The sequence below is a fragment of the Podarcis pityusensis genome (genome assembly GCF_964106645.2).
Source record: "Podarcis pityusensis genome assembly, chromosome: 1".
In the NCBI taxonomy this organism is placed as follows: Eukaryota; Metazoa; Chordata; class Lepidosauria; order Squamata; family Lacertidae; genus Podarcis; species Podarcis pityusensis.
Genome location: NC_138028.1, coordinates 82972718 through 83095276, shown reverse-complemented (window position 1 = coordinate 83095276; position 122559 = coordinate 82972718). Strand labels below are relative to the sequence as shown.

The 122559-nt window shown below is 43.8% G+C and overlaps 5 protein-coding genes and 1 long non-coding RNA gene across 22 annotated transcripts; 4 read left to right on the top strand and 2 right to left on the bottom strand.

The window, feature by feature from the left end:
* The first annotated feature begins 2739 nt into the window (after nt 1–2739).
* Nucleotides 2740–24425, top strand: SERPING1 (serpin family G member 1). 8 transcript variants are annotated; one of them, XM_080994509.1, is made up of 13 exons: nt 2740–2784; nt 3152–3224; nt 6793–6897; nt 7017–7121; nt 7241–7345; nt 7465–7569; nt 13644–13751; nt 15698–16184; nt 16788–16925; nt 18894–19097; nt 20356–20498; nt 22374–22593; nt 23758–24425. In XM_080994509.1, exons 2-13 carry the CDS (start codon nt 3165–3167, stop codon nt 24006–24008), a joined length of 2031 nt encoding a protein of 676 aa, XP_080850635.1. In that variant the 5' UTR covers nt 2740–2784; nt 3152–3164; the 3' UTR covers nt 24009–24425. The 8 variants fall into 8 exon arrangements, with proteins under 8 accessions (XP_080850635.1, XP_080850639.1, XP_080850638.1 ...); XM_080994513.1 differs by lacking the exons at nt 2740–2784; nt 6793–6897 and having other exon boundaries at nt 3001–3224; XM_080994512.1 differs by lacking the exons at nt 2740–2784; nt 7017–7121 and having other exon boundaries at nt 3001–3224.
* A 138-nt stretch (nt 24426–24563) lies between these two features.
* LOC308471600 (uncharacterized protein) lies at nt 24564–34659 on the bottom strand. Of its 2 annotated transcripts, XM_080995815.1 has the most exons (5): nt 34610–34659; nt 31553–31719; nt 29792–29875; nt 28279–28437; nt 24564–27438 (listed from the first exon to the last, which is right to left on the bottom strand). In XM_080995815.1, exons 1-5 carry the CDS (start codon nt 34617–34619, stop codon nt 27295–27297), a joined length of 564 nt encoding a protein of 187 aa, XP_080851941.1. In that variant the 5' UTR covers nt 34620–34659; the 3' UTR covers nt 24564–27294. The 2 variants fall into 2 exon arrangements, with proteins under 2 accessions (XP_080851941.1, XP_080851940.1); XM_080995814.1 differs by lacking the exon at nt 34610–34659 and having other exon boundaries at nt 31553–31791.
* A 15908-nt stretch (nt 34660–50567) lies between these two features.
* LOC308471699 lies at nt 50568–58136 on the top strand. The gene is made up of 2 exons (XR_013983096.1): nt 50568–50822; nt 57476–58136. It is a non-coding gene; the product is annotated as an uncharacterized lncRNA (long non-coding RNA).
* Nucleotides 58137–58556: 420 nt separating this feature from the next.
* YPEL4 (yippee like 4) lies at nt 58557–66707 on the bottom strand. 3 transcript variants are annotated; one of them, XM_080995931.1, is made up of 6 exons: nt 66573–66707; nt 66172–66208; nt 64133–64456; nt 63770–63813; nt 60355–60463; nt 58557–59729 (listed from the first exon to the last, which is right to left on the bottom strand). In XM_080995931.1, the coding sequence occupies exons 3-6, from the start codon at nt 64271–64273 to the stop codon at nt 59640–59642; spliced, it is 384 nt and encodes a 127-aa protein (XP_080852057.1). In that variant the 5' UTR covers nt 64274–64456; nt 66172–66208; nt 66573–66707; the 3' UTR covers nt 58557–59639. The 3 variants fall into 3 exon arrangements, with proteins under 3 accessions (XP_080852057.1, XP_080852058.1, XP_080852059.1); XM_080995932.1 differs by lacking the exon at nt 66573–66707 and adding an exon at nt 66339–66545; XM_080995933.1 differs by lacking the exons at nt 66172–66208; nt 66573–66707 and adding an exon at nt 65518–66106.
* Nucleotides 66597–74541, top strand: CLP1 (cleavage factor polyribonucleotide kinase subunit 1; the record flags this gene model as incomplete). 7 transcript variants are annotated; one of them, XM_080994776.1, is made up of 4 exons in its annotated part: nt 66634–66766; nt 69790–69866; nt 71535–72159; nt 73436–74541. In XM_080994776.1, 2 exons carry the CDS (start codon nt 71554–71556, stop codon nt 74105–74107), a joined length of 1278 nt encoding a protein of 425 aa, XP_080850902.1. In that variant the 3' UTR covers nt 74108–74541. The 7 variants fall into 7 exon arrangements, with proteins under 7 accessions (XP_080850897.1, XP_080850902.1, XP_080850901.1 ...); XM_080994775.1 differs by having other exon boundaries at nt 69790–69990; XM_080994774.1 differs by having other exon boundaries at nt 69790–70130; nt 71538–72159.
* Nucleotides 74542–79263: 4722 nt separating this feature from the next.
* Nucleotides 79264–121028, top strand: ZDHHC5 (zDHHC palmitoyltransferase 5). Its single transcript, XM_080994341.1, has 12 exons — nt 79264–79418; nt 89963–91351; nt 108729–108850; nt 109857–110014; nt 110633–110805; nt 110974–111076; nt 111156–111247; nt 112693–112825; nt 113218–113341; nt 114288–114400; nt 117192–118081; nt 119326–121028. Exons 2-12 carry the CDS (start codon nt 91248–91250, stop codon nt 119489–119491), a joined length of 2178 nt encoding a protein of 725 aa, XP_080850467.1. The 5' UTR covers nt 79264–79418; nt 89963–91247; the 3' UTR covers nt 119492–121028.
* The last annotated feature ends 1531 nt before the right edge of the window (nt 121029–122559 follow it).

The window sequence follows — 122559 nt, the reverse complement described above, 5'->3', positions numbered from 1 at the left end:
ATGCTCTGGTCCATGGGGTCACGAAGAGTCAGACACGACTAAATGACTAAACAACAACAACAACAACAACAAAAGGGATATATTAGGGTGTCACTTGTATTAGCTATGGCAAAGGTAGAAGGATTGATTCGGCTTGCATTTAAATTGTAGTTCATTACACAGATTCTGCTGTGGGAAGAGACTTGACGTTAAACAATGTTGCTTTCTCTGATTCATTTGCAACATTGCTGCACTCGCTTCTCAAAGCAGGGCCAAAATAGATACAGTATTTAATTTCAGGCCATGCACAAATGGGACTTCACATTAACAATGTAGTCCCTGAGGACACAGTGAAACGACAAAAAGCTGGGAACCAGTAGAAATATTTTGGAGGGGAAGGATCTCTCTCTTGGGATCTGAAGTAGGGTAGTTTCCACAGCACATGCCAATTGCCTTCATGTATTCTTCAACTTGATTATTTGTAGGTAAAGCAAATATTGCAAAAATGGCACCAGTTTCCTGTGCTCTCTCCCCTCCCAAGGAAATCAAACTTGGGCCATGCTGCCATCTCACTGCGAGGAGGAGTGAGCAACAACTGTTTCTTTGACCACCCCAAATTATACCTCTGTGCCAAATGCGGAGAGAAAAACAGATGAGATCACTTATTGTGAAAGAGCTAAAAGCTTGATTTGGAGTCTGTTTGGTGTTGCTGGTATGTTGATGATACTCAGCTCTTTTTCTCCTTTTCGGCACATTCAGAGGAAGATGTGGAAGTGCTGAATTGGTGCCTAGGTTCAGTTAGGGCCTGGATGAGGGCTAGTAAACTCATGTTCAATCCAGAAAAGATGGAGGTGTTGTCAGTGAATGATTTGTCTGAGTGTTTCTGGACAGAGTTGCTCTCCCCTTGGTAGGCCAGACTTGCTGTTAGATCCAGTTTTTACCATAAAAGGCCCCAATGGCACCTGTAATATGAAGTACTATTCAGCAGCTGAGGCTGGTATTCCAGTTGTTGCCATCCCTCCTGGGCAGAGGTATCTTGTTGCTAATGGCAACAAGTGTTGCTCTTTTTGCAGCCCATGGGGCAGGGACATACTCTATTGCTCCTGGGGGACTTCAGGGGCTAGGATCTCAGTCTGTTTTCTCAAAATACTTACCAAAGAGAGCGGGGTCCAACATGAAGCATAGTCTCAACAAGGCAAAGTGAGTAGCACAGAGTGCAGGCAGGGGAATCAGGAGCTAAAGACCTACATTATTTCCAGCAACCAGGAGACTGGACTTCATACAATGCATGAATATGTACTTTCAGTTTCAACACACCTTCTGCTTGGTTTCTGCTAGTAAAGCCAAAGGAGCAGACCAGATGTGCATGTGTTTAAGGAGCATAGGAGCATGTGAAGCAGATGCTCTCCCACTGAACTACAGCTGTTCCCCATCACCAAAGAGGTGAGGTAGCTCATATTTGTATAGCTCTGTGCATGGAAGCCCATCAACAAAGGTATGAACAGAAAGAGCTCAGGGAAAGCAAAAGTTTGTTGTGCGTACAGAGATCTATAATTCTAATATTCTATCCACAAAACATCACTTATTACAAACATTGCAAATAGATTTTATTCTAGCAAAGTTTTCCCATGAGTGAAAGAACAAGGGAGTCTGCACTGGCCTAACTTTCCTCAACTATTCTTGGGCATAAAGGTGGGGTATGTGGCTTGCAGTAGGTATGTGACTTGCAGAGCTCAAATATACTCGTATAGCAAGCTTTTCCAACCTGGTGCTCTCCAGACATTTTGGGGACTACAGCTGCTATGAGATCCAGACAACACAAAATGTCAGGACAGCACCAGTTGTTTATTATTATTATTATTATTATTATTATTATTATTATTATTATTATAAATTTGTATACTGCCCTACATCTGAAGGCTGCAGGGTAGTTCCCAACATAGAAATGCAAAATGAAAACACAAAATACATAACAAAACAAAAACAAACCAATAACCTTCCTTCCTCATATAATTAGCATATATAAATCTGAAACAAATTTTATCCTTTTACTTGGGGGGTGAAGTTCCTATTTTTTGGAGCTTCTTTCAAGTAGCTACCCTGTTTATACCAGTTTGAGGAAGGCTACACTACAGGAGTCAAGTCTTGCTGACTACAACCCAGACCACCATCTTGGGGAAGCTGTTTAATCATATATACCTAAAATTAACTCCCTTCCCTGAAATTTCTAGTATCTTCTTAATATGGTATTTAACCAACTTTGAACCATCTAATACTTCTATACTACTATCATTACAGCCAACTTTATTTATACCTAATAGCTCCTGAAATTTCCTTATCAAATTGAATTCATTAGATTTATGATTATCTTTCCATTTTCTGGCATATAGCATCCTAACCATTATTAAATACACAGACACTGGGTCTGATGAATAGATTTTGTTTTTCCAATAATTGAACAGAAACAAGAGGCAATCTAAAAAGACTCCTGTTCTAAAACATTTCTCTAATAATATTGGCAGGCGGCAGCCGTGACCGATTGTTCCTTCATCTTAGTTTACTCCCACCACAAATGAATAAAATCCTTAGTCCTCAGGCTGGCCTGCTCCCATTCCTGCCTCATGATTTACAGGAATTCTCATTTTTTGGAGAATTAATCCTTAATTTTTAACTAACTACTGCCTGCAGCCAACCAATGAGATATAAATAAACCCCTTTTTCCCTCCCCCATGATCCACTCAGAAAGTAGATAAGGTATGTCACAACAGTTGGGCCATATCGCTTGAAGAATTCCCAACAGAGAAGGTAATTTCTTGAACTCTTTCTTTTCTACTTGAGAAGTACTTCTGTCCTCGGCCTTCCCCTCCTTTGACAGTTTTCTTATTTCACCACATCTTCTAATGATTTCCTCTCAAGCCAGGGAAACTAGGGAACTGGAATTCCCCTGAAGTCCGTGAATCTAATGTTTTCTTTAGGCACGTGATCCGAGATTGCGAAAAATGGGAGAGAGGAGCCTGCAAGCAGCCAGAGAAGGGGGGCAAGGAGAGGAAGCAGCTGACTGGAGCAGATATTCTTCAGAAATTTCTCCAGTGAGGAGCTGTGTTAGTCCCATGCAGGGAGCAAGTGCATTCATCTTCTTTGGGGATTAAATTCAAGTGTCTTTCTTTGGCAGGATTTCTGCCACCATGAAGATCTGGCTGATCCTCCTAGGCCTGGCCGCAACTCTGATACCAAGCTTCTCACAGGTGAGTAGCAGAGGTGTAAGCAACACAGAAAGAGATTGGACTAGATGACATCTTAGGTTACCTTCCAGTCAGGGCCAGCCCTGCTCCCTAATATTAGGCAGAGTGGTTTGGAGTGCCATGAAAAGCAGGAGAGGGCTTATTTATTTAACAACTTATTAGTGTATTTTTGATGCCAGGAAAGAGAGGGCTCCTTGTGGGATGTTCTGCCTCGGGTGCCAAAACAACTTGCCCAGTCTTGGGTAGTTATTTATACAGCTTGACTTGGGGAGGAGAGGAGGCAACATTCGTTGTTCGGTTTCAAGCAGCCAAATATCTTCAGCTGGCCTTGTTTCCAGCTCTGCTGTTCTGTTATTACATACCCCTCCCCAGCTTCAGAAAGATCCCTACAAAAGACAACAGCAAGCCAGGAAGAGGCAATGGCTGTGTTATTTATTTTAATTGATTTATTTAATTTATATACCACCCTATTCCCGGAGGTCTCAGGGCAGTTCACTGAACAAAATCAAAATGTAAAACCACAAAATATATAATCAAAATAAAAACAACAGCCCAATAACCCCCCCCCAAAAAACCCCATGTTTTAAAAGGGTATAGAATGCCCACTCTGGGCTCTGATCCTGCCCACTGTCAGCTTCAGTCCTGCCCACCATGGACATGTAGAAACCCCAGACAGTTTACTCCCTGAGGAAATGTGGCCTTTGACAAAATCTTGTCCACCCCTGTCCTAAATGATCCACAGCATGCTTATTTGAAAGTTCATTCCCCTCAAAGTGCAGAGGACTTGCTTTAGAGAGAATATGTTCAGGAAGAGGAGGGTAATGGGAAGTACTGTTAGTTCTCCTTTAGAAATCTAACATGCAGGACAAAGCTGCACCTTTGAAATGCACTCTGCCCGGCCCTTGCCTCCCCCACCTGCCTGGCCTGCACTACTTTGTTTTGGTTATAGTCCTTCTACTGGTTGCAGAGGGCTTCTGACCTGGACACATATCAGTCTCAAGGAGCGCTGGAGTCATGCCAAGATGCAGACTGGGAGATTCCTGGTTCACACCTTACCTAACATTACCACTGTTACTTCCTGGTTTTCAAGTTGCATTTGGAACAACTAACTCTCAAAACCTATAGCCTGTTGTGGGAATCTGTCGCTGCTACAGGTGTGTCCAGCAGGGCCCCAGGACAGTTTAGGATCCACATTCAGACTGCAGTGCTGAACCATCTGCCAGCAGGCTCCTCCTTGTCCTGCTTATTTTAACACATGGGATGCTGAAGCCAATGAGAGCAGCAAAGCTATGGGAGTCTTTCAGTGGCTTCTGGAGAATCAGTGGTGCTCCCTGTTCCCAGAGTTTATGGCACCTTTATGCCTCTTGAAAAGGCCCTCCAAACTCTATGAAAATCAACATGCACATGCTCAGGTTTGGGGTTATTTTTAAAGCCATATTATTTTAAGGCTCCATTGACAACCTCAGTGCTGCAATGAGGAGGAACGTATGTGAAGGAAATACAAGGCAGCCTGGCTGGTGGAACACTGAGTGGACAGCACCTGCCTTCCCAAGATCCTTCTCCCATCCAAGTTTCTCCTTTCAAGTAGGAGGCAAGGAGAACTGGGCTCTGTTGCCTGGGCAGGAAAATAAGCCCAAGATTCAGATTTTGCTTTCTTTTGAGGCAGTGGGGAATGGAGGGCATTGAGGGTTAATTGGAGAGGGGCTCCTCCAGGGCAGATTTGGGGTCAGAAATTAATTGTAAATTAATCAACTGAAGGGTCATCAGGGTGGGTAATTGATGGTAAGTAAATTTACTGAAGGGGCATTGATTTGAATGGGAAGTTAGCTGACCTGCCTTCAGTGGTGTGGGTGTTATGCTGAGGCAGGAAAATGTGTGGTCAGGGGAGTGTTTGGGTGCTCAGATCTCATTTTTTTGCATTGTAGTCTCTCGGGAAGGTTACTTGTCTCCAAGCACCATCAGTGCTTCTGTGACCTGGGTGTCCCCTTGCAGCAGAAAAATGTAGGATTCAAGTGTGGTTTGGTGTTTTGGGGTCTCTGACCCAACCTCTGCTTTGCACTCAGGTTCTTGGGCAGGCTACTTGTCTCTAAGCACCACCAGTTTGCCCTCTGTGAAATGGGTGCTTTTGGGTTGCAGTATCAGGGTCAAATATGTGGTTTGGTATTTAGGACTCAGATCTAACCTCTGCCTTGTATTTGCTTTGTGGTCTTGGACACTTGTCTCAATCTAGTCCAATGTGTTTCTCTCTCTCTCTCTCTCTCTCTCTCTCTCTGTGTGTGTGTGTGTGTGGCTGTGGACAGCCAAAGCCGTATGGGAACCTTACAAGTAGGACATGAGGACAGCAGTACTACTTCCTTGTTAATTCTCCTGCATTTAGTATTGAAAGAGAGAGAGAAAGATTGGGAGGGGGGCATGTTATGATGTGGTATGAGCCGCATCTGTGTACATGAAAAAGAGAGGAAGGCTGTGTGTGTTGTCATCTCCTGGGCTTACCCCATCTCAGATAGCTGCATGCTTTCAATGACATCTTCTATACGTTTAATTCCTTCATCATATTTGTCGGGGTAGATAACAAGATCCGTCCAGTGGGCCTGCCTACCTGTCCATCACCTGACATCACAAACTCCACTGCATCCAGGTCTTTTGCGTGGGGTTAACAGGTGACAATCCCCTTTTGGCCCAGCCATGTCTTTACCTGCCCCGCATCCAACATCATATATGATGCCACATGTTTGGACTACTAGTCCAAATAAACACATTTGAATTTTAGCTGCCAATCTCTGTTAAATTCAGTTGTGGGCAGCAGAATGGGATGGCGGCACTCACATGAGCTCCAGTCTCCCACATCACTGCTACATGCCAGAAGGGATAGTGGAAGGGGGCAGGTGGTGGCAAGGCTGGTATGGCACAGATGCAGTCCAGTGCTCCTAAGTGTGAGCTGAGGCGTTGATCCAACAAGCTCAATGTCTCCTCCTTCTTCCTTTTGAAGACTGGGGAAGGCCCAAACCTTAGCACGGACAACGACAGGCCTTTCTGCTCTGGGCAAACAAACAAGAACTTCTGTGAGTGGGCTGGGCTTGTGATATTTGTTCATGTTGGCGCCAGCACCTCTATGTCCTTGGTGCAGGAGTGCAGTTTCAGTATCTGACGTACTCTCAGGCATCTCCCCTGAGGAGTGTCTTTACAGACAGGAATGACGGGAAAAGCTGGCGGCAGCAGCTCTTTAGGAGGTGCCTGACTAGATGTATCCAATATCTCAGGGGGAGGACACCACTCCAACAACCACTTGAAACTTACCCAGGATCCAGCTCCTGACTCTCTTGGTCACTGTCCCCCGTGTGTCAGCCCTGCCACCTCTTGAGGCTCCAGTTTCACCTCCCTCACCCCACCTGAGCCCTTCCTCAAGTCACCCAGTTTCTCCCACCTTTTCAGTGCAATTATTTGTCCACCTGCTCTAGAACCCAACACAGTTTCTGATTAAAAGAATGAAGCACATTTGTTGGTCATGATAAACCAGAGAACAAAGACTTTCCTAATGGGGATTTATTTCTCTGTGACTTCTTGCAACAAGGAGGTGCCAGAAAAGAGCATAAGAGAAGCTGAGAATGATGGACCTGAGCTGACCCAGACCACAAACAATGGCGGATGGAATTGGCCCTGGAATATCTTCGGACAGGTGTGCTTGTTAATCTGGATTAGAATGGGAATTAGGTCCTTTATCCTTAACCCCTTGTTCCCAAGAGAACAAAGACTTTCCTAATGGGGATTTATTTCTCCTTGACTTCTTGGAACAAGGAGGTGCCAGAAAAGAGCATAAGAGAAGCTGAGAATGACGGACCTGAGCCGACTCAGCCCACAAACAATGGCAGATGGAATTGGCCCTGGAATATCTTCAGACAGGTGTGCTTGTTAATCTGGATTAGAATGGGAATTAGGTCCTTTATCCTTAACCCCTTGTTCCCAAGAGAACAAAGACTTTCCTAATGGGGATTTATTTCTCCTTGACTTCTTGGAACAAGGAGGTGCCAGAAAAGAGCATAAGAGAAGCTGAGAATGATGGACCTGAGCCGACTCAGCCCACAAACAATGGCAGATGGAATTGGCCCTGGAATATCTTCAGACAGGTGTGCTTGTTAATCTGGATTAGAATGGGAATTAGGTCCTTTATCCTTAACCCCTTGTTCCCAAGAGAACAAAGACTTTCCTAATGGGGATTTATTTCTCTGTGACTTCTTGCAACAAGGAGGTGCCAAAAAAGAGCATAAGAGAAGCTGAGAATGACGGACCTGAACCGACTCAGACCACAAACAATGGCGGATGGAATTGGCCCTGGAATATCTTCGGACAGGTGTGCTTGTTAATCTGGATTAGAATGGGAATTAGGAATTATAGATCATCTCCCAGAAAGCCTTAATCCTTGGGCATGTCCACCAAAGGTGAAAGAATGTACCTTCAGTTTCTTTACATTTCCAACATTTATTATCGGGCAAATGATAGATTTTTGCAAGCTTGACTGGTGTCATGTACCACCTGTATATCATTTTCATAATATTCTCTCTTAAGGCATTACATGCCGTAAACTTCATACCTGTGGTCCATAACTGTTCCCAGTCAGCCATCATTATGTTATGTCCAACATCTTGTGCCCATTTAATCATAGCAGATTTCACCGTTTCATCCTGAGTATTCCATTTCAACAGCAAGTTATACATCTTTGACAAAATCTTAGTTTTGGGTTCTAACAGTTCTGTTTCTAATTTTGATTTTTCCACCTGGAAGCCAATTTTCTTGTCCAAATTGTATGCCTCCATTATCTGATAATAATGAAGCCAATCTCGCACTTTGTTTTTTAGTTTCTCAAAACTCTGCAGTTTCAATCTATCTCCCTCTTGTTCCAGAATTTCCCAATATTTTGGCCATTTGGCCTCCATATTGAGCTTTTTCTGAGCTTTCGCTTCCATCGGTGACAGCCACCTTGGGGTTTTGTTTTCCAATAGGTCCTTATATCTTATCCAGACATTAAACAATGCTTTCCTGACAATATGATTTTTAAATGCTTTATGTGCTTTGACCTTATCATACCACAAATATGCATGCCATCCAAATACATTATTAAAACCTTCTAAATCCAAAATGTCTGTGTTTTCAAGAAGCAGCCATTCTTTCAGCCAGCAAAAAGCTGCTGATTCGTAATAAAGTTTAAGGTCTGGCAGGGCAAATCCACCTCTTTCCTTTACATCCATTAGTATTTTAAATTTTATTCTAGGCTTCTTGCCCTGCCAGACAAATCTAGAGATATCTGTCTGCCACTTCTTGAAGCAATCCATTTTGTCCAAAATTTGCAGTGTTTGAAACAGAAACAACATTCTAGGCAATACATTCATTTTTATCGCAGCAGTACGGCCTAGCAGTGAAAGCTTCAAATTTGACCAAATTTCTAAATCTTTTTTCACTTCAGCCCAGCATTTTTCATAATTGTCTTTAAATAAATTCCCATTTTTAGCTGTCATGTTAATCCCCAGGTATTTCACTTTCTTAACCACTGTTAAACCTGTCTCATTCTGAAACCTCTCTCTCTCTGTCACTGTTAAATTTTTCTCTAAGACCTTTGTTTTTAACTTATTCAGTTTAAATCCTGCAACCTGACCAAATTCTTGAATCAGTTCCAAAACCCTTTTAGTACTAGATTCTGGCTCCTGTAATGTCAGTACTAAATCATCTGCAAATGCTCTCAATTTGTACTGTTTAGCTCCGACTTGTATACCTTTAACCAATTGGTCCCTTCTAATCATATTCAGCAGGACCTCCAGGACCGATATAAAAAGCAATGGGGAGATTGGGCAACCTTGTCGTGTCCCTTTTTCTATCTTAAATTCCTCCGTCACCACATTATTTACAATTAATTTAGCCTTTTGTTCTGAATAAATTGCACTTATATCATTTTCAAAGCCTTGGCCTACCCCCATCCCCTGTAGGTTCTTCTTCATGAAACTCCAAGAAATGTTGTCAAAAGCTTTCTCCGCGTCCACAAATATCAAAATTGCCTTAGTGTTTATATTCACTTGTAATTTTTCTAAAATATTGATTATGTTTCTCACATTATCAGATAAATGTCTACCCGGGAGAAAGCCTGCTTGATCTTTATTTATCTCTTCCACTAGCACTCTTTTTAGTCTTTTAGCCAAAATGTCTGCAAAGATTTTATAATCCACATTGAGCAGTGATATGGGGCGGTAGTTCTTAAGCTGCGTCTTTTCAGTCTCTGTTTTCGGTACAAGTGTAATATACGCTTCTTTCCACGACTCTGGTGCCCTTTTCCCACCCATTATTTCATTACAGACTTCCTTTAAAGGTTGTACTAACCATTCTTTTAAGGATCTGTAGTATCTAGAAGTCAGTCCATCCGGTCCTGGAGATTTACCTAGTTGCATATTCTGAATGGCACCTTCTACCTCCTGTTCAGTTATTTTATAGTTCAGCATTAATTTATTTTCTTGAGAGATTTTTTGTAATCCATTTGTTTTCAAAAATCGGTCTACATCAATTTCTTTCTGTGGCCCTTGTGTATATAGTTGTTTAAAGTACCTCTGGAAACAATTTCTAATCTCAGCTGGGTTCTGTATATTCCTTCCTTCCACTTCTAAATTTGTAACAGTATTTAGTTTTTGTCTTTTTTTCATTTGCCAAGCCAACAATTTCCCACATTTATTTGCCGACTCAAATGTCTTTTGTCTCATTTGTTTAATTTTCCATTCTATCTCCTGATTCATCATTTTCATGTATTGTACTTGATGTAACTTTATTTCTCTCAAAATCTCTTGCGACTTTGGTTTTGCTCTCAATTTCTTTTCACTTTCCTTTATTTTCTCCAATATTTTATCCTTCTTCTCATTTTGGATTCTCTTCTTTAATGCATTCTGTTGTATCAAGAACCCTCTCATAACGGCTTTGCTTGCGTCCCAGATTACTCTTTTTTCAACATTGGTGTTCATATTTATCTCGAAATAGTCTCTCAAGGTTTTTTGGGCCTTCTTAATCACTTCTTCATCTCTAAATAAGGCGTCATTCATCCTCCATCTGAAGGAGTTAGTTGGTGTTAGTTTCATCTCCATCTTCACAGCATTGTGGTCGGAGCAGGTTTTTGGGCAAATTTCCACTTTTCTTGTCTTTGGTGCCATTCCTCTAGTTACCCATATTTGGTCAATTCTTGTCCATGTCAGTTTGGCTTCAGAGAAGAAGGTTCCCTCTCTGGCCAAGGGATTCTTTGTTCTCCAAATATCAACTAAGTCCAAGTTGTCTGTCATCTCAAAAAAGGTTTTCGGTAGTCTGCCATCCTTAGTGACTACCTGTCTTTGTGCCTTGTCCATATGTGTAGATACCACTCCATTCATATCTCCCATCAAAATCACATTATAGTCCAAATAGTCCATCAAGGTCTCATGCAACTTTTTAAAGAATTCAGATTTCCCCTCATTTGGTGCATAAACTCCTACTATTAAGAATTTCTCTCCTTGTATTTGAATTTCAATTGCCACAAACCTTCCTTGGTCATCTTTGAAGATAAATTTCGGTAATAGTCTCTACTTTGCATAAATCACTACTCCTCTTTTTTTAACTTTATCCGAAGAAATAAACTCCTGGCCCAGTCTTTTATTGATCAATACTTTCCTGTGTAGCCTTGTTACATGTGTTTCCTGTAAACAAATCAAGTCCAATTGTTCCTTTTTTAATAAATGAAACACAGTTTTCCTTTTCTGAGGGGAGTTGAGACCATTACAATTCCAACTTAATAGTTGCAGAGCCATGATGTAGTTACTTTACTTCTCCTCCAACTGCACCAAGTGCCTGTTCCTGCTCTGTCGGTGGTATCACCTTCTCCAGGCGGTCTTTTAATTCAAAAGGTAGTCTTGCTATGTCTAAAATTCCTCTTTCTAGTGTTCTTAACTCTTCTCCAACTTCTTTCTGCAGGTCTTCTCCGTGGTCTCTCAAAAATCTTTCTTTGTCGTCCACTGATCTTATTTTTATCTTTCTTCCTTTAAAGCTAAAGGAAAGGCCTTGGGGGAATTCCCACCTAAAGATGATTCTGTTGCTTCTCAGCAGGGCAACCAAATCTCTATAATTGGACCTAAGGTCCAAAAGATATTTCGGAATGTCCTTGAATATCTCCACTTTTGACTGATGTATTTCCAAGGTCTTCTGGAAGTGCAGACTCAAGATTTTGTCCCTCTCCTCTTTTGTTCGGAGGGTGATCAAACAGTCTCTCACCCTGTTCTTCTACCCTCCTCTTCCAAGTCTGAAAGCACTCACTATCTTAAAGTTTTCCTTCTCCAAATCTGGGTTCCAGAAGTCTACAAATTCCTGCGTAAGAAAGTCAGTCAGGTTGTCTTTCTCAAGTTCAGGTATGGCCCTGATCCTCAAATTCGTTTGCTTCTCCATCAATTCAATCATAGACAATATTGACCTGTGGTCATCAAGTTGCTTGTGTATCGGTGGTATCTTCTCTTCTACAGCAACTGCTATTTCCTTTGCTTCTTCAGCTGTCTTTCGGGTCAAAGTAGATTTGTTCCAGAGGTCCATTCTTAACCTGAAACTGTTCTTAACCTGAGGTACCACTTTAACTGGGACGCGGGTGGCGCTGTGGGTAAAACCTCAGCGCCTAGGGCTTGCCGATTGCATGGTCGGTGGTTTGAATCCCCGCGGCGGGGTGAGCTCCCGTCTTTCGGTCCCAGCTCCTGCCCACCTAGCAGTTCAAAAGCACCCCTAAGTGCAAGTAGATAAATAGGTACCGCTTTATAGTGGGAAGGTAAACGGCGTTTCCGTGTGCTGCGCTGGTGCTGGATCGCCAGAGCAGCTTCGTCATGCTGGCCACGAGAACTGGAAGTGTTTCCAGACAGCGCTGGCCCCCGGCCTCTTAAGTGAGATGGGCGCACAACCCTAGAGTCGGACACGACTGGCCCGTATGGGCAGGGGTACCTTTACCTTTACCTTTACCACTTTAGCTAATGGAGCCTCCCACTGCCACTGCGCCACCGTCGTGCGATTTCTGTTCTCATCCTGAAGCAAAGTTCTTAACCCGAGGTACTATTTCTGGGTGAGCGGAGTCTGTAACCTGAAGCATCTGTAACCTGAAGCGTCTGTAACCCGAGGTACCACTGTATTCTGTAGGAAGCTGGCCAGAGTGGATGGGGCATCCCAGTCAGATAGGCAGGGTGTAAGTAATATTCAAGCTGGTGGCCTTCACTGGCTCCTGGGTGTCATGAGCCCTGTGGAGATGTCATGGAAGGGATAGTCAGATCCTGAGGAGAGAGTGAGAGGTTGATGGCTCAGAGGAGGATCCTAGCAGGTTGGGGGAGGTGAAATTGGGCCTCCAAAAAATGTCTGAGCCAGAAGAGGGGGCCAGTGATCAAGAGAGTCAGGAGCTGGATCCTGGGAAGAGTCCAAGCAGGTTGACAGAGAGGTGTTACACCCCTGTGTTATCAGACACCTCTAGTCATGAACTCCCTAAAGTGTAGCCACCACCTCCTCCTCCTGTCGGTTAGAAAACTCTTCCTTCTGGGGAGGTCCTTAGAGTAAGTTGGATACTGAGCCAGCACTGACTCCACCTCCATCTCCCAGCACATGGAGACACCAGTGCCAGCATGAACAAACCTCACAGGTCCAACTCACTTGGAGGAATTCCTATTTGCTTGCCTAGTCCTGAGATGTGTGTTGCTTTTCACCCTAAGGGCTATGCTTACCCTGTTTTCAAAAAGAAGATGGGTGTGTGTGTGTCTCTTCTTGGATAATCTCAGCTCATTCTTAGCCATGTAATTCATCTGCTGTGTTTTTTTAAACTTTGCCTTCCTACCGCTCAGTTTTATGCATTCTGAGTCCAAGTTCAAGTTCATCATCCAGCAGTGAGGTCCAGGACATTGTAGGAGCAAATTCCGTAATGAAAAAGTACTTTCTTTTATCTGCCCTGAATCTGCCAACATTCAGCTTGGCTATATGTCTATGAGTTCTAGTGTTACCAGAGAGGGAAAGAAATATTTCTCCATACCATGCATAATAATATTATAAACTTCTATCATGCTACCTCTTACTCACCTTTTCTCCAAACTAAAAAGTCCTGGAAGCTGCAATGTTTCTTCAGACTGGAGTCACTCCATCTCCTTGATCATTTCAGTTGCCCTTTTCTGAACCTTTTCCAAGTCAACAGTATCCTTTTCGAGGAGAGGGGACCAGAATGGTACATGGTATTCCAAATGAAGTCACACCACCGATTTCTATAATGACATTGTGCTATAAACATTTTTATTTTCATTTCATTTCCTAATGATCCCCAGCATGGAATTTCCCCCTTTTTCACAGCTGCCGAACTTTCGGCAGACATCTTCATCAAGCAATCCACTGCAACCTCAAGCACATTGTCCTTCCTTTCAGGGTCTTGAGGTTACGGAAGAGCCAACCCGGGCCACGAGAAGCAGCAACAACACGGAAACTGGAACATGGCGCCCCTTCAGCAAGTTCATTAATGTTCAGGACTCTCAGGTGTGACTATTAATCCTACGAATATTTGGAAGTGGCCTTTTGCTGGGAATTACTTCTTTCGCCTTTGCTTCCTGTTTAGTTTAGATTTTAGTTGTTGTCTGAGAATGCTAATCGGGATTTTTTTTTTTTTTTTGTGCTTTGCATTAGAGATTTGTACCTTAGTTATTGAATTTTAACACTCAGCTTTCTAGTCTCTCTCAGCTGTACTCTTACACATCTTTTCAGTAATTAATCTAAATGCCATGAGCATGATTAAGGTACGTCTGGGGTAGCTCTGATATACAACTCCACCACCACAATCTCCAACAAAAGACAAGAGTGCCCTGGCTGCTAAAGCTGATCCAGATTCTATTTCTATTTGAATAAGAAGCACATTTATTAGTTGCAACACCCAAAAGAACATTGATTTATGGTCTAAGTATTGTTGTGAGTTGGTGTGTGTGTGTGTGTGTGTGATGCCTTTAGTCCCTTCCAACTCCTGGGGTCCTGTATCCATTAAGGGTTAGCTCTGATATAATTATTATAATAATAATATTAATTTATTATTTATACCCGCCCATCTGGCTGGGCTTCCCCAGCCACTCTGGGCGGGTTCCAACCTAATATTAAAATACAGAAATACATCAAACATTAAAAGCTTCCCTAAACAGGGCTGCCTTCATATGTCTTCTAAAAGTTTGGTAGTTGTTTTTCTCTTTGACATCTGGTGGGAGGGTGTGCCACTACTGAGAAGGCCTTCTGCCTGGTTCCCTGTAACTTGACTTCTTGCAGCGAGGGAACCGCCAGAAGGCCCTCGGCACTGGACCTCAGTGTCCGGGATGAATGATGGGGATGGAGACACTCCTTCAGGTATACAGGACCAAGGCCATTTAGGGCTTTAAAGGTCAGCACCAACACTTTGAATTGTGCTCAGAAACGTTCTGGGAGCCAATGCAGATCTCTCAGGAGTGGTGTTATGTGGTCCCAGCAGCCACTCCCAGTCCCCAGTCTAGCTGCCGCATTCTGGATTAATTGCAGTTTCCAGGTCACCTTCAAAGGTAGCCCCATGTAGAGCGCATTGCAGTAGTCCAAGCTGTTCTGTTCTAACTAGCCAACTGTAACATAATGGCCTTAGCTTAAGTACACTCATTAGTATTACCAAAGAAGCTGCTCACTGCCTAGGGCAAATGGATGGGCCTTTCCCTTTCCACCTGGCTGGTGGTTAGAAGAACAATGCAAGAGTAGTTGTGTGAGAGCTGAGCAAGAAGGTAGAGAGACAGAGACATGTTTCAGATACATGTTTGCTTGGTGCTGGGCTCTGGGGCTCACCTGGGAACCTAATGAGGAAGCAAGATCAGTTAGGGAGTTAATGCTGTGAGCCCCTCCCCCTGCCCCATCTTCGGCTCTGCTGGCCTTCAATCCAAGGAAACCAAAACCTGGGCAAGCACCCACCCTGGAATGCCTAGAATTGCCCTCTGCTCGGAGATTGAGATAGCATGTAACAGTACAATAGTGATTTTGAACACGTTTTGTATAGTGTTGAACCAAGCTACACAGCTGTGGGCAGCGTGTGGCAGCTCCATCAACCCTGGTGCCTGCCAGTAAAAGCAACCTTAGAGGGTGGAACTAGGGGGATGCCAGCAGGTTCCAAGAACCCTCTTTTTGGGGAGATTTTGGGGGTGATTTGTGAGTTTGTTTGGGCCCTAGGTGAGAGTGAGGGTGGATGGGGGGAGTCCTGGGTAAGAGTCAGGAAGCTGAGAGGTGCTGTGTGGGGAGCTGTGTCAAAAGAAGGGAAGAATAGATTTATTAGTAATTTGTATTAATATTGCATTGTGTATTTTTGTCACATTTGTTGTTGTTTTAGCTTCCTGTATACCTCTTAGACATATTTTTATATATCAAGCAGTATTTGAAATGGCATTTTTAATCATCATCTATTATGGTATATTGCTAACACTATTTGACAGGGGATTCCAGTTGAAAATGAAGATAATGCTACAGTGACGCTGGAAGAAGGAGGCGAGAGAGAAAACGAAGGGAGCCATGAGCAAAAGGAAGCTACTCATTTGGAAGTTGCATCTAACAAAAGAGATGGGGAAGCAGAGGGCAATGAATGTAAACAGTCAAGAGTCTCTGAGGTTGGTGTCAGGGAATGTCTGGATGACCCAGAGATGCCTGCTGGGACCACAAACACAACAGAGCCAGCCACAAGAATACCAACAACAGCAGAGGCAACGGCAAGTACCCCTTGCACATCCAAACAGTGCCAGCCACGCATTAATCCATGGGCCACGTGCGCTCGTGCCACTACAGAGGATGAAAAGAAGTTGTTTGAGGCTCTAACTGAATTTTCTGTGGAGTTCTATAAAGCAGCAATCCTACATGAGAAGCCTGGCTCTAACTTGATCTTTTCACCCTTCAGTGTCGCAGTGATGCTCTCCAACCTATTGTTGGGTAAGGCCATACCTACCTTCATGTGTGCACATCATCACTTCAGGCTTAAGACCTCTGCATCTGAAATAATCTCTGTGTAGAAAAGCGGGCATATATCAAGATGTACAAAGTACAGCATGATTGCTCCTCTGGCAATGAGCAACTGCAGCACATGCCAGCCACGTGATTTAATGTTATTATTATTTCCCTAAATGGTGTTCCCAGAGCTTCAGCATGTCCTTTCCTTTTAAGCTTCACCTGGTAGACCTCCAGCCCCTCATATATTATCATTTATTCAATTTATTTTTCCCCCTTTCCTCCTTACCTGCCCCATCACTCAAACCAAAAGTGCCAGCGTGTATTACAAAAAGCAACAATGAATGCCTCAGCTCAGCACAGCTTGGCAAACGCTTCCTTGGGTCAGTGACAGGTCAGGGCTAGAGGGGACATAACCAATGGTCAGCACCCCACTTCCTTGAGTCACCCTGCTCTCTTCCTGGTCCTGTTGGTGTTGTGGGGCGGGTTGTCACTCACTTCTTAATAAATTCCTCACCAAACTAAGGGAAGCCATGGCCTATGCAATGACAGATATCTGCTCCTCACAACCCTTACTTTGCCATCCAGGCACCTGCAATCAAACCAAGGACCGTCTTGAGAGGCTGCTCTTTTATCCTGAAGGATTCACATGTGTCCATAGAGCACTAGAGAGTCTCCAGAAATCAGAGGCCTTGACCTCCGCCAATGCAATGTTTTTCCAACCAGGTGAGTAAACTACCAGATTCAAGATTCCCATACACCGTCTTTTCCCACGCACCATCTTCTCTCAGGTAAGATCTTATTCACACTGACAGATGTGTGTCTCAAAACAGAAAACATCTGTGGAAATTGGTTTTATAGCTGTGGAACATAGCTGAAATGTTCTCCATATTCTCCGTTTATGGATTATAGCTGAATTAAAGGGATGCGGGTGGTGCTGTGGTCTAAACCACTGAGCCTCTTTGACTTGCTGATCAGAAGGTTGATGGTTTGAATCCGCTCGACAGTGGTTAGCTCCTGTTGCTCTGTCCCAGCTTCTGCCAACCTAGCAGTTCGAAAGCACACCAGTGCAAATAGATAAATAGGTACCGCTGCAGCAGGAAGGTAAATGGCATTTCCATGGGCTCTGGCACTCGTCACAGTGTCCTGTTGTGCCGGAAGTGGTTTAGTCATGCTGGCCACATGACCTGGAAACGCCACCTCCCTCAGCCTGAAAAGAGAGATGAGTGCCACATCCCATAGTTGCCTTTGACTGGGCTTAACTGTCCAGGGGTCCTTTAACCGTATTTTTAACAGCTGAATTCCCCAAACTGTTTACATCAGATATTCAATCTCTTGTGGTTACCAGTCTCTGGGCTAAAGCATCCCCCTACTGCAGTGCTAATAAGCTTGATTTAAGTCTGTCCTGATGCACACCTCAACCCTGCAATATGAAGTATGGCGGTAGAGCAGAAATAATGAACATTCATGAGACCAGGAGGTTGTAATAGATGGATCTGTTTTAGCTACAGGAAATTATATGGCTAGCCAATTCCTATGTAACACCCCCACTCACACGAACCTTTAAAAAAAATCCATGAGCATAGAACTTCATATTTAAATTAGTTATGGTTTTGAACTACCAATTTATGCCTTTTAAATGTATGGCTGACTGACCTGTGAAAACATGGTGGGAACATGTTCAGGAGGGGCATGTGTGGCAGGGCAAAGCTGCTCTCCTGGCACTGGCATCGCTACCAGGGCCATCTTACTCATAAGTGCTAGGGGTGCGGGGCACCCGGGTGCTGGGCTCTCAGGGGCACCAAGTCAAGAGTCTGGGGCCCGAGAGTCGAGTCCAGGGAAGAGTCCACCCATCGGTCGGAGCACTGCGGCGGGATCTTCTGCTGCGGGCAGCTTTCCACCCCAACCCTCCTGCCCAGCGTCTGACGGCAGAGTTGTCATCAAAGTCTTAAGGTGCCACAGGACCAAAGTGAGCAGGCGCTCCGGGTCCCCGGACAGGCTTTCACAAGCTGCCCGCAGAGGCTTGCCACTTGGGTGCCCAGTGGCCACCAGCCTTAACTTTCCTCCTTCCCTTTCTCTGCCTCCCAAATTTTAGACGCCTTGCTGGAGACGGAGGGCAACATGTGAGCAGGGAGGGCAATGCAGGTGACAAAGAAATCGAGTCGGCGGAGTCCCTGGCCATTTCATTTGATTTGTAACCCCCTCCCTGTCACCAATACCCGGCATCCAACCAAGATCTGGCCGCAGCAGCTCCGTCCAGAAGGCAAGGGGGGCGCCGGGTGGATTTTTGCACCCCAGCGCTGCATATGCTTAAGACAGCCCTGATCGCTACTTAGCAGGGTGAGGTTGGGTGAGGTAGGGTAGCAAGATTGGGGCAGCACATGTGCACCAGCATGACCATTGGAGGGTGTGACAATGCAGTTGCAACAGTGAGGCCACCCTTGACCCCACTACTGCCTTGCACCCAAACCCCATCCAGATAAGCAGCAACAGCAATGCCAGGAAGGCAGCTCTGCAAAATCACCATACCTGCCGCTACTGAAAATGTTCATGTGTTCCACAGCCATGAGAGCCAGCTCTGTAAATACCTGGCATTTAGGATGGGTTAAGAAGTCCTCTCAAGATAACCCACAAGAGCAAGAAGTATGTCTTAAGGGAGTATTTTTCTGTCTCTGGTTTTTTCTTCATGAGCAGCTCTCCCCTTGGAAAATGATTTCCGCAACCTGACAAGGATGTTCTATAAAACCAAACTGGCTCACCTTACTAATAACAGCAACCAGGATGTGGCGGACATCAACGGTTGGGTGAGCCAAAGTACTAACAAGAAGATCAAGAAGATTGTGAATGAGCTGGATTCTGATGCCAAGATGATACTCCTTAATGCTGTCTACTTCTACTGTAAGTAGGAAGGTTCTAGGGCCTTCTGTCCCCCAACGTCTGATCCAGAGAGACTGCTCACTCCAAGCCAGTTTGGCTTCCCTACCCTTTGGCACTCAACTCCTGAAACACTGGTCCCCAGGCAGATTCCAGTTAGCCCCCTTTCCCCACACCATGGCATGTCTCGAGGTTCCACCATTATTGAGCTTTTATATCACTTTAAATTTCAAGAGACCTACCATCGGTTGACTTGTCTCAACAAAAGTCAATATATGATATAGAAATACAAAGCCCACGCCCAATACAAGTGTGACTGATGGGAAAGATGAGGGGCTACATATAGCCCCCATCTTCTATGATTCTTAACTGCACAGGGAGCCTGCACTGGTAGAGTGGTCTCCCCACAAGTGGAAGGCAATGAAGCCAGCAACAGGAATATGATGGTTGATGCAGGGCAAATGACTTATCCGCCCTTATCCCACACAATAGTTGGCCTTCCACAAAGGATGTAGACATGCTGGGCTCTTGACACTCCTGCAGCCAGAATCCTCACTGTACTAGCTGGAGAGAGGAATACATACATATATATATGGGGAGAGAGTAGTGTAGATCCTCCCTGCTCTGTAACAATTAGTAACAATGGTGCTTGGAGAGCACAAATTCATTCTGGAAGCAGCCAGTATTTGGCTGGGACAGGCAAGCTGTGACTCTAGGGACAGAACTGTGCTTCATCAATGCCAGGTTGTGAAACGTATAAAGAGGAGTGAGTAGGAAAGTTCAGGGACTTTCTTTAGCATTACCCTTACAGGTACAAGTTTAGATTGTGGGTCAATTAAATATGAGGTATGGTGTCTTTTTCTTTCAGTCTTCAAAAATGCATAACTTACTCTGCAACCTGATGATAGGGTGGATTCTCATGGTACTAGACATGTGGTCATCCAACAAAACTTCTTAGCAGGAGACTCGGGAAAGACAAAAGGATGTACTTCTTCATACAGCACATAGTTAAACTGTGGAACCCACTGCCACAAGACATGGGGATGGAATATTTGTGTTTTTGTAGTTTTAACTGTAAACCTCAGTATGGGAAAAAGCAGCATATAAATGGTGCTGGTGGTGGTGATAGCCACTAGGCATAATGCCTTTATGTTGTGCTTGTGAGGCTTCCTGGAGGCCTGTGGTTGGCCAATGTGGAATGTGTACTTTTTAGTTGGATTCGAGCAGAGCTCTTCTGGTGTTTATGCCTCAATAAACTGATCCAAGCTCTTCATCTTTTCAGCCAAGTGGAAGCAAATGTTTGTAGAGAAAGACACAAAGAAGGCAAAATTCTACCGCCCAGGCTTAGCTCCCATCAATGTTCAAATGATGATGAGTAAGAAATACCCAATGGCCTCCTTCATTGACCACAGCCTGCAGGCTAAGGTAATGCCTATGAGGATTAGGAGAGGCTTACATTTTCAATTTCTAAGACCTGGTTCATATACTCTAGTAAGGATGGCTTGCAACAAAGAAAGCAATATATTAAAAAATTAATTATTAATGCAATGAACATACCTATAGAAGCAAAAACTAGTATCAGCTTGGCTTAATGTTTAGCACTCCCATCCAAGAACCTTGGGAACTGCAGTTCTGAGGTGGTAAGAATTGCTTTTGTTCCTAGCAAAACTACAGTTTCCAGGTTTCTTAAACTGGTTTCACACTTGCTGAAACTTGCAGTGCAGGAATGATCTTATACCCTCAGCTCCTAAGGCATTCCTGTTCTTTGGTGGCCCCACCAGCTTGACTAACTTGTGTCTGTCTTGGGTTTCTCCTTGAACAGTTGCTCCTGCTATTGAACTGGGTCACATCTGTAAAGACTTAGGCTAGTTTGGTTTGTCAATTGCTTCTCACAGCTGGTGGAAGTCCCATAGCAATTTGTAGAACAGAAAATAAAACACAAAAATACAGTTCAATCAAATACGAATTAAAACAATACAGAACAAATATATTGCAGTCATCCAAAAAGTAACCAAAATACAAAACATGCACCCCATATCCAACAGGAGAATCAACACCAAACAGGCTTAGTGTTCCTTATATAAATAACCGTTTTATGATGTGTGTGTGTGTGTTAACTTTACTCTGTTGAGCCCACACAAAACCCTTTCTTCTTTTCAAAATATAAAAGGGAGAGGGGGGAGGAGGATGAAAAATGGAAAGCAGCAAATTAGAGCTATACCATACTGGTCTGAATATAAGCCACAGTTCTTCCCCAATTCTGGTTTGTATAAAACCTAAGTGTGGGATAGCAAGTCTAATATAAGCAACATGCTTAAGTCTAATTAATGCATGAAAGGTTTAATGCCATGGTGGAAGCAGTCCTACCAGGTTTCTTCTAGGTCATTTCCCCTTGCCTTGGGAGGAAATAGGTAAGCAAGTCTATTGTCTCCACCACATGTGAAGAGGTTTGAGCTGGTTGCTCCAGCTTAGCTGCATGGCTCTCACCAGCCAAGCCACTCTTGAGTTTCTATACCAATAATTTAGGAACTTTCACCACTGTGTAACTAAGCTAAGCTTTACTGCCTGTGCGACTTTTCTGAAGCTCATGAATCTGACCTTTGGAGAGTTTGTAAGTAAAGAATTTTTTTTACCTTGCCAAACATGTGGTCTTTTCCTCTGCTGGGGGAAAAGGGGAACTTTGGGAAGAAACTTTTAAGAGTACGTTTTGGAACTCATTTGGAGGGGCATATTTTAAAGGTCCAGCAGCCTATATTCCCATGCTTTATTTTGCTTCATATTTTGTGATTTTAAATATCTGTGGGCGAGTTGCCCCAAACCTGGATCTTGGGTCCATGGGGTCACGAAGAGTCAGACACAACTAAATGACTAAACAGCAACAACAACCATATACCATATATATATATATATATATATATATATATATATATATGGAAACCACACAGATGGCTTACTCTCCAGGTGGTGCAATGGGTCAGTGCATCTGGCTGTTAACTTCAGCCATTTTTGTAAAAGGATCTCACAATCTTCTCAGCAAGTGGTGCTGGTTGCCCAGTGAGTTGTTCATTATGAGACGTTTTCAGAAGCTGCATCTGGTTTTGTGTGGGGTTTTTTAGATTGTAAAAAGCACTGGACCATATCAGATACTTACAGTATGTAGATATAGTTTCAAATAGATCTCAGTGTGGGGAATTTTGTGTTTCGACCAATAAATCTTTGGGAAAATGGGGTGCTCCTCTATAGCAGGGTGCATGAGAATATGGGAGAAAGGCAGGAGACTGATGGTGTTTAATTTGCTAGGTTGGCCGACTGCAGCTGTCTAACAACATGAGCCTGGTCATCATCATGCCCCGCTCCATAACTCAAAATCTCACCGAGGTGGAGGAGCGCCTCAGTGCAGTTGTCTTCAAGTCAGTGATGGCCAAGCTGGAGAGCACCCATTTCAAGCCTACCGTGGTGTACCTACCCAGATTCAAGGCGGACACTTCCCAGAACCTCATGAACATACTTGGGGAGATGGGTAAGAAAAATAAAGCTGGAGAGAGGAGAAATGAGCTAAAGGCAAAGAAGCATTGCTCCTTTTCAGCATGAAGGATATGTTGTGTCAGTGATAGAAAGAAACGCTAACCCCCACACTCCACCACCCTGTCACCAGTATATTTAATTGACTCAAGCCCATGAAGAAGCCGATTTCACACCATTGTTCACAGAGCAGGACTGGCTGCATGGCTTTAAGTGTCCTCAACTGCAGAGAGATAGTGCTTCTACTCCACTCCTCCCCAAACTAGATTTCTTGGGACAAGAAAAACAGATGGAAGCAGCACTGGGAAAACATGGGTGGTGGTTTACAGGACAATAACCATGTCATGTGAGCCCTCCATTAAACATGAGTTCATAGGGCATAGTTATTGCACAATAAATGCCTCAGCTGGAAGCCACCAACCTCACTGTATTCCAGTATTAATAGTATTGTCCTTCTGTCATTTCTTCTCCCCACAGGCCTGATTTACTACCATTTATTTGCTGTAAAAGAATTGCCGTGTCAACCTATCCGGTGTGGCTAAGCAAAGCACGATGCCTTTTAAGGATTCTTGTGTCTGCTTCTAGATTAGCCAACGTCTTTTCCTCTTGGGGTGTTCTGTGTTTGTGTGTGTGAAATAGTGCTGTGGTGCTAATAAAGAAATAAGAGGGGGAAATAATAATTGAAGGAAACCAATTCGCTCTCGCTCTTGCTCTCTCTCACGCGTGCACACACACACACACACACACACAGAATGTGGCTAATTCAGGAGACATGCACCACTAATTCCCTACCGATGCTAAAACAAGAAGAAATAAATTGGGCTAAACCTTAAAAAGGGAAGCTTTTAATTAATGTTGCTGGGGACTTTTGCTGACCGGGAAATACTTCTAAGTCAACATGATAAGAAGATCTTTTCCTTAGGGAAGGGCACTGCTGGTTAATATAACACTATTGAATGCTATGTTGTACCTCCATTTTAATTCTACCTCTAGCTAATTGTGGGGAAAGCATTGCCTTGGAAGTACTACAATGTTTGCAGGCATGTACAGGGATCTCTTCCCCCGTAGCTCTGCTTTGAAGTCCATTTCCAGCCAAAGGAGAAGAGAGTTCAGGTTTCATCCGATATTATCTTTATGCATTTAATCCAACCTTCTCTTTCAGATTTTGGCTTTTTCTATGATGCCGATCTGTGTGAGATCTCCACGGATAAAGAACTGGCCGTGTCCAGTGCTCACCACAGGGCTGTGCTGGAAATCAGCGAGGAAGGAGTGGAAGCGGCGGCTGCCACAGTTGTCTCCCTGGCACGCACAGCCAATATCTTTGAAGTGTCTCAGCCCTTCCTTGTTGCAGTGATGAGGGATAATGGGTTCCCAGTCTTCATGGGGCGCATCAACAACCCACAGGCAGCATAACGTTCTCCTCCTTGCTCCTGTCAGCTTCTGCCAGACACCCACAGGATTGCCCCTAGTTCAGCCTTCACTGTTTAGACATGAAGCCTTGTGCAAGTGGCTGTAACATGTTCCTTTGGTATTTCCTCCCATTTTATTCTTTTGCATTATAATTTTATCCTCCCATTCCTATGCCTTTTTTAAAAAAAAAGCTGGTTTCCCTCCATCTTGTCATTTTTCTGTGATTTTTTTTTTTCCTTCCTTTGCATCACTGAACAATCCACCTGTTCCCATTTATGTAGCAGGCTGGAAAAGAGGTCTCCTCTGTCAAGAGGCCCTCCTTCTCCTTCTCCTCCTTTTCCCCATGTAACCACTGCAACAAACCATTCAGTCTCTTCCATTTCGCCTTCATAAGGAATAAAGTGAAACTATATTGGCTCACGGGACTGTGTTACTGCCATGTCTGAGGCAGAAGTGTGCCTGTGTTGTGTTGCTTTAGGCTGCAAGTGGTGGCTCAGCCAATTAAATGATTCTCCAGCCCAAGGAAGGGAACCTACCACCACTAGCTACATGCCCTCAGCAGATTGTGTCATGGCTTGCATGCCCATAATGGGCAGAGTTGGAGCAAAAAAGGACCACCCAGAGCCAAAAACAGGGGGGGGGGGAGCCCCTTACACTTTCCCTTGCTTCAGGAGATAAGAATGTCAGGAGTCAGAGCACACTTACGGGATGAACCAGAGACTAAGGTCCAAGGTCCACAGTCTAAGGTCAAGAGCACTGCCAGGTCTTGTACCCTCATGTGCCTGTGGTCCTTCAGGCTTGGAAGTGGCTCAGCTATCAGTCTATCAGATATGGTGGCAGCTGGAATGCTGTAAGGCTTGACTGGCCTGGTTTGGCCTTGCTGCTACCTAACTCCACCTCTTGCTCCATATAGTTCCCTTCCACGAGTGTTATTTCCTCCTCTGATGAGGACTCCTGGAGTGGAGAGCATGACTAGTGAGCCACTTGCTCTAGTAAGGGTTGTGAAAATACAGGGAGGCTTCTTTAGCCTATCTTTCCTAGGCCATCCCTTGTTAATGATGCTAATTTAGAAAGCTTCCCACATCCCCTAATTCATCTCAGAATTAGATGAGTTGTCGTTGGCATCCGTCTATCTCAAGAGAAAATGGAGTGTGCCTCCAACGGTGAGGTCAAACCGCTATGTTAGCAGCACCAAAGTGACCTCCACAAAGAGCAAGCCTGGGCAGTGTATATGGGGGGCCCTGGCTGCCCAGACAACAAGCCCCGCCCCCTTGGCCTTACTGATGTGATCCAAAGGAAAGGCGAGCAATACGTTTGGCACCAGTTTGGCTGCAGGAGTTGCTGGAAAGAAGTGTATAAGGCACCATCCAACCATCTTAGGGACTCTGCTCCTGATTTGTGTAGGCTTTACTCCTTAGCCTTTTCTTCTCCTGAAGATATCCCGCAAGGCAGCTGAGGTTGAGGATCAGAGTTTTCCTTCTCCTAGATGGGCTGGCTACTTGACCTGGCCTGACCCTCACTTCAAAAAACCTGCCTTCTTGACTGTTGAACCTGCTATGGGTCTCATCCGCTCAATCTGCCTGGAGCTCATCTTTGCATGCAGGGGAAGTCCCTAACTCACCAAGGGTTTGAAACCCATCAACTACCTTCATCTGGTTTAGCCGGCCAGTCAAAGGCATTCCCAGTGTGTGGCCGTTGTCACATGGTGACAGCTTCTAGGAGCCAAAGGTGAGAGCTGAGTGCAGGGTGGAGACCAAAGGTGGACAAATGACCCCAGAATGAAGTGAGCACATATCATTTTCTAATGGAAAAAGTTATATTCCTGGAGTCAGACACATAGAAAAGCATCTGAGTTTATTAAAAAATTTCAGACTCCGACATCACAGCTGGATATCTCTTTAAACATACTTCAGTTGGTTGATTGATTGATTGATTTTTTAAAAAACTGATATTACACAATGTTCAACTTCATATTATATAAGATATTACAATAAAAATATAATACATTATTAATATTATTATTAATTTATTTTCATCATACATAAATAGGTTAGCCAGTTAGTAGCCAATAGGGCCATGCACCGGATTCATGAGGGTAACATAGCCAATTGCAGCATACTGTGGCCTTAATTAACCAATCATTTGTTGACACATACCAAACATATAACGTCCTCATTGTCTATTGGCAGTAGAAGTTGGTGGCTCAAAATTGTTACATGAAATCTGTTAAGCAAATATGTGGCTTGAAATCGGTTACTTCAAATCCACTGCTTGAAATCTCCACCGCTTTTAACATTTAACATCTCAGCTTTATGACTAAGAAATTCTACTTTATTTTATTTATAAAAATATCTATAACTCATAAATATACATATATATATATCTATAATAGTGTTGTGCAATATAATTATATGCCACCAGCTCATTAAAAAATCATAGTAGTATACAATCAAATCATTAAAGCATCATTAAATTGTAAGCTAAGAATATTAACAACAAATGACCAACAGTGAATCTAATTAACCCTCTGAAAATGCTTAGCAAAACAGCCACCCCAGCAGAGATGATGATATCTCCTGGGGTGCTATTTGCCAGTCCTCCACATTCCAAATAAATAAGTTTTTCTCAAGGAGAAACCCACCAAATAAGCAAAGGAAGAGGTGGGTTGCAAGATGAATATGCATGGCTAAGGCTTTAACTACAACCTAAAAAATATATATTTCCAGAGTCGTTTTGCTATCGCCAATCAAAATGTCACAAAATTGTGAGCCAGTGTTTGATTCCACAATGAAACAGGAGGAGGGGGGAATGAGGAAAAAGCTGGCTTTGTATTGAAGCTGTAACATCTGGTCAAAAATTCATGTTGGTTCTTTAGGGAGTTCTATAGGGAGTGACCATGAAGACTGACTGTGCTTCAGAAGGTACCACTAAACTACTGTTGGGTACTGATGACCTTTGGGTATGTGCGTATGTGGACTCTCCTTGCAGGCTATAGATATTGGGGCTGCAATGATGAGTTTCTGCACTTCAAGATGCATGACTGCATTGCTGCCTCACATACACAGACACGCACTTTGAGACCCAGTTTTGTATAGAGTAGTGCTTGTACACAGAACGTCTCCTGCACACACACGTAGGCACTTTCCCTCTTCTTGCGAAGAGCCTCACGGCATCACTACATCCCACCTTCTGAACGAAGGTCAAATCATACATATGGAGGCTGAGGCAATCATGATGTACCTACTCAGTCCATGGTTCGGAGTAGGCACATGAACGCGCACTTGTCATCTCAGCTGCAGGAAAATTTGAGGTGCTCCAAATACTCCAGCAGCTCCTGGGCGAGGCGGGTTCCTTTAGTGAGCTCGTCCCATTGATCAGTGAAAGTCCAGGAGATTCTGCAGGAATCAGCAGAACATGGGGCTGTGGGCAGCAGCTGGAAATAAAAGGCACAAATAACCTGAGTCAAATGTCAAAGCGCAACCATACAAATGCATCATGTTCAGCACATGCAATGGCACATGCAACTGAAGGAGGAGAGCATTCCACATCAGGAATGCCAACTAAAATAAATGGGGGGTCCATGTAAGCCCTGCCCAGCATAATCGATCACAAGACACGGTGCGCCATTTGAATGGTAATGTTCATTAACTTTTTTGGGGAAACCCCTCAAATATTTTATTGGAGGGAGCGATGGGACCTCGGCCGCTAGGAGTTGGCTCCTATGCTCCACATATGGGACTGTTGGGTCTCGCAATCAGATTAATGGTCTCATAAACCACATGATTCTTTTTTAAAAATATATATATCAAAAATCTGAATATTGAAGATTTCCATTATGTGCACCTGTAACATTTACAAGTTTAAAGGATCACTTAGCACCCAAAAGTAGGTTTCTCTTTTCAGGATGACGGTAATGGGCAAATGGGGGGGTCCATCCTTTTTCAGGCAGAACTCTAGTCCAATTAACAGCTAAAAGGCAGAAATTCAGTAGGCATTTCCTCCATTACTTTGTATTCTTGCTGGGGAAAGATACTCTTGTCACATTTGCCAGGAAAAGGGGGAGGGGGAGTTGCAATACAACGGGGTGGCATTCCCAGTCCCACAGAGAAACATAGGAAGCCTGCCCAACTCTTGATCATCCGCATCTGTCTGTGGAGGAAACAGCCTGGAATGGGATGTTTAATGTAACTACAGGTTGTTATCCTGGGAGCATCACATAACAACTGTGGAATGCTTGTTTTACAAGCAAGCCCGGAAGGAGCGGCTCTTTTACCTTCATTTTCTTGACAGTGTTTTCCAGCTGGTTGAGGTACTTCTGGCAATATTCAGTTTGCCTATGGATGTTGGGTCTCAGTCTGCCAATTGGTCTGATGATGCCTGCATAATGCTGGAAGCACTTTGTGTACTGACACAGTCTCGTGTCAATGGTGCCCTGTCACACAAGAAAGATAAACACCTTTACTGAGTAGTCTATTTAAGCAGCTCTGTGTAAAACGTGCAAAGATGGCCAGACTGTATTTTGGAAATGTTATGTGCAGTGTTCATGGTTTGTTAGAACTCTCAGATTCAGGACAGGGCTGAGGTACCGTGCTGTTAACAGAGGTGTAGAAGACAGAGTTTTGGAAAGTACAGTCATACCTTGGAAGTTGAAGGCAATCTGTTCCGGAAGTCCGTTCGACTTCCAAAACGTTCAGAAACCAAAGCATGGCTTCCGATTGGCTGCAGGAAGCTCCTGAAGCCAATCAGAAGCCATGGAAGCCCCATAAGACATTTGGGTTCCAAAGAACATTCACAAACCAGGACACTCACTTCTGGGTTTGCGGTGTTCAGGAGCCAAAATGTCTGAGTACCAAGGCGTTCGGGTATGTTTTTTGCCTCCACAACAGGACAAAACATGCAACACCCATTCACATTTTCTTTTCTATGAAACTACCAAATTCCTACCTCCTGTTGAAACTGGCATCCCTAAAATTTGTCCTGAGCCCATCTAGTCCAGCATCCTGCTCTCACAGTGGCCAACTAGAAGCCCGTGGGAAATGTCCAAGCAGGCTCTGAGCGCAAGAGCATTTTCCCTGGTATTCAGAACCATCGCTACCTCCAACTGAGGAGGCAGAGAAGATCCATCATGGTTAGTAGCCACTGATAGCCTTAACCTCCATGAATCTGCCTTATCCTCTCTTAAAACCATCCAGATTGGGGGGCCATCACTGCCTCCCGGGTGAGGAAGTTCCAAAATTTAACTATATGCTTTATGAAGAATTACTTTATTTTATCTGTCCTAAATTTTCCAACATTCAGCTTATTTGGATGTCATGCATTCTAGTGCTATGAGAGAGGGAGGAAAACTTTCCTCCATCTGCTTTGAAATATATACAGTGGTACATACGCTTCAGGTTACACACTCTGCTAACACCGAAATAGTGCTTCAGGTTAAGAACTTTGCTTCAGGATAAGAACAAAAATCGGGCTCCGGCGGCGCAGTGGCAGCAGGAGGCCCCATTAGCTAAAGTGGTGCTTCAGGTTAAGAACAGTTTCAGGTTAAGAACGGACCTCAGGAATGAATTAAGTACTTAACCCGAGGTACCATTGTACTGCTTTGCAAATTGTATATTAGGCAAAGTTGTTTAAAAAGAAATTGCAAATTGATGTGGAACTGTGGAGAACTGAACATAATACTGAAATAATATAATGAAACAGTAGGAGAAACCAAAATTGTCAGATTTGCCCATTCCTGCCCTACACACAGATACTGGGCCCACTCTTCCTCTTGCCAAATGGCTCCTTACCAGGTCGGTGGGCTGGGCCACAATGCCATTGTTTCTCAGGAGGCATACAGGTCCTCTGAGCTCTCTGCCTCCATAACCATCGTCCTGCAAATTTGAAAAACAAAACAAAACTTGGATTCCGGAACTGGCACGAACCAATTTTAATTGTGAAAAATAAGTTATATATTATTTGTCTTTCAAGCATTTGAAACTATTTCTACTTTTATGAAATTTGGTGTGCTTCCCCTCTTCTGCTGAAACAGCTGAAAGATTTTATTGCAACTTAGTACTCCTATTTCCCCCCACACACAAACTTTAGTAAAATGTTGAGAGCCAGTGCAGTCCTGTCAGCAGAGTTGCCTGTGGTCTGGACTCAACAATTCACCTGTAGACTCAATAAGGGTGTTAAAGGAGTCACCATCCCACAAATGCAATAAGGGTGAAGGGACTTTACTTATATTTAGGATCTGACTCATCATCTTTAGTAGAGTCAAGAAGGAATGTTCACTAGGGTAGCAGAACTGCCATCCTTTGCAGCTTGTGGTTTGTGTTTTTCTTTTGAATCATCTGAAGTGGAGCTATTTGTTCTCCAAAATAACTCACTGTAGATTCTACAGATTGATAGGCTGGAGGTGGAAACAGATGGGAGTTGTGAAAGAGGACTGAACCCAATAACCTCTTGTTTCCTTCCAAGGCTATGAATTGTACGAGTGGGGAAATAATGGCCCATCACACAAGATTGTAGTGGGAAGGTCGAGGTACGCAGCTTAAAGGCTGTCAGTCCAATCCTGAACACATTCACTTCGAAGCAAGTCCCACATGCTTCAGATCATGCCTGACCTTCCATTGCTGATGTCCTAATGACTGCAGAATGTGAGAATAAGCAGGACTTTGTTTACTGGAAATCAGGGACAAGGGAGACCTACAACAAAATGTTGCTGTGTGACATGCTTCTGTTCAAGGTTCCAACCACTCCAAGCCATTCCTATTCCCACTAAGTATTTTGTACCCCCCCCAACTCAATAGCCAGGATTCCATACTAACTGAGCATGTTCAGTCCTCACTTAGCCATTTGGAGGAAGGTTAAGCCCCCTTAATTTACTCCCCGAAATATTATTATTTTTACTTCTGCAAAACATGGGGCTGTTGATACCTCCCTCTTGTGCGTGGATGTTTTGGCTACTTATGCATGATGACTCAAAAACCTGAGATCATTCTTAGTATCTAGATGCTGCTGCTGCTGCTGCTGCTGCTGCTGCTGCTGAAATGTAGGACAAATTGGTACTGATCCTGCCCTGGAAGTCATGTGCACCACATAGGACACTGCCTGCTGCTCAAAAACACAGGAGTGCATGGCCAGCAGCATTAAGCCAACTAAATGTTAGATTGTACGTAATTTTAGTCAGCGATGCCAGTCGAACCAAAATATTTGGATCTTTTTCAGCTGACACCCTAGCCCTCAACATTTGCCAACAATGCCAGTAACTCATGGCTGAGCTGGTCCAGTTTACCAAAGCACATTTCTTTGCTGGCCCCACAATTTTCAACATCTGGAATGGCTCTACTAAATTCTACTCTTAGCCGAGTGGAAGGAAAGGTCCTTTGGAGAGAGAAAGGAAAGAAGTGACACAGAAAGCAGGTGATTCATTCTCTCTCTCTTTTTTAAAATGATATTTATTGAGAATTTTAAGATTACAAAAAAAAAACAAAGAAGAAAAGAAGAGGAAAAAAACAGATAACAATTAAACAATACAAATCGATAAAATTCATTCTCGTACATACCACTAAGGTCTTGTAAAGATCCCTCAGGCATTTCTTCAAGCGACTGATAATGGAGATGGCATTGGGCAGTTCCTCTGCACATGTCGGTCCGGCCTCAGTGGGGCATCCCTGACTCAAACTGCAAAGCACAGTCATCAGTGACACCACCGATACAAATGTGTGCTGTCCTGTAATAAACACAAGGATTGCGTCATCAGACATTGAGACAAATTGTGCAGTGAAATGCTATTTCACACTTCTTCAAAGGAAGTCACATGGCATTCACTGGAGTTTACTCTCAAGAGCGTATCCATAGGATGGGTGCTTTAATGGCCTTAATCTCCACACAAGAAGGCCAACATGGAAATAGTAAAGGTAGAATCCAAGGCAGGGGCGAACGAAGGCGTCGTGACACCCGGGGCGGGGGGCAAGCTATGTAGGGTGCATGTGTGGCATTGCTACTTACGATACATGCACTGTAAGTAGTGAGGCTGCACATGAACTGTACATAGCGCTTTGCCAGCAGCACCATACAGACAGATTATCAAAACATCTTTTTTTTTAAAGGGGGGGGCTGTTTTGAATGAGAGAAGAATGCAGCTGTGAGAAGAAAAATTGATAAATATGTTGCTTGGCTGCACTTATGGGTTATTTCCTGCCATTTTCCCTCCAATCACCCAAAAGACACTCCCCCAGCACCCCTCACATGAGAAACCAAAGAGACAGATTCCTGGTAGCAACAGGTAAGGGTGGGTGTCACACACACACACACACACACACACACACACACACACCCGTCCTAGGAATGTAAGTCAGGTAATGTGGCTGCAACCTGCCATGCATCAAATGGGACCAGGCAGAGTAACAGAGTGACAACATTTCCCCTCCTGAGGGGTAGCTGTCACAAGACATGTGAAGCTACTTTGCTTATTTGTGCCCAGAAGCAGAGACAGTCAAGAGGGACTTTCCCCCTCCGCCAGGCAAGAAGGAACAGTGGAATTCCAGCACCAACTTTTACTAGGAGTAGCTAAGGCCAAATACCTTAGTGAGGTCAGAGCTGTGGTGAAGTTCAAGTCAAGGCTGCCTACCTTGTCACATGCAGTGTCACATGAAGTTTCCCGGCCGAATTCTCTGAATACTTGATCAATTGAGCTCCCCCTCATACCAACTCATGCCCCTTCGGCTCCCCTCAGTGTGGAGGAGGCTGAGCGCGGAGCCGAGTGTAGCACAGCTTTGGTGGCTGGCTCCTCCAGAGCGCTCGGCCTCCTCCAGATGATATGACATCGCACATGCATTGTATGTGGGATGTCACATGCATGCAAAGTGTGATACATGTGACATCACACACGAGTGTTGAACATGTGATGTCACATGCACACGGCATGCGCCGGGCCCCTCAATCTTGGGAGCAACTTGGCATCTCTGGGGCTGATCAAAGACATTCTGCTGCCTGAGGCAAAGGACAAGATGGTGCACACACAGACATACACTTCATGCACAGTAGCCAAATGGGGAGTCCGGTCCATGCGATGGTGTCCTCTACCTTAAGGAGTGCAGGACAGGCTGAGTGGCACACACAGCTTCAATCTCCAACACTTCACCACTGCCCCTTGACCCTCAGCACCTGCTGCCTGAGGTGGCCGCCTCATTCTGCCTCATGATAGGACTGGCCCGCATTTCCTTGGTATTCTAGGCAAACTATCACCATGTACAAAAGTCTATGCACACACCATACATTTAAAGCACATTTATAGCATATTCTTCCCTCGCCCAAGATTCCTGAGAACTGTAGTTTCCCCCTGAGAGTTACAGTTCTCAGCACCATTAATAAATTACATCTTGAGGGGAGGGGTGAGCCACGTGCTTTAAAGATACGTTGTGTAAGCGACCATAAAACCCCCACAGCTCTCATCATTCTAGGGAGATGTGAGCGGGTCAGATCATCAGCTTACAAAACCACAAATGCAAGAAATGGGGTGGGGGATGCAGACCTGGGTTTTAAAACAGTAATGCACTTCATATTTGGGCGGGGGACCCAAAACCGTAACGACACCCTAAATTACAAACCAAATTCCAACACCAAAATTCGCTAGAGCTGCTCAGTCCTGTCCCAACTCCAGAACTCCTGCTAGCAAAAATAATATAGACGCATGGGAGTCTTGCCAGGAGGAAAACAAAATCCTCACTTCTATTCCCCACCCCCACCCCAATGGCAGAGTTCCTCTGCTTTTACATTTCCACACCAAGGGAGCACCACCTGTTTAATTGCTGCTCGTCAGACAGTCACACAAGCCCTGCAACCATGCACATTTAAAGCTCATGGCTACCAAGCTACAATTCCCAGCACCCTTAACAAGCTACAGTTCCCAGGACTCCTTGGGGGGTGAGAGGAATGTGCTTTAAATGCTCAGCCTTCTGTTGCTGGAAGCCAGGGCTCCCCTGCTTAAAGCATGCACTGCCTTGTTGACATCCTAGCAGCCCTCAGGCATTCTCAACCTTTTTTTGTTTTTGTTTTTTGTTTAACTCATCACAGTGGGCAAAGCATGATAAACACCCTTGCCCCTTGTTTATACACAGGTCGACTATGCCCCAAAGGTTCAAAGAAAAATCTTGCACAGCAACAGAAGAATCCAGGAATCCAGCAATGACATCTCACCTTGGGAGATTTTTTAAAAAAATAAAAACATCTCTGCTTCTACTCGAGCACCCAAACAAGAATCCACATCACCAGTGCTGCCCAGTATGACAAATCACAGATGTGTTGGCATCTCTGCTCCCACCACTGAGAGAACTCAGCACTGGAAGAGTCACAAGCCACTGTACAACATTCCCTTGCTGGCTTTTCTCCAGGAAACATCCAGAACCTGCTCTACCTCCCATCTCCCCAAACACTTGCCTCAACATTGTCTCCCACTCATAACACACACACACACACCACAGACCAGCTTATTGAAGAAGACTTTCCCTCCACTAGCTCAGTCCAGATAAACTTTTCAACCAATCAGCCCATCTCTCCACACTGTCTTCCAAGGAAACATGCGTGCAACAGAGTGCCCTCCAGCAGCCTCTACTACTTACGCTGCCTCATCCTGCTTCAAGTTAGATGCCTTTCCACTCCTTAATTGTCCCTCTACCTACTGCTTTCCCCGGGTCCTTATATCTCACCTGTTTACTGCTGATCACACCCCTAGTCTGACATCACTTCTAGAGAAAAGCAGGCTGTGAAATTCTGTGAATGAACAGGATGTGGGTAACGTAATTCAGCTGTGTAGAATGAACTCATTGGACACTTCTGAGCAGGGCAGGGCAGGGCAATCTATGGAGGTGTCCTGTGTGAGAAGCTGGGTCTGGTGGCAAGGATCATAGAGTCTGGAATCATAGAATTGTAGGGTTGGAAGGGACCCTGTGTGTCATCTAGTGCAACCCCCTGCAATGCAGGAATCCCAGCGAAAGCATCCATGACAGGTGGCCAGCAAATTTCTGCTTTAAAACCTCCAAGGAAGGAGACTCCACCACCTCTGATGGGAGTCTGTTCCACTGTCAAACAACACTTCCTGTCATAAAGTTCTTCCTGATGTTTAGTTGGAATCTCCTTTCTTGTAGCTTGAATTGGTTCAGGTCCTAGCCTCCAGAGCAGGAGAAAATATACTTGTTCCATCTTCCATGCAATAGCCCTTTAGATATTTGAAGACGGCTATCACATCTCCCCTCAGTCTCCTCTTCTTCAGGCTAAACACACCCAACTCTCTCGACCATTCTTCATAAGGCTTGGTTTCCAGACCCTTTATCATCTTGGTCTCCCTTCTCTGCACATGTTCCAGCTTGTCAAAATCCTTCTTAAATTGTGGTGCCCAGAAATGGACACAGTATTGCAGGTGTGGTCTAACAAAGGCAGAATAGAGTGGTACTATTACTTCCGTTGATCAGAACACTATACTTCCCCAAAGGAGAAAGTGTGAGAGCCCCTAGCCTAGATCTGTTTCTGTTCAGTGAAAAAGGAAAAACCTCAATTGTCAAGTTTCAAAGTTAGGAGGGAACTCCTTGCTGCAACTGAATCCTACTTTGATTTGCTGTTTTCTTCAGGCAGTATTTAATCTCTCAACAGCTTTTTATGCAGAGGTGCTCAATTCTATTTCTGCTGAATCAGATCATCCAACCCCCCTTTTCTCTTCTTTCTGTATATGTTTCTTTCTCTTCTGCCAATGCTTCTTAAAAGATCAATGTCATGATCACATTGATCCTAGAAGTCTTTGTTTTTTGTCAGTGAGCTTGAATAATAATCTTCCAGCATCTTCAGATGACCCCCTATAATAGGTAGCAGCCATAATTTCAAGTGGAGGTATGGACTTCCGGGTTGGCGCGACCGGCTAATGGCGGATTCCCTCCGAGCTCCGGAGGGAATCGGCTTAGCAGGGGGTTGGGTCTTGCCGTGCCGGCGACACGGGGACCCTCAAAAACCACGGGCATAGGAGCCCGTGGACATGGTGACTCGGCGGGCACCGTAAGTGCCCTCCCGACCCGTGAAGGAGCCTTTTTAAAGGCTACGGAACGGGTGCCGGGGAGAGGCGTGGTGCTGTGAGTCCTTCGCTTCCCCTGCCGAGCGAAGCCGCATGCCATTTGCCGGACAGCGCTGACTTCTTCCTATCAAATCTGGACTTAAAAGCAAGAACAACAGCCCGTGAGTAACTTGAAAATTGGATTATAAATTTGGATTTGGCACGAGCGGGGGAGTTGAAAAAAAAAAAAGAGGAAGTCTGTCTCCCCCCTATTGTAAACAGTTCAAAGCAAGGACCTGTCAACTAAGGTTGCGGGAAGAATTGTCGTGATTGGATAAGGATATAAATTTCACAGATTCAAAGGACTAAGTTAATGTGCTGGAGGACTAGAGTTTACTTTGTTTGGATTAAGCACCACCTTTCTCAAGCCCGGGAGTAACCCGTGTAAAGAGCCTGCTGAGGATCTATAGGAACTTTTGACAGCTGTCAAACTAGCTGTCAAAGTTGGAAAAACTGAAAGCTGAAACTCTAACCGGTTATATTGCTACAAAATATTGAAAGCTAAGAAAAATTGATACAAATTGATACAAATAAATTTGACTTTTGGATTGGAAGGGGAAAGAACACTAAGTAATCAGAATCCCTCTAGAGGGGATTCTTGGACATTACAAGAATGGAGCTAAAACAGGGAATACAGGAAATACGTGATGGCCTGAAAAATCTGATCTTTCTCATGGGAAAGTTGCGTGAGATGAATGAAAAAGACCATGTTTTGTCTACGAGCTCTTCAAACCCGAAGTTAACTGAAAATATACCCATTGAGTTGGAAAGGGGCTCGATGATTAAAACACAGGCAGCTGGACAAGAAAAAGAACCAAAGATTGAGGAGGAAAAGACATTTGCCAAACAGGAGGAGCTGAAAGAAGGGATGGCTGAAACGTCACAGAAGAAAAAAGAGAGCTGGAGACCTACCAAGAAGAAGCTTAAACTGACCAAGGCGAAAGTTGGATTATTTGGGACACACAGATTTAAGAAACAGAGCTGGAGCACTACCTTTAAACAAGTAGGCCTCGTTGGAAGAACCATGGCCAGCATTGGGAAAATACTTCATCGATTCTGGGTGTTGAGCATGAGAGACTTTCGAAAAAACCGGCTGAAAGGGACTGAGAGAGATTTGCGAGCCTCGGACATAAGATCACCAGGCTAGAAAGATGGACTAATTGGACTTTGGTTAGGGATTGAAACCGGGGAGAGAAGGGTGGGATCTAGAAGTCCAAAGGGGGCTTGTTTTTCGTCTTTGCAGTGTAACTATAGGTTTTTTATTATTACAAGAATGGGGAATCTGTGGAGGGGAAATAGTGGCAACCTTAGGAAAGGTACCTTTTTTAATTTTATTTTTACATTTCTGTTTCTTCTTTTTATATAGGATTAAGGTATATATTTTAAAAATTGCCAAGGAACAACAACGAATTAAAGTTAAAAACTACTACAAAAAATTATTTTAATTAAACTAAGGTTAAGTGATTTTAATAAACTATGTTTAGGACATTAAGGGAAGAACTTGCTTGAATAAACAACTGGAGTTGGAATACAATAAGGGGAGACGTGGGGAAGTCCTGAAAAGAAGTTACTGAAAATGAGTGGTAAAAGGTGGAAATTTCCTATGTTTTTTTTTTTGTGTGTGTTTTCTTTTGGTTTTCTTACTTTTTTCTTTTCTATTTTTTCTTATTTGCTTTGTTATTTGTAATTTTTTGAAAATCTAATAAAGATTATTAAAAAAAAAAAAAATTTCAAGTGGAGGTATAACAACTCACACTGTCAGGAAACAATGTATGATATTAGAACTATATAACAGAATACTCATGTCCTGAGGAATCTTCACAGTGCTATCCTCTGCATGTCTACTCAGAGGCAACTGCTGAGTTCAGTGGGCTTACTCAGTAAAGTAGGTATAGGATTACAGCCTCAGATATCCTTCTGGAAAAATGCACAATGTCTATCTAGGAGACATGTGTTTATTTTTGCAATCAATTACTGTGGCTGTGTACAAACCATGCCTTTAAAGCACATTCGAAATGGCATGCTTTCCCTCAAAGAATTGCAGTTTAGCCCTCGCGGAGTTACAATTTCCAGCAGCCTATAACAAACTACGTTGCCCAGAATTCTTAAAGGCATAATGCATATGCAGCCTGGGTGAACGCATGGTGTAAATTAAATAGCAGTTTTTCTCTGCCTGAGCCTATTCCATCAACTCCTGGACAATGGTCAAGGATGATGGAAGTCGTAAGAGGGGCACAAATTCCATGGCCCTGATCTAGATTAGTGTTTCTCAGCTAGGAGCCAGATGGCCTTCTGGGGACCCCCAGGATATTCCAAGGGGGCCACAGGTGGAAATTGTATAAATGGGGGGGGGGGATGGCATGAGACTAGGGGGCCACAGAGGGAAGTGAGAAGTGAAGAAAACAGAGAAGTGACTGAGAAAAGAAAACAGAAAAGAAAAAGATAACAGAGCAGTGCAGAAAATGGAAAACAGAGAAGTGGAGTGAAAAGAGAAGTGACCGTGATTCCCAGTGGATGGATCGCCATGCGCACTCTGCAACAACGTTGCTTCCGCTTCCTTCTCCCTCCCACTTCTGCACTCCACCACTGTGCGCACCAAGCTGTCGGCAAGCTGTCTGGTAGGACGGGGGGGGGGGGAGCACAGGAAGGAAGCAAGGTCGGAAGGGGGACACAGTTGGAAAAAGGGTGGGAAACACTGATCTAGACAGCTCCAGCTTCCCTCCCACGTTGAGAAGAGCGAAGGAAAAGGAGCAAGTGAGACAGAACAGTTAGGGACACCCTGATCAATTTGAAACCACCGATCAAGCCTCTAGTATGATAATTGCCTTTATTGATCTTAGACTTGGCCCAATTCTGCCCTAGTTGCAATCCCCATCCCCTTGGCCTGGACTGTTATTGACTTTTTTTGCCTGGAGCAAAAAACCAAACTTGATATGGGACGTGGGTGTTTCCTAAGAGAAGCTAACAGGGCTGCACCTGCTTTACTTTCTCCTCTCCTCTCATGGTTGGCCAAAGAGAAAAGTTCAAACAGTGTTACTAAGTGTGTAAGGGCTGCTCGTGCAATTGATCTTTTACACACACTCATGCACCCCTTCCGCACATTTGTCCTCCTGCACTGCTAAGAATTTGGGGACAAAGGCTGATGACAAGGGCTTGTAGCTCAAAAAATAAGGCAGAAGAGGCTGTGTGTGACCCACATGTAGTGTGACCACAACAATTTGCACTGGGGCAATCTGAAATTCTCTGCGAAAGCTGAAATAAGCAACCTGCTGCTGTTTAGATCCTGCAAACTGAAGGACTAGAAACCTGTTGTTTTTCAAAGAAAAATGTAAGAAATACTGATAAAAAACCATAATGAGTTATATTTAGTGCTAGTCATACTCAGAGAAGACCCATTTCAATTAATAGACATGGCTGATTTAGGTTCATTAACTTTAATGGGTCTACTCTTAGTAGAGGTAAATTGGAGACAAGCCACTGATGTTGTAATTGTGGAATATGCCTAGTCTTGAATGCCTCTCTTCTTCTCTTTCAGAGATGAAGGATAGGAATGCAAGTGTCAATCTTCACAACAAAAAGGGGTTTTCCAAGCCAAGGAAATTGCTCACACCAAGCTGGGAAATTTACAGAATGAACTGCTGAGATCCTGTATCCAGTTCTGACATTTCCATTTTGAAAAGGTTGTTGAGAAACTGGAGAGGATGCATGAAAGTGTGGCAGATATTGTCTGGAAAACATAAAGCCAAAAAAGTTAATACAAACACATGTTCATATGCTAATATATATGGAATGTTGCTGGGTACTTTAAGGAAACAGGCACACACGAAACAGAAATTTGCATAAATCAGCTTTCCCCAGGATGTTTTAGATTGCAACTTCCATTGTAAACTTGGAATAAATATCATTTAAAAAAAAAATAGATTGCAACTTCCATCCTTCTTGACCTTGGGCCATTCTGGCTGGGGCTGGTGCATTCCAGGTGTTGAACAGGTTGGCAGCTGCCAAGGGGCAGGCCCAGAGGGGTGAAAAAACAATGCCTCTCCACTCTGGCTCGGGGTGCCCATCCATCCACGTACCCCCTGGGGCCACTACTCCCCTGCTCTGGGAGGCCAGACAAAGGGACAGTGGGCACTGATATAAGGGCACAAAGGAGCCTAGGTATGCCTCTAATGCAGCCCATCATATCTGGAGAGCACCAGGTTGGGAAAAGCTAGCATCAGGGTACAGAATGTAAACTGTGATCCTCAGATGACGGGCTGTATAGAAATTTATAATAATAATAATAATAATAATAATAATAATAATAATAGAATGTCTCTGGGTAAAATGGAGAGGGTGAGTGACTAGGGCCTCATCATCACTGCACAAAGGGCAAAGTGGCACACTCCCACCTCAAGCCAGGAACAAATGTGAGCCAGATTGCCAGATGAATCTTACTTCTGCACTGAGGACAGCATCTGGTTTGGAAAACCAATAGCTGAAATGACCTTGAAGGCAATGTGGAAATAGACCCCATTCCAAACCATGCTTCTTTCTTCATCCATATATATATATATATATATATATATATATATATATATATATGGTTTACAACATAAAAACCATACAGTGAAAAACATATTGAATAGTTAAGAACAATATTAAAAAGTTAAAAACAGACCATTGTAGAAAGATGTATTCTTAATTGCCTGCATAAGCCAGGTGGAACATAAAGTTTTCAGCAGGTGTTTAAAATTTGGAACAGAAGGTGCCTGCAATCAGGGAAGATGTTCATAAAGTAACCCACTGCTGGTAACTTATGCTGCTTAAGTTAAGCTATTTGAGCCCTACCATGTCTGCTGGGACGCGGGTGGCGCTGTGGGTTAAACCACAGAGCCTAGGACTTGCTGATCAGAAGGTTGGTGGTTTGAATCCCCGCGATGGGGTGAGCTCCCGTTGCTCGGTCCCTGCTCCTGCCAACCTAGCAGTTCGAAAGCACGTCAAAGTGCAAGTAGATAAATAGGTACCGCTCCGGCGGGAAGGTAAACGGTGTTTCCGTGCGCTGCTCTGGTTCGCCAGAAGCAGCTTAGTCATGCTGGCCACATGACCTGGAAGCTGTACGCCAGCTCCCTCGCCCAGTAAAGCGAGATGAGCGCCGCAACCCCAGAGTCAGTCACGACTGGACCTAATGGTCAGGGGTCCCTTTACCTTTACCTTACCATGTCTGCTAAGTGCTGGAGAAAATGTGTGCAGCACAGTACCTACATGCATATGTGGTGGCACTGCCCTCACGTAGTACGCTTCTTGGACCAGCTTTTTGACCACTTGCCCCTGGGAACAAAATGAAGTGTATCAATATCTCCTCCTCCAGCTCTCGTATTCTTATTCACTGCTCTTGAGCTATCCTGCAAGGCACTCGTCATCTCAGTACTCGTGGCTGCTTGCATGATAGTGGCGGGTTGGGGGATGGAAAACTTTCTTGCACATCACTTTTACTGGTTAGTACAGGCAAATTTAGTACATAGGCTTGTCTGAGAAACTGACGCACAACACCAGATTGAGTAAGGGCCAATCCAAGACGGATACATTTGAGGAAGTCCAGTTTCTGCACGTTGCAAGTATTGTTGAATTGGTGGAAGGAGGTGAGGCTGCTGGCCTTGCTTGTTTAGCCTTAGGAGAGACTCAACATGATCGCCAACCCACCCTGAGGTTGTGCATTGCTCCTGAAACCCCTTCCTAGTTTCTTCTTTATACACAAGTGTATGCAGCAGAAACAAATTATATCAAAAGTTTATTCTTGCTTGCCTTTGATTTGCACATGGTAATACATGTCTATTACATTGTATTGTTCAAAATAATTAATAAAAGGGTACTTAAAAACAACAGCAACAACTGGTGGCAGAGCTGCACTGTAGCCACAAGTAGCAGGCTAGTTTAAGGGGAACAAGACAGGCTATGTAGCATAAATACTCAGTCAAATGAGTGGGGTACAAATACTACTCCTACTACTACTACTACTAATAATAATAATAATAAAGCTCTGTCTTCCAACACCTTCCTACTGCTCCTCACTTCTGCCACCTCACTGACAGGACCACCTGTGGCACCCAGCTACCCCGCAAGACGGGTAGACAGCATGACTGCACTGCAGTTCCCATAATCCTTAAGCACTGGCCACGCTGCTTGGGTCTGATGGTGGTTGTAATCCAAGGACACCTGGAGGGCACCATGTAGGAATGGAGGCAAGGGGCAGGAGATCTGGGCCCCGACACAAAGAACCCAGGGCTCACAGCCTCCCTGCTTTAACAGATAAACCAATGTAATCTGGACTAAGTGACACTGAACTAGGAAAAAGTTGTAATGATTGTGGTAGACAGCTCAACAAAAATGTCAACTCTGTAGGCAGTATGTAGTAGTTAGTGAGAGGGAAGGGCAAAGTCCATGTTAGTGGGTATTAGGAAAGAGATTTTGATACAAATTGGCCGGTATTGTAATGGCCTACTAGAAATCCATGGTGTGGCCACAATTGGAATGTTGTGCACATTTCTGGTTGACCCGTTTAAAGATGGAGTATCATCGATTTGGGGAACATGTATAAAAAGACAAGAAAAACGACCGAGGGGTTGAAGGACATTCCCTCTGAGGGAACGTGAGCATCTGAGGCTCTTTTGAGGGAAAATGACTAAGCAGAAACATGACAAGAGTTTTATAAAATTATGCATGGCATGAAGGAAGTGGACAGAGAAATGTCCCAATAACCTATCTTGGACTCATCTATTGAAATATGCTACATGTGAGGCTTCCCTTCAAGAGCCAAAGGACTAGTGGGCACAGGCACACAACAGGACAAATCAGTAATAGGATTTATTGTATAGTTGTATTTCTTGCTTGAAGTCTTGTTTTAGCACTGCTTTTCTTGATGTTTCTAATGTGACGGGGCCCCTGCAGACTGGCAGAGGCTTTTTTGCATTGTTGTTATTATTACTGTATTATTAATTGAATTTATAGACTCCCCCAGTGCTTTTTTTCCTTAAAAAATGTTTAGGGGTACTCTCATTTTCCTACTCATATTGAAATACTGCCCCTCAATGAGGCCAAACTTAGATTCACAAAACATTTAGGGGTATGCGTACCCCTGCCTACCCCCAGAAAAAAAGCACTAGACTGCTCTATACCCGAGGTATAGGTCTTATATAGTGCACTAATGGTGGATTTACACTGGACTGTTGACATGTCCTTCTGCTTTGTTAGCTGCTCTTCAATACTTCCCCAATCTTACCCTCATTATTGTCACCCAGAGGGGCACTTTTGCGCTATATATGAGAACATATACAAAAGTGGGACAAACACACGCATCTGCTGGAAACATCTGTGGCATGAAAAATTACAGGATTGTCACAGGAAGCTACTGGACTTATACTAGTTGGAAAGGAATCAGTATGTATGCCCCAAAGTGCTTGCAGGTGCAAACAGTATTGGAAGTGGCACTGTGTATAACCGGCCCATTAACTGGGGACCCTCCAGATGTCTCTTTTTATTGTGCATTCATGCTTATGCATGCACAATAAAAAGAGACATCTGGAGGGTCCCCAGTTGCAAACTATCATAGGATCCTGTTGGATGAAGGGTTGTGTAAAAATCCAATCAATCAATATGTAAAAGACCTTTCAGAAACTTCAGCTAACTCATAATTCAGAGACTAGACTACTGACTGACAGAGGCTATATGGAACACATCCCACCAGTTCTGAAAGAACTTCACTGGGTTCCTGTGCATTTTCTTTTTAAAAAAACCAACAACTTTATTTCAATAAATCAGTCAATCATCTTATTTGTATGCCGCCTTTCCGAAGTTATGGTTTTAAGGTGGCTTACAACATATTAAAATTTTACTAAAGTAGCCATAAACAATACGCAAAACATCAAAAGGTACACAACCAAACGGAAAATTTTCCACATAAATCGTAAGATCCAAAATAAAGATACAAAGAATTAGCATCAACGACACCCATAAGGGCCCCCCAACAAAAGCCCCTAAACAATACCCCAGTCCAAGATTCTGTTCAGCAGTCTCAGCTTCTGTTGCTGGAGTCAACCAGGGCCCTACCCTCCCAGGCCAGGTGGGAAAAGGCCTGCAGGTCTTCCAGGACTCAAAGCAAGAAGTTACCAAATCAGCAACAGCAACCCAAATAAGAAGAGTTAAATATCATTGTCAGGCTCCCCAAAACACAGTGGCAGTAACTCTTCCTTGAAAGTAAGGAAGATATCTTTGTTCAGGCTAATAGTAATAGAGACAGACCCAACAGCAAGCACAAGGTGCAGAAGTCCAGATTTCAAGGTACACGAGCAAGACTTTGGAAGGAGATAATTAGACATTCATGGGGAATAAAGCTATTGGTGGTGCTGTTCTTGATGGATGTGTGTTACCTTCAGTATCATAGGTGGTATTCCTCTGAATATCAGTCACAGGGCACACAGGTGAGCAGGATGCTGTTGATATTCTGCTTTTGGGCTTCCCACAAGCACCTGGGTGATCACTCTGAGAAGAGGATGCTGAACTAGATGGGCCTTGGGTCAAATCTAGCAGACCTCTTCTATTGCACCCTTGATGCTGGTCTGGCTCTTACATTCATATGAAAGTTGTAAGTAAGCTAGTCTAGTTAGTTTATTATAAAACTTAACACATAGCAACCATGCACACAAAAGCTTTCACTTTTCAGACAATTGTGAAAACTTAACTGCTGGCCAAAGGTAAATAAACAGTAAACACTAAAGCACAAGTGAAAAAGTTATTTGTTGAAAGGTCTAGGCACCGGGGGGGGGGCAGTATAAAGGAAGGACTCTCTTAGGAGGAAGAGATTTCTTAAAATTTCAAAATGCAAATTAGATCTTCTAAGATGTGCAACAGCTGTGGGCATGATGTTGTGAGCCAGACGTCTGCGGAGATGTTGTATAAGAGATGACAGGCAAGGTGAATAAGCTAAAAAATCAGAGAGATGCCCCCAGGAGGCAGAGGAAATGGTGGATTCATAAATCAAAAGTTACGGATGTGGAAACGTGAAATGACGACTGTAAGTTATTGGTGCTCCAGTAACTTTATGTCACTTTATGGGATGGAGCAATACTGGGAAACACAAAAGAAGCGCTGAATTCCTGTAGGAAGTTCTTAAAGAAAGGGTGTGACTGACTAGCATCCAATTACTGAGAGTAATTGATGGCACCACATTTCTTCCAGGATAAAACATCCTTTGGGCATTTCTTCCAAAGTCTCCAAGTTATTTCAAAATGTTCACATTTGTGTGAACAGCTAAAGTCTCCTGTGCACAATTGCAACATTCTGAAGCTCTTGCAAAGGTGTGCTGAAGAGGACTAGAGCATGCATCATCAAACACTGGCTGGATCCAGGGATTCGAAGGGTATCAACATACAGCCTAATACCCCAAACTCATTCATATTCATTCATACTGTATATTCATTCATACTGTATATGCTCCAAAGACTGATTTAAAAATAGGGTGATTAAATGGAACCCACCCCAAAGGTTACAGTAAATGTTTGTCAAGTTGTGATAGGTCCAATAGCTGCTGAAAAGCCCACCTTTTATACAGATGGAGAAGTAATGAGTGCTAAGAGCATCTACACCTGTGGAGACTAGATTGTTCTTCAGTTCTTCCGGGGGGGGGGGGAGAGATTGAACTTCCTGTGGCCTGAGGGCTGCTCCAGATGACATATTTATTCAAACTTTTGTCATGATTTGCAGATGTTAGATTATATCCAGTCTTTATTAAGCATTTGTTTTCTTTGCAGAGAAATTATACAACCACAAACATTCATCCCAATTTGCTTGTGGGGCATATATACAGTATGTATTCCTTGTTAGTCATTCATTTCACATTTTCCAGTGTATTTGCCCCTTTCCAAACCACAAAAGTCTGTTTCTTATGAAATCTGAATTTGTTGCACTTGAGTTTAATCCAATTTAATTACGCAAATCTAAATTTCCAGGTATATGCTTAAATCCTTCCTTCAAAATAGGAGAAAGGCAGAAAAATCACAGGGGAAAATGCAGCATGTAAATGATTGGATGATAGCTTCATCTGTGTGGATGCCCCATAAAAAAACGCGTGAATGAAGTGGTGGCAATTCCACACAAAACACATTGGAGGCTTCTAGCAGGTGTTTATTGTGGGGCCAATGCTCTTCCTGCATGCAGCATCCATACAATGTTTTCGGTATCAAACTGCCTGCCTGTATTCCATATCCCCACAACCCATTTAATAAAGATTTACTATTTCTAGGAAAATTCCAAGAAATGTTAAAGCAAAACGAAACCTGTTGTCAATTATCCATTTGCAATATCTCAATGATCCATTTCCAAATAAAGCTCCTGTCTGGAAACACCCCTAATGTTGGAACACTCAACCCTTTATCTCAGCCCCTATCTAAACAAAGAAAGTGAATTCTTACAGGGAAGTCTCAGTTTCCCATCTCTCCTTCCATCACTTACCTTCTACTCAGTGGCGTAGCGTGGGGGGTGCAGGGGGGCCCGGCCGCACCGGGCGCAACATCTGGGGGGCGCGCTTGCACTCACAGCTCTCTGCCCCTACCTGGCTCACTAACTCTCTCTCACTGCAGTGCTGGCTGTGTGAATCCGATCCAGCCGCTGGGTGGCCGCCCACTGTGGAGGGGGTGGGTGCCAGGCGTGCAGTGCGGAGAGAGAGTGAGGGACTATCTGGGGGAGGGACAGTGCAGCGGCCGCCCAGCGCAGCGCTGAGCGCGGGAGAGAACCACACCAGACCAGCTCAGGCAGCAGCAAGAAGAAGCTGGCAGCGGCGGCAGGTTAGGGGTTAGGGGGCGCAAATTACTTGCCTTGCCCTGGGTTAGGGGGCGCAAATTACTTGCCTTGCCCCGGGTTAGGGGGCGCAAATTACTTGCCTTGCCCCGGGTGCTAACAACCCACGCTACGCCGCTGCTTCTACTTTGTTGTATGTTTGTATTTGTACAACAATGGGATAGGATTGTTCCTATACTGACAACCTACAAAGGATAGACTTCACAATCCTTGCCTATCACTGGGAGACCATGAAGGGACAGGTGCAGCTGGTCAATGGCCATCTTCAGATTTCTGTGTCAGTTAACTGTGAACAACAGCCAAGATTGGTAAGCACAAAATGTTTGGCAATATTGTCTAAACTCGCCCCCCCCCCCATGTTTGAGACAAATCTGAGGAATTTTCAATTTAGTTAACCTTAACAACATGTCAAAAATGCATTGCGTGTCATTTATTGCCTGCCATTTATTGGGTTATTGTTTTTATTTTTATTTTATATATTGTGATCTTTTCTGTGAACTGCCCTGAGACCTCCGGGTATAGGGTGGTATATAAATTCAAATAAAAATAATAATAATAATCTGTAGCTTTTTAAGTATTGAATGTCTTCTCTGATCTTGATGTTGATTTCGAGTATCTCAACCTATCTTGAAAAGTTCCTAACTTTTTAAAATTCAGTTTTTATTGCTGTTCTTTATGCAACACACCCTGCTCACTTTTATTTATTTCTACCTGCGGACCTTTCCTATGCAAGCCATGTGCGATGATAGCCTCCAGTACAAATAACTGTGTTAAAAGTCCCATAATCTCCTGCTATTTCATGGTTCTGTGAGGAGCCTTCCCTGAATCCCAGTGGAAGCTTTCCTGTGTTTCCTTTTCTAATGGGAAATGATGTAAAAAGCATTGCTTGGGGCTGCTCTTACCGTAATCAAACAGGATTGTGCGTGAGAAATTCTGCTTGTACGTATTTGCCTGTGGGAGGTATTTGTGGGAAATCTAATGTCTGGTTTTCCCAGCATCTGCAAGCAGGAAATTATTTTCCCTCAAAGCACTATAGTGATATTCTGAGGGTGTCCAGAAGCCTCTTCTATACCCTTGTGATGTTGAATATATAAGTCTGCAAGTTTTATCATTGGTCTTCCCATTCTTCATCATTTTGACCATTTGAGTCAAATGTTGCGGGTTGGACTAGAAGACCCTTGGGTCCCTTCCAACTCTAAGATTCTATTATTCTAACCCCCTGCAATGTAGGACTTTCAACTAAAACATCCATGACAGATAGCCATCCAACCTCTGCTTAAAAGCCTCCAAGGAAGGAGAGTCCACCACCTCCTGAGGGATGAACAGAGCTTACCACCAGAAAGTTCTTCCTGATATTTAGTTGGAATCTCCTTGCTTGTAACTTGAAGCCATTGCTACAGGTATTACCCTCTGGAGCAGGAGAAAACAAACTTGCTCCATCACTCATGTACTGTAACAGCCCTTTAGATACCTGACGGTGGCTGTCATATCTCCTCTCAGTGTCCTCTTTTCCAGGCTACACATACCAAATTCTCTCAACTGTACCTCATAAGGCTTGGTTTCCAGACCCTTGATCATCTCGACAGGAGTTATTGGGAGTCAGCACAAAAGACCTGGGGCTTTGGCAATCACTCGTAGCCGAGTAAGATTGTCTTCCATAAACATAGTTTTAAAAGTGAGTCTGTAAGTGACTGTAGAGGCCAATTCTGGATCCACAAGTCTAACCACAGTGGGGACATAGGTTTCTGGGCGGGAGTTGATCATGGTGAGGGTTTGCCCTACATGCCTTCCTCTTAGCGTGTTTCTCCCTTTTGCCCTGAGTTTGAGTGTCTTTAAAACCTCTGAAGCGTCTTCAAAACCTTTGACACCTTTGGTCAAGGCTGTTCTCCTGTTGGAGTGCTCGCAGGCCAATGTTTCCCAGTTGCCGGTGTTCATACTACATTTTTTTAGATTTGCCACCCAAACCATCCTTTAACAGTGCCCATGACCGGCTGGCGTAACTTCCTGTCATAAAAGACGTGGGTGGCCGCAACCCCATAGTAGCCTTTGACTGGACTTAACCGTCCAGGGGTCCTTTACCATATCCATAAATAAAAACAATGGATGTACAAACTGACATACTGTAATGAAAAAAATAATGAAGATGCTTTGGGAATATATGCAGATAAATGTAGGAAATAGGTACTTATTCAGAAAACCTGAACAGTCTTTGTCTCATAGATGTGCAGGGTGTAAGAGAATACAAAATGTCCCAATTGTTATGTCGAGAATATTGCCTTTCTTAGGAAATGCCCTACTAATGGAGATACACAAGATGTCAACACAGGCTGTGAGGACTTTCTCACCCGTGTTCTGTCTGCAACTTGCTTCCTCTGCATTCCTTTAATTTGTGGTCACTTGGGGTGAAGGATTTGATAAAAGCGCCTAAGGGCAAAACTATGCATTGTGGGGAGTTCCCTGGTTCTCTTAAGAGACAATGTGTGTTCTTGGATACCAGGGGTGACTCACCTGTAGCCTTCCAGTTGTTGCTGGAGGACAGGACTCACCATCCCAGCTACCTTGCTGAAAGTTGCTTCCACCCATGTGATCTCAAAGCTTCATGGGAAAGGATGTGGGGGCAATTTTTCCTCCACAGGTGTAAATGCAGCTTTGAAACCGGGCCATTGTCAGAACAAAACTGACATGTCTATTGGCACTAGCACCATCTGCTGGGTTGTCACCATCCAGGGAAGGCAGAACGACATCACAAAAACGCCCCCAAAAGTGCACATAAGCTGCATGACGGCGCCGAGAGCTGTTGCAGCCCAGGGCATTTTGCTGCGGATGCAGGGCCAAAATGAAGCATTCAAGGGCCAACATTTTCACGAGCCTTTTCAGACAGTAGCTCCTGCTTTCACAGCACCCCACCCACCCACCTTCTTGGTACCAGGAGCCAAGGGAAGAGTGGGTTCCTGCTTCCTCATCCCCATCTCATGTAAACTAGGCAAGACGCCCCATTTCACTGCTTCTGTGTGTCTCTACCCCCGTCATTGGAGCCAACTCGTAGGAGCCAAAGTCCCTTCGCCCCCCCCCATAAAATATTTGTGGGGGCTAACCCCCAAGTTGATGGGCATTGCCATTCAAATGGTGTGTGTGCACTGCTTCTTGTAATCGATTATGAGGGGTGGGGTTTACCTGCCCCCCCCATTTCACTCAGATTGGCACCCCTGACCCCCATCGTTCAGCCCAGACACTGAGATCTAGCTCTGATGGCTTTTTTGGCAGTTCCCTCACTGCGAGAAGTGAAGTTACAGGGAACCATGCAGAGGGCCTTCTCTGAAGTGGAGATAAATAACTATACAACTTAGTTATACAGTATAGTCAAATGGGAAAGCCAGTCAAATGGGCAGAGTACTGTTGTTGTAGTTGTTATCTTTGTTGCAGTTGTAGTTGTAGTACGTAGTAGTAGTTGTTATTGCTGTTCTAACAACGATCCCCTCGGGCGCCTCTGCTTCTGAACGAACTTTGACGCACCGACCACCGAAACAAGCAAGCTGCAACAACAGATCGAAAGGTTGTAGCAGAACCCCTGTTTGACGGGGGCACGCGCGAGGGGTGGGGGGCGGCGGCGCGTGGGCGGGGGGGACGACGGGACCGCGTCCAATGAGAAGGCGAAGCCCCTCTCCAAAGGGTTAACGGGCAGCCAATGGGAGCCGCACGGCGCGGATCCCCCACACGCTCCATTCAAGAATCTCAAGTATTCAAGATGGACGGAAGGGAATGCGGAGAGGAGAAGCGGGAGCTGCTGCTTTGAGCGCCTTCCACTTCCATGCCCGGGGGAAAGGGGGAGGAAACTCCCCGCAAGTTTCCACCTCTGCCGCTGGGGGAGGCGAGAGACGAGGAGAAGCCCGAGAGCTGCTGAAAGGGTAAAGGCGTCCAATGGCTCGCGAGGGGGGCCCCCTCCCCTCCTCCGGCGCCCCTCGCACAAGCTCCGAGTCTGAAGCGCGGGGGCTCGGGGGTGTTTTCGTGTGGCGGCTCTGTGGAGAGGGGCGAAGGCTGGACGGGGCCCCGCCCGGAGTGCTGCTAGAGACCCCCGGGGAACGGGGGCGGCGACCTTCCGAGTCTTTAACCTGCCTTCCCCGCCCCCGTCCTTCCAGCCCCCCGCCAGTTCCACTCAAGCGCCCTTTGGCGAGGCTTCTCGGGAGTGGCGTGAAGGAGGGCAGGGCGGGGGAAAGGCTTCCTCCGGCTGGTGAAAAAAGCAGGAGGCGAGAGTCCCCCAAAATCCCTCGGGGGACCACTCTCTCCCGTGTCCTGGGCCCAGGAAAGAGGGGTCCCATGGGAATCAGAGAGTCCGGAAGAGCGAGCCCCCCCCCCCCCGAGCTTTCTCAGGTCTCCAAGAGTAGTCCCGGATTGCAGGCACCCCTTCTGCCTGGCCCGTCCCCCCCCCCAAATGTGACACGAAGGTACCTCGGACCCCCTTTTTCCTCTCAGGGCTTGCGCTCCTTTGTGAATGTGAATGCAAGGTAGAAAAAGCTGGAAGGGTTTTATGTAGACACCACAATTCCAGCCACCATGGTTATGGATGTTTTACAGGAAACGCAAAAGGTGCTTTGAGTGTGCTCTTTGGGGGGCGGGGACCCTGTATCACGTGTACAAAAAGTTCTGTGTTCTTCTCAGTTCATATTTGGATCCCCCCCCCCAAACTAGGACATATGCACATTGGGGTTTGAGCTGAGAGGATCTTGCATGTCCTCACTGGCCACACTTTTGTAGCTCAGCAACCAGCAAGTCTGAGGAGGAAGGCTGCCTAGGATGTCTGTTAAAGATTGATTCTAAAGACCTCAATCCCCCAGTATCTAGAGGACTTCTCCAGCCCGGTGACACTTTAGCCTGTGTTGTTTACATTTTTGCCCACTGGAGACCCAAGCCTATGCAAAAACCAAGAACATGTAATGGGCGTAGCTCTGTAGTAGAGGATCTGCTTTGCGTGCAGAAGGTCTCAGATTCAGCCCCCAGCATTTCCAGGCATGGCTGGGAATATCCCTGTCTGCAACCCTGGAAAGCCACTGCCAGTCAGGGTAGACAATATTGAGCTAGATAGACCCATAGACTGATCCGATATAAATCAGCTCCCTATGTTCCTGTTTGCATTGTCCGGGGTAAAGTGATGTTCATTAGGACAGCACTGTTGCCTCCTGGGGACTAAAGTTTCCCGTTTAAGGGGAAACATGCAAGGTTACTGTACTTGTTGGGGTTTATTTTTCAGCTTTAGCAGAGGCTGCTGGGTTTTATGCACATCTGTGGCAGAAGCATCTACTCACAGCGTGGCTAAAGGCAATTTCAAATGGCTGGTATGTTGGCAATGGAGCTCAATCAGTGCAGTGCTGTATGTTGTACAGATTGAGAAAAAGACCTAAGAAATATTTGTGTGAGTTATCCCTGACCTAAGCAATTCATCCTTGCTTTGGGTGCAGTTTGACCAAGGTATATGTTTATGGTATACTGCCAATGTTAAACCGTATTAAGTCAGACCTGCAGTTCCCATCATTACAGTTCCTTTAAGCTAGGTCAGGCTTTCTCAACCTGGGCCCTCCAGATGTTTTTGGCCTACAACTCCCATGATCGCTAGCTAGCAGGACCAGTGGTCAGGGATGATGGGAATTGTAGTCTCAAAACATCTGGAGGGCCGAGGTTGAGGAAGCCTGAACTACGTGGTACACAGCCATCTTTAATGCAGAGTCAGTTCATACATAATAAAGCAGCAGCTTCCTGAAGGGGTTTGCAATTTAAACAGAGGAAGGGATAGAATCATAGAATCAGAGTTGGAAGGGACCCTGAGGATCATGTTTTTGCATAAAGTGAGAATTAAAGTTGAGAGAGTAAGCAATTTGCTAAATAAGTATCGCTAGCAAGACCAGACTGTATAGAAATTTGGTTGCCAGCCCAATGGGTTAGGGGAGAGAAGAGGAATTGACTTGGCCAATTTTTATTTTGCTTCAAGTACAGTGGTACCTCGGGTCAAGTACTTAATTCGTTCTGGAGGTCCGTACTTAACCTGAAACTGTTCTTAACCTGAAGCACCACTTTACCTAAGGTGGCCTCCTGCTGCTGCTGTGCCGCCGGAGCACGATTTCTGTTCTCATCCTGAAGTAAAGTTCTTAACCTGAAGCACTATTTCTGGGTTAGCGGAGTCTGTAACCTGAAGTGTATGTTACCTGAAGCGTATGTAACCCAAGGTACCACTGTAATTGTCAGAAAAACCAGAAAACTTCAGGGGGGTCCCCCCCCTCCTCAGTTTGCTTGTTTCTGGATCTGTGCATCTTGGGTGAATAGATACTCCCTGGTAACTGCTGAGTCTTGGAAAACACTGGGCTGCCAGCTTTGTTAATGTGGCTTTGCTGTTGTACTGGGCGAGTACCACCCAAGGATCTGCCATCCTCTGTATAATGGGATTTCTGCAAAACTGTAAAGCCCTTCAGCCAATGTTAACTCAAGTACAGGATTGTGCCCTCAGGTTCCTCATAGTTCTTTACAACTAATTGCCATCAATTCAGTTCAACAAAGCTTAATTAGGTGGAAATATATCCACTATAACCATCTTTAACCTGAAACCTGACAAAAGAGCTATAGTAGCATGAAACCAAGACATTATTAATCAAGGACACTTCTCCCTGGTCCGGTGATCTCTTACAGTGCAAGCCTAACCATGTCTATTCAGAAGCATGTCCTATTGAATTCAATGGGGCTTACTCCCAGGTAACAAGGGTTGGGATTACAACCTTGCTTCCTGGTGTGGGGCAGTTGTATTGGAGTGACCGTTCCATAAACTCAGATCGGACCACCTGAATGTGTGAGAAAAATCAGAGCATCCTGCACAGACTGGAAGAGACGATAGATTGCTCTGCCACCAAATACTAAGGCCTTAAATGTGCATAAATTGATGCAGGCCACCAACTTCCTTTCACAGACGTGCACAATTACCTGCTTTCAAGCATCAGTGTGAATTGACAAACTGCCTCCGCTCTGTATACTGGCTCCTAGCACTCAAGTTTGGACATGTAAGCATCATTGGATTTTGTGTCTTTACACCTAGTCAGGATTTTAGATTCCAGTGCTCTTCTAAAAACATTTAAAAATATATTCTAGTTACATGTGTCACTCAATCCATTCTGTTGCTGGGTGTAATAAACTTGAACCGGTCTTGTTTTTTTAAACAAACAAAAACCGTGACAAAATATTTCTTCCGGGGTCACATGAAGTAACTACAATTTAAACTGTCTTATTCAAAAGTGATGTGATGTCCTTATGGTACAACCCATATATGTAATCTCAGGGAACAACTCTAGAAGGTCCCTGTGTTACCTTTTCTGTTTAGAGCAATATAACTTTGGGGGAAAGCTGATCAGAGTTCTGGGGACGTGTTTCAGTGGTCTTTAACTATTTGTCCTCTATATTGTATACTAGAGGCTGGTTTTGTTTGTTTGTGAAAAGGGCAAAGTTCTTGGCTAAATGGGCAGTTTCAAATGCTTTCATCCTTGTCTTACGTAGTATTGCTTTCACAAGCAGCTTCCTTGCTCCTGAGCTCGGTCACATTGCAGCAATATTTTGTTGTAGTTCCAACAAAACTTGCACGCTTGTGAATCCTTGGAGGCATCCACCCAGTAAACTACTTACCTTAATTTATTAGAAAACATGCTTGAGTTCAGTTAAGAAATTGTCTCTGTCAAAGTCATGCATACTTCGATTTCATTTCTCTGGGTCATCTTGATTTTGTTAATAACATTTATGTTTGCTTTTACACTTTTTTTGACTTTTATATGAAGCCAAGTTTGGTATTTTGGTCTTCCAAGGTTTTGCAGATGGTTAATGCCTTGGGTTGCCCTTGTCTCTATTATTTTTAGAAGTTAGCAATGATTAAACATACAACCACTATCTGTCAAACATGCGGTTCCCCTCTTAAAGAGGTTCAGTGATTAGATATATATTTAATGGCCTCAACCAATATAACACAGTCTGAACTGAACTGCATTGTAGGAGAGGTTTGCCTACACTCTCTTTGTTAGATTACTGCAGCTATCTACCACTGAATTTGTGCAGCCAAGAAAGCCATGCAGACGAACTGCAACAAAAAGTCGGGATCCAGCAAAGATCCCTGTGTGTAGAAGAAGAGGTGTAGCCAACACAATGCTGTCCGGAGTTGCTGGACTACAACTTCCATCGTCCCTGACCATTGGCCATGCTGGCTGGCATTGATGGAAGTTGTAGTCCAGCAACTTCCAGAGGGCATAACTCCCCCACCCCTGGTGCAGAATATAAAAGCCTATATGGGTAGGGAGTGGGAGACTTATGAGAGAGGAGAGATTATATCTGTGGTGCAGCTCACTTGTCTAGTTCTTTCACTTGAAAGCCTCTTCTCTGCTCCCTTTGCTCTAGAAGCATGTTGTCATTTCCCAAAAATTCCAATTGCTTCATCTGTAGTTGCAAGGTTCAGCACTACTGGTAGGTGAATGACCTGTTGGTGAAAGATGAGGGTACCCTTTCCCACCAGCCCACGTCACAAAACAATCAGTCGGCCTCTCCATTTCATTTATGGCACAATTCCCAGCCAAACCACTTAGGCACTTTGTTATAAATACATCTGCATTAATTTTTACTGGTGAGCTGTTTGCTGGTTCTCTTTCAGAGGTCTCCATAGGCATATCCATATTGGATAGCAAGGTTTTGGTTCTGGGGGACAGAGTTTTGCCTTGGGTTACAACTTTTTTTTTAACCTGGTGTTCATATGAATCAAATTCCAAGGTCTTGTGGTGTGATTAGCATGGGATGTGGTTAAGGCAGTGGGGTGAGACTCCCAGCCTTGACTGACAGCACTCATAGCTTTGGAAAATAAACCTTCCACACCTGCACCTGTTTGCCATTCTGCCCCTTATTATCTATTTGCTTTGAGTTCCTCTGGGTAGAGCATGTATTTTACCCTCTACTTTCAACCCTGTTTGCCGCAACGGAGCTTCTGGTTGTTACGTGAAAACAGTTCCACCCAAAGTTCCTGCTGGAGGTCCATGGTGATATTTATAGCATCCATAGTGAATTCCATAGGATCAAGAGATCAGGTCAAGTGAATGCTTCAGTCCTCAAGGCTTACAGACCACAGCCAAACCAGTCATGCAGCAGTTGTCTGCATCTGGCAACAGTTGCAGGACAGACTGTCAGAGGACTTTGTTGCATATATTTGCAGAACTATGGTAAGGCCTTTATATGCTGCTCGTTGGACATAACGCACACAAAATTCTGCATGGTGATAACCTATATCAACCATTCAGCATATATTGTGGCCCATATAGTAGTTCACATGTAAATCACACTCTTGTCATATACACCAGACCACCAGATTGGAATATGTGCATTTGGTTGGCACAAAGACACATACTTGTTAATGGAAAAATTATTTCTGTGTATTGAATAGTAGTGAGGATTAGTTGATAGCTACAGTAACAGACATGGAATCAGGAAACCGAACATTGCTTATCCCTGACTCTGCTGCCTACTAGATGATTTGGAGTGTAAAGCTACTTTTTCTCCATTTGTCTCAATCTTCCAAGGGCATGGTGGAAATGGAGAATCCCAGATCTTCAGTATTTGTATACGAGATTGTATGTAGGGCCAAAAGTAAGAGACGAGTAGTACAGGTTTGAATCCATACCCAGAAATGTGAACACATGAATTCTATTAAAAGGTTTTAAAAGGTAAAGGACCCCTGGACGGTTAAATCCAGTCAAAGGCGACTATGGGGTGCGGCACTCGTCTCACTTTCAGGCCGAGGGAGCCAGCGTTTGTCCACAGATAGTTATCCGGGTCATGTGGCCAGCACAACTAAACCGCTTCTGGTGCAACGGGACACTGTGATGAGTGTGCATGGGAAAAGCTGTTTACCTTCCCACTGCAGCGGTACCTATTTATCTACTTGCACTGGTTTGCTTTCGAACTATTAGGTTGGCAGAAGCTGGGACAGAGCAATGGGAGCTAACCGGGGAGCTCACCACCGTTGAGCGAATTTGAACAGCCAACCTTCCAACTGGCAAGCCCAAGAGGCTCAGTGGTTTAGACCACAGTGCCACCTGCATCCCTAAGAATCGTAATATCCTAGTATCTAATGATTATTATTTTTAAGGTGGCTTATTTCTTACATTCCCATCTTGATGCAAAGTATTATCCCTTTGTAGAATTAAAACAACAACCCACAAATCTCACGTTGGAATTAAAAGAATACTAAGACAGAGGCATTTGTGGGGAGAGATAAGAGTTGAATCCAACTTTCTGGATCTAGCTGTTTGTTCAGTGGCTACACCAATGAGACACCATACTTGCACTAGAAAAAAGACTTTTCTGATCTGGCAAGTAGGGAGATTTTTTAGCCGTCTTCTAACAAGCACAGACATTTCCTTAATCTTCTGCCATTCCAGTTCACACTTAGTGAATAGCCTTCTCACTGCAGATGTGGAGCTGGTGGGTACAGTGACAGAGAGCAGTTCAGCTGTAGAAAGAAGTTATTCCATCTACTTTTATTCCCCTCCCTCTCTAGGTGGACCTTCTGAATCACCTTCTAGAAACACTGGGTGTTCCTGCTGAATGAAGACCAGAGAGGACGGTTGAAATTATTTGGGCACAGCAGCCCAGAAGGCACCCCAAAGAAAGCAAACGGATAAAGAGTTAAAATGAATCCCCCTTGTCTTGGGCGAGGTGAGAAGGTGGTTCTCTTGTTTCCGCATAGGAATTCGGAGAGAGGGAAAGAGTGTGCGAAGAGCCTCCTGAGGCACTGGGCATGGCCCCTGTCCAAGGCTCTTTTCACATTGTGCTACTGTCTGAGCCCAATGCAAGCAGTGCAATGTAAAAAGGGCATTGGGTGGGTGGCCACAGCAGCATGAAGCCTCTATACGTCCATTGCTGGCAATATTCAGGGGATAGGCATGGAGCCTTGCAATGTGAGGCAAAAGGAAGGTGTAACTGAGAAAACGGATAGTGCCCAGCAGCAGCAGCAAAACATAGCTCCTGTGACAGCTGAAGTGCTCCCATCCACCCCAAATATATATGGGGCTGTTCAGCATCAGCTGTTCACAGCCAACATGGTTTGGCATCCGAGTGGAAGCTGAAGGGTTGTTGCTTTCTTGCAAGTCACCTTTGACTGTTCTCTTTCCGAGGCGTTACAGCAGCCTATTGCCTAATAAATGTTACCGCTTCTTTAACTGGGTGTCTCCTGTGTTCTCAAAGTTGCTGAATTGCTGGTAAATGTTAAAATTTGTGGGAAAGAAAGCTCTGACTCATTCTAGATGTGGAAAGGAAGACATGGGCAGCGACTTCCTAGAATATGGTAATTTTGCACATACAGTTCTGTTAAGTTTTCAAATGGGGAGAAACTTTGTGGCTTGTATTTTTTTGTATATGTGGGTTTCCCAATGCTCATCCCAATGGTGCTGATGTTTGGTTATTTTAAAAGAAAAAGAAGCATAGTGGGCTTTCCAAGTTCAAGCAATGAGCCGTTCTTGTTTTAGAGAAGTCCTCTTGGGACGTTTGGCTAGCAAGCTTAATCCTTGTGAATATAACTGCTAGCTTTGGGCTGCAGCTGCGCAAGGAAGCAGGAAAAGAGACGCCATTAGCAGCATGGCTCTTTTTGATTTTGTTTGTTTTTTAAATATAAAACACCTTTATTATACAAAAAAAATTCCTGCGCTGGTGACAGTGCTGAGGCTTTACCCCCACCTGCCCCCCATCCTGTCTTCATGTGGGGTGGGGGGATGTGGGGGAGCCATGGTGCCCAAGGATCACAAGCACACGGCGACCCAAAACAAAAGAAATAGACTCCATAGAGTAGACATGGGGGGAAACACCACGGCAGTGTCAGGGAATGGGAGGGGTGAAAGGGGTTGTGAACTACCATGGCTCCATGTGGAGAGGGGCTGCTCTCCCCCCCCCCCCGCCCGCCCCCTATCTCTAGGATCCCTTTGTTTCCTGTTTGAGAGGGATTTCCTCTCCCCAACACTGGTAGGCTGTCAAACGCAATTTTTATTTCTCCCAAGAAAGGAGAAGAGCATAAAAAGCTGCCTTTTCCTGACTCAGACCCTCTTGGCCCTTCTAGCTCAACCTGGTCAATGTTGATTGGCAGCAGTTATCCAGGGCCTGTTCTAGCCGTTCCGTGAGGTTCTTTTAAAATAAAAAAAAACTGGAGATGCCAGAGATTGAACCTAGATCCTCCTTCATGCAACACTTGCCGCTAAGCCATGGCATCTCCTCAAGAGCTTGCCCTGTGCCCACAGCCCTTTCTGTCCTGTTCCAGGAAGGACTGCTTCTGTCCTACGTAACGGACTGCAAAAGTGCAAAACCTGCGTGCGGTTCCGGGTGCCACCGCTTGCTCCACCCAAAAGGCGCTGTCAGCGGGTGGGGGAGGGCAGCATATAGATCATGTGGAATCCAATCCAACACCCCCAGCACTGTCCCCTGAACCCTCTGAGCTTCCCCTTCTGCTGTAAGGGCAGGGGTGGGGTCCTCCACTCTGCGAATCCAGCATTCTTAGAAAGTACAAGAGGTTTGGGAGAAGGGTCCTGGTATCTCCACTCCCACAGGTGATGCTATGCAGGAGGGGTGGGGGTGGGGGGTGGGGCGGGTTGGTTGTGCCGGGATGCCAGCTGTGGGTGTGGGGTTGGGAAAGGGCAAGGCATGCTACGCAGGAGGGTGTGCGCCCAGAGTCCCCCTCAGTCCCAGCCGTTGTCCTTCACCATATGTGACATCTCAATAATGTACTTCCCTTCTTTGTACTTCTGGCTGGTCTCGAAGGCTTGTTCCTGGCAAAGGAGGAGATTGGGAGAATTAACCCCATTTGCTTCAGACATCTGCCTAAAAACACACACACAAACTCCATAGAATATGCACCACCCCAAACACAAAAGTTGCTCTAAAAAGGGGTGTGTGAACAAAAAACCACCCACAATTACAACAGGGGAAGTAGGAATCAAGAGTTTCTACTAGTGTGGCCTGACAGCTAGAGGCTGAGTGCCATGGTTTCTCAGGGCCAGTGTGGTGTAATGGTTTGACAGGACCTGGGAGAGCAGGGTTCAAATCCCTACTAAGCCACGTCACCATCGCTTAGCCTAATCTACCTCACAGGGTTGTTGTGAGGATGGCACGGAGAGGAGAACCAGGTACACCACCTTAAGATCCTTGGAAGATAAAGGCGGTAAGTAAGTAAGTAAGTAAGTAAGTAAGTAAGTAATAAGGCTTTGACAAGGACCTTGTTGCCCACATGTAGGGCAGGGGGTCAGCCTGGTCCTTCTCAATTGGGCAGAGTCAGAGACAGGTTTTCCATGGCTGCCTCATTTTGACTCTTTCCAACAAGGTTGCTTGCAAGAATCCTGTTTCGAAAGGGGATTTATTGTCTAGACTTGTAAGCTACCAGTATTCAGTACTCACATATTTCCAGCCCAGTGTTGTCTTGCAGCTTTCGCAGAAAATGTCAGCGACTGAATGGAGGCCGGTGAGCAAGAGGCGCTGTTCGGCCGGACCGCAGCCCACATTAACCCTGCAGTCAAAGAAATTAGAAGGCACTATCTCTTTTTATCTTTCTCAGAGTTCCTCCCTGCTCTGTTCTACCTCACAGGGAGTTTACCACAAACGCTACGCAAAGAGGGTGTGAGGAACTATGTTTGTCCTAACACTTGTGCATTTGCTCACACATATGCACACACACACAGAGACAGACAGAGACAGACAAAAGAAAATAGGAGGAGAAGAAGAAGAAAGGATTTCAAGCCCCACCACTACTTTTTTCATGTGATTGGTTCATGGAAAGTTCTCAGCAACTGAAACATGACTTACACAATTGGTTATGAGAAACCACATCTCAGCAGTTCCTGTTTCCAGATAAAAACCTATTAAGCACCTATTTTCTTAGGATGCAGAAGTGTCGTGTCTCCTAAGCTTTAAAAATATAGATTTAAGAACAGTCATACTCCAACATTATATTCGTTCAGGCGTTTGACTGAAACCTAAGCCGTTTAAGAAGGATTTTGGCTGAGTGTTTTCAGCTTGATAATGTGTTTAATGCTGTTCCCATACATGTGGTTCTTTTATACTAGTGTATAAATTTGCGGTTTTTATATGGCAGTTTAAAATATAATCACATTTGATGTGGTTTTAATAAGTTTACATTGTGAGCCACTTTTTAATCCACCTGGTGGGAAAGAGCAGGATATAAGCTTTTTAAATAAAACAAATAAATCACTTCCTCGTGCCTTTACCATTTGTCTCGAAAAAGAAAAGAAAAGCCAGCCTATTCATCTAGGAACCAAGATGGGGCACTGAAAACAAGAGTTCTGAATTCAATCCCACAGCGGCCTCCTGTGGCCATGAGGAGAAATGCCCAGTGTGACTGGGACACATTCACATTGTAGTGGAAGAACCATTCCAATTCCACACTGGTCCCTGGGAAGAGAAAGCTCTGACAGATGTGTTTGATCTTTACTCAAGGCACGATATCTCTGCCTCGTCCCAGGCTTGATGGTACATGCTTAGCTGTAACACAGAGGCTACCGCAGCCAGCTGAACAATTGTCTTAGGAGTTTGTCTTAAAAGCTTGCTGTTCTGTCAGCTGAAACATGGGGTGTTCGGCCTATGACAACTTGAGAGCCATAGGAAGTGCCAAAGGTTTAAACTTCAGGGAAGCTTAAAAATGCTCTCCAATCCAACAGCAGGGGGGAAGAAACAAAACAACAGGCTCCCCTGCTAGGCTAGGGGCCTAGAAACAACGAGGAACCTAGAATAACTCAGGAAGTGTCACTTTCATTTGCCCTGGAAAGTACAAATATCATCTCCTAAATATAAGGTTCTTCAGCTCGTCGTAAGAATCTCTTACTATATAGAGAATCCTCATGTCCTGCTTGCAGGCTTCCCAAAGTCATTTGGTTGGCCGCTGTGAGAACAGGATGCTGGACTCGATGGGCCACTGGCCTGATCCTGCAGGGCTCTTCTTATGTCTTTAGGTCATGTTCTTATCCTAGCCAATGCCCTCTTGGCATGATAAAGCAGATCAACCTGGTGGAAGCAGGAGGCAGCCAGACTTGAGTTACTGGAGCCAAGGACCATCAAAAGACTAGGACTTTCCCCTCATGATTTCAAACCGATCTACATTGAAAGAAAAGTTAAATTTTTCTAAGATGTGGAATTAGGGGGCTCTGGGGCAGAGGGAAAGAAATTCAGATCTTACCCTTACACTAAGATTTGGTCTCCCATCAATTACTTCAGACTCTCCAGTGAGGTGTAAGGCACCATAACTGCATTGCTTGTCTCTTTTTTGGGCTGACATCCAAAAGGGCGATAAACCCAGTTTCACAGCTGGAATAAAAGCTATTCTATAACATTTGTTTAGATGAACTTTTCCATTCATGTTTGCCCAAGTAAGGGCAAAACCAGAATGCTACTGGAAAAAAGAGCCACCGAATCATCACTCGCTTATGAAATGCGCCAGCTGTCAGACAATGGTCAATTCACCAATATGAAACTATCAATAGGAACTTTCCACAAACTGTAAAAGACATCCTATTTGCCATTCCCCGCAGAACTGGCCCAGCAGGTCCTTGCTTTTGCAAATCCCACAGGTTCCCACCACTGAGAAAAGAGCATTTACTTCTCAGGCAGAAAGAATTCACCGCTCCAAAACAACAGTTTGCTTGGCTAGGTTCAACAAGTATGGCAGAGGAATGCTAGATCTGTATGACTCAGTCGGTCTGCCTTGGAACTAGGCCTTCTCCCTGCCAAAGGCCAATTAGAAATGAAGAGAAGGAAAAACTATGTGCTTTTCTTCACTGTCAAAAACATGGCACACAGGGAGGCACCTAGAGAGAGCCTTCTGCACTATGAGCTATATTTTGCATATATTAGAGAAGTCTGAAGGATGACCAGCAATCCTCTGGCACATCTCTATGTAGTGAGGCAGGAGATTACTCATACATTGGCCTTTGCAGATGCATTCAGCAAGAGTCGTCAAAAGAGCAGAGGAACGAAGGGTTCATCTTGAAGGAAACAACATAAATAAGAAACACTTTGTAGAGATTCTGATTGATTGTTAGATCAGAGGGAAGAGAGTTCTCATTGCCAGCCATTCCAAATCAAGGGTAGATCATGCCTGAAGGTCAAGAGTGCAACATCCTGTGGATGGTTGAGCCAGCACCCAAGAGAGAGAGAGAGCCGCAAGGACACAAAGCAAGATGCGAGGAGTTCCAGGGCAAGGTCTGGTGGTGCTACCATTAAGTTCAGCAGGATGATGTAGGGAGGAATCCAGCGCTGAATTAAGGATTGACCATGAGACTTTGGGAACAAAGACTACAATAAGACAGAAATTACGCACTGTTTAATTTCTATTAGATGTGCTTCATTTCTAAAAAGAGAATGGCTCAGGTGTAATGCTAGCTAGAAGTCATCCTTGCTGGCTGATGCCCTTATCCCAAGCCCCAGGTAGTGGGTGCTGAGGGGCACATATTCAGAGGTAATGTTGCTTTGTTCCTCTTGAGTTCCAGAGCTCAGTATGTCAAGCTCAGATTATCAGAATGCCTACATAGTATGGAATGCTGAGTGAGATATGATGGATCAAGGCCATTATATAGAAGACCTCCCCCTGGAAATACTCAAATGTAACCCTAACCCACCCCACCCTAGCAGCATCACTCTATATTTCCCTCCTTCTAATGGAACGGATGAGATGTAGCAGTGCTCTACATTCTTCCGGTGTGAAACGAAACCACCTCTCTCCCTCTGCCTCTGCTCTGCTTCTTCCAATCTCCCCCGCATCCCCACCCACACCAAATAAAACCAATTGCAGTAAGAGACTCACACAGAATTGAAAAGATAGGCGCGACCATGACTTCCCTGGAAAGACTGTGGAAATAAAGTATAGGAGTTACGACCCTCTCCCTTGAAAGGCTCTTTGACCCACTTCCCCCCCAAACCCAACTGCTTTGCTTCAAGGCAAAAATCCCCAGACACGAGAAAGATCAGGTCTGTTCCTGGGCAGACCGATAGGTATTGCTAGCAAGGTATCCCACCAGTAGGGTGCCATCTTTTAGAAACTGTCCTAGTTGGGCCCTGGGGTGGCACTGCTTTGGGGGGGTCACACAATGCCAGAGATCCAGGAAGACCACAGATAAATAACAGCGGTATAGCTAAACTTGCTGCCATGTCCCAGAGATGCACGTACCTTGGAGATGAGCTCATCGTGCTTGGCCAGATGTGCCCGGCAGTGAACACAGCTGTACGTTCGATGGCACCGGGGCAGGTAACTGCGGAAGGTCTTGGTAGGGAGGCAGGCGGCGGGTGGCGCTGGCTCACAGCTGGGCATGACAGGCTGGAGAGCAATGCCCTGTCGAGGGGGGGGAGCCGGCGCCGTGCAGCCCCCGCACAGGCGGTCGCAAGTGAAACAGCGAAGCAGGTTGGCTAGAGCCGTGTTTCAGAAAAGTGAAGTTTGGGGGGGCTGCACTGCCAGGGCCCCCCCAGATGAGAACCAGACCGAAAGCGGAGTCACCTGCGGAGAGACAACGGCAAGCAATTATCAGCCCTGGGAGAAGCCTACTGTGCGTGTCAGACCCAGGAGGAGGTGATCTGGTCCTCTTCTTGAGGTGGAAGTTATGGCATGTCCTGCACTACACAGCATGGAATGTGTATTTGAGCAGATAGAAAGCTCAGTGGATTCATCCGTCTGGAATAATTACCACTGGGCCCTTGCTCCACATTCAGACAGTTCGGTAATTAGAATCCTCCACCCACCTCTATAAAAAGGCAATGAAAATGGGGGGGGGGAGGAAATCAGCCTGGTTTTTACCAAGTTCAAGAGGGAACTCAAAGAGAGACAGGACTGTAGTACAGTGGTACCTCGTGTTACATATGCTTCAGGTTAAAGACTCCGCTAACCCAGAAATAGTGCTTCAGGTTAAGAACTTTGCTTCAGGATGAGAACAGAAATCGTGCTCCAGTGGCGCAGCGGCAGCCGGAGGCCCATTAACTAAAGTGGTACCTCAGGTTAAGAACAGTTTCAGGTTAAGAATGGACCTTCAGAACGAATTAAGTACTTAACCGAGGTACCACTGTAATTTGTGCAAAGCGGTTTGGGGTCTGCACGATTTAAATCCCTGGTTCAGCCTATTGTTCTCATTGTTTACACAAACAGGCCCACAACTCAGGTGCCTTGAACAACATGTTCAGCTTATCCTCACAACTTTCGTAACCTGGTCAGCTAATTGTAGGTTAAGGCCAGGGTTTCATTATGCTTTTGCTTTAAGCATAATTGTATCCATGCAGCTCAAGCCTACATATGTTTACTCAGAAATAAATCTCACTGAGTATGGTATGATTTGCTCCCAGTTAAGCCTGCACAGAATCAGAGTCTTGGGTTTCGCAACGCCCATGATCTGAATGGCCCATCTGGTTAAGAAACAGCTTTTCTGCTTTTGCTCTTATTCATATGGAACACACAACGCTGCCTTATAGCGAGTCAGGCCATTGACCCTTCTAGCTCGATGTTGCCTACCCTAACTGGGTACAGGGCTTCAGGAAGGGGGCTGTCATAGACCTACGCAGAGATTTTACCTGGCGCCTTCTGCATGCAAAGCAGCTGTCCTCCATCTGAGCTACAGCCTTCCAATTGTAGATGTTGCTATTACACAGCATGTCACATAACCAATGACTCTGGCAACGTTGGAAAACATTCTGAAATATGCAGAGTGCCCTAAGGCCTCTGAGCAACCTTTGAGAAAAGAGGCCAGCAACGTTGCATTGCCTAAACCCAACCCTCTGGTGATGTACCCCGCTGCCCCTTGCATTAAACGACCCCCACCACGAGCAGCAGCCTCGGATAATATTCCCTTTTCCGACCCACCCTTGTCACGGGCCTTTTATTGTGGCTGCAAGAGGGCCCTCTACCGGGGCCTCGACGTCATTTCCATGCGTGTTCATTCAAAGCCTCCTCCCGTCCGCCCCCGTTCTGACAGGGACTCTCGGGCGCGCCCCCTGTCGACAGCAAAGCGGCATTACAACCCCCCAAAAGCTGACTTTCGGAAGCCCCAGCAGCAGCCTCATGCATTTGTCCACCGTGCGGGCATGGGCCATTAGCGCTTCCCAATCCGTCCTGCAGCAGCAGTAACGCCGCGCGCAACTCCAGCTCCCCACAAAGAGCAGCCCGGGTCCAGAGCAATGCCGCGCGAGAAGCGTCCCAGCAGAAAGCCCTGCGCGCTGCTTTCTTACCTTGCTTTTCGCACTTCACCCGTCCACTTCGTCTCTCCTAGAAGGGCGGGGGGAAGAAGGGAGAAATCAGGGGTAGGAAAAAGAAGTGAAGTGGGAGGAGTCCAGGTGTCGGGGGCGTGCGGGGGGGGGGCGACTCGAGGCGTTAATCACCGCAGAGTCTGACTCACGTGGCTGCCTGCGCGGAAGGAAAATAAAGGCGGATTTGGCGTCGCGAAGTTCCCAGAGGGACTTGGCCGGAGATGGGGGGAAAGCAGGGGATCGGGCTCTCTCGGCGCGGCCCGGAGGTGGAGGCGAAACGTGCAACTCCCCAAGAGCCCCGCGAGCGAGGGAGGCAAAGTTTCAGGTGCAGCTGCAGCGGCGGCGCCTCCGCCTCCGCCGCCTTTGCCCTCCGCGCTGCTCACCTTGAAGCCTGCGCCCGGGCGCGTATGCGCGGCGGCGGCGAGGAGCTGCCTGTCCGTGTCTGCTCCTGCTCCTGCTGCCGAGCGGCGAGGGGTCGAGTCCAGGCGAGCGCAGCTTCAGGGCCGCCGAAGGGCTGCTTTTGTGCTTCGTCGGTAGACGAATGTGGCTGTGTGTTGTGGAACCGCATCATAACATTGTGAGTCATCCATCCCTCCCTCCCTCCTCCTCGACTCTCTTCCTTCCCACCCCCTCCCCTCTCTCAGCCTGCTGCTACGTCAGAGAGGGGCCGGAGACACGGATCAGAGAGGGAGGGGATAAGCAGGGGCCACCAGCACCGCCGCAGCAGGGATGCAAGGCGCAATGGGCACGCTGGGGTGGAGAGATCGGCGGAACGGGCAGCTGGCGACCAGGGAGCCGGGCAAGCGGGGGCGCTGCTGGGGTGGCTCCGGCGACAGGGATGGCGATGGGGAGGGAGAAGGACGCGCAGGTGATAAATCCCACGTTGCGCGCCCGTGGCAAACTCTGACGCAGGGATAGAGGCGAGAGACGCAGCTCAGGGTCACGGGCTGCAAATCTGCAATATCATTCTCCGGTGCGCTTCTCCACCATCACCCCAGCCCCCAAAACATCTAGCCACTCACTTTAGGGCTTCCAGGATCCTGGCGACACCCCGAAACGCAAAGGCCCAGATCTCTCAACGCGCTTCAACCTTGACAGGCTCTGTCATTGCTTAGACTTTCTCATCGCTACCCCGCACCCCAGCAGGCTTCCCCTAACGAATAGGTCGACAACCTCATCATTCCCTCCCCCTCCCCGCAACGTGGTTGCCAGACGAATTTGGCCTTAGGATCAATGTGGGGCCATTAACTCCAAGAGGAGTTTGGGCATCCAGTTCTGTTGACGAGGAGTAGCATCCATTTAGTCTGTTACTAAGCAGCAGCAGGAAGACCAAACACGTCCTGCTGGTGCTATAGAGACTAAGAAACACTAGCCTTCTTCCGTGGAAGCATACACCACGCAGCCTGAAGGTACAAGTTGGAGGCACACCCATCTGATATGATAGATCAGCTTCTGCCGGCTTAAAAATGTGCAAGCTTTTGAATTCTTGAGTCCTTCTGCAAGCAGGTGCTGCATCAATGCATCAATGTTTGTTTTAAGGACTTCCACAGTCACCCAGTTCATCTCCCTTAGGAAGGTTGCATGCCAAACTATTTTGTGTATTTATGTTTGCCTTGAGGAGCTGCAATTGCTTCCGGTGCTATAAGCCCCGATTGATGGATCAAAACCTAAGTTGCCACAAGCTGAATGAAAGTCATGCAAGTAGGGCCCTAATAAAACAAACAAACAGGCTGTTCTTGCTGTTCTAGAATTACAGCACTCCGAGATCCTTTGTACTTCAGTTTCCACCAAAGTACTATGTCATTTTCGTAAGTTGCAGACATCTCATTCTTTCCTTCTCATTTTAACACTCAAATAGTAGTATAAAAACTGTTTGGGTCTTCTGTGGTTAATAAGCCACCTTTAACAAACCACAAAACAGGGGGGGAAAGTCTTTTTTGATTAACAGTGATGTTTGCAGTTAAATCAGTGGTCTGATGCTCAGAACATCATTCTTGGTTGTGCTACTGACTTCAACAGACTTGATCCAATCATGTTTGGTACAGAAGCATCTGGAAGCTGTATCTTGTTATGTCCTTCAAATAAAAAGGATCCAAGATCTCTGTCATGGTAATAGCGTTCTGAAGATGACTCTATTCTTGCTGAGGATGAATATGGGCTGTACCAAAGGAATTGATTATATTGACTTATACTTCGTTTCCTTTCTCATTTTCGCTTAATCTTTTTTCTCCCTACCTTTTGCTGCCTCTTTGATCTCCTTCAAACTTAGCCTACATCCAGACACCTAGGGTCCCTTTTATTTATAATACTATTTATAGGCCCTTTGCCACTTTTTTGGCACAGCCCATTCAAGGTGGTTCACAATGTCATAAAAACACAATACATACAGCAATCCAAAAACCCAGCAACGGCAGCAGTGTTAGCAAATACTTGAAAAGGTAGACCAGTTGAAACAAAACAGCAGTGTAAATTCCCTGCAAATGTAAAGAACTATTTTAAAATGGGTAGTTCCCCCCTGCCTCTGCCCCCCCCCCAACAATGAAGGCTTTATTTAGGAGAGGGCAATTCTGAAATAAATGGGCTTTTTAAACCCACTGAAAGGTTTGCAGGTTGGAGGCTAAAGAGCTGCAAGAGGAGAAAGTTCCACCGTCTGGGGACCACTTCCAAAAAGGCCCCCACCTACACTTGCTGTTGTTTCTGCTTCAGTCAGTAACTAAGTGGAGTGAGAAGGGTACCTTCCGTAGCTGCAACTGAAGAATGGAGCAACATGACAAAGCTATGTAACATAGTTGTGGTTTAATAATAAAATATTATGAACATTTTCCCTAATTTAGAACTGACATTTTAAAGGATGCAAATGGAAAAAGCATAAAATATCCTGTTGGGTGGACCTGTTCAGGGCAGCAAGGCAGACTAAGGCAGGAATCCCATAGCCACTTGCCTTGAGTAGGCTCCATTGAAATCAATGGGACTTACTTCTGTATAGACATGTATAGGATTCTTCCATAAGTGACATCCTTGCAACTTCATTGCCTCTAAACTGCTGCTCAACCCAGTAAAGCACATTTAGCTACTGAACAATGCTGGAGGGAAGGAGAACTTTGTAATGGTATGACTGGAGATTTGAGGGGGGGTGGGCAGTTACACCACAACTGACTCAGTGCAGAGTAGCAAGCAGCAGGTACAATCTGTCTGAGTAGTAAGAACTTGGAAGTTCATCAGTTGAACCCTTAAAACAAAACAGACTATTTTGGGAAGACTTAGTACTGGCTTTGATGCCCAACATTGTGTATTTTTCTAAGTAAACAAATAGTAAAAGAGAATCCGGGGGAAACCTGAATTTCATGAGACCTTTTCTGGCATACGCTTTTATAGTCTCTGGTCAAAGGAAGTTTATTCCACAATAAATCGTTAGTGTGCTGCCTTGTTTTTCTTTGGGTGGATGTTTGGTGAATTTGTAAGCAAATAATCAAAGACCATGCTATGCCTTTTTCTGTCAAAAGATGAGAAGCAGAAATTATTCATGGCTGCATGGGTTTAATCTCTCTCTCTCTCTCTCTCTCTCTCTCTCTCTTTCTTTCTTTCTTTCTCTTTCTTCAGAACCACGGAGAGTGAAATTTTCCAGATGAGTGTTTTTGATCTGAGGTGGTGAGAAGGAAATAACCCTACACTATAGAGTAGGAAACGTGCTTCTGCGGTTGTTTGTTTGTATTTAGCCGCTGAACCACAAAGGGTTAAAAATGGAGGTCAGAAACTACATTTCCCAGCGGGCCGCGCGAACACCAACCGCTTCCCCGTCAGGTAATTGAAGGAGGCGGAGGCGGCTCAGGGGCATGCGTACATCACACAATCGCTGCGGCCGTCACTTCCAGGACAAGCGACACTTCCGTTGCCTGGCCCGATCCGGGACTCGTGTGGTTGCATCCCTGTGGATTCAGTAGGTGGGTGACTTTCCTCAGCTCCTCAAGGCCTCGGGTCGGTTTCCATGGAGACGTGCAGCCTTCGCGAAGGCAGGAGCGCAACTGCCTCTTCGTGGGGAAGAGTCTTGCCCGTCGCCTCGCCTTAGGCCCCTTCCCCTCTGTGCTGCCGGGCAGGCACTGAAACGCGGCGATAGCTGCGCGGTTGTCAACACTCGAAACGGGGTGGGGGTTGAAACCCCAATGGGGAAGCAGTGTGTCGCCCAGTGTCAACGACCTATGGATAGTTCCTAATCTTTGGCTGTTGGTTAAATCTAGAACGGTTTCGCTTCTACGGAATCGAAACTGTTCCAGATGGATCAAAATGACAGATCAGCAACATTCAGCCCCAGGATCGATCTCCTCCCCCCTCTGTACAATGCCAATTCAGTAGTTAAGCATGTGGGGGAAAGGTTGCCACTAGAAGTCTTGCTGAGACTCTGCTGTGGTATGGGAGCACTGGCCTGCTCCCCTCCACCCTCTCTTCAGAAGGATCCTCCAGTGAAACTGGTTGCTGACTAGGGACCTAAATAAAACGGAGCCTTAGCTGTCTTCAGATGGAGCCACCAGGCACACATTCATAGCCAGCCCATGCAGCCTATAAGTGGCACATCATCCAGCTTACAATATGTACCACAAGCAAAAGAAGAGGGATGGACGAAGTTTGTGCTGTACTGTGTTTGCACAATCATATCTCAGTTTAAGTTGAGATGTGCAGAAGCTTCAAGCATTTTCAGGCAGCTCATTTGGCAAAACAGCTCATAAAGCTATGGTTAATCGTTGCTGCCAATGGCTTCTAAAGCCAGAATATAAAGCTATGGTTTAAAGTTGGCTTCCAGATCCTGGATCATTTGGAAGCAATTCACTGTTGTTCCTGGTTTGTACGTGAAGGGAAGCTGTGGCTAACTTCAGTTTCTTGGCTTGTTTGTTCATTCACACAAAGCATGGTGCATAGGGGATGTGTGCAGGTGTCAGAAAGTTGTGCATATCTTGGCTGATTAAGCTGAGATTTGAGTGTGATCTTTACAATTCTGTGATCTTTACAATTCAATGTATAGTTTAACAAGCCCATCCAGATCGTTTAGGCCACTGATAATAAGCAGTCCCCCAGCAACGGCAAACCCTCAGACTCCCTGGACCACCTGGGGAAACTTCCTGCCTAACCAGAAACATATTTAGGTTAGAGAATAAACAGGAAAGCAAGGTGTCCACCCTTTGAAAAATGCATATATAATAGGGGGCATTTTTGTCCAACTTAACATGTTATGTAAAATGGGACACCAGGAGAGGAAAGATACCTCAGTACTTTTGCAAGCTTTCTAACAAGAGTAGATGTTTCATTTTTAAAACATTAGTTGGTTTAATTAATATATTTTTTTGTATCCATAGCAGTTGCAAAGGAAACAAGATGGCAGAGGAAGCTGGAGATGAAAAGAAACTGGTGGCCAAGTTTGAGTTGGAGAGGGAGACTGAGCTCCGCTTTGAGGTTGAAGCTTCACAAATGGTCCAACTAGAGCTTCTGACGGGCATGGCTGAGGTCTTTGGAACGGAACTGACACGCAACAAGAAATTCACCTTTGATGCTGGTGCCAAAGTGGCTGTCTTCACCTGGCATGGCTGTTCAGTACAGCTAACTGGTCGGACTGAAGTAGCCTACGTCTCCAAGGACACTCCCATGCTGCTGTACCTCAACACCCATACAGCCCTGGAACAGATGCGGTGGCAGGCTGAGCGTGAGGATGAACGGGGACCTCGTGTCATGGTGGTGGGCCCCACAGATGTAGGAAAGTCAACAGTCTGCCGTCTGCTGCTGAATTACGCTGTGCGCCTAGGGCGCCGGCCCACTTTTGTGGAGCTGGATGTAGGGCAGGGCTCAATCTCTATCCCAGGCACCATGGGGGCACTCTATATTGAGCGGCCTGCAGATGTTGAAGAAGGCTTCTCAGTTCAGGCCCCTCTGGTCTATCACTTTGGGTCCACCACACCTGGCACTAACATCAAACTCTATAACAAGGTAAGCAGCATATTTGAAGTAGTATGTGATATGGTGATCCTTTGCATGCATCCTAGTCTCATGGAGCTGGGCTGGGCTAGGTTTTTTATATCCTTATCAAACTGAGAATAGGGATGATAGTTAGAAATTGAATTTCCATTTTCACCTTTGACTATGTTATGCTGGAGGACAAACAAGAGATGGCTAGTCAATAAATTATTATCATGAACCCTGTTAATCTGCTTCAGCATGCTGTTATATTCCAACTGTCATTAATTTGGAGACCAACATGTAGATGTAGGGCTGCCTAAGCCTTTTTATTTGAACAGGCATAGGCACCTGCAACTCTTCATAGGACTAGGCTAGGTTAATGGTTGATAACTCTTCAGATCCTTATCTTTTATACAAGGCAATAAACTAAAATATGCTGGTTTTACTTATCTAAGGAGTAAATTGTATAAGACAAGACTGTTTGGGGAGAGTCTTGTTAATATATTTGACTTGGATAACAGACCTGTCTCTGATTAAATCAAATCCTTAAAAACCACACCAATGAAACTCCAGATCGTTATCCTTTACACAAAGACATTAACACAAGACATGCTGGTTTTACTGGTTTGAGAAGTAAATTGTGTAAGGCAGACAGTTTAGGAAGGATCTTGTTAATATGTTTGACTTGATGTGTCTCTGATGAAGGCAAATATTTAAAATAAAAACACTGATAATTTCATTATTAAAGAAAATATTAATGAAGACAACATCTGCGCTGAATAAACATATGATGCTGCTTGGTTGATCTAGAAACTTCTCTTTAAAACAGCAGGCTTTTGTCTTTTGCAAACACAGTGAATTGGTCATGGAGCTTATTTCAGCTTAACTCCTATCAAAATCCAACAATATCTGGAGGGCAGCAGGTTGGGGAAGGTATGCTGTGCCTCTTAAGTTTCCAACTTATTTCTCTGGCATCTACAGTTAAAAGGTTCTCAGGTTTGGGAAAGTTATTGAGGCCGTGCAGAACTGCTGCTAGTCCGAGTAGACAATTATGGGCTAATTGTATAAATGGTCTGGCTCAGAATAAGCAGCTTCATATGTTTATAGAAAAGTAATACAGATTCACTTTTGAAAAGCAGGGTGGGGTGTGACTAAGGTAAAACTTCAGTATTGGTAAACAATCTGGAGATTTCCAAGGACGGAAGCTTCTAAAAGAGGTCAGCTAACTTCATTTCGTAAGACTTTCACCCATGAGATTTGTGTGGTTTCCTGTTGGTTAATGCTGCTGCTTCATCTTTTTCTGCAGATTACATCCCGCTTGGCCGATGTATTTAACCAGCGCTGCGAGGTGAACCGCCGGGCTTCAGTCAGTGGCTGTGTCATCAATACCTGTGGCTGGGTGAAGGGATCTGGGTACCAGGCACTTGTGCATGCTGCCTCTGCCTTTGAAGTTGATGTTGTGGTAGTTCTGGACCAGGAGCGCCTCTACAATGAGCTGAAGCGGGACTTGCCTCATTTTGTTCGGACAGTGCTGCTCCCTAAGTCAGGTGGAGTGGTCGAGCGCTCCAAGGACTTCCGGCGGGAGTTTCGTGATGACCGCATACGCGAATATTTCTATGGTTTCCGAGGAAGCTTCTACCCACATGCCTTTGATGTGAAGTTCTCTGATGTCAAGATATACAAAGTGGGCGCCCCCACTATCCCTGATTCCTGCCTGCCTCTGGGCATGTCGCAGGAAGACAACCAACTCAAACTGGTACCAGTTACACCTGGGCGTGACATGGTACACCATCTCTTAAGTGTTAGTACTGCTGATGGCACTGATGAGAACATCTCTGAAACAAGTGTGGCTGGTTTCATTGTAGTCACCGGAGTTGACCTTGAACGCCAAGTCTTCACCGTGCTTTCACCAGCACCTCGCCCGTTGCCCAAGAACTTTCTGCTCATCATGGACATTCGTTTCATGGATCTTAAGTAGTACCGGCCTTTGCAAGAAAATGATAAGACTCCACCAGGCAACTGCTAGCTCCCTCACAAACAAACCCATTACAATCCTGGATGGAACAGCATCTCACATGGACCAGGCAAGAGAGAGAAAGCAGTCACAATAAGGGATGAACATAGTTTGAACAATTTGAAATAGTCCTTTCTGTTTTCTCTTCATTGTTGGAATGAATTCCTGAGTAGAATGGTAGAAGATGAAGCTTAGAAAATTCACGAGTTTGACTTGTTGAACCGCTATAATGGACAAAAGTGTTGTCTGCTAGCTAGTTAATTGGTCTCCTTTGAGGTGTCATTCATTTAAACTGGTCTTATCTGAAAGTGACAATAGTGTAAAGAGGGCATTTTTTTAAAAAAAAAAAACTTTATATATAGATATTTTTAACTTTAATAAATTCCCAAATATTGATAGTTTCATGTTTGTGTTTCTCTCTACATGTAACTAAAACCTTGTTTCAGCATTAAAAAACATGTACATATAGATACAGGGTAAGGCAGGACAAAGGGGGACTGTTTGGGTAATAAGCATACAGGGATGAGAAGAAATATTCCATCGGGCAGAAAGACATACATAAAAATGTGCATAAGAAAGCAGTGGCAATTTTGACTTCAAAGAACATGGCTTACAAATACCACTAGCCATTTTCATATAGGAAGCTTGCAATTAGGCACATGACTTAGGCTTATGAATGGAAACATAGTATGAAAATCCATTCTGATACGCTAGATCAGGGCGGTCCAACTTTTCATACCAAGTGGGCTACAAGAGTACTTGTGACATGTGTCCCCCACCCCCCCCACCCCCAGCTTCACGCTGCCTTCCCATATTTGGCTCTGGCAGCATCCTAGAACCTCCCACCTCTTTTTGAAAGCTGGGAAAACACTAACTAGGGTTTCGGAAGGAGGTGGGAGGACTCTAGGATCCTGCCAGAGCCCTCACACCTCCTTCCCCAAGCCCAGCTTTCCCTATGTGCAAGGGCTGGTGGGGGAGGGGGTGTCAAATTTTGAGGGCCATTTTATCACCTAGAGCTTTGCACTGAAAACTACCAAATTTGGGCTTCAGTCTTAACTCTACATACCTTGGAGTAAGCTCCATTGAATTAAGTCAGATATCATCATTAGTATATTAATATTTATTAGTTGCTTTACTCATGCAAGTGACTCAAACACAATTCTGAGCAGACTTGATTAGGATTGTACTGTTTCCCAGAATGTAAACCAATACTAGAAAGTCTCAACTAAACCTGACCTGGAATAGAACGGTTCTCCCCATACCTCCAAAATCAGGTTAATGTTTCAGGCTAAAAGTTTTATTTAAAAAGTGAGCCAATGATCTACAAGTGACCCCAATTTAAATAAAACATGAATACTCAAAAGTAATGTCAGAGAATTTTCATACACGCTTGCGGTTGTTTGAGCTTCTGTGACCCCTTCCAAAGGTGGCAAACAGCAGGCAGGATGAAATCCTGCTGCTTAAAGTCTGCAAATCGAGAGCAGATAGTGAAGATAAACATCCTAGTGAGGAAGGGGAGGAAGACAACATTTCTGTCCCCTGCAGGGTACTCCCCTCCCCCATGTTGTAGTGCTCAGCCAGTCACTGTTGCTCTTAAAGTGCTGGTTGAAACCTATTTTTACTAACTATTGATCTAAAGAATTCTGAAGAAGTGTGCATGCACACGAAAGCTCATACCAATAACAAACTTAGTTGGTCTCTAAGGTGCTACTGGAAGGAATTTCTTGTATTTTGTATTGATCTAAGGATCAGTATTTACATAACTGATTTGTTAAATGGTAGGTTTCCCTGGGCAGTTCATCAAGTGATCACTTGTTCTTTTAATTGTTTCCACAACATGGATTGCAGTTGTCAGATCTTGTGAGAAGTTAAGCCTGCTGTTTTAAACTTTCTCAACAGACATCTGTGATTATGGATAGTGAAAGAAAAAAGAAAGGAACATGGAGTTGAGATCACAAATTAAAGATGTTAACAAATTGCATTTACATTGTTTAGGCTGCAATTCTGTTCACAGTTACCTGAGCATAAGCCGCACTGAGCACAGTAAAATCTCCTTTTGCATAAAGATGCACAGAATTGTATGGTAAAAATCTGAAGAGTTAACAACAATTGGCTACCAGACTGAAAAAAAGAAGACCTCTGTACCACTGTCAGAGCAGGTCTGGCAGCCTAGCTGCAGCCCAATGATATATCCAGTCAAAGGCAGAGCTGACCCTACCGTTAGGGGGAGAGAGATGGTTGCCTCATGCAGCAGCTACTGAGGGAGTAGGGGTGAAGAAGCCGTACCTAGTAAGACCACTGTCTGTTCCCTGCTCATTCGCTGTGGTGATGTTTGCTTGTTCCTGGGCCTGTGCAGGCTGGCTGGCTAGCTAGCTAGCTTTCTCAATTCATAGTTGCCTTCTCTCAATGTATCACAATTGGGAATGGCTCCTGACTTAGCAAGCAGACAGAAAGGGAGCCAGACCAGCCTGCACACTCCAGCATGCATTGCTCTGCTTGTGAGATGAGCAGTTATTTGTGTGGACAGCAGACGAGGCTAGGCAAAGAAGTGAATGAGAAGTTGGGTGTTGGAGAAAAGAACTGCATGGGCCATATAGGCTGCCCTGTGTCCCCTATGCTAGCCTTCTGCCCTCAGGTATGGTAGTATAGGCGTAGGCAAACTCTGGCCCGCCAGATGTTTGGGACTACAATTCCCATCATCCCTGATCACTGGTCCTCTTAGCTAGGGATGATGGGAATTGTAGTCCCAAACATCTGGAGGGCCAGAGTTTGCCTATGCCTGTGGTAGAGGATGCTGTTCGATTGTCAGTGTTGGAAATAAGATTTTGCTGCCAGTCCATTTAGAATGTGGGGTTGCTTGTGTTCTTTGCCTCAGGAAGCAAAATGTCTTAAGTCAACCATGGCTGTACTAGCCTCAGAAGTACCATTCAAAAGCCCCTGGCTCTCTGGGCAGTTGCTACATATCTTCTTCAAATTGCCATTTGTTTACCACTGGATTTTAGTTGGAAAAAACTGTATAGACGCTAGCTATAATATAATAATCTGGAACTAAATCATTTCAGTTTAGTCTGCTCCAACCACTGCTACTTAAATTGCCTGGCTTGTGTCTGGACATCTTAGTTCTTGTGAAGTATTACACCACAGAGGAAAGTGATCAAGGGATCATATGATCATGAATACAAAAGCTTATTTATTTTAGTATGTTATCTTACTGTGCTATGGAGCAGTTTTATGTGACATTTCCCACCCTGCTTTGTAGCAGATGCTAATTCAGCCAAACCAATACTTTGTAGGTTCAAAGTATTCAGTGCCCCCTAAAAATATTCAGTGTCACACACTGATACGATGCCTGCATGTCTCAAAAAAACCACTGTAAATGTCCATACAGTATATCTTGGGGCTTCCTTCTGGAACATACTCTGTTGAAGTCTTGTTTTTTAATAGAAAAATGGTGCCGGTACTCACCATGAAGTTGTTACAGTAAGTGTCACACTTTTAACATTTGGGGGGAAAGGTGCTGGTACTGCTTACTCTTGAGTACTCCCAGGAAAAAAGGCACTGAATGCATCTAAAGCACAAACTTCTATGTTTAACAGTCATGTCTGTAAACATTTAGCAAATGTGCTGGAAACTTCTATAGCCTTTCTGCACAAAATTATCATTCCTTGGGAAGAAGGAATGAATGGCTGTTTAAAATATTTTAAGTCTATACAGTACTGTAAATATGCTTTCAATCCTTGTTACCGCAACATATCTTGCTTCTCTGTTTTCTCCACAACTTAAGGTCTTTTGTCATTTCATTAAACATGCAATCCCATGGTGTTTATTTGTCAGCGATCTCAAGTATTGCCCTCAGGTTCCAAATCCTAGGGATGTGTGACACTGTACTCACCATCCCTCTTTCATCACCTTTTAGACAACCGCTCTCTTGGCTTTCTGCATTCCATGTCCCCAAATACAGTAAGTTTTATTCTGAAAATAGAATACTGTACAGGATACAAGAATTGCATTTTTTTAAAAATTCACATCTCTCACAGCTAGATGGAGAGCTTGCTTCACAAGGTGTAGATGAAATATGGTCACCTTTAATTAAAGTACAGATCAAATAATACATTCTCAGGTTAATATTAAATACAACAGAAGCTTTGATCAGTGTCAGCCTACTTCTTCAGATACAGAACTATATAAATATTAAGGTAGGAACACGAGATGACATGCAAATTTATTTTCACACGTTCTGACTGTGAAATGTTTATGTTTAAGAATCCAAACTTGTCTTATGCAATGAGTCCTTTTGTCAAAAGTAGAAGTGTTTAATGCTGGAGCGATCCTATAATTTACCAGGGATTAAGACCCTTTGAAATAAATGAGCAGTACTTGTGAGTATACACGTTTAAGGTTGTGCTGCAGGACAGTGCCCAGCACATTTTAAACATTAAATTTAAAAAAACAATAAAAACAGATTTTTTAAAAAGGTGCAGATGAAAATGTTTGCGTAATGTTTAATTAAACTTATATATATACATACACAAACCACATTTATGTATATTAAAAGAACGTTGGGATATCTAGAAATACAATTACAAATGATCCACTACAAACTGCAACAGAGATTATAATCAGCAATTCCGTGTTAAATCAATGACACCACTAGATCGTCACCTTATATGAAGTCTAATAAACGACTGGATATCAGGTTTGTCAATCTCAGCCGCAGCGTGCCAATAAGGTGCTTGGAAGTGGGACGTCAAGAAATAATCTGCATACGGGAGGACGATTCACGCATGCTCGCCCTATACTTTCGTCCCTACCCCTCCCAGTTCTTTCGTAAGGTGGTCCTGGTCCTCTCGGGTACCACGAGACGGGGCATGCGTGTGGAAATGCCGCTGTTGCTATTGCTGCTGCTCCTCTCTTCCCTCAATCACGATTTGTAGACGCGCAGCTCCTCCCCTTTTACGCAAACGAATCCTTTCCTTCATTCAGCCTATCGCTTCCCGCGCATGCCCGCGAGAGCGCGAGCGAAGGAAGGCGAAGGCGGGGTGTACTGGGGAGCGAGTGCGCACGCGCGCGTGGGGGAGCGCGGGCGAGCAGCAACCTGACCAACCGGCGAGCCGCGTCGCGAGCCCGGACGGCTTTGAGAGCGCGCGTGCGCGCCCCGCGCCCCTTGCTTGGTGCTTCTCCTCACTGCTTGGGCCGAGCGAGCGAGTTCCTCGCCTCACAGGGCGGGAGCCAGGCGCGGCGGCGGCAGCGGCACCAGCGGGAACGTTTTTGGCGGGTGAGTTGCCAGGCGAGGCGGGCCGGGGGGTGACGGTAGCGAGGGCACGGGAGGGAGAGGCTCACCTCCACCTAAGGGCGAGGCGGGCGTGGAGAGGGACTCCCTCAGCAACGGCTCGGCGGGGCCTAACGTCTCCCTGCCCTTCCTCGGGGTAGTGAAGAGTGAGGGAGTAGAGAAGGAAGTAGCCGCGTCGCGTGCTTCCCCCTCGCTCGCCTTACCTCCCCATCCCATCCTTTTCCTGCCGTGGGCTGGCCGAGAGTGTAACTTCCACCCCACCTACGTCCCCTCAGGGCCCTTCCCGCGTAGGTGGCCCCCGCCGCACCCCCGCTCTCTCTTTGCGACAGCTACTGTTACTTTCGCTTTTAGAGGGTTGCGAAGTGTTTTTCTGTTGAGTTCCGTGCCGGTAGCAGCTTGTGTTGTCGGTAATACTCATGAGTGGATAAGTTCCTTTCCCGATAAGCTCCTTCTCTCTCTCCTCTCCCCCCCCCCCCCACTTTCTGTTCTATAAAACCGTGGTCACTTGACAAGGTGGTGGCCTACTTAAGGCCGCTTGTTTTAAGGGTAACGTATCTACTAATAGGTTTGTAATTATAGTTTTGGGCCCGGCCTGTAGGTGTGTGGCGATAGTTGGAGTGAGGGGACCAAGTTGGAAATATAGAAACGGGGCTTGTCTTCCATATTGTGTTGGGTGTGTAATCATAGCGTTGCAAAATGTAGATGGCATTACTTATTCTCCTGACGATAACGCTTTCCATAAGTAACCCTTTGAAAGATCTTGCTGAAAAGCAAAGATACTTACTTGTTAACTAGCTGATACTTTTATATCTTGTACATCATATTTCACTTCTTACCTTTACCAAGCCCTCCTCTCCTTTGCTTCTTACTTTGTGTTCATATGGTGGAAAAGTGAAGAAGTTTGGTTTCTTCTCTAGGGATTATTCAGAAGAGCATGCCATCTGTATTTCTCACAAATGCTTCCTGGGCAGTTATATAGACCCCATGTTTTTATTTAAGGAAGACTAATTGAAAGTGTTAAGAAGACATCCCAGCATTTGCCTCTGCCCTGCTTTTCAGGAAGTAAACCTTTTTATCTCCTGTACACAAAGTCACCTTGGTAATGGATGGAGCAGGTCCTCCCTCATCTGTTAATGTTTGCTTGAACAAGCACTTCAGGAATTGAAGTATCTTATGTTTTCCTTATTATCCTAACTCCTCAACAATTTAAATGAATTTGAAGGCCGCTTTTAGATATTAACTTAGATTGCATGGTAACATTAACTAGGATTTTTTGGGGGGGTACTATTCTAGCTTGTTGTTTTTCCTTTTAAGTCATTACCTGTTAATCCTTTTTATTCCTGAACCCCTCTCTCTGTTAAGCCTCTTTCCTTCTGCACCTATACAGCATGCACAGCTCCTTGATCAGTACAATCATTTATCAGTTGTTTCCTCCTTTATATTTCCATACTGATAATTCTCCCTGCAACCCCAACTGTTCCCCTCTGTTCTATATGGCATGTCACCTATACGATATTCTGATGCCCACTGTTTTCTATGCTCTGTAACACCTAGGATTAATTACTGAAATGTATTATATGTGGGAATCTTTGAAGAATTAACTGCAGTTAGTTCTAGATATAGCCACCAGGGGCTGGGGCTAATCAGTAGAAACGCATCACACTGGTCTTCAGAAACTTACATTGGCTTCCAGTCCATTTCCAAGTACCATTCAAAGTGCTGCAGCTTATCTTTAAAGTCCTACAAGGCTTAGGACTCAAGTACCCAAAGGGCTGCCTGCTCTCATACCAACCTGTATGTACATTAAGGTCCTCTTTGGAAACTTCACTCCAGGCACTTCTGTCATCTGAGTATAGCCTTCTTGGTAGTAGTGCCCATCTGTGGAATACCCAGAGAGACTCACATGGCATTGTTTTATTTCTGAAAATTTATTCTTTTTATATCCTACCTTTCTTCCACTATGGAACCCAAGGCGATGTACATGTGGTTCACAGAGAGTTACTGGGCTTTCAGCTTTGCTTCCATGGTGTGTTTGTGTGAAATCAACACCCATGCCTGAAGGTGGGGCCAGTGTGATTCACATGTGATAGAGGCTTTGATTAGGTAAAAGTTACACTACATCATATCTAAATCTTGATAAAGTTTAACTAATTAGTGAGTATACTGTGGTAATGTCTCCATTCCTTAAATGTATTTTATCATGAAAAGTATAAATCACAGTAATGAATCATAGCTGTATATGTGTTTCCCGTTCTTTCCAGTTGTTTGGAAAACCTTGTTCACTTGGAAGAGACAGTATATAGTGATAAGCTGATCTTTGTGCAAGAAAACATATCCTGTATTGTATGATGAGAACTTTGCCCTTCCCTGTAGATAATGAAGAGAAGAAGGTTCTAGCAACTATTCAGGCAAGGACACATATCAGAATATTTCAGAGATCCCTTCAAATGTGATTGGAAAAATAAAAGGAAAGCAGGAAATATTGAACCCGAATAGAATTGTAAAGCACTTTAAAGAATAAGTGTACGTTTTTAAGTTGAGTGTGGGTGCATTTCAGTTGGTGCCCTTACTTTCACATAAGTGCTTTTGATCCAGCAAAGAGAAAGCAAGCAGTTTTTGTTGATTTCACTTCTCCTGCCTCTGGGTCACCTTCTTCCCTCTTCTGACAGGTCTGCCAATTATCTGCAGCCTGTTTTCAGGGGCTGGGGGGATAATATGCAAATATAGCCCCCACACTTCCATTAGTAGAGGCATATGCTGGTTCAGAAGCTCTTTAGTGAGCTCAAGAGCACCAGCTTGAGTCTACCCAGCCAGCAAGCTTTAATTTAATATGAGCAGGGTGGATATTACTGCAAGACTGTGTGTCTTTATTGCACTGTACAACAACAACAAACTTTATTAAGGTCGCAGACCAGCATAAGATACAAACACGCAAATAAAATAAAGCACATAAGACTTAAAGAGGAGACAGGTAAAAGCAAATAGTTATAACTCACATAAATTTAAAGCAGAAAGAGAGAAAAGACAAATGGTTAAAAGTGACTATAAGGGAGGGAACGTGAAGCAGCACAGGTCTTGCATTATGGGCCTTCTGTTTAGGCCTGGTTTGTGAGACAAAACGTCCTTTGACGTATGTCCATCAGGGCAGTGCAAAATCTAGCAACTGAGTATGTGACATTGCACTGTATATATTTTGCATGCTATTCTTTTTGCTATACAGTGGAAACTCGTGTTACGTACCGCCCACCTTATGAATGCTTCGGGTTACGAGCTCCGCTAACCCAGAAGTAGGTCTCCTGGTTGGGAACTTTGTCCCGGGATGCGAGCGGAAGTAGTGCAGCAGCAGTGGGAGGCACCATTAGCAAAAGCGCGCCTCATGTTAAGAACGGTTTCGGGTTACAAACGGACCTCCTGAACGAATTAAGTTCGTAACTGGAGGTACCACTGTAGAGGTAATGTCCTTAAAATCCCTATATAAGAATCATAGCACTTGTGACAGTTTGTGCATTTAAATATGGGAATATAGGAACCTGCTGACTGGGTAATATTGTCATTGCTGCTGTAATGTGTTTTCTACTTTATTCTGCCTTGGTCCAGCCTCCCACCCTGCAAAAAAGTCCATACTTACACGTAGAAGCAAGATCTGATGGTGACTGGTTAGACTAGAGCTGTTTTTTTATCAATGAGAATGAAATGCATATGTTTAGGTGTAAATATTCATATCTGAAAAAATGGTTCTTCATTTTACATAGAATATCTTCTTTTCACACAGTGAATCTGTTAGGGCAGGGATGTCCAACTCCCAACAGACTGCAATCTACTCACAGAATAAAAAACAAAAACTGGCAGTGATCTACCCCTTTGTTGGGGAGGTTTCAGGTCAAAGTTGTTGAGCTTTTTTAGGGAGGAATGGAGGAGGAATGTCCCTTTTTTTGGGGGGGGGGGTTCAGGTCAGAACCTCCTGGGGATCCCAGTCAAACACAATCAACCTGTTGGACATCTCTGTGTTAGGGCATTGATTTGGTTTGATGATGAACTGTAGGACTAGCATTCTTATGGCTAAATTAATATTAACCTAGTTGTTTAAGACGGCAGGAAATTGACATTTTTAAAAACAACTATTCAAGCCAAACTTGTTTTAATATGATGGAAAACTGTTGACAATAATTTGAAGTTAGCTGTTTAAGAGACACTCCTCTTTAGGATCTGAATAAAGATATTCTTGGAACTTTGCAGCACTAGAGCTAAAAACTGGGCCTTATTTGGATAAACATCTTTAAACAGTTACTAGCTCTTGTGAGATTGTTTTTAGGAAGCTTTGCAGTTACATCTATATTGTGCAAAGTGGCTTGAGAAACAAAACAACAGCTTAATTTGTAAAGTGGCTTGAAGAAGTGGGCTTGTGTATCATATATGCCATTACTTCCTCTCCACCTATTATGATCATTATTTCCCACCTTTTACTCTGTCTGGGACTCAAGGCAGCTTACAGATAAAATAGAAAAAGCTAAAAACCTACTGCAGCATGTGGCACAGAATTGTATCCTTAGAATTCTAGTCTAGTAAGCCTTGGTGAATACAGATAGCATTACCGTATTTTTTGCTCCATCAGACGCACCTGACCATAAGATGCACCTAGTTTTTAGAGGAGGAAAGCAACAAAAAAGCTCCCCATCCCAATTGGACAGAGCGCGCGAGGGAGAAAGATCCCCCTCTGTGCTGGCTCCTGGCTGCTCTCATGCAAGTCACAGAGCTCCTCAGATGGAGGGAACTCTAAAGAGTGTTCTAAAGCCCTCTTCCCCTGCCTCACCTTTCCCCACCCCCTTGCACAGGTGGGGGACGCTCGCACGGGCGACGTGCCACTCCGGGAACCAAAGTTCCCAGCTCTGCCGCTGCCAGGGACCACACATTCGCTCCATAAGACGCACAGACATTTCCCTTTACTTTTTAGGTGGAAAAACATGCATCTTATGGAGCGAAAAATACGGTACTTTGAGGTGGTGAGTGAGATGCCAATAAGTTTTTGAAAAAAGAATATGGTATTGTTTCAGGAAGACTATTGCCTAATATAAACACTGTTGATAGTGTTCTAGAGTGAAGAAATTATGGGTTTAGGGAGCAGAAGAAATTGTAATCAGTAGTACAGCCTTTGTATATGTATGAATTGGAGGTGTAAAGAATAGTGGAGCTTGTGTAAGGAGGCAGATTGAAGGTACTGCTGTCATGGTTCACCTGAGACTGTTGATGCTTTAATGAAAATGTAAAGGATAAGGAATTGGGGAAAGTTGTGGGGGGGGGAAATGGGTGAATTTCAAAACTGGCTGCCTTGACTAAGGGTTTGGAGTTAAGTTCAGTGAGGTGAAAAAACAGTATGGGTAAGTAAGTAATGGTGACCTGAGTAATGGTGTCTGGGGAAAGGTGGGGAAAATCACGAAACAGATTCTTCTAAAAGGAAGCTTAGGTGGATAAGAGACAACTAGAAAGGCTATAGAAGGTAATATTTGGACATGAAGAAAATAATACCAGGGAACACTTTAGAGAGTCATTTTACTTATACTGTATTGGTAGCCTTGGTAAATTGGGAAGTCTGGTGGCTGAATGAAAGGGCTTCAGGGTGAAAATCAGCAATACAGTCATACCTCGGGTTACAGCCACTTCAGGTTGCGTTTTTTCAGGTTGCGGACCGCCAAAATCCGGAAGTACTGGAACGGGTTACTTCCGGGTTTCGGCGGTTGCGCATGCACAGAAGTGCTAAATCGCGCTTTGCACATGCGCAGAAGCACCGAACCACAACCCACGCTTGCACAGACGCGGATGGTGAATGTGCATCCTGCACGGATCACGTTCACAACCCAAGCGTTCACTGTACATGTTCATTATTTAACTATAGGAAAATGATAATGTGTGAAAAGTGTGAGGGCTGATAATTCAAGTCAGAAAATATTTTTTTTAAGAAGGAAGAGTGAATAAAGAGGGTAATATCAGATGTACTGGAAATGAGGTATCTGAGTCACATTGGAAGAAGAGATTGCAGAAAATTAAAACTGAACACTAAGTATTTTTTTCTAATTTGTTATAACATAAATAACAGAATAAGCAGTTTGCTGAGGATGGTTCAGGTAATGCTGCTGCATGAAACTCCATTGACAAGCTCTTACCTGAATTAGAATTCTTATTCTGTATGCCAGCAAACAACATAGTACTCATTGAGTTTTCATTATTATATACAGTTGAAATTTAGGGTAATTGTTTGAAATAGCAATTGTTGATTTGGATTGAGTCTTGTGGTAAGAGTAGTGGTGTGCTGGAGGAAGGGTACAGGGAGATGATTTTTGCCAATACCGTCTTCCCTATGTGCCCCCTAAAAAGCTGATATAGGGCACTGGGGTGCTTTTCAAAACAGTATGGTAGGTCACCCTGGGGGGCTGTAGGGAGGCATATGACCTTCCCTCTAGCAGGATGTTGTTGAAACTGTACAATTTATGGAGGTGCAAATCTGCATATGAATGGTTGTAATTATTTGAGCATTGGGGGTGGGGTGGAGACGGGCATCTTGAAAGGAAAATATTGCGACTGGTATTTTTCTAGAGAGAAATGCATTTATTTGACCTGTGCCTGGGAAAAGATGGACCTATACTGAAGATAATGGAGCAAACAAATAGATTTGCTGCTTTTAAAAGGATTCTGGAAGTAGATTGTCTAGCTGAGATAGTGATGTGGGTGTAACATTTTCCAGTGCTTTATTTCTCCATAGAAACTTTTCACTTTCATAAGTTTGTTCATAATACTGAATGCACGCCAGTTACTAATAAATATTTAAAAAGCTTGGCAATGTTTTTGGCTTTTTCCTCTAAATGCAAATAAAATAAATATTCTAATTTAAATCACTTAAGGCACCACAAATTATATCATGCAATTTACTCTATAATTTGTATCGAAATTCCCTCCAGAAGTTTTCCAGAAACCCCACATCACTGGTTGACAATGACAGCTAAATTACTGCTGTTACATGCAAGAGTTAAATCATGGTTAGTTTTCAGGATTGCTTCCAATCTTAGTTCTGTTCATAGTAAGTTCTGTTGAAATTAATTGATGTGATTAACTTAGATCCATTAATTTCAATGTGCCTTGACTAGCATCAGTTTCTGAATTCTTAACCACTTTCTTTTCAAGTGGCATATAAGTAGAAAATGTAGGAACATAAATGCTTGTTGTTTTCACTCAGTTGCTGGTGGCCAAAGCAACAAAAGCTTTTTGGGGGGACCATAGGTCTGTCAGATAACATTTCTGGTTTTAAAAAACCCCACACATTTTGCCATGCAACAATTAGTCATACAACCAATAAAATGAGGCAACTATTGAATTATCCAAAACAGTGCTCAGGATCTAATAGAAGATGTAAGTGCTGTCTGATTGGTTGGCATGCGTCTGTCTTGGGAGACAATAGGAGACAATTTGAGGGTTAAACTGTTGGAAAGTTACAGCGCTTGTTGTGATTGTAGAGACTGATACGGGACAGGCATGGTTGTTGCAGCTGGGGCAGATTGTTCTGCTGCAGATGCAGCTTGGTGTTTCTTCTCTCTGCACTCTCTGCAGTCGTCATTCCTCCTCTGGTCACTTCTAGAAATGCTGTCAGTCTGCTTGGAAATAATTGAACAAATGCTATCAGATTTATTTTTAATTTAATTTAGCATGTGAGTGTGGGAAATTTCCCAGAAAGGCCAACATTTCACTATATTTCTTTGTGTGTGTGTAGAGTGCAGCAGTTCTAACAAATTAGAAATTCAGTGTCATGTTCTTCCTTGCCATGCATAGCAATCCCCCTCTCCTCCAGGGTTTTCCCTGATCCTCCCAGAGTCAATTACTTTTAGCATGTGTATGGGGTGGGGGAAGCCCCATCGCACAGAGAAACAGAAGAGGGCCTTCTCGGTAGTGATGCCCGCTCTGTGGAACGCCCTCCCATCAGATGTCAAAGAAATAAACAACTATCTCACGTTTAGAAGACATCTGAAGGCAGCCCTGTTTAGAGAAGTTTTTAATGATTGATGTCTTACTGTATTTTAAATCTTTTGTGGGAAGCCGCCCAGAGTGGCTGGGGAAACCCAGCCAGATGGGCGGGGTATAAATACATTATTATTATTATTATTATTATTATTATTATTATTATTAGTCTTTGCGCAGGACTTCCACTGAGGGGACCCATTAGTTTAATCCCACCCTTTGAATCTGTTAAAAGGAAGATGGTAAGACACAGAAGTGGTAAGACACAGAAGTATCAGATCCCACCAGGAAGCCTGGAAGTTACTTAAAGCTATGTGGAAGGTCAAATAAAATTCATGTCACTGCTCAAAAAAGATGCAAATAAGACAAAGGGGGATCAGCATGGTTAAACAGCAGTGGAGGATGGTTTCCATAAGTAAATAGTCTTAGTATAGTTGCTGTCTGCAAGGTCTTGTCTGTCCTCTCTCACTGCCTGCCCTGGAATTTCCATTAGCACCATTTCTTACCCCTTTGCTCCAGAGAGCCCAAATGGCTACATTCTGGATGTACAGTTAAATTATATACAGATTCACTGCCTTTCCCCCCTTATGTTCTTCCTTTCTCTAGTTCCTTTGTCCTCTGTATTTCGACTCCCTTTTTTATTGGAGATGGGTAACTTTGAACTTGAGGTATTGTAAAAAAATTCTGTACATATTCATTTATTGTACCGTCCTGCAAGGTTCTGTGATATTCTAGTGGGATCATCACATTTAATATAGTTACTCCTAGACATTGAGTACCACACCTTCTTGCTATGTTTCTATTGGCCTTGGAATTTTTTGTCTGGTCCAGTTAAAATAACTCAGCCTATAGTTAGCTCTAGGCCCTAGGGAATAGCTCTTTCGTGAAATTTTATTTGGATTTGGGTAGTCAAAGTATACAGACCTCCTACTGTATTTCTAGGGACCTGACTCATCCTGTAATCTCAAACAATAGTCTTATTCTACTCTGATCATTGATGTTTCTTTTTCAAAAGTTGTTCTGAGAGACAGTACTATCATACTTAGTAAATAATTAGAAAAGTGGGTTTTAAGGTTCTGAAATGTCTTTGTTAAATGATTTAATCCCACAGTTCCCTGTATCATGTCAATTAGTTCACTCTTCAGGTGTCTCATTTCTCATATGAGTTTTTCATTACCACTGATCACACCTCCCTTCTTTGTGGGATGTTCTTGCTGATAGGTAGCAAAGAAGCTAAACTGTGACTGCAGTTTGGGGGAAGGGTTGCTATAGCAGCTGGGTGTTGGCTGTTCACCAGGCTGTTTCTCTTTTCCAGTCTCCTCGGGGCAAGTTGGTTCTACAGGAATCCATGTGATGGCATTTGGACAATGGAGGGGCCACAATGGGAGCAGGATGGGTGGAATCCCCAAGCTTCTTTCTTCTCCCCTTCCTTCAGGGCAAGGTTGTTTTCCAGATGCCCCTGCAGAAAAATGGCATGAAGTTAAAAAAAAAAAAGCACATATTTTCCCTTTACCACACTTCTTAGAAGCCGCCCCCCCATGTTGTTATAAACTGCTCAGTTATAAACTGGGCTTGCAACCAGTCCAGAACCCTTTGGTATTATATAGTGGGGTAAGGAAAGGCTTGGGGGAGTCAGAAATAATCTCCCTGAAACCCCACCCAATGGCGGGGGGGAAGCAACACTGACCATTCATTCCAAAGCTCCTGATCCAGGCTGGCTGCTGAACAGGAGTTCTTTTATTGGTTGGGGATGCACAACAGCATTATGAGCTGGAAAACACTACAAGGTTCCTGCTTGTAGGAATCTGTTTGTTAAACCTATAAGGGAAAGAGAAGGCTATTAATCATCTTGCAAGCAACATCCAGAAGGCATATCAGAAGAAAGGAGAGAGAATCTGACCAATGGGAAATACAGTCAAAGGGGATGTGCATAGCTGGGGAGAGGCTTAAAGGACTGATGGGCAAAGTAACAGATCTGAAAGTTAGGTTCTGCAAATCTATTTTAAGGATAAAAACTTTATAACAGTAAAGAGTGTGCCTTTTAAGATACAAGCCATGAAATATTTGACCCTGACATTTTGAGAAACAATCACCTAATTCTGGTAGAACAAAGAGTTAGTTGTCTTAATGTATACTGTCTTTTGAAGTGCAATAATTTTGAAAATCTGCCTTTTTAAAAGAGTGGAGTCCTGGCTCTGAATATGCTGAAAATAAAGGTAAGCCACTGGGTTTTGGATTTCAGTTTTATTAACATTAATAGATAATTTTAGATAATCCCAAAATCCGGAATGAGTTAATGGATGTTTGAAGTTCCCTGAGTGCAAAATATGTCCTGGTGTGTGTCCTAAATATAACATGTCTCACAAGTTTTACAGATGTGGAAACTGAGTCACATAAGACTGTTACCCATAATTATAGGTTCTCATATGGGAAAAGTACTTTGGCTCTTAACTCTCAGATCTGTACTAAGGATCAGTACTGCATTGCACTTTCTCTTGAATGCTTAACCTTATTTTTATCTCTTCTAGGTACAAGAAGCTCAAGATGACAAGTTGGCAAAATGATTTAAAGACTTTTAAAGCAAATATGAATGAATAAGGATTAATTTTATTTGTGTGAGAATGCAACAGTTTGCAGCAGACAAAGTGCTCTAGGACATGGGTGTGGAGGTCCCAGGCATCTTTTCTTTTTACTGTCAGTTACATTTTGGATTTTTAGGAAAACATTTGAAAACTCAGTCTCTAACTGGGTCTACTCCAGACACAACTGATCCATAATTAATGAAGCAATCTCAAACTTAATTTTCAGTTTTTACCAGTAAAACTGGACTTGTTGAAGGATTTTTGGTGTTGTACACAAGGGAACAAATAAGGAGACTAAAACGCAAGACCAGCCTTCCAGTGTGCCCCCTACTCCCCCTTGAAAGAAAAGGATTTTCAGCTCAACCTTGCACCAGCTGTTACCCGGATTTAGTAGTCAAGAGAGAAATAAACAAAATTAAACAACGAATGCCAGACAACCCTAGTTCCTGGTGAAATCAGGGGAGAGTGCTCCTACTTTAAAAGAAGAGAACATTTGCGGCACGAGGTGGGGGGCAGAGAATGATGTGCACAAGCATGGCAGATTTGCTAACACAATAACCTTCCGCTGAGCAACAACAAACAGATTAAAAAGGAGAAACTTGCTCCAGAGTCTACATTGCAAAATTACCATGTGTTTTCTGAAACAAAAATAATAACAAAGCAAACCATCAAAACCTAGTATATACCTTGTGTCTTTCATTGATCACCTTCGTTGGGGTGCTTATTTGGCTCATCCTGCACTCTTGCACTAAAACATCTAGCCCAGTTCTTATACTTCATTTGCTGCATTTTTCAACTCTGTGTCACCTCAGAAGAGGATCATCTCTACTCTACTCTAGGAAGCGCACATTTTTACAGGGCTTTCCTGGTACAGGAACCTGTGCAATTTCTTGAACCACTAGAATTTTCAATTGGAGTACAAGCTCTCCTTTTATATTTTTAATTTTCCTTGCCCCACAAGAATCTTGGGACTACATATAGAATTCCCATTGTTGTCTTCTGTGACACTTTCTTTGGTTGTGCATACTACTATTCATTTTCATCTGGATCATACTGTAAATCTGATCTGACTCGTAACAGCTAACTACAAGAACTTGAATACAGATTTAAAAGTCTCTCCTTTGCACAGTTGCTTTTCTTTTTGAAGGTCCCTCCTGCATTTTCTTGTCCTTTCTGACTCCAGTTGGGCCTAGGCTATGCTGCAGGGCGGATCATCGATCAGAGCTCCAACATGCCAGCAGCATCTGGAAAGAGATTCAAACCCAGCAAGTATGTCCCTGTATCAGCGGCTGCAATCTTCCTAGTAGGATCCACCACACTCTTCTTTGCTTTTACGTGAGTCAAGATAATATATAGTATTTGGGGAAGGGGGCATGGATAGACTGGGTTGGCAGTTTTGCATGTGAGTCTAGAGGCTGTTAAGAAAATCCAGTACTCCTGGATAGAAAAAGCCAGCCGTGTACTCATTTTTGTTATGCTGACAGAAATGGTAATCTGAATCAGGGCACTCAGAACCCACTGATTTGATGGCTAATTTTGTTTAGCTTTGTTGAAATTTGCAGTCATGTTTTTATGGTCATATTAAATATATTGGTTGTATATGCACTTGCTTTTGCTCCTACAATACTGTATAGGTATGTGGAAACAAACCAGGAAGCCAAAGTTAAGCATAGTTTCCCGTTATGTGTGAAGTGAAGTTGGCTTTAGATTCTGGAAGAGGACTGCCAGAGAAGCCATAGTTTTCAGTTAGCAAAGAACCAGCATGTGAGTGTATAATACTAGGGCATATCCTGTCTTACTAAGGCAGGATTTGTGCAAACCAGGCCACCACATCTTGCTCACTTGCAATGGCCAAGGTTACACTTTAGTTTTTCTGTGGTGGAAGAGTGCCATTCCTACAGCTTTTATTATAGGGACCTCTTGGAAATAAATGTAAGTGGAACCTGGATTAAAATAATGTCTCACTGTGCAGGGAAGTGTGGGAGCTTAGTTTGGGCACAAGCACTGAGGTTACTGTATATATTGGGGTTCACAATTGTACCTGCAATGCAGAGGAGTGATGTTTTTTGCCATGGTGGATAGGGGAAGATTTATCTGCCAGATAAAAAGGGAAAGCTTGTTCAGCATTGGGAGGCCTATTTGTAGTCAAAATAATCAGATATGTTGACTGTACAGAGTAATATCTGTTAAGCATAACTTAATTGAAGGCTGTGAGATCATTAAAACAGCCTAAATAACTTGTCTGGTTGTTATTTGTTTTATTTAACATATTTATATGCTGCTTAATTACCAGAGTCTAAATGGTGTATATAAAAATCATACAGTGAGTAAAATCAATTACAATTAATTATAAAAACTGAAAGCCTCCTTACCTTCAAAGTTGTCAGTTGTGTTTCAGAATCTGTTGCTGTGAAAAATGTCCACTGACATTTATAAAAGAGAATTGCAATAGACAATCTGAGATTGTGAATGGCATACTACAAAAAACATCAGTTTCTGTTGAACAGAATGCTTGTCATACAAGGAGTTTGGATACTTAGGCAGGAAAATAAGCCACAGGTAGGAGCTGTTATCCTGGTTTACCATTGAGGTTGTTATTGGTCTTCATGTTAAATAATTGCAGTGATGTGTATGAAAAAATGGCTAAATTGTGCACACTTGAAGGAATAATTTTATGCAATATATGATTCAAATACTTTTTAAAACATTTGCACACACACAGTGATAGAGTTTTCATTGATGGCTTTTTGTGAAGTCAAGTTGAAATAAGTAATGTACAGGGCGAGAAGAGTGATTTGTGCACATATTTGGTCATACAAAACATGATTGTTTAAAGTGCTGCATAGCAGAAAGTTTAAGTTTGCTAGCACATAGTCTCTGGATAAATAAATATACCACTTCTTCACCAGGTAGTATAACAAGTAATTCTTAAGGAAGAGGCTGTCTTAGAATCATAGAATTGTAAAGTTGGGACCACATGAGTTATCTTGTCCAACTCCCTGCAATGCAGAAATCTTTTGCCCAACATGGGCTTCAAACCCACAACTCTGAGATTAAGAGTTTCATGTTCTACCGACAGAGCTATCTCAGCAGCTCATAACTTTGGTGATATACCACAACTGTTAGCAGACCTTGTCTGAAATGTATATATCACTTCCATGTGATGTGCTTGAATTCCATCAGTGGAATCCTTTGAGTTACTCCTTTTATTTAATACATAATCAGTGAACATTGGCATTTATGGGGCTAGTTTCTGTAACAGGTATGTATTTTCAGATCCACAGAAGGTACTCATAAAAAGTAGTACAGTATTTAAACTTTTTCCCCACCATAAGTATACTATAGAAGCATTCTGCAGAGAGCTACAATTGTATTTACTGGATGTTCCTATGCTTTGTAAGCTAGAAATATGTATACATATTGTATTGTTCAGAATGAAAATTGTTCAGAATGAAAATTCAGTCAGTTAATTCTAGGTTAGTTGAAGTTGGCTAGCCTACTTTATAACATTTTAAAATTGAATCATAACTATCCTCTTCAAGAAGGATTGAAGCCCTCCTGACATTTAAGTTTTATTCAGAGTCATTTCGGGTGGGAGCCATGGATTTAATGTAATTCTCTCCATGCTCCACGGCATTTCTGAACATCACCTCTATTTCTGAGGGCTGCTTCTGTCTCATAATTGAAAGTTGCACAAGCAACATAGTTGTACTCCTGATGTTTGAAGACCTGTTAACATGTAGTGTCTGAAGCATACTTTAAAAAATACTTCCCAACATGTACCTGAGATGGGCATGTAGCATTTTCACATTGTTGTAGGAATAGGGGTACGAGCTTAATAGTTTCTTTCAAAAGTGATGCAGGGTGTTACTGAAGTATAAAGATAACTTTAACTCCCGCATCTGCATCACTTATTTTCTCATTTGACTGACTTAAGCTGATTCTGTACCTATTCCATTGAAGCCTTGTGTCTGAGATGATACAAAAGTTCAAATTAATTATGACATAAGCTTTGTTGTCTACTGTCAACTTCATCACCAGTGTTAGGAACTCAGATGTATAAGCTAACCTTATATATCTTAAACCAAGATGCCATGGGTGTGTGTTTGAAGAAATAATAATAAAAATAATAGCTATTATTTCTATACTGCTTTATATTTTAAAGAAAAAAGCTCAAAGTGGTTTACAACACATTAAAACATTGAGTAGAACTATTCTGAATAAATCAAATTCAAGCCTCATGGAAAATATTTCAGATCCTTCTGTAAGTGACATTTTGCTTTCCCCATATTTATATATCCACTTAATTTTTATAGCTGCCCCATAGCAGAAGTGCTCTTGGAAGTCAGTGTGGTGTAGTGGTTAGAGTGTCAGACTAGGACCTGGGAAATCAGGGTTCAAATTCCCACTCAGTCATGAAGCTCACTGGATGACCTTGGACCAATCACAGCCTCTTTGTTTAACCTACCTTACAGAGTTGTTGTAGGGATTAACTGAGGAGGAGGGTGAACCATGTACTCCTTGGAGAAAAGGATGGGATGTAAATGCAATAAATAAGTTCTTCTGCTTACCTGCTTAAGAAAGCTGGAGGGCCCAGACAGATGGAGATATTAGTCGCCAACCTGGCATCCAGAGATCTCCACATGGTAATAATTCAACCTGCGCCAGTCGCAAAACGCGCCTGGCACCTGTGGGGTTTTGAACACTGTAATTAATTAATTAATTAATTAATTAATTGTAATTAATAATACATTGATGATGATTAGTATGAGCCGGCATGTCAGCAGTGTCATTGGACTGTGCTACACGGTTTCCCATTCACAATATGATGCAATTCTGCTATGCTGTGATGAGGGCAGAACTATTGTTTGGCTCCTGTAGTGTTCATTTAGCTGAGCTCCTCAGCAGTACACACATATAATTTAGCTTTCTTTCACTAATTTATTTGCTGCTTGTAGCAGACATGCTTAACCTTGCAGGTTACTAGATGCAAGATTCTTGAATGTGTGCTTTAAAGCTTCTTTTTGACTAAAAGAATTGGAGCAAATATCTCAGTCCAGTTCCAGCTGTTGATTAAAAGAGAGCCTTCTAGGTCTGAAGATGTGACTCAGTATATTTGGCAGGCAGTAATAGCTGAGCTTCCAAGAAGCCTGTTATCTACAGTGAAAAACATGATTCAACAGATCTTGGGGGTGTCTACATTCAAGAGTACTTGATGTTGTTTTTCATGATTATTTGGTAAGCAGTTGCATGAACCCTCCCACAACTATGATCTTACAGACTTCTGTGTTGTATGCTACGAATTTCTCAATCGCCTCGCCTTTCATTTAGTTTGGGATATGGCCCTGAGAATCTGAGCAGTAAATGTATAGTATTGTAAATGCCGATTACTCTTTTTGCAGGGTGACAGCAGGAAAAAATCTTGTTTTTCTAGTAGGCTTATTTTGCTGTCTTCAGAATATCTTACCTTGTAACATTAACCATTAGCAAAATATACAGAGATTGATTGTCACATTCAAGCTTGTTAACCATGCAGGCATTCTCTTGGCCCTGGTGTACTTTTCTTGATCTCTAGAATACATTCTAGCTGAACTTCTAATTTATAATTTAAAACAACATTTAAGCATTTTGGGTAGATATGACCTCCTTGACTTTGCCTTTCAACTTCCTTTTTTAACTTCCTTTTTCTGGGAAGTTTCCTCTTTTTGAAGTCACATGTGACTGGGTTCAGGGGTTGTTGTTTCTTGTTTTTGTTTGTTTGTTTGTTTTTGCAATTGTCTGTTCACATATACATTGAATTTGATAGTATTATGACCACAGTTCTCAACTGATTCAACTACACTTGCACCAGGTCCTGGGGGCCACTCAGGATTAAGTCCCCAGGGTCATCACTCCTCTGTTCAGTTCCATTACCTGTTGTTCTAAGGCAGAGTCATTTTGAGTATCTAGAAACAAATATGCACTTAGTCCATGTGAGGATAATGGTAGTCACCTATTACTGCAGCACTTCCTCTTTTAGATGCCTCCTTGATTTAATTCTCCATTGATTTCTCATTCTCCTTTTCAAAATCATTGAGCATTTTGGTCAGGGGGAGCAACAGCATTTCTCTAGTGCTAAATTACCTTTTGAGGCTCGATATCACTACCCACAACAACTCTAAGGAAGAATCTGTGCCTTTGGGAATTTCCAGCTTATTGGACTCCATGTCCTCTTTGGCATACAGAGTGACACCACCTCAGTATGCCCCATCCTGTCCTTCCTATAGGGTTTGTATCTAGAGATAACTGTGTGTATTGGTTCTGTCCATTCTACCAGGTTTCTGTTATGCCTATTGTTATGTCTTAAGCTTTAATCCTAGAATAATAGGCGGGTAGGATTTTAGAATGTAAAATTTTAGAAGGGAAGTTTGAACCAGCCTCTCGGGTGTGGCTCTGTCTGTGCTTGCCTGCTTGCCCCTCCCAGACCCCAGGCTATATATCCTTTATTCACACCCTAGATCACACCTGATAGGCCGGTTTAAACTTCCCTTCTGGAGCCGGATTGGACGGCTCTAACAGCCAATCAGATTACTACATTCTAAAATCCTACCCGCCTGTTATTCTAGGATTAAAGCTCCAGACATAACACCTACTATTTCTGTATTTTCCTCAAAGTCCAAGTAGTCCAGCTCATCCATCTTGACTCGAGTCTTCTAGCATATAAACACTTAAATTTTGTTGGTTGTATCCAACCTACTTTTAAGTAAATGGCTCTCTTTGCTGTCTTCAGATATTATTCAGAGTGGTGGGGGAATCCCTAGAACAGATTAAGAGGGCACCAGATGAGAGGAAAGGGGAAGAAAGTCCCAACGCACAAGCAGAAATCCTTGCACTAATGGGACACTTACTCAGTTGTATGCAACATAGCATTAAGTGATTGTCATTTTTCATTTTAGTCTATGGTGCTTTCGTCTTTCTGAACTTCTGTCATGTGCCTCTGCACTGCCAGTACCCATTTAAACAATCATACCCCTTACGCCTTAGTGGGAAGATTTGCTTCCGTTGGCTTCACCCCCTGCAATCAGTTTAAAAACTGCTCTGACACATTTTTTATTTTAAGCATCAGCAGTCAGTTTCCATCCTTTTTCAAGTGGAGTTTGACCCTTTTGTACAGGCTCAGCTTGTCCTAAAACATTCCCTAGTGCCTAAAAAATCCAAATCCTTCCTCCTGACACCACCATCTCATCCACTCATTGATACTGCAAAGCTGTGCCTGTCTAGCTGGCTCTGTGTGTGAAACTGGTAGGATTTCAGAGAAAGCTATCTTGAAAGTCCTGGTTCTCATCATCCTACCTCACAACCTAAATTTCACTTCCAGGGCTTCTGCAAGCACAGCTACTGACTTTTCTCTCATACCCCCAAGTATTTTACTTATTTCTCTATCATAAGACCTGTTTTTTCCTTTAATTCTCTCTCCCCCCCCCCCCGGCTCTCCTTCATATTTTTCACTAACATTTTGCTTTTATTCAGTTTAAAGCCTGCCATTTCTTCAATATTTTTAAATTTTTCTTCTAAAACCTTTGGGGTGGACTCCAGTGGTTCTAATAGTGATAACACCACACCATCTGCAAAAGCTTTTAATTTATAGGATCGTTGCCCCACTGCAATTCCTTTAATCTCCTGATTACTTCTTATTCTTTGCACCAAGACTTCTAAGGCCAATATAAACAATAATGGTGATAGTGGACAACCCTGTCTTGTGGTAGGAATATTGCCCACAATTAACCTTGCAAAATGCAAGGGTACAAACTAAACTCTTACTGAGTATGCTAAGGTGCAGGTGTTTGCAGCTCGCTCTAACATTTGGGACTAAATATTTGCTGTTTGGAAAATGTTGCTACAAATACTTTTACACTTCATAGACTGAATGATACAATTCTATGTAATGTATAATGCTGTTCATATTTTTAAAGTAGTAAAGTAGTTTAGATTTTTTGTTTTTTTACTTGATAGTTTCAGTTCCGCTCCCCCACATGCAAATTTCAGGTTTTTCCAGGAATCCCACTTTTATTCCCACCCTACCCCCTTTGTTTAAATGTTTTGGAAGCTTATTAAAAATACACTTACTACAGGGCATTTTGAGTTTCTTCTAGAGCCTCTGAGGGGCCTCTCATACATTATTTCATGTCTATATATTCAAAATATTTATATACCACTCTTCTGATGGAAAACTGCCCAGAGTGGCTTACAAATCAATTGTTCTCCAGTGTACAGTCTAAAAAGCCATAACAGAAGAGGGAAGATGATGTAGAGGGGAGAGGAAAACAAGCAGTCTCAGTCACCACATTCTTAAGTTACAAAATTCTTATATCATCTTGCATGAAAATGGGTTGCTCAGGGTGGGGGTTTTTTGTAGGGGGAGGGGGTTAAGGCCTTTGTGGCCTATGAGAAAAATCCCTGGCAACCAACCTTTCTGAAACTGTCTATAATGTAGCTGGAAGCTGCAGTTTGATACAGGGTGGATTGTTTGCCTTCTGGGATTTATCTGGAAGCTGCCAGCTTCTTAGCACTCCTATTGCAGCAGGTAGGTTTTGGAGGTCCAGTAGTAGTAGTAGTAATAATAATAATAATAATAATAATAATAATAAATTATACCCCACCCATCTGGTTGGGTTTTCCCAGCCACTCTGGGTGGCTTCCAATATTAAAAATACAATAAAACATCAGACATTAAAAACTTCCCTAAGCAAGGCTGCCTTCAGATGTCTTCTAAAAGTCAGATAGTTGTTTATTTCCTTGACATCTAATGGGAGGGCATTCCACAGGGTGGGCGCCACCACCGAGAAGGCCTTCTGCCTGGTTCCCTGTAACCTCACTTCTCGCAGTGAGGAAACCGCCAGAAGGCCCTCAGTGCTGGATCTCAGTGTCTGGGCTGAACGATGGGGGTGGAGATAATCCTTCAGGTATACAGGGCCGAGGCCATTTAGGGCTTTAAAGATCAGCACCAACTCTTTGAAGTGTGCTCGGAAACGTACTGGGAGCCAATGTAGGTCTTTCAAGACTGGTGTTATGTGGTCTCGGCGGCTGCTCCCAGTCACCAGTCTAGCTGCGCTAGATTATGGATGGAGTTTCCAGGTCACCTTCAAAGGTAGCCCCACATAGAGTGCATTGCAGTAGTCCAAGCGGGAGATAACTAGAGCATGCACCACTCTGGTGAGACAGTCTGCGGGCAGATAGGGTCTCAGCCTGCATACCAGATGGAGCTGGTAGACAGCTGCCCTGGACACAGAATTGACCTGTGCCTCCATGGACAGCTGTGAGCCCCCCAGCTGCGCACCTGGTCCTTCAGGGGCAGAGTTAACCCCATTCAGGACCAGGGAGTCCTCTTTATGGTCCAGCTCTCACTTCCATGCATCACTACTGGGAAAACCATAGCTTTAACTATATGGACCTTTGTTCGCAAGGTGATGTCTCTGCTTTTTAAGATGCTGTCTAGGTTTGTCATTGCTTTTCTCCCGAGAAGCAGGCATCCTTTAATTTTGTGACTGCTGTCACCATCTGCAGTGATCATGGAGCACAAGAAAGTAAAATCTCTCAATGCCTCCATTTCTTCCCCTTCTATTTGCCAGGAGGTGATGGGACCAGTGGCCATGATCTTCGTTTTTTTGATGTTGAGCTTCAGACCATATTTTGCGCTCTCCTCGTTCACCCTCATTAAAAGGTTCTTTAATTCCTCCTCACTTTCTGCCATCAAGGTTGTGTCATCTGCATATCTGAGGTTGTTGATATTTCTTCTGGCAAGCTTAACTGGCATAACTAACTGGCATATTTGCCTGCAAATATCTTTAGAGTAATAGTAGGCAGCTGCCTCATTTTAATCTTCAGAACACTAGTACTTGGTTAAATGATTCTCGTATATATTATGTAGTTGCCTTTCCATTGATGGCTGTACAAAAATAAAGAGCTAAAATTTGTTGCAAATGCCTTAGTACCAGCTTCACATTTCCAGAAACCTGCTCCCCCTTCCTCTTCTTTGCACCCTCCCTGATAAACCAGAACGTTAATGTGAACAGAATTTCTAGAGTTCAAGTAATAGAATGCCATTCATGCATGATGGACAGGATGTATAAAGTGAAATGAAAGAAAAAAAACCCTGAGCAAGCATGTTAGTGAAGCAGTTTGCTTAAACATACCATTTGCATCTCTTTTCTTAGGGGATCTAGAAACTAGAACAGGCATAGGCAAATTTGACCCTCCAGATGTTTTCGGACTACAGCTCCCATGATCCCTAGCTGTGGTCAGGGATTATGGAAATTGTAGTCCCAAAACATCTGGAGGGCTGAGTTTGCCTATGCCTGAACTAGAAGGCTAAAATCGTAAGAGCAAACCACTGAACTTTTCTCTCTAATACTGGTAGATCCTGATTGGGTCACAGGTTACATAGGCATCTTAAGAAACTGAATGGGCTGTGGTTCTAATAGAGAAAGTTCCATTAAGTCTCAGTTTCCATGTGTCATTGAAATTCATTCTCCAGGCCCATTTCCCTGGTCTAGGTGAAAAACAGTTAGAACCAATGGATCATTGATGCCACAAAAAATTCATTCATCCATATTACAATTTGAGATTTTAATGTAGAGTTTTGGAAGCACCATCCCTCCTACATTAAGGTAGTTGATTAAATGGGCACTAGCTATGTCAATAAGGGACGCGGGTGGCGCTGTGGGTAAAACCTCAGCGCCTAGGACTTGCCGATCGCATGGTCGGCGGTTCGAATCCCCACGGCGGGGTGAGCTCCCGTCGTTCGGTCCCAGCTCCTGCCCACCTAGCAGTTCGAAAGCACCCTTAAGTGCAAGTAAATAAATAGGTACCGATTTATAGCGGGAAGGTAAATGGCGTTTCCGTGTGCTGCTCTGGTGCCGGTTCGCCAGAGCAGCTTCGTCACGCCAGCCACGTGACCCGGAAGTGTCTGCGGACAGCGCTGGCTCCCGGCCTCTAGAGTGAGATGAGCGCACAACCCTAGAGTCTGTCAAGACTGGCCCGTATGGGCAGGGGTACCTTTACCTTTTAACTATGTCAATGGTATGCTTACTGGCAAGTGTCTTCTCATATAAGTACGTATACTTTTCATATTTTATTTTGCATGTAAAACAATCACTTCCAAGCCGGTTGAGTAACTTTTTCATTTGTTCAAAACATAATAGCTTTTTGTAGCACCCGTAAGGAATTTCTAAGAAGTTGAATGTTGGTTGGCCTACATATAAGAAGTTATGAGAAATTTGGGCTCAAACAGTAATTTAGCAAAAATGCAGTAATTATGACTGGCATGATCAGGAACACCATGTGGGTATCCAACTTCTTCAGAGCAGGGCCTATATTCTATTCTCCTTTTGCACTGTTAGCTGTCTCTGCAACAGCCAAACTTAGAACTTCACTAGTGTATAGCTTATGGCCTAAAACAGTTCACTAATGGATGTGGAGCTGCGATTGAGTCACCTCTTCATCCCTTCAGTTGTAGCAGAGAAAATACAAACACGGGCTGGTCATGTCTGTGTCATTAGATGTTTGGGAAGGTTTCTGACCTAGATCTCTTCTGTAGGGAGAAAGTTATAAAATAAATTGGGTTAACTACTGGGATAGGACTTGAAAGTTCCTGTCTGAGTTCTTTAAACATTACCTCCTCTGACAGGGTGGAGTCTCCACCATCTGCCTGTCTACTTTGAATACCTTGACCACCTTTCATTTTGTCACTAGCCTTCTTACTTGTTTTCCCTCATTTCTTTTATTTTTTCCACAGTAGAAGGCTTTATCATTAAAATATAGGTATGTGAATGCTAGGTAAAAGATGTATAATTCCCATCTTTTAGGTGCTTGGCCTGTGATGTATATGCAGTACATAATAACTTCTTAAAAAAATTATCAAGAAACAGCAACATCATTGTCATCTACTATCTCACTCTGCAAGAGGCTTATAATTCCCATGGTTTTGTCTGGCCTTAAGACTGTTTCTGTAGACATATTGAATGCTAGTGGCTTTGAGATGTGTACATATATAATAATTTGAATGTGTTCATTTATCCTTTTGCATATCACTGTGACACCTGGACAACATTGCTCTAGTCTCATGGAACAAAAAGGCTCCATATCATGTTCTTTGGATTCACCCATAAGCTCAAGTTTCTATCCTTAGCTCGTTCAGGAAATATCAACTTCTGTTGTATTCTCTGTAGATACACGGCAGATTATTGTCTTCCTAGCTTTGGTGTGTGTTTGCATTGCCTAATTCTGCTGTTCAGAATACACTGACAGTACCTCCCTGCCTCTAGCTACCATCCCACCATTAAGGATTCACAGGCCTGATGCCAGTAGGCAGGGTTTGTTGAGTCGATTTTTAGCTGCTGCTTCAGCCTCTTTTTGGCCTGTATTGTAGATTAAGCCTGTGTTCTCACTGACCCACAAATGAAAAGAGTTGAACTGGCATTTGCCTTATAGATATTTTGATAATGAGGGGGAGGAGAGGAAGACTATATTGGGAGGGATGCCTCACCCTTCCCTGCTAATCTAATATATGCCCCTTAGATACCCTTAGTGGGCTCTGAGCATTCTGTCAATTGGTTTACTCCATATGTCATTTTTTAGAGGTAGCCTTGCATTTCCCTTCCCTGCTCTTTGCTCCTGCTGCCTAAATCCATCTGTTTATCACAGACTGCTCTGATTGGAGAAAGAAGGACAGATGCTGCCCTAAATCTATGGGATTAAACTCCCAGCAGCAAAGCAGATTAGGGTATTACACAGGCGTCTTCAAGGGGGAAGCCCGCTGGGTCCTGAGCCCAGGCTTTTCTGTGGAAAGGATTCTTCAGTATAGTACTTTTGTCAGTGGGTACCATCTTAACATTTTCCAACCTCCAAGATTGTGCCTGTGTGTTTGCTTGTGGATTAGTCATATGAATGAGTACCTTGTCCTGGAAGAATTGACCTGCATTGTCCCTCTAAGGAATGGAATTATATGACATAGGTCTGGCTTCTGTCCTAAGACACAGTTGCATGTGAGATATGTATAGTGTTTCTGGCATATTAACTTGTGGTGTTACTAATATTTCCAGAGTTGTAATTAACACCTATTCTGAGCAGCACATAGATACTGTGGCCAGCTGAAATACCTGGCTACACAGATGCAAAGGTAACCCCCCCCCCATTCCCATCACTGAATATGGCCACACACCCTGCATTGAACAAGCCCAGAGAGGCACAAGTTATGATCACACTGTTGCTCTCAATTTTCCTGATGTCTCCCAGTACCACATACTGATTCAAGGTGGATATTCTCTTCCTTAACTCCCCCCCCCCACCACCACATTCACAGAACCTTCATCTTACTATAGGACATGCAGGAGGCCAAGTGAACACAGTGGTGGGTTCACAGTTATTTGGGAAATTAGTGTGGCTATCCAGGGTGGCTAATGGGGTGTGAAGTAACAAGTTGCTAAATGTTGATGGTGCATGGTAATGTGCCATTATTTGGCACATTGGATTTAGAAAAAAAAATCCTCTGCCCTTCCATTGTAGTCTAATGTTCAGGGCAGGTTACAGCAGCTTAAAAATATCTGCAAAACATAAAAAATATTAAGGATCGCAATAAGGACCAGCAAATTCTTGGACTAGATGAACCTCGGGTTCCTTCTAACTCTATAATTCTAATCTGATACAGGTGGATAGTGACCTGCATCAGATTATGAGTCCACTTCAGAATTCACAGCCTTGCAGATCACTTTACAAGGTAGTCCAAGGGCTGAAGCACTTCCTCTTAAAGCAATTTCTGTTGTTTAGCATTTTAAAAATGGGTAATCCAGCTGCCCACAGCCTGGAGTGACTAGAATGCAATACGCCTTGCTGCCATGCACTTTGAATGCAATATAGCAAGTCCCCCTAGGAGTGATGGGATGAGGTTCTGTCATTGTCAGGGGAGATTATGTAGACAAACTGTGATTAGCTCTAGTGCTTGAATTAAGTTTGACTAAATTGGCTTATATTTGCAAAGGGGAAAAGGCTGATTTAAATATTTTTTTTGTATTGATTTCCTCTTCATATATTTCCTACACAATGGTGCATATTTGACGATTAAATCATGTTAATTTACAACTAAATGGAATTTATACAGTTTATTTCTTAAAACAAAGGATTGCATCTTGCACTTGTCAAAAAAGTAACAAAAAAAGGGGGGGGGGAATACCCATGACATCAAAGTATGTCCAGATAATTAGTGGGCAGAGTAGAGCTGGTTATTTTCATTCAAGTGAAAATGAAAAGCTAATGTTTGGTGGATGCGTGTAAATAATGAAATTTGAGAAATTGTCAAATTGATTCTTAGTTTATATAGGAAAGTGTCACTTAACTCAATGTATCGGGTAGAGGCATTGCTATAGTTAAGAGACTAACTGTAGAGCTAATATCCATTTCTTCAGATTAATATCCTAAACTTTCCTGAAAAGAAACTTGGCATTTATCTTTTTAAATAAAATAAAATCTTGATTTAAATGTTTATAATTTTTAAATTGGTTTTTATTTACGCTTCTCAGTCAGGACTGAGCATACACTGCAGCTACTAGATGTGATGAGGAGTGGAATGAAGTGTCCTTCTAGGAGAATACATTGCTGGCTGGCACGCTGAACATGAACGCTCCAAACTGCAATATTTTGTTGCACATCCCACTTATTTCTATGTAGTGCTCAAACAAGTAATGTAATGAAAGGAGCAGCCCTAGCTACTTGGTGGGTGGCATGTGCAGCATTATGCAGCAGTTACCATTCTGTATGAAAAGGCCAGTTGCTGATGAAGAGGGCATAGGCACACCCATATCCCACATGGTGTTGCAGGTGTGCCAAGGTTTTCTTTCTGCCAGTCTTAGTTGTCAGGAGCAATTGTTCTCTTCCCACTGGTGACCAGGCAACTCCTGGATTACAGCACTGGGTAAATACCAAATTAAAAACAGCTTTTAAGAGTGATGACCTCAAGTTTGTGCATTAAGTTGCATTTTGCACAGCAACATAGCTTTAATATACATCAGGGGTGGCCAACTCCAAAGAGACTGTGATCTACTCACAGAGTTAAAAACTGGCAGTGATCTACCCACTTTTGGGGGGTTCAGGTTGAAGTTGATAAGCTTTTTTTAGGGAGGAGGAAACCCCCGTTTTTTAGGGGTTCAGGTCAAAGTTGTTGAGATTTTTTTTAGGAAGGAGTAAGGCCCATTTTTCAGGGGTTCAGGTCAGAGTTGTTAAGCTTTTCTGAGGCAGGAGGAAAGCCTTGTTTTGTGGGGTGTGAAGGGCTAAAATGTTGATCATTTTTTAGGGGAGCCAAAGTTGTTGAGCTTCTTTGGGGGGAGCCAATGATCTACCAGTGATCTACCGGTAGATCATGATCTGCCTGTTGGATGTGCCTGATATACATGGTCTCTTGAAAATAAATGCATCTTATTTTCATGCACAGTCTGCTTAGTGGGAAATAAGTCCTCGAGAAAAATACTTGATGATTTAACTAGAGATGGTATGACAGCATATGCCATAACTTGAAGAGTAAAATAGCAAACTCACTGAATCTTCACTGCACCAAGAAAGTGTTTAGGGTGGGTCAGATTGGGTATTGAATGCTGAACAAGCAGAGTTCTGTTAGTGCAATGGAACTACAATTTCCTTTCAGCCCCATATATGCCCCCAATTCAAAAATACAATATTTTAAGGGTGTTCTGTGGGCTGGAGAGGACAAGAGAGGAAGATGTTTTGTATTCCGAACAGAGCTTCAGTGTTGGATACAGCCAATTGGCTGGTACAGAAGCATAATTAAAGTACATTTGACCAGCATCTTAATGTTTTTTTGGAGTAATCCCTAATACAATTGGGTGAGGTTGTGCTGCTAAAAGAAGCATTGTGGTAGGTATATCTTACACACCTTACTTTTCAGGTTATGTCCTATGATTGAGACAAGACGAGGTGAGGGAGTTGCCTGGCTTTCATTCTAAAGATGTCTCAGGTTAGAGCAAATGTAAACCCAGTGTGTCTAGTATATAGTAGGACAGTTGCCAGGACTGACATGCCATATCAACACCTTTCCCGCCCACCCCATGGGAAGCCATGCAATAGAACCAGCGCAGACTGTTCTGTGCAATCCCTGTGGTGAACTGCAATATCTTATTCAGAGTAGCGGTAGCCTCTAAATCTCATCAATTTACCTTTGCAAACCAAAAATAATAATAAAAAGGTGTGGCAGTTTTTAAAATGGCTATTTACAATTCTAATATCACCTATAATTACATTCTTGCATAATAAAAGAATTAAAGACTCCAATAAAACCTTAGATTTCTAAATTATTCTTGTACCACTATGTGGACTTAGGGATAAGGCTGTTATGTACAGAACCAGTTGCAGTTATCTGCCTGCCTATGTAATTTTTTTAGCCTGCTATACATATTTCTCTCATCCAGGCCCTAATCTAAGCCTTATCAGTTTTATGGTGTTTATTGCAAACCACTTCAAAAACCTTGTTGCCCAAAGCAGTATAAATAATGTTTGTTTGGGGGTTTTTAAGTTGAAAGCTTTAAAAGTTTCAGAGCTTATTTTGACATCAAATTTACAAAACCACATCCTTTTCTTTCACTGGCAGCACCTATCTCCAGGCTCTTGATTTGTATTTACTAACATAGATTAGAATCCTAATTCGTTCATAACCATGTGTTTAGAAGGATGAAAAAGTGCAGTCTTTCACAAATGTGTAAATGAAAATAATATGTTATGGGGCAACTGATCTGAAATGAATTGACTCATTTGTCTTAAGATACAAATGGAGGTGTAATTCCTTTCCCTATTGGGCTGGGAACATTATTGGGTGGTATCCAGTGTTTGCCAAGTAAACCCACTGAAATCAGTAGACCAAAGCAATTTAAGTTCATTGATCTCAGTGCATCTACTTTTGATCATCCTTGATCAAACTTTATAGTTTAGTTACATTTACATTCAGATAACTTAAGGCTACTCCTAGCTTTTTTGTTTAAAAATAAATATGAGCTTGCTCTGATACTCTTCTGGCTGTGCTCCATTAAAGTTTTGACTCTAGTGGGCAAATATTTTAGGTTTATCTAACTTAGTTCTAAGCAGACTTTTGTTGCGCCTTCCCTCCTTAACCTGTAGCCTTACTGTAGGTTTTATGTGGGATGTTCTTCTGCATATGGATCTTCTAGTCAAACAAGTTAAACTTGTTTTTCTTTCTTGCTGTGTTCTGTTCGTTGACAAATTTGGTTACAGCTGATTATAGTGTGTCCAAAATGCCAAACCTCATAGTGCTTATACGCATACTCAAGTAGTGTCTGGGAATGCAAATGTTACTAATGGTACTTTCTTATTTATGTAGACATTTTCAGCAGTATTAACTTAACGCTCCATGCTGTGTACATTGAATAGAGAGCAATAACCATTTAAAACTGGTAACTGCTATATATATGTACCAATGATGAAAGTTGCTATTTCACAAAAATGTGTTTTATTGTACTTTTCCTAAGTGTTGAAAGTACTTTATGCACATTATCTCCATAATCCTTGCAATAGCTCTGCAAGGTGGTTAATAATGGTATCATATTGCATACTGGTAAATGAAGCTCAGAATATTGACTTGCTTTAAAACCATCTAATGAATTCATAGCTGAGGTAAAATTGGAACCTGGGCCATTCCAACTTGCACTTTACTATACTAACTGCTTTCTTAAACTTCCCAGCACTTTGAGTGCACAAATTGAGCTCACATAAATGTTAGAGGTACACATTGGCATCTATAGGAACACTGGTAGCATTATATCATTAAGAATTTCAGCTATGTATGTTAATGGGTTCTTCATCACTGGAGTGAGTAGAAACTAAAAATATTTACAGTACTTAGGCCTCAGCAGAGCTGACATTTGCTATAAACGGGAAAATGCCACTTAAATACAACTATTAAAAGCACAGAAGACCAGTACTACACAGAGTTGGGTGATCTCAATGCTACACGATCATGATGGCAGTGGTACATAAGCAGTGGTTCACCTTGAAGAACTTTACACATTTTGGAGTTATCCAAATATTACAGCCAATCAGGTTTGTGCTGGAAAATGTTGTTCAGTGAATAATTTTGAAGAACTTTATCCACATCTTTGGGAACCAAAGTGGGTGGTGTGGGGCCATGTGTTGAAATGCATATTTATATTGTTTTGTTAATTCTTAAGTGATTTGACAGAGTGATGCTTCCACACTGCTAATGGGTTCCTATGCATATTTGGATTAACGCTGGCCATTTGCCATGAAGTGAGCGGAGTATAGGCTTTGTAGGATCCCAAACTACCTACATACTCCTTTAGAGGGGGTGTGATCCTATCCAGAACAGGCAACTGTTCTATCTTTGGGACATGGGACCTCTTCCAAGAATTCCAAGAATTCAAACTCAACCCTCACCCAGTCCATCACCACATTCAGGTACTGGTCCAGGGCTTGCACAACTACTACTGATTCAGATGTTATAAAGAAATAGAACTGTGTGCCCTCAGCTTACAGATGACACTTTACTCCAAAACTCCTGATGAGTTTTCTCTTTCATTTGCTGGTTATCCAGGTTTATTTAGGTGGAATGACCTCAGTGCTTTTACTTAAGGTTGAATAAATTTATAGTTAATCTTAAAATGTTACTAGATCTGTTTTAACTTACTTTTTCTTTGTGTAGGTGCCCAGGGCTGAGCTTGCATATCTCCCCAATCATCCCCATTTACAATGCTGTGGTCTTCCTCTTTGTGCTGGCCAACTTTAGTATGGCCACCTTCATGGATCCAGGCATATTTCCTCGAGGTGAGAACTGAAAATTGCCTGTGAAGCAATTTCCAAGGCACTGATTGATCTAAAAATGTTTTGATTAGGGATGGCTACTTCCACTCTCCAGATCCAGAGCATAAATTATTGTAATCTGGATAGGTAGGAATCTTCCAGCTCAACAGTGTTTATAGTGTGAATTATGCTGGATTCATTATTGGAAGCTATTGCTATATTTGGGAGGAGGGAGGTTCTACAAATTTTGGCTGGTCTTGATAGCTAGCCAAATGTGTTCTTTCCACCAAACCTGGTCTAAGGTGGTGGTGGGGGAGAGTATTGATTGTGGTGTCACACTACAAGTATTTGAAGGCCCTAGCTGTGGGGACAAACCTTGTTCTTCTGCCTAGCATCAAGCTGAGTGGGAGTTTATCCATGTCCTGGGATCACTCAGAAGACCCAGGCATCTCACTGCTTTCAGAGCTTCTCCATGACTTATTACAGGACAGCATAGTATGTAGCAGCTCACTGGTAACCGTAGGTGGCAAGGCTCATTCTATGCAGGCAGCTGAGTGAGCTAGTAGAGGAGAGATGGATTTTTCCACTCCTGGTCTGTTTTATGTACTGGCTGAGGAGGAAGGGAAGCCAATCCTTTAGCTCTGCCGAGCCTATGGGAGCATTCTTGACAAAACAGGTTTTTACAAGCCTGAAAAGAATCTGGTGTCCTGGGTTTCCATAGCAGACACCAATTAGGGGACTTCCTCTCCTCCTCTGACCAGCATGGAAATGCAGAATACTAGACTCCTAGACTTTTTTAAAAAAACAGCAACCCTTCAAGCTGTTGTGGGCATATTTACAAAATGGATCAAGGGCCAGCATAATCCATCCCCTTTTCTCTAAACTTGTGAGAGGGGATAGGGTGTCTCACCAGAAGCACAAAAACAAAAAGTCAGTGCCAGGGTGAATGGGTTTGTGAAACTGGGGGCAAGGAAATGTTGGACATGCTGTGTACTTCATTGGATTTTATAATTTTTTCTTGCTGCTTCAGCTGAAGAAGATGAGGACAAGGAGGATGATTTCCGAGCTCCATTATACAAGACTGTGGAGATAAAGGGTATTCAAGTGCGCATGAAATGGTGTGCAACGTGTCGCTTCTACCGGCCCCCACGCTGCTCTCATTGCAGTGTCTGCGACAACTGTGTGGAGGTGAGAGACTGGGAAGAGAAGGGCTGTGTTGGAGCGACTGGCATTGCTTGTTGGATTGTTGATAATGAACTTGGAACATTCTGTAATCTTTGAGATTCAGTTCAGGAACTGTTTGGGCTGCAAGATTCAGTTTTGTGTGTTATAGATTGGGATAGACACCTCAGACTTGCATGCTTTCCTTTTTTACCAGTGCCCCAGGGTCCACACTCCGGCACTTGATACAAAATGGTGGTTTGAGAGGGAGGGGGCAGAATCAATTGCATAATTGTGGATAAGGTAATCCATAGCAAATACGTTCATCTAGTATTCGTGTTTGTTTATTTTATATTTATTTTTCACCTTCCATAATGAAATTCAAGGTGATGTGTGTACAGGTGTTTTCAACACATATTGAAAGGCAGGAGAGGTGATGAGGCACCATTCAACTATAATTCACAATCTGCTGGTTGACCACAGCCATTCTACTTACCCTTGTTATAGGAGTTGCATCTTCTGTTGTGGAAATGAAAATATGGGTGGGATTCAGGTTTCCTGGAGTTTCAAGGGGTTCTACAGGTGTAGTATTGTTTTACAGAGGTGATGTCCTTCTTACTCTGTTCTTTATCCTTCCACTGATAGGAATTTGACCATCACTGTCCCTGGGTAAACAACTGTATTGGGCGGCGCAATTATCGCTATTTCTTCCTGTTCCTGCTCTCACTTACAGCACATATCATGGGTGTATTTGGTTTTGGATTGCTGTTTGTCCTGTGTCAAGTTGAAGAGCTCTCTGGGATCCGTATGGCTGTCACGTATCCTCTTTTTCTAGAGTGCAAAGAATTCCTTAATCAAATTCTGGTGAACAGTTGGGCTGTTCACCTGAGATACTGCCAACTGATGGGTGGTGGGAGGGAAAGGAATCCCAAAAACAAAGTTGTATGCTGGTCCTTCATGAATTGCTTCCTTGACTTTGTTGACAGTATGGCTGTGATGTGTGTGGCTGGCTTGTTTTTCATACCTGTTGTAGGCCTTACAGGATTTCATGTGGTCTTGGTAGCCAGAGGTCGTACTACAAATGAGCAGGTAGATATTATTTTACGGTTAGTTTTTGACTTCACTACATGGTATCTCTATTTTCCTGATATATCTTTTCTCCTTGCAGGTTACAGGCAAATTCCGGGGTGGAGTAAACCCATTCACCAATGGCTGTTGTAACAACGTCAGTCGTGTTCTCTGCAGCTCCCCAGCCCCCAGGTAAATTCTGCCTCACCTAAGAAATTTGTAGAGGCCCTATTCTTTCTTGGAGAGAGAAGAGCTAGATTGTCTTGATTGCTAATGGAGACAAGCAGAGAAGCAGAGGAAGATTTTCTGGGATCAGTCATATGAATGGTTCCAACAGTGAGGTGGTGGGATGTGGGAAGTCATTGCTCACAGCCAGATCACACCTTGAAGTACAGTTGTCTAACACAGCAGCTATAAGCTTCTTCCTCTTGTAGATTGAAGTAAAGAAAGGGGTTGCTGGCAACTATCTAAAGATGTGGCAGAAAGATTAATTAATTTTTATAGTGGCTGTTTTTCCTGGGATCTGTATGTCAAGGTGCGTCTATACCACTGAGTATAATCAGTCTTTGGGAGTGGGTTGTGAGCTTACTTGAACTATCCACAGAACAAAAATATGTGGTATTCCTGCTTGAGGTTATATGCAAGGCTCATTAACAATAGATCATTCTGTTATGTTTCCTTGATATCTCCAATTCCAACAGCTCTAGTGTTCCTCACACATATGTATGTAACGTTAGAGAGAACAGAACTCTGTATGACTTTATATCACTACATGTCTATACTCATGTAAATCATAATCCAGTAACTCTTTGCTGCGCATTTATTAGTGTTTCTTGTATAAACTATTTCAGCATGCTCTGTGTTTTGCACTCATCACAGCTGCCTGTAAGTGTGAACAGACTACAGGTGTGAAAAAGCTGTTTACTTTTATTACATCAATGAATGTAACTTGTGAAGAAGGAATGCATTACTTACTCCATGATTTGACACTTTTTGTAATTATTCATCTGTTTTGTTCTGGTGACTGTTATCTCTTGGCCTCTAATTTTCTCCAGTTTTCCTAGATAGAAGGTGTATCTTGTTCCCCAATGCCTTATATCCTTGAAGGATGGCTGTGTTCAGTTTTTAATCCTAGGTTCCTATCCAGAGAAACAAAGGGATAAAAAATGCACCTTGGCTTGTTTCTGTTCTCAGCTAGTGAGACCTGTTATACATCAGTTTGTTAAGTATTTTGTTAAAAATAATAATTGTTTTGACAGCACACTTACATCAGGGAAATGTACATTCTCTCAGATATTGTCACATCACTGCTTGACTTTCTTCCTTCACTCTGGCAATATGGCCTGTAATGTAACAGAAACTCAAAGGGTGTAAAGACACTACTTTGAGTGCATTCTGTACAGCAGGGAAGTGCATAAGGGAATGTACAGTGAAGCCACAGGTGATACCAGGACTCGATTTTAGAGAATGAGAGAACTGTGAGCTGCAGTATTGCCTTTGCAGTTCTTTGGATACAAATAACTTCATGCCTCCAACATTCCTCAGACTTTCTTGCCAGAGCATGTAAACATCATCATTGGTTCACATGTTTGCAGGAGGCACTGTCTCATCTTTGCTGACTTCCCATGATTCACTAGGTATCTTGGACGGCCAAAGGCAGAGCAGACTGTTACAGTGAAGCCACCATTCCTGCGACCAGAAATATCAGATGGACAGATAGCTGTAAAGATAATGGACAATGGTATCCAGGCTGAGCTAAAGAGAACAAAGGTAAGGAGGAGATGAAGGTGCTACCGAGGCACTGGCTTTCTCCAGACCTTGATGGTGCCACTGCATTCGTGAGTAGGAACCAAATGAGCCTCTTGGACATCCTTCCCCCATGTTATCACAACTTGTATTTAGTTTTCCCTGACAAGTGAAGGTCTGTTTTCCTCCCATGTGACTATTGCTGCATGAGAGTTGTCCCCTTTTATATCCTATATAATTTTTACTTGCCCTTTCCCTTCTCATCCAGCAACTGAGACATGCACAGTCTACAACTACACTTGCAGAAATGCTAGATGGCTGCAGGTCCTTCTAATAACACTTTCAACCTTTTAGAGCTGGGGACAATGCTCAGGACTTTGGGTCCTGTCTCATTCTTCTGCACTTTGTCTCTGCAGTCCAAAGGAAGCCTTGAGGTGACGGAGAGCCAGTCTGCTGATGCTGAGCCACCGCCACCACCCAAGCCAGACCTCAGCCGCTACACAGGTCTGAGGACGCATTTAACCCTGGCCACCAATGAGGGTAAGAGGAGCATTCCAGAGAGATAAGGGATCCAATCAGCTGTGCACTTCTACAGTGATCTGCCATCAGAGAAGTAGTCTCTGACTGCAGTGCCAAGTAGTGAAGCTGGTCAGTACTGTACTGTTTACAAAAGCCAGTGGCAGCTCTGTGCTGGTATTCACAGCACTGCTGACCATACAGCCACCTGCTTGCCTCAGTGCTCAGGCAGGTTATTAGAGCAAGTGCTGAGTTGGTAGCTAGGTTATGACCTTTTAGATGTTATGATCATGTAAATCTCCAGCTTTAGCTCTTGTCCACATGTGAAGGCTGCTGTCAGGATTTGGGGATTTATTGACTGTTCCTCCCTCTGTTGACTGTTCCACACTCAGGTGGAAACAGGGGTTACTTGGAAGGACAGGTCGGTGCTTTGTTTTGCTGTCATAGAGCTTATATAGAACAATAACAGAAGGCTAGAGTTATTTCCCAGTTCATGTAGTTGTGAAACATCCTGCTTTTGCTGTTGCTGTAGTGTTTCCAGAGGGTGTAGCACCTTGAAAGAAAATGTGATCATGGAGAAATGCTTGGAGCTTTCTTTTCTAGTCAGTGCTACTGTTTCCCATCTAGCAGTGCTCAAAATTGAACACCCCAAGGGTCAGGACTACCAAGGTGTGCATGTACAGATTGGAAGCTTCTTGTGTGATGTCTTTATTGAGGAAATGTTCCTCTTGCTCCATTTCACCTCCACTCCTGCAATACACCCCTTACCTCCTGACTGATTCCTTGACCTCCATGGTGTGTCCACCTGCCTGAGGCTCTTAACTGGTTCTCACGGATCAGTCACTTGTGATATGTGGAATTTCTGCAAAAGCATTCAAACCAGGATTGCTGGGAACTCCCCAGGAAAAGCTGTAAGTAATTATATTCTATTGCTTGTAAGTATGTGTGTGATTCCCATTTATCTCCACAGACAGCAGTTTGCTAAGCAAGGACAGCCCTCCAACTCCAACAATGTACAAGTACCGACCTGGCTATAGCAGCAGCAGTACTTCAGCTGCATTGCCTCACTCCACCAGCGCCAAGGTAATGAAGAACTAAGGGGGTTAAACATGAAGAGTGGGGTTTTCAGGAGACCATGCAGGGTGTGGAGTTGGAAAGGGAATTCTCTTTGAGACTGTGCAGTGGTTTAGTGCCTTAATTTGACAATTTCTCTCTAAGAAATTTCTCTAGTGTATTGTACAGCTGCTATTATGCCATAAATGGAGAATTCTAGCATGGTACAATGTTGGGAATCGTGGGGCTGAGAGGGGTCTTTCATTGGCCAGAATAACCATTTCACCAATTTCAGTTCTCTGTCTCTTCCCATGAACTCCAGTTCCTATTTCCATGCTCCTTACTGCTGTCCAATAGTGTGTGAGTCTCATTACCATTTTCCTATTTCTTGATTGCACTGTTTTGTGGTCAGACCTTATCTGCCCAAATTGGTGTACATCTAATAAGCAGTTTCCTGAGGAGCAGCTGATTTAGTCTTGTCACAGAAAAAACAACAAAAAGTATTGTGGTAAGGGCTGAGAGTCTTACAGTGCAATAGTGTGTTTGTTTTTTTCAAAAGCAGGTCCTGTTTGCTAAGTGTTTATATGATTGTAACCTAATTGCAGCATAAGTATTCATAGACTAGAGTTCACTTCATCAAATATATGAAGCATTGTCTTCAGTTAGCAGACAGAGACAAGTGGTACATACAGCAAAATATTAGTGCCCCCCCCCAGGGCTGCCCTTGTTCTGAGTTCAAATCTCGCTAAAAAAAAAAAAATACGGAGAAGGAAATTTGGTAGCAGTGCATGTGAGGAAGGGCAAGACATTTTGAGCAGTTGAAGCTAATCCTGGCCAGACAGCACTGGATCCAATTAATTTCTGGGCCCAATTCAAAATACTGATTTTGAACTATAAGGCCTTAAATGGTTCAGGACCACAATACCTCAAAGACTGCCTCTCCCCATATGAACCAACTGGCACCCTGTGCTCATCCATCTGAAGCCCTCATTTGTGTGCTATTTCCATGAAGGGTCCAGAGGCGATAGCGCGAGAACAGGCCTTTTCTGCAGTGGCTCGCCATTGTGGAATGCTCTCCCCAGGGAGGCTCGTCTGGCACCTTTGTTACATATCCTTAGGGACCAGACAGAAGCATTCCTCCCCTCCCAGGCCTTTGGCCAATTAAACTATGGTCTTTTAAAGTGTGTGGGGCGGGGTTATTGTTGTTATTATCTGTTACTATGTTCGAAAGCAAGCCAGTGCGAGTAAATAAATAGGTACCGCTGTGGCGGGAAGGTAAAAGGCATTTCCATGCACTCTGGTTTCCATCATGGTGTTCCGTTGTGCCAGAAGCGGGCTGCATGATCTGGAAAGCTGTCTATTGGACAGACACCAGCTCCCTCGGCCTGAAAGCAAGATGAGTTCCATACCCCATAGTTGCCTTTGGCTGGACTTAATCGTCCAGGGATCCTTTACCTTACTATGTTAGGTATTTTTGTGTTTCTATATTGTAAACTGCCCTGTGGTTACCCAGATGAAGGGCGGCATAGAAATTTAAATAAATACATAAGTTCTCAAGCATAAACTAGTTAGAATCATTATGAGTGCCCAACTTGTGGTTCATTTTAGTCCAAGAGTAGCTAATCTTGTTTAGGCCAAGGGCTGTATTGACCCATTAGCAACTCTTCGGACCACATTTCAAAGTGGGTGTGGCCAATTTGTAAAAGTAGTTGTGGTGAGAATTGTAGTTCTCGAGACTGCCTTCCAAAAGGATTTCCTTTCAGTTATTGTATGATATTCTAAATACTTTTTATTATTCCTTTTTTTTTTTTAATGGACAAATCTTTGAACGGGGGCTCAAAAACTTTATGGTATAATGGCAGCACGGAGGAGGGAACAAGAGTGATCAGTCAAAAAAAATTTTTTGTCAGGTTTTGAGGGTAGTCTTGAGGGAGCACAAAAATCATTTTGTGGGTTAGATATAAGCCACAGGTTATCCACCCTGATTTAGGCCCTTCTTGTAAATGTGGAAGCTAAGATCCTTTCAGGCTCTGTAAGCATTGCCTTTTCTTTTATTGCATGTATTCCTTCCTACCTAGGGAGTCCCATTAGTATGTAGAAACCATTACCTTATCTTGGGTTGGCTCTATTTCACTTCCAAATTACTGGCACTCAGCCACTTCAGCTTGATGTTAGATGCAATGGTGAATAAGTGTAAATGCTCCCCTATTAAACTCTTAATTCATCTTCCATGGCTGGCTAGAATTTGATCAGTGAAGTAATGATTTATTAAATAAGACACACACCTCCCCCCCAAAAAATGAATTTCTTTTTACATTTGTAAATACCCTTAGTGGAGCTCTGAGTGAAGTAAATGAGGTTCTTCTACTTTATATAAGGAATGGTCTGTATACCTCAGTGGTAGAATATATGCTTGGAAGCAGAAGATCCCAGGTTCAATCCTTATGTATAAAGCAATCCTGTGAAATAGGTTAGATGAAGAAATGCGACTGAGCCAATGGCACACAGTGAAATTTACAGCTTTGGGGAGGATTTAAACCAAGGTCCAAGTCTAACAGTCTGTTACACCACATTGACTCTTAATAAGTAATAACTTGATTATCTAGCTTACATAATTGTGTTTACAATGTTTTTTGAAAAAATGAGGTTTCTGCATCAAGAAATGTGGGAACTTCATTTACATTAAGCAGAGGTCCTTGCTTATGGGAGCTTTGAGAAAGCAAACTCTGCACCCAATAGTTATGAATTAATATCCACAGCCCAGGAGGCTTGCTAATGACTATTACATATGTTCCTCTTCCCTCCTTCTCTCCTGCTGCAGCTAAGCCGAGGAGACAGCTTGAAGGAGGCAACCTCCATTGCTGAGGGCAGTCGAAACCCCAGCTACCGTTCTGAGCCAAGTCTGGAGCCAGAGAGTTTTCGGTCTCCTACTTTTGGCAAAAGTTTCCATTTTGATCCGCTATCCAGTGGCTCCCGTTCGTCCAGCCTCAAGTCTGCCCAAGGCATGGGCTTTGAATTGGGCCATCTTCAGTCGATCCGCTCCGAGGGCACCACATCCACATCTTACAAGAGCTTGGTGAACCAGACACGCAATGGGAGCTTGTCCTACGACAGTCTTCTCACACCCTCTGACAGCCCTGACTTTGAGTCAGTGCAGGCAGGCCCAGAGCCAGAGGCCCCCATGGGCTACACATCTCCTTTCCTCTCGGCACGTATTGCCCAGCAACGGGAGGCTGACCTGCACAGTCGTTTCCCAAGTTCTGGCTCACCCAAGCACCAGCCACCCCGTGACCCTTCACCTGTCCGTTATGACAATCTTTCACGCCACATTGTGGCCTCCATGCAGGAGCGGGAGAAGCTGCTACAGCAGTCACCCACGCCACCACCCCTGGCCAAAGAGGAGGATACAGCACTGGGGGACTCAGGCATCCAGTCCACCCCAGGCTCCAGTAATGCTCCACGTACCAGCTCCTCCTCGGACGATTCAAAACGCTCACCTCTGGGCAAGAACCCACTCACCCGCCCAGTGCCACCTCGCTTTGGCAAGCCAGAACCACCACATGCACTCAGAGTGCGCTCTCTGGGCTCACCAGACCAGCCTGCAGCCCCACACTTGGGCAAATCTGTGTCTTACAGCAGCCAAAAACAGTCCTCGCAGGCCATTGTCCCAGAGACTGAGGAGGTGGCCTTGCAGCCTTTACTGGCACCAAAGTAAGTACAAGTGACACCTGCCTCGCGCTTTAAGTGTTCCTTGACTTGGTGGAGGATGAGCCGCATTCAACCCTGTCCTGTCTCTGATCTGACCAGAGACCCCAAGATAATTTTTGTTCCTTTCAGCATCATTTGGAGGGAGTAGCTGGGGGAGATCTACAAATAATGCCTGCACTCGTCTGCCTTTTCCTTCCTTCCTTCCTCCCTCCCTCCTTTCCTTCCTTCCCTCCAGTGTGTGAACCAGCCCATTTCCTCCACTATACAATGCAGTGCATATCTCCAGAGTGCCACATTCCTTTTTGTGAAGTGTGTGTGGCTTTGAACACCCCTACTTTCCTTGGGTGTGTGTGATGGCCATTGGCTTTCCTAGAAGATACCTGGATCTGTGTGAAAGCTGCTTGGTTTCTACCTCATATATAAAACTTTTATATATGAGTCTGCCTTTCAACCTTACCCAAGTGTGGTCCTTTTCCCTGTCTTGTTGGCATGCATGAAAGAGACACTTGGGTCCACCAGGGAAAGGACAGATTGTAAGAAATCACCTGCTCCTCTCATGATGGTGGAAGCATGAGCCCTTCTGTCAGTTTCCTGAAAAGCTTTCTTCCCACTGCACCTCCTTTTTTTTTCCCTTCTAGAGAGTGTTGTATTGGGTACATGTAGCATCGTTTCTTAGTACAGTGGTGCCTCGCAAGGCGAAATTAATCCGTTCCGCGAGTGTCTTCGTCTAGCGGTTTTTTCGTCTTGTGAAGCAACCCTATTAGCAGATTAGCGCTATTAGCGGTTTAGCGGCTATTAAAGGCTTAGCGGCTTAGCTGCTAAAAGGCTATTAGCGGCTTAGTGGCTTAGAAAAAGGGGGGGGGGAGCGAAAAAAAATCTCAAGACTCGCAAGACATTTTCGTCTTGCGAAGCAAGCCCATAGGGAAATTCGTCCTGCGAAGCAACTCAAAAACGGAAAACCCTTTCGTCTAGCGGGTTTTCCATCTTGTGAGGCATTCGTCTTGCGGGGCACCACTGTAATTCTCTGTGTGTAGTATCTTATCCTCTTCTAGATTAGTGTGTTTACCTGGGTGGTAAAAGTATTTAGAATAAGTTCTCTGTAGATACAAAAAGTGCGCTGTTCCTTAAGCAGTGTAAGATGTATCCCAAGCTTTCCTTTCCTTACCGAGTGTGAGGCATCCTCCATTTCCATTGCCATTGAATGAGTGGTCACTTCCTGACATCCTTGTATCCTTCCTTTTCCCCAGAGACGAGATGCAGATGAGACCCTCCTACAGCAAGTCCAATGGACAGCCCAAAAGCCTGAGCTCAACCTCGCCCACCCCTGGTCAGCCACCTCTCAGCAGCCCCACTCGTGGAGGAGTCAAGAAGGTCTCTGGAGTGGGTGGGACTACGTATGAGATCTCTGTATGAGGAGGTGATATCCCCACTGTTGACTCCTCCCTGGCTGATTCCAAAATGCTCTATCCCTGATGAGCAGGAGATTGGGACTTGCTCACCAAATGGTTGCCCCATCAGATGCATGGACCTTTTTTTTACAAATACAGTTTTGTGGGGGGGTGGGGGGGAGAGCTGAAGGGACAGCTACCTTTTTAAACTAAAGTATCTGGGATTGGGAGAGTCCCTAAACACTACAGCAGGATTCTAGCCTTGCTCATCTCCACAGCCTGCACTCTTCCTCTCAACCAACAAAGAGACTGCAATTTGTAGCGCACACTGCCCAGAGAGAAGGGGAGGGAGTTGCTCTCAGCACCCTCTGTGAGAGAAGGTACAGGCTGCAGGCTGCCCCACTACCAACAGGACAGTCAGTTGTGGACCTTGTGCAATCGCTCGCCTAGTGCGGTAGGAGTGGATCATTTTTAATTTTTTTTTTATTGTTAACGGATGCTATTTTTTCCTGTTCTGAGTTACTGGGTGTGTGTATATATAAATATCTATAAATATATAAATATAAATATTAAAATATATATATATATCCATATGGAGCGTGGGGTGGCCCTGTCAGACCCCATTAGCTGGGCCTGAGGAAGCCATGTGTGGAGCATTTTAATTTTTGAGGAGTCCAAAGGGCTGTATCAGATTAATCATTTTGTTTACTTTTGAATGGGTCAGGCAAAATACAAAAACTGCTGTTAAATCACTATCCTTGGACAAGTATGGCTGAGGAAATGCTAATATGTTACCTAATTGGTACCACTGACCTGGTCATCCCAGTGCCTGTGGCCAGGCTTGAGTTTGGCTTGTTCTGCCCCACTCTGGATTCCAGGAAATGAAGGGAATAGACAAAGGCTTCCTAATCCCTGCTCTATCCTTCTGGAAGATTTTCCCCATGAATAAATCCTTCTTTTCTGGGGGGCTTGGGGGGTTTAAGAAGACTATGGGAGTGTTTGGCTTCCCATGTTTTCAGCTCCAGACAGGCTTTGACTTCTCAGTAAAATGACTCCCAGTGAAAGGATGCCATACCCTACAAACCAGGCCAATCAGCATGCACAGGTGCCAGTTGCATACTATTAGGATACAGGAACGTGCTTTGGGTGCTGAGCAGGAGGAGGGTGGCAGTGGCATTGGAGCTGTGTCGCCTATGTGGATATATTACTTGTATTTAGTAAATCCCTCCCCCAGGTGGTTTCCCCTGCTTTTTTACATTGCTTTTATGATTTGTTCCATATTGATTTATTGTGGTATCATGGTTCTTTATTCACAAACTGGGCAAGAGAAAGAAGAGGGAAAACAAACAAACCAAAAAGCAATATTTTTCCATATGCCAAAAATCTTTTAACCCCTAAAAGCCCATGAGTAAAAATCAGAGCAACCCAGGAATCCAACAATCTCCAGTCGCTACTGACTCTTTCTCTATGGCAATATCTTTACTGTGGCCTGCAATGGGCCACACTTTTATTTTTATTATGACTAGCCATTTTAAAATGAGGAATAAAAAATTATATAATGAGCCACTCCCTCCATGCTTGTGTAGTTTTGTTTTGTTTTGTTAACCTGGGGAGGAGAGAAGTCCTGGTGGTTGTCCTTCAGTATTGCTTGCCGTGCCACCCAAAATGGTTCCGTAGGAAGGACATTACTAGCTTCTGATCCTTGGTAATTCAAACTGCAGGCATTGGGCTGATTCCCAGAGCTGGTGCAAAAGGTTTCCCAAGAAGGTAAGTGAGGAATGCTCATTCAGTCGTCTACATTCCAAACCTCGTTACAGAGGAGGCTTACAATGGAGGACTGGTTCAGAAAGTAGTTGCATCTAGAATGAACATCTTCAGGCAGTGGAAAAGAAGCAACCGTCATTTATTACACATCTCCTGTACGAAACAAAGGCCATCCTTCACCAACTGTATTATGCTTTGGAACCCAAACCATAAGCATAGCTCATATGCCCCACACAAGGTCATTGCAGAGCAAATACATCCCAGCAAATTCAAGCAAGAAAACCAAGCCATCAACCACGGGGGAATCTAAGTGATATGTTTCTGTTGAGTAACTGAAAGAAAACTATTGAACATAGTTCCATCCCACCTATGTGACATTGTATTAAAGGAGTAAACATGCACCGGGGGGGGGGGGGTGAAGCAAGATCAGAATGGTGATTTCCCTGCCCCTCTCAGCCACATTTCTGCCAGAAAGCCCTCCCTGTAAGTGCTCTTCATTTGAGGAGGGAAGTTCTGTTAGCACTTCCCTTCTGATGCAAATAGCAGGCTTCAGCAGGGAAAGTGTTAAACTTCCCCTCCCGGCCCAACACAGTCCAAATCCTGCTGCAGTTGTTAGAGAAGGATGTACATTAATTCCTTCTGTGTAAGTAGTGGTCCATGTAGCTTGCCTCTTAATCTTGAACCTCTGGAGATTTCTTTGATCATACAAGTGCTCTAAGGTGACTGCACCTCATACAGAAAAAAATAGTTCCCCCCCACTAACTTCATTTTCAGGGCTTGAAAATAATATTTTTCTGAATTTAAAATACTGTTTGTTAACCTTGATATACGGCACAGTTTTTGATAGCAAGTGTTATAGCATGTTAATATTGACAGCAAGACTTTTTGAAGGTAGCTTGCAAGATGATGTTGTGAGACAGAGAAGAGTCCTAAAAGGAGTGTACTAATAGAAGGTGTAACCGTGCTTACATAGTCTGGCAGATGGTTTCAAAAGCCAGGAGGAGGAGGAATAAAAACTGTACTTCAATGTTGTTATGACTTTAAAGCAGATAGAAAGTGGAAGTACAACAGTTCTCTCCTGAACCAAAGCAAATATTTCCAGTCAGCATCCTTTGAGTGGACTATAGTACTATATTGGGGGCTCGTAAAATTATCTGTTATGAAAGAAGATGTGCTACTGTGAAAAAAATACGAAGCAGTTAAGATTGCCAGCAAATAAAGTAAGGGAGGGGAACGTCCATCCTTAAGTGTGGAAGTTAGGATTAAATCCAGTTTTTTGAATGGGGTGAGTTTTAATGTTCAGCAGCCTTTCCAGTTCAGCATTTCTAA

Coding starts and splice junctions, on each gene's coding strand:
- SERPING1 (XM_080994509.1), top strand. CDS start 3,165: ATGAAGATCTGGCTGATCCTCCTAGGCCTGGCCGCAACTCTGATACCA. Junction 6,898..7,016: donor CCTGGAATATCTTCGGACAG/GTGTGCTTGTTA, acceptor TCTTGGAACAAG/GAGGTGCCAGAAAAGAGCAT. Junction 16,185..16,787: donor GCTCTCCAACCTATTGTTGG/GTAAGGCCATAC, acceptor TTTGCCATCCAG/GCACCTGCAATCAAACCAAG.
- ZDHHC5 (XM_080994341.1), top strand. CDS start 91,248: ATGCCAGCAGCATCTGGAAAGAGATTCAAACCCAGCAAGTATGTCCCT. Junction 108,851..109,856: donor TCCAGGCATATTTCCTCGAG/GTGAGAACTGAA, acceptor TTGCTGCTTCAG/CTGAAGAAGATGAGGACAAG. Junction 111,248..112,692: donor TGCAGCTCCCCAGCCCCCAG/GTAAATTCTGCC, acceptor ATGATTCACTAG/GTATCTTGGACGGCCAAAGG.
- YPEL4 (XM_080995931.1), bottom strand. CDS start 64,273: ATGCCCAGCTGTGAGCCAGCGCCACCCGCCGCCTGCCTCCCTACCAAG. Junction 63,814..64,132: donor ACGATGAGCTCATCTCCAAG/GTACGTGCATCT, acceptor TTATTTCCACAG/TCTTTCCAGGGAAGTCATGG. Junction 59,730..60,354: donor CAACACTGGGCTGGAAATAT/GTGAGTACTGAA, acceptor CTCCTTTGCCAG/GAACAAGCCTTCGAGACCAG.
- LOC308471600 (XM_080995814.1), bottom strand. CDS start 31,753: ATGTCTGATGACGCAATCCTTGTGTTTATTACAGGACAGCACACATTT. Junction 29,876..31,552: donor ATCTTTACAAGACCTTAGTG/GTATGTACGAGA, acceptor TCAAATTTGCAG/GACGATGGTTATGGAGGCAG. Junction 28,438..29,791: donor TGGCCCAGCCCACCGACCTG/GTAAGGAGCCAT, acceptor CTTGTGTGACAG/GGCACCATTGACACGAGACT.